Consider the following 144,179-nt stretch of genomic DNA (forward strand, 5'->3'; position numbering starts at 1 on the left):
GTGTCTCTATCCTTCAGCCGCCTACAAAAGAATGGATTCAACATCTTAAACATTCTCATGCCAATCTTGCAATCTGGATGCTTCTTTTGAACCAATAAAACAACTCAACTTGCAATATCCATAAATGATCAACTTATGCTCCAAGAATTCTAACTGCGATATACAGAATGCCAACCAGGACATTGAGCATGCTCTTCAGAACAAATTAGTGTGTTAATCAGGATGCTCAATAAGCTAACAGTGTGTTAACAAGCAAAGTTACTGGCATACCCACTATGCTAACTAGCATATTAGGTATGCTAAGTAGCATATACAGTATTCTGACCAGTATACCCAGAATGCTAACAAGCATACCATGTATTTTAACAAGCACACCCAGTATGCTACTGAGCATCTTTGAATTATCACTAGCATAAAAAGTGTATTAGCTTGCATACCCAATATGCTAATGAGAAAATTGGGTATGCTAATTAGCATACTGGGTAATCTGACTAGCATGCAGTTTGTTAGCCAGAATATAAATATGCTAATTATTATATTAGGTATGCTAACTAGCATAGAGGGTTCTAGCCTCCATCGCTACTCATTATGCTAGTTAGCATTTAAGAAATGCTAACTAGCAGACACATTGTGCTTACTAGCATACTCAGAGCCGACTTGCATATGAGGTATGCTAAATTGAATAGCATGTGTGCTAACTAGGTATCATACACAGTGTGTTAGCAAGCATCCTCAATGTGCTAACTAGTATGCTAACAAGCATAGTACTAGGTATGTACTAACTAGCATAAGCTGTGTGCTGACCTGCTCACACAGTATGTTGACCAGCATGCACAGTGTGGATACCATTATTAGACTATAGAATAGTATGATACTTATCAGATGATAGAAGTTATTATGCACTTGAGATGTAATGCATAGAATACCAAAGTTATGGCATATCGATTGGATTCATCACCTGAGGCTCATCCGAAAGGTGCGCGGGGTGTTTTATGTAGTTTATCCTCCCCATTCTCTTTTGGCAAACAACCTTCTTTTGGGGGGATATGTGAGTCTCCTCTCTCCAAAATATGTGGACCAACTCCTTGATTTTTTTTGTGATAGGGCTATGACGGTGTTGCTTGTGACATGCAGCCAATGAAAACAATCCGCCATTGATAGCAGGCTTCATCTGTGATTTTGCCTTATGCAAGGAGTGATGGCCGACTTTAAGGACCCTTGAGATTTTTGCAATAGGCATGTTATCCTTTGAATTCATAACAATAGGATGTTCAGCAACTAGATTCTAGATTTCCCATTTTACTTTTGTCCCAAAACCTTCAGTCCTCCTCTTGAAAGCTATCACAATCTTTGAGGAGATTTTCTTTTTCTCCTCATCATTGAGGGCATGATGTCCTCGCTCACCTTGCATCTGTTTCTGCTCCCTTTGTTTCCTCTTTCTTTCTCTCTTTTGTTTCTTAATCATAGAAGGAGCTGGATCTTTGGAGTTGTGATTCATTACCTGTAATGGCTCCCTTTTGCAAGTTTCTCTTGAGAACTACAAACATACATAAAACATTCGTTACTTAAAATCACTTAAATGTTATATATGCCTGCATTATAAGTTAACACTAGCAATTTACTGACCAACATTGAACACGTTGTCTGCATATCCAACATTGGAGCTAGTGGAAATATTGTTGTATGATTCTCCATCGCTCTATGGAGATGAGAGGAGAAGGAAAAATACAGATAGGAGGGCAGGTCATGGAGAGAGAGAGAGAGAGAGAGAGAGAGAGAGAGAGAGAGAGAGAGAGAGAGAGAGAGAGAGAGAGAGAGAGAGAGAGAGAGAGCTTAGCTTGGACAGCTCATCGTCTTGGACAATGCAATCTTGGGTTAAAATGTCTGCTAGAGAGAGAGAGAGAGACAGAGAGAGAGAGAGAGAGAGAGACCACCAAGACTCCAGTAACTAAAAAAGAGGCCTCATTTGAACGGATAATAATTTTATGGACATTGTCTTGGATTTTCAACATATGCTAACAATCACTACTACCTAGCATTGTTCCGGACAACATTTTCAGTGACACGTTAACATTCTTACACCCCTATATCAGGTCTAAGGGGACATGTCTACAAAGTCTCATCACAATTTCACAAGGTACCAAAATTGTGATCCATCATACTGGGTCATAGAACCTGCAATTGAACAAGCCAAACAGGTTTCCCTAAGGACTAATAACACTCTCCTATGATCAAAACGTCAAAAAATAGAGATTTAAGCACTCAAAATTGAAGACTAGGCTCACAGACGTGTAGTCACAGACCTCTACAGAACATGATATGCTCACATTTTAATGAAAGGGCAAGTAAAGAGGAACACAATGCAAGTTTTGGAATCAAAACCAGATTACCCAATCATTAGGAAAGTTGATAACAAGTTGGAGCTGCTTGGCCGCTTGAGCGTACGTACATAGAGCTTCTTTCTTCCAAAAGATAAGCCTCCCTTTCATACTAAGGTTATTGTCTCTTATACCTAGGGCTTTCTAAATGGCCAGTGGCCAGCTCACATGGGACTTTACACATATCATGAAAGAATTACAACTCAGAGAATAGATTTGTCACTTTGGAATCAAGATTTACACACAGCTCAGCGATACTAGCTCAAAAAAATAATAGAGTATATTAAGAATGTGGTGTCCAACTAGGTGGGCGCTTGTATGTTGAAATGGTCCCAATAAACACACACCAAAATAGAAATTGTGCTAATTTGAGAGGACAACCCTTCAATCAAAAATTAACAGTTCATCATGGTTTCAGACATTTTAGACATCAGAGACCATAGACTAGAAACCAAAGCCACAACCTCATAAGTAGCCTTATTTTAGGAAAAAATGTAATGCACATACCACACCTAGTAGCATAATCATGTTTTTAGTACAGGCATCAAAACCATTGACAATCCAGTTTAGACATAAGGAATCCAGATTCAATCAATAAAAATTTAGTATCCCAGACCAATGCAAGCAACAAAACCATTCAAGTGATATATCCTCTTTTATTTTAACCAAAATCAAAGCCCCAAGATCATTGTAGAGCATCGCCAGAGCAAAGATTATGAATAAAGCTCAAGCAGACACAAGAAAGGGGAGTGTAGTTCCAAGTCTTTAGGAACACCAAGATGGAACCACCCAAAAACCTACTTCCTCTCACTATGACTCTCTCTTCCTGTGAAGACACAAACTACAAAAAAAATAAAGGCTAAGTGAGGAATAGATCCCTCACCTTATATAGAGGCATCGAGCTTGAAGAAGTTGGCATGCACCACCTCACCATGCCTAGACATATCATGTCCAGCTACATCCAGTCATCAGTAGACAAAAAATGAAAGAGGAAACCAAGTGGTACCCAATAAGACAAGACCCTACCATAGAGAGTTTCAAGCTAGAGTAGAGTATTGAAGTCTAGATAACATTAAGATTAGCATACCTTGAAAATAGAAAGAAAGAGGATGCCAAGATCCATACTATACCTTTCGGAGTTTTCATTGAGGGACGAGGAAATTCTAGTGCATCAAACCATAGCCATGAGAGAGTATAAGCTAGGGTAAGGAGAGAAGATGCCCCTATGTGTCAAAGCCTAATATATGAAGTGCATATAAAAGCAACAATGAATCTAGTACAAGTATGAACTCACCGTCAGAAGAGAGAGATGGATCAGCCTTGTAGGAGGAGACACAGATAATTTGTTAAGGTAGAGGTTTGAAAGAGGAGAATATCAGAGCCAAAGAGTACTAAAAAAAAAATTACAATCAATAAAACCTTGCAAAAAATTTAAGAATATGTTAGAAAAACTAAAAAATAGCCAAGAGGGGGAAAAGAGAGCATGTGGCCTCCAAGGTGGTCATTAAAGCATTAACCAATTCCAAGGTAATTTAAGGTCCAGGCAATTGGCCTCGAGATCCCACATTCCCACCATACTTAAGAGGAGTCAAAGCTTAAGGTACACAAAAGGAACACCCCATTATGAAAGGAGGGCCTTGCTGGCAGGTGAAAAAATTGCAAGATGAAGGGAGAGTATATGGAGAGACACGAAAAATTACACTACATGGAGATAAAGTATATCAGATGCCCTCTCGTATTTAGGCTCCCCCAAGATAAAAAGGCTTCATTGAAAGAAGCATTCCAAGAAAAAAGGCAAGGAATGATCTCGATGCTATATAGAGGTTTCTTATTCATGGTAAAGGGCCAATCTGGTCAACAAGAGCCAATTCTAGGGTGGAGTTTTAATTCTTGCTTGAGAAATATATCAAATACTAGTAGATGCATTATAAAAATATGTAAGGATCGTGGTTACTTCAAAGATTTGGACCAAATATATTCAAGACTAAAGGAATATTCCCACCAAGATAACACATGCTTGAGAGGTCAAGTAGATAAAAACATTTCCTAGCCTTATAAAGAGGTACAAGGCTCAATTTGAAGATTTGAACCATGAAAAATAAATCTTCAAGAAAGGGCTAACCCTATTCACATAAAGTGCAAGAGTTAGTCAAAGCCAATACCACAAGGTAACCACACCTTGAGAGGAGATCAAAACAAGTAACATGTGTGTGTGAGAGGAGATCAAAACAAATAACATGTGTGTGTGTGTGTGTGTGTGTGTGTGTGTGTGTGTGTGTGTGTGTGTGTGTAGGAGCTTTTGTATTTGCATTTAAAACTCTAAATAAGCTCACTATTAAGCATTTCTTAATCCCTCCTCACTGAGATTAAGAAATGCTTATTTAGAACTCTAAATAAGCTCACTATTAAGCATTTCTTAATCTCTCCTCATTGAGTGTTCATCACATTGTTATTTTAAAAATTAGCAAATTTTCTTTTGAAAAACCTTTTTTGACTTATTGTTTAAGCCCAGGTCATACATACACTTATGTGCACGGTGCCCATCATGCACATCGATAAATTCACCAAATTGAATGAATATTTACATGTTACGAAGCATACAAAAAAATGTTTGTGTATCTCTATGTTAGAACACTCTTGCCCTCTATGTATAGAGGTGAGAATTATCCATGTTACAAGCACAACAAACATGTAAAAAATATTACACAAAACAAAGGATAACGCAAAGATCATCAAGAAAGGAAAGGAAGCAAAGAAATTAGCGGTGTACATTGTCATGACAAAGATCAAGACGAGGAAGAAGCAGCAGAAGTTGGCAGCAATAGCGATCTTGATTGTGACTTTGATAGCACCATTTCATAGATTTCTTTTGCCTTTACCTCTTATAGTGGATTCATGTTGGAGATATCTTGGATTAGCTTGGTCTTGTTACCGTATACATGTGGTAGTGATGTATGTGAACACACTTAGGACCGTCAGGGCATTTTTTCCCTCGCTAGGAGGTTTTTTCCCCTGCGCATTGTATATATGCCCATCACTCTAGGGCTATCTTGTCTTTCCATTGCACACTAAGTAATATACTCTCTGTTGTGTGCCTCGAGCTTCCTTCGTCTTCTCCAAGCTGTGTGTGTTTTCTACAACCCTAATTCCAACAATTGGTATCAAAGCAGGTTGAGTCCTCTTGGGCTTAGTCACCAGTAGCTCCAGCACATGCCTGCTCACTTTATGCAATTTCTATGAGCTTTGGCGGAGTGTCAGCAGGTCAATAAATACTCTGGGAGATTTTTTATTCGAGCTCATTTCGGCCTCTGTTTCCACTACAAGCAGTATTATGCAGGCTCTTTTGTCATTTTGTGCAGAGTTTCTATCAGTGTCTTTTTTTTCATAGTAGGTCCCTTACAGTCTTCCACAATTTGTGCTATATAACAGGTGTTGTTCCCACTTCGTTTCTCCTCTTTTTGGGCAGTTTTCACATCAGGTGTAGGCATTCGCCACGGCTGACAATAACATAGATGTGTTCAAGATGTTTATTGTTGAGGATAGATTTGATGAGGACAATTAGCCTATGTGGGCTTACATGATGCAACATGTCCTTGTGTCAAAGGCTGCGTGGAGGGTATTGATGTACGTCCTAATTTTGAGGATGTAGGTGATGTTGAGGATGTTGCAGGTTTTGATGGCAGGATTGCTGCTGCCAGAGCTATTTTGCCTACAGCTAAGCAAGCTCGTTGGGATGTAAAATATGCATAGAATCATGCATTGATTGTATTGTCTCTAAAGCACACTGTTATTCCTCACATTCGTTCAACCAAATCTGCAAAATAGACTTGGGATATTATGGCTGGTCTTATGCAAGTCTCAATGAGGCAAAACTTGCATGTTGCGTAAAGAGGTGGAGTCAAAGAGCTGGAGTCAAAGATTATGCACGAGGAAGATGATTGGACACTTTCCTTGCTGGTGTCAAGGATATCAAAATGAGAAACTTATTTCTGTAGGCAGTCATTTCTGAGAGTCTTCTTGTGCAGACTATTCTTGATGCTTTGCTAGATTCTTACCAGACTTTCGCTAGTACTTGGAGACTTATGACCCAAGGAAATCCAGACGTTGTGCATTGTTGTTGCAAGAGTCACTTTCTAGAAAAAAAAGGACTAGACAGTGTGTCGTTGAACAGACCTATGATTGGTGCTCAAAGAAAAGGTGGTAATACCAATGTAGCCACTTCTCATGGTTCTTCTATGAGTGGTAAATCACTTGTTCCTCATGCTTCTGCTGGCAAAGATTCGTCTGAAAATTCTAGTAAAAAGAGCAAAAAGAAGATGCGTTACCATTATTATAAAGCTAATGATCACTTGATCAAGCAGTGTCCTAAGTTGAAGGCCAAAGAGGCTAAGAAGAAAGAGGTTGGTTCCACTACAAATTCTGGTTCCACTACAAATGCATCTATTGTTAAGTCTTCTGTGAAAGGAGACAGTGATGTTGATGTTAACGCAAAATGGGCTTTTAGTGCAAAGTGCACGTATGATCCTTCTGTCTATGATGCATGCATTCAGTTGTTGCAGATTCACATGTGTGGTCTTTATGCAAGTCGCAATGAGGCTAAAATTGCTTTGCTACTTAAAGGTATGGAGTCGAAGATTATGCATGAGGAGGATGATATGGACACTTTTCTTGCTGGTTTCAAGGATATCAATGAGCAACTTATTTATGCAGGTGAAGTCATTTCAGACAGTTCCCTTGTGCAGACAGTTCTTGATGCCTTACCAGATTCTTACCAGACTTTTGCTAGTGCTTGGAGACTTATGACCCAATGAAATCGAGAAGTTGTCAAGTTTGATGCATTATGCACATTGCTGTTGCAAGAGTCCCTTTCTAGAAAAACAAGACTAGACAGCGTGCATTTGAACAGGCTTTTATTGCTTCTCAAAGAAAGGGTGGTAACAGCAATGCAGCCACTTCTTATGGTTCTGCTGCGAGTGGCAAAACTTCAGTTCCCAATGCTTCTGCTGGCAACACTTTGTCTGGCAATTCTGGTGATAAGGGCAAAAAGAAAATGCGTCGCCACTATTGTAAAGCTAATGATCACTTGATCAAGTCATGTCCTAAGTTGAAGTCTAAAGAGGCTAAGAAGAAAGAGGGTGGTTCCACTTCAAATGCTGGTTCCACTACAAATGCAGCCATTGTTGAGCCTTCTGTGAAAGGAGACTGTGTTGCTGATGTTGATGCAGAATGGGCTTTTAGCGCAGAGTGCACTTATAATCCTGATGTCCATGATGCATGCTTGTCAGTTGCTGCAGATTCACATGTGTGGTATTTCGACGGTGGTGCTACAAATCACATTACCTCACATCGTGAATTGTTTACCTCTCTCGAGTCTGTCCCTCATGGGAATTAAGTCACTTGTGCCAACAATGCCTCTTATCCGGTTCAAGGAGTTGGAAAGATTGTGCTTACTGCTGCAAATGGCAGTTCCTTCACACTTGTTGATGCACTTTATGTACCTGGGATCAAGAAGAATCTCTTGTCTGTATCCGCACTTTTGGTGATGAAATTGTTGCATCTGGCCTTTTGTGCCGTGGGTTGTATAAGCTCACTTTGTATGACAAGTGTGGACAAAATTTTGCAAATGTTGTTGCAGATTCAAGGGCTATTTCAGATGCAAAACTTTGGCATGCACGTTTTGGTCATCTGAATTTTGCCAGTTTGCTGCGTTTGCAAAAATCTGATATTGTTGTTTCTTTGCCACCTCTTGAAGCACCTATCAAACACGTTTGTGAAGGCTTAATTTTGGGTAAGATGCAGCGTTCTAAGTTTCTAAAGGATGGTTCAGTTCGGGCCACATGCAGGTTGCAGCTTGTGCATAGTGATGTTTGTGGGCCCATGCAAACTCCGTCCTTGGGCAATTACCTTTACTTCGTGACTTTCATTGATGATTACTCCAGGCATGCATGGGTATTTCCGCTTAAAGAGAAGTCCGAAGTTTTTGTGTGCTTCAAACAATTTCCTACTATGGCTGAAAATGTCTCGAAATGTACTATGGGCACCCTCCGTTCCGATCGAGTGCCTTATACTGACTAGTCGTGGGATAAAACACCAATGTACAGTGCCTTATACACCTCAGCAAAATGGTGTTGCTGAGAGGAAAAATAGGTCACTGACGGAAATGGCACGATGTATGGTCAAAAGTCAAGCTTTGCCGCATTCCTTTTGGCTTGAGGCCATCATGTGTGCCACTTATGTACTAAACAGGTGTCCTACGAAATCTTTGCAGTCTATTACTCCATATGAAGCATGGCATGATAGAAAGCCTTCTATTGAGCACATGCGTGTTTTTGGCTGTTTGGCATATGCGTTGGTACCACAAACACGGCACAGAAAAATGGCTAATAAGGCTGTCAAATGTATTTTTGTTGGTTATATTGCTAAAAGCAAAGGTTACAGGTTGTATCATCCACAAACAAAACGTATTCTGGTTTCACGAGATGTAGTGTTTGTGGAAGATTCTGTTCAGCCCTTGCTCTCATGTATTAAAGACAGTACTGTAAGCTCACAGGACATTTATGACACTTTGTTGCCTCTTTTCAGTGGTGGAAATACGAATGTAAGTTCCAATGAGGCAAATGTACAGCCTATGGGGGTTTCTGAAAATGTTACAGATCCTCCTATTATTGATGCAGATGTACATGATGTACGTGATGAGGAAAGGGCTGAAAATGAGCAGGCTAGAGGTATGCCAAAATGGCTGGTGCACACTTTGCGTGACAGTAAATTGGATGCACCTCTATCTAGTCGTACTCATTCAGGCTCTCACCATGCATCTTATGCATCAAATTGTTATGCTTTGGCTGTGTCTAGCTTACATGATGTTCAGGAGCCTCTGTCGTTTGATGAAGCACAGAATTCAAAAAATTGGATGGCAGCCATGCAATCAGAATATGATAAACTTATAGAAAATGACACATGGACTTTATGTGATTTTCCTCCTGGCAAAAAGGTCATTGGTACAAAGTGGGTTTACAAGTTGAAACGCAAGCCGGATGGTGAGATCGATCGCCATAAGGCTCGACTTGTTGCAAAGGGTTATGCACAGCAAAAAGGCATAGATTATGAAGAGACTTTTTCTCCCACTTGTCGTATGACTATTGTGAGTTTTCTATGTGCATTGGCAGCTCATTTTGGTTAGGATGTACATCAATCAGACATTGTTACTGCTTTTTGAATGGTGACATATTTGAGGAATTTTATGTAACGCAGCCTCACGGTTTTGTCATAAAAGGACAAGAGGACAAAGTGTGCAGATGTAAGAATGCTTTGTATGGGTTGAAGCAATCTCCTCGTGCTTGGTATTAGAAAGCTGACACTCATTTGGTTAAACAAGGCTTTCGTAACAGTCAACAGAAATCACATTGTATGTGAAGCGTGAGGGTGATGTGCTTCTCATTGTGGTTCTTTATGTCAATGATTTGTTGATCACTAGACCAAATGAACTACATATTGCTGAATTTAAGGCTGATTTGAATGCTACTTCCAAGATGAAAGATTTGGGGCTCTTGCATCATTACTTGGGTATACAGTTTAAGCAATGTGATGGTGGTATTGCCTTGTGTCAGAAAAGTTACATAGAGACATTGCTATGTAAGTTTGGACTTGAGGATTGCAAACCTATTGCCACTCCCATGGAAACAGGTTTGAAGTTGAGTCTACATGATGCTGGCGATCCTGCTGATGTCACTCTTTACCAAACTGTTGTTGGCTGCCTTATTTATGTATGCAACACGAGGCCAGATATTCAATTTGCAGTCTCAGAGGTCAGCAGATTTATGCATAGCCCAGGGTCTAAGCATTGACAGGATGTCAAGAGTATTTTCCATTACCTTAGTGGCACTTTACATCTTGGCTTGTTTTATCCCAAGGGGGGATCATTGCCGCCAGACTTACATGCTTTTTCGGACTCAGATTAGGCTGGTTGTTTTGACACGCGAGTGTCCACAAGTAGTTCATGCTTGGCAGTTCATGTATATCATGGTTGAGCAAGAAGCAACCTACTGTGGCCACTTCAAGTTGTGAGGCTGAGTACATGGCAGTCTTCACAGCTACGGTTGAGTGTGTATGGCTCAGACGCCTTATGGATGATTTGGGTGTTGGACAGGACACTGCCAACACTATCTACACTGACATTCAGAGCGCATTGGCAGTTGGGAGGAACCTAGTTTTTCATGCTCGCACAAAGCACATTGAGGTGCATTACCACTATGTCAGGGAGAGGCTCTCAGCAGGAGAGATTAGCTTGGCTTATGTGCCAACACAGGACAACATTGCAGATCTTTTCACAAAGGCATTGTCTCGTGAGAAGCTTAAAGCTTTCCGCAAAGCTTTGAGCTTACTCCCCTTTGTGGACTGATCATGTCCTCAGGGCATGGCACTTCCCTTTACTCATGTGCTAGCTCTCGTTCACCGCATCACTCCAGAAGGGATTTGTGGTAGTGATGTGTGTGAACACAGTAGGACCACCGGGGCATTTTTTCCCTCTTTAGGAGTTTTTTTCCATACAGCATTGTATATACACCCATCACTCTAGGGCTATCTATCTTTCCATTGCACACTAAGTAACACAGTCTCTATTGTGTGCCTTGAGCTTCCTTCGTCTTCTCCAAGCTATGTGTGTTTCTCTACAACCCTAATTCCAACAAAGATTGTGCTTACTGCTGCAAATGGTAGTTCTTCCACACTGGTTGATGCACTTTATGTACCTAGAATCAAGAAGAACCTTTTGTTTGTATCTGCACTTGCTAGACTTAGTCTTTTTGTGAAATTTGTGGATGACAAATATACAGTTCACGATCTCAGTTTTGGTGATGAGATTATTGCATCAGGCTTTTTATGTCGTGGGCTGTATAAGCTCACTTTGTGTGACAAGTGTGGGAAAATTTTTGCAAATGCATTTATGGATTCTAAGGCTATTTCATATGCAAAACTTTGGCATGCACGTTTTGCGCATCTAAATTATGCCAGTTTGCTACGTTTGTAAAAATCTCATACGGTTGCTTCTTTGTTGCCTCTTGAAGCACTTGTAAAACATGTTTTTGAAGGTTGTATTTTGCTTAAGATGCAGCGTTCGAAGTTTCCAAAGGATGGTTCAGTTAGGGCCACATGCATGTTGCAGTTTGTGCATAGTGATGTTTGTGGGCCCACGCAAACTCCGTCCTTGGGCAGTTACCTTTACTTCGTGACTTTCATTGATGATTACTCTAGGCATGCATGGGTATATCCGCTTAAAGAAAAGTCTAAAGTGTTTATGTGCTTCAAACAATTTATAGCTATGGCTTAAAATGTCTCAAAATGTATTATGGGCACCCTTCGTTCAGATCGAGGGGGGGAGTATATGTCTCATGAATCTAATGCATTCCTAGCTAGTCGTGGGATAAAACACCAATGTACAGTGTCATACACGCCTCAACAAAATGGTGTTGCTGAGAGAAAAAACATGTCACTTACAAAAATGGCACGATGTATGGTCAAAAGTCACGCTTTTCCACATTCGTTTTGGCTTGAGGCCATCATGTGTGCCTCTTATGTACTTAACAGGTGTCCTACAAAAGCTTTGCAGTCTATGACTCCATATGAAGTATGGCATGATAGAAAGCCTTCTATTGAGCACATGCGTGTTTTTGGTTGTTTGGCATATGCTTCAAACGCAACACAAAAAATTGGATGATAAGGATGTCCAATATATCTTTGTTGGTTATAGTGTTGAAAGCAAAGGTTACAGGTTGTATCATTCGCAAACTAACTGTATCTTGGTCTCACTAGATGTCGTGTTTGTGGAAGATTCTTTTCAACACTTGTTTTCATGTACTAGAGACAGAAATGTAAGATCATAGGACATTTATGAAACTTTGTTGGCTCTTTTAAATGGTGGAAGTTTAAATGTAAATTCCAACAAGGCAAATGTACAGCCTATGGGGGTCTCTGAAAATGTTACAGATCAGTCTAATACCGATGCAAATGTACATGATGTACTTGATGAGGAAAGGGTTGAGAATGAGCAGGCTAGAGGTATGCCAAAATGGTTGGTGCATACTTTGTCTGATAGTAAATTGGATGCACCTTTCTCTAGTCATACTCGTTCACATCTTATGCATCATATTGTTATGCTTTGGCTATGTCTAGTTTATGTGATCTTGAGGAACCTCTGTCTTTTGATGAAGCACAAAATTCAAAAAACTGGATGGTTGCCATGGAATCAGAATATGATGCACTTATAGAAAATGACACATGGACTTTATGTGATTTGCCTCCTGGCAAAAAGGCCACTGGTATGAAGTAAGTTTAAAAGTTAAAACGCAAGTCAGATGGGGAGATTGATTGCTATAAGGCTCGACTTGTTGCAAAGCGTTAAGCACAGCAAAAAGACATAGATTATGAAGAGAATTTTTCTCCCACTTGTTGTATGACTACAGTGCGTTTTCTATGTGCATTGGCAGCTCATTTTGGTTGGGATGTGCGTCAGTCAAACATTGTTACTGCTTCTGGAATGGTGATATATTTCAGGAAGTTTATGTAACACAAGCTCGCGATTTTTCCATTAAAGGGCAAGAAGATAAAGTGTGCAAATATAAGAAATCTTTGTATGTGTTGAAGCAATCTCCTTGTGCTTGGTATGAGAAGCCTGACACTCATTTGGTGAAACAAGGCTTTCGTAACAGTCCAACAGAAAGCGGATTGTATGTAAAGCGTGAGGGTGATGTACTTCTTATTATTGTTCTCTACGTGGATGATTTGTTGATCACTGGACCAAATGAGAGACATATTGCTAAATTCAAGGCTGATTTGAATGTTACTTTCAAGATGAAAGATTTGGGGATGTTGCATCATTACTTGGGTATACAATTTAAGCAGTGTGATGGTGATATTGCCTTGTGTCAGACAAGTTACATAGAGACATTTCTATGTAAGTTTGGACTTGAGGATTGCAAACCTATTGCCACTCCCATTGAAATTGAGTCTTCATGATGTTGGTGATCTTGTCGATATCACTCTTTACCAAATTGTTGTTGGCTGCCTTATTTATGTATGCAACACGAGGCCAGATATTTAGTTTGCATTCTCACTAGTCAGGAGATTAATGCATAGCCCAGGGTCTAAGAATTGGCATGCTGTCAAGAGAATCTTTTGCTACTTAAGTGGCAATTTACATCTTGCCTTGTTTTATCCCAAGGGGGGATCATTTTCGCCAGATTTACATGCTTTTTCAAACCAGATTGGGCTGGTTGTTTTGACACGCTAGTGTCCACGAGTGGTTTTTGTTTCATGCTCAACAGTGCCTGCATATCATGGTTGAGCAAGAAGCAACCTACTGGGTCCATTTCCAATTGTGAGGCTGAGTACATGGCAGTCTTCACAGCTACGGTTGAGTGTGTATGGCTTAGACGCCTTATGGCTGATTTGGGTGTTGGACAGGACACTGCCAACACTATCTACACTGACAGTCAGAGTGCACTTGCAGTTGCGAGAAACCCAATTTTTCATGCTCGCACAAAGCACATTGAGGTGCATTACCGCTATGTCAGGGAGAGTCTCTCAGTAGGAGAGATCAGCTTGGCTTATGTGCCAACACATGACAATCTTGCATATCTTTTCACAAAGGCATTTTCTCGTGAGAAGTTTGAAGCTTTCCGCAAAGCTTTGGGCTTACTCCCCTATGTGGGCTGATCATGTTCTCAGGGCATGTCACTTCCCTATACTCTATGTGCCAACTCGTGTTCACGGCATCACTCTCAGGGGGGATTTGTTACCGTATACATGTGGTAGTGATGTATGTTAACACACTTAGGACCGCCGGGGTATTTTTTCCCTCACTAGGAGATGCCCACCACTCTAGGGCAATCTTATCTTTCCATTGCACACTAAGTAATACACTCTTTGTTGTGTGCCTTGAGCTTCCACCGTCTTCTCCAAGCTGTGTGTGTTTTCTTGGAACCCTAATTCCAAAAGGTCTCGATTTTGTATTCATTGTTTGAGGGGACATCTCTTGGATTAGAGATTAACACTTTTGTCTCTTTGATTAGAGATGTTTTTGTCTCTTGTATTTGAGATGTTGATTAGAGATGTTTTTGTCTCTTGTATTGGAGATGTGTAGCAGTTTATCTCCTAGATTAGAGATGGCTTCCTGGATCGGGGATGTTACCTTTTTTACTCCTTGATTAGAGTGTGTTATGTCACTTTTTCATTTGTCATAGTCGAAACCCCAAGAAAAGGGTTGTTGGGATTTGTGGGCTTTGGCATATTTTTTATGTTTCTTGGTGATTACCTTGTCTAGTCTACTAGGATGCCTATGTGACATGGACCATGTGATATGCCATGAGATATTATGTTCTTACTTTCCATTGACGATCATGATGTATGTGGTGAGATTTCAACCCATTAGCGTTGTTGTCACCCTCTATTAATGCTTATATAAAAGGCTTGTATTCTCTCTTTTCTAATGCATAATCTAGTGTTTGTCTATGTATTGACTCTCTCTCTCTCTCTCTCTCTCTCTCTCTCTCTCTCTCTCATTCATTACACACACATACACAATACTGCTTCTCTTACTTATCCACCCTAACCTTGCATTTTGGTCATATAAATTCTAACAATTGGATGCATTGCCTAATTCTATTAAGATTGCCTCGTTACCCCCTCTTGACACACCAATAGACATGTATGTGAAGGTGGCATTTTGGGCAAGGCGCATCCTTCTAAGTTTTCCAAGATGATTCAATGTGATGCATGCAAGTTACAGCATCTCCATAGTGACGTTTGTGATTCGATGCATACTCCATGTATTGACAACCATCTGTACTTTATGAATTTCATTGATGACGAGTTAGACTCCTGCCGTCGAAGGCGGCGTTGTGGCCGCAAAACCACTTCAATGCAAATTAATCGTATTTTGTCACTAAATTATTAGTGATATGTTGCATTGGTGGAGTGGGTAGGGGCTTGCCTCTGCTATACATAGACAAAAGTAAGAAATCTTGGTGAGCATGATTTGTAGCGCTCTCTCTCTCTCTCTCCCCGGGTGTATCTGCATTTACAAAGAAATCTTATGTTTACAGTCAAAGAAAAAGCCCAATGCCATCTATCTTTTCCTATTCAAAGTTATGTTACAATCAATGCATTGCAAGGAAACAGGAGATGAAGAGTTTTTACGGCTCTTTGCCATCTCAAAAACTCGTGTGCGCTTGCTAAACCTTTAGACAAAGGATATTACATATTGAGAAAATTAATTGAAGTAACATTCTTCTTGCTTAAAGCCACTTCTTGAACAGATGTGGCTCAGGAATTCCTCACTTTTTACGTGCACTCGGTGATTGAAAAACGTGTGTTTGCCTTCAAACATCCAAATTTGCAAAAATCATTCGATCACAAAGTTTAGTGTGAAAACTGACAAATCCAGTTATGCCCTTATTCTCAAAGCACTCTTGGCAGTCACCGTTATGAACGTCCCAAGAGGAGGAGAATGATAAGGTCAAGAGGAGTCGAGAGATATTCATGCCCACATGGTTGCGACAGCTGGCCATGAGCATGCAGTTTCAAGCGTCCGAGAGCTGGTAGGACTGGTGGTCGCAGCAAGCCAACACAGATCTTCATCTTTGTGGCAGCTAGAGGAGGATGAGTTGGCATCTTTTATTCAGACCTACTCTTGTAAGCGCAGGCAGCGTGCGTGGACGGTGAGAGAAACTACCTCGCACTGGCAGAGAGAGAGAGAGAGAGAGAGAGAGAGAGAGAGAGAGAGATCTTATTCAGAGTAGCATGTATTGGTATGCCATTTAAGCATGGATTGGGGAATGGCGATAACCACCACCTTTCTCTAGAGTCCTGCAGGCTACGACGTTAAGGATTCCCTTATTCTTTGGAAGTTGAAAGGTGAAAGGGAGGCTGGAGCCCGTCATGTACATAATCGAACTGATTCGAGCATGGGCTAGCTTACCTAAACTGGCCGGAGGCACCGCCACGTTGTCTCATGCTCTTCTCGACAATTGCAGGCTAGTCCTACAATTGAGATCAGGCGGTTGCTCCCCTCCTCTCGCCGGCCTCAGGCGGGTCCCCTCGAGCTCTTGGGTTGCGTCTCGACGATGGCAAGGTCTCTCTCTCTCTCTCTCTCTCTCTCTCTCTCTCTCTCTCTCTCTCTCTGATCAAAAGAACATGTTTTGTCTAAAAAATTAAAGAGTTGCAATGCAAGTCAAATACTATGCAATTGTCAATGGTACTCGGTCTTTGCATGCTTGCGAGAAGGCCATCAATACAAAATTGGATGTATAAGCTAAGATGTAGGCCAAATTGTAGCATCGATCCGTGCAAGTCAAGGCTTGTTGCTAAGCGTTACGCTCATAAAAAGGGCATTGATTTTAGTGGAAAAAGTATGCATGTTGAAAAAAGCACTACATTTATTGAAACAAGCACCATGTGCTTTGGTAATTCAACTCAACTGGCCTATTTGTTGTAACTCTCGTATGTCCAATTGTGGGGGGGTTTTTTTTTCATGCTAATCAGCTCACGCATATTCTAATTGAGCAAGAAGCAGCCTAGTGTGGCATCTTCTAGTTGTGATGTTGAGTTCAAGGCAACTTTCATGGCTGCGATTGAGTGTGTAAGGCTTAGACACCTTATGAATGATCCACCACTATCTACACAGACGAGCAGACAACAAGGAAACTAATGTTCATGCTCACATAAAGCACATTGAGGTGCACTATCATTATGCCATGTAAAGACTAAACCAAAGGGACATGCATCACACATGACAATCTTGTTGATCCATTCACAAAGGCTTTGCGTCATAAGAAGTTCAAAACTTTTTGCAAAGCTTTGGCTCGCTTCTCTTTGGCAATCCATAGGACTTGGCACTCCCCTCTACTTTCACGTGCCTCTCGTTCACAGCATCGCTTTCAAGGGAGATTAGCTATCATATTTAGTGAACACACTTGGAACTATCATGGTGCTAATTTCGCTCACAAGAGGTTTTTTCCCTCCTTGCATTGTATATAGCCCATCATTATATTGATAACTTGTGTTTGTATTTGAGCACCAAATAATACAGCTTCTTGTGTTGTGTTCCATTGAGGTTTTTTTTTTCCTTCAAAGCTTTGTGTGTGCATTCTTGCAACACTTATTCCAACAATTAGCATTGATTGTTTAGTCCTCTCTCTCTCTCTCTCTCTCTCTCTCTCTCTCTCTCTCTCAAGCAATGTGTGCGTGTGTGTGTGTCTCTCTCTCAAGCAATGTGTGCGCGTGTGTGTGTGTGTGTGTGTGTGTGTGTGTGTGTGTGTGTGTGCGAGTGCGAGAGAGAGAGAGAGAGAGAGAGAGAGAGAGAGAGAGAGAGAGAGAGAGAGAGAGAGAGAGAGCTTTATCTAGCCTTACTTAAGAGACACTCACTAATGATGCGCCAATAGGACTATTGCACATGGAGGGCCCATTGGTCATGATATTGCCATCCATGACGACGGGTGTAGGCCTTGATCCCAAAAAAAGATCATTAGAGCCTTGTAGGTGTTCCAAGCAATGACTTTTCGCCAACATAATGGGGAGCACCTACACACTTTGCAGTTTGATAGACTACCCTTTCATTAATGTCTAAAATGTCCTACACTGAAGCTCAATTAATTATTCCTAAACTAATAATAAGAGCAACCCTACAGAGATACAAGATAGAGAGAATATTACCTAATGCTACCATTCATTTGGTCTCTTCACACCACCTCACGGGACAACAAACCGTAGCATTAGTTGATAAGATTTATAGCCTTTTAATGTTTCCAATGACATAGCAACATCAAGAAGCCTGCAGGGAACACAACGAGAGCGAAGACGGCAGAGACGACAATGCCCTTGGGCGGGCCAATGTGAACAAGGACTTTCAGCCACGGATAGCACGCGAGACAGAGACATGGCCACGACCCACACGCACGTTTAGAGAGAGAGAGAGAGAGAGAGATAGAGAGAGAGAGGCTGCTACCCCCTCACAAGCCCATGGACACAACCTTGACGGGGCAACAACGCTAGAGAGAGATACTAGTTTGCACCACCACAAGGATGTAAGGAAAAACAAAGACGCTTCTCAATGTGTAATCCAACGGGTTTTAGACTTTCACAGTCGTCCACCCAAAGAAGCATCCTTTACCAAGCCTTCGATTTTGCATGTCTAGATGATAGAAAGGTTCAGACCTGCTTGCAAGGAAGGCACACCCCTCCATTTCTGCCGAAAAGGCAGTGCCAATAAACTACAAAAATAGTCCTTTACAGGGAAATGACTTCAAGACATAGCTCTCTAAGCCAATACAAGATTCCGCAAGGTTAAGCAGGTGATTTAGTGAGAGAGAGGGTGCCACTGAAGTACGTGCAAGAGTACCACTTCACTAAAACAGGACATTATGCATCTGATTTAAGAGATAGAGATTGCTCCCACGCTGTGTGCACTTGCATCCTTTAGGCATCACAAGAAGTGTGCATCCAGAGGTACCACTTGACTAAAGCAGGACATTCTCCATCTGATTAAGAAACAGAGATCGCTCCCACGCTGTGTTGTGACTATATGCATCACAAGAATATAAACCAAACAGCAAGGCGTGATAACCTACAGGTCGTTTCCCCGTAAAACCGGACACACAACCATCACTTCTAGCAACCTGGGGAACTATTGAGTGTTCAGGGCATGTTCATCGACAATGACGGAATAAGAAGGTGACTTACCATATATCTTGCCCTGCTCTGCACACAAACTATCTAGTGCTATTTCAACAAAGGTTGACAAGCATTTGAAAGATAAGAAATTTAAAAATGTGGCACAAATGCAAAACAGGCAAATGCCAACAAGCTAGTGAGTAGGGTCGAACTGCCAAGATCGCTCAACTTCGATGTGAAGGAAAAAATCACTTACACAGTAAAATTCTTGAAGATCTGTTTATTGGCAGGGTCATTGGTGCGAAGCACAAGAATTCCCTTAGCAATAGATCTTTAAGCATTCCGTACACATTATTGCACACATTCATCACTCCATTAATTCAAGGAATCAAGTTTGGGCATGTCGAACAAAACACCTCCAGGCCAGCAGACTTGGTGTTGTAAAGGCAGGAGCTATAATAATAGATGGAGGAACCCTTCCGCACAAAACAGGCCCACTTCTTATTGATTGCTAACCAAAATTTCCTATATCAGTTAAACACCCCTGAGCTGTATGGACGCTCCAATGGCCAAAATATTCGACAGTTTGACCTTTGGCCTAGCCCTTCATGGCATCCACTGCCTTGCAGGCTGCATCATCAAGATCCTCGGCTGGAATGATGGCCATTCCACTCTCCTGCCAGAGGTGCCAGCCAAAAAGTTTGGAGTGCATAGCCTATAAGACTCTTACATATAAGCAGAAAGAAATAAGGACAGATGCCACAGAATACCTTTAGTATGCTTTTACCCATATCCACGTTGGTCCCTTCAAGCCGAACAACAAGCGGTACCTTAAGCGATACCTTTAAGCATCAAAAAAAATTTAGTACGGAAACAATTTAGCAAATACCCTTTCCACTGCCCCGTCTCACACATTTTTGTCAAGACACAAACCTGCTTGGCTGCATTCACAATGCCACTGGCAATAATGTCGCACTTCATTATACCACCAAAAATGTTAACGAGAATAGCTTTTACTCGCGCATCTGAGGTTAAAATTTTGAAAGCCTCGACAACCTACATCCACACTCCTGCATCAATAATACCACACACAAATCCTGCACTTCCTTGCACGAGCATATGGGAACCATTTTGTAGTGAAATTGAGTAAGACCAATAATAACTTGCCTGGCCTTCCGATGCATTGCCGCCAACATCAAGGAAGTTGGCAGGTGTCCCGCCATGAAGCTTGATTATGTCCATGGTAGCCATGGCCAAGCCAGCACCATTGACCATGCAACCAATCTCTCCATCTAAACCAATGTAATTTAAATCAGCTGCAGCTGCTGCAACCTGCAATAACCAAATAATCTAAGTATACACCCCAGCACCTTCTGAGGCTCCAACCACGCAGTAACTAACATACTGGTGATAAAACTGCATCATGTGTATGGTGGCTAACTTGAGCTTTAGAAAGAGAAAGGTACAACTAATCACCTCCCGAGGGTCTTCTTGTGACTGGTCGCGCAAAGTAAAAACATCCTTTTGTCTGAAAGCTGCATTATCATCAAAATTGAGCTTTGCATCAGCTGCGACCAGTTTCTTTTCAGCAGTCTCTGCTAGAGGGTTGATCTACAGGTAGCAAAGGTAGCAAAAACTGATACCCACAACATTCTCAACGACTGAACATACATAAGCAGTTAAAGGTCGTTGTTCTTACTTCCAGTAGTGTGCAATCCTTTTCAGTAAACAACTTGTACAAGTTCTTGATTTGCTCAATTGCTGCAGTCCTGTCTGAAGCCTTCAAACTCAAACCATCTACCACTTTGGCAGCCTCTTTATCTGTTATACCAGTCCATATATCCACAGGAACCTGACCCCTTAAACAACACAACACTCCCAATCAGAAACTCTTCAAGACATTCCAAAGGCAGACTGATATACCCATAGATACAAATTCCTAACCTTTATTATCATGTCTGGATACTTCTCTGCCAGATCTTCGATGCTTGTTCCACCTTTACTACAAGCAATTATTACCTAAAAGAGGACAACATAGCACGTCGTATGAGATGAAAGTATTCAAAGCTTGATAATCCACAGAGCCTATTAGCAGCAAAATACAACTACTTACAGGTCCAGCACTGGCACGATCAAGAGCAATGGCAAAGTACATCTCATTGACAAGAGAGAGTTTTTCACATAAATAAACCTACAGACAGGCCACAAGAAAATGTTTGTTAGGCATTATTTGAAAATAATCCAGGTTTAACGCAAACACAATCTAACAGCATTAAAGTTCTTAGCAAACAAAAACTGCTGATTACCTGATTCACAGGCTTTCCATCTGGTCCACTTTGCTTTGTCACAAGAACTTGTCCAAGCATCTTCTCTGTAAAAATGGTAGTATAAGTATAATAATGTTTGCTTTGGCTCCAAAAAAAAAAAAAAACCCACCCATAAGCAAGAAACCATCATTAAAAGCAAATCAACTAAACTCGTTTCACTGCACACCCAGCAAGTAATAAGAACAACCCCAGTATGTTTTTGCAAGATGCTTCAGAAAAATGTAAGAACATTGGTACGATAATGTGCAACTCAGACTCCAGCCATGTTAAAAAGTCACTCAACCAACATGTTCCAATCCACACTCAGCAAATAATGACAAAATTAGAGATCAAAACCAAACTCGAACAACCCTAGTATGTTCTTGCCAAGTCTTGAAAGTAAATACATGGGAGCTTCGATTAATGCCTTACCAAATGTTACTAGAGACCTAAGACTTATGTCATTGCTAATGTTCAAGGTGCTTAGTTTTGATCGCTGTTTTAGTGACAAGAGATGCATAGCTTCTTTAAAATGGTATATCATTCCTTACAAAGAAGCACATGCCCTTACCTTCAAACATTTCACCTTATTTCAAACATTTCATCTTATTTGAACATCAGAATGTCAATGAATCAAAATGCTGCCACACAGAAGAGATAGTTAAAACATAGTTTAAACATTCGACCTGCAATAGTCTCAACATCGTTCCTTTTCACAACATGAACACCGCCTTTAAACCCGTTCTTGAATGTACCCAAGCCCCGACCACCAGCAAGAATTTGACTCTTCACAACCACCTTCAAGACAAGCAAAAAAGCATTAGGTATGAAGAAGGTTCACATTGAGGCTCAGGCATATAAACGTCCTTCAAAACTTATAGCACTGAAGAATTACAGTTGCAAAAGTCACTACAGAAGATAAAGATCCTCATGCTGAAACGTTGAAAATATTGTAGAGATTAAAACCCACTACTCGTCCAGTTCATTCACTTCTGCAAACTATAAACATACTTTCCTTCAGGAATTCAATTTTGGCCGGTGATACGTTGGTTCTTAGTTTAAGAACTATCCGGCAATGGATGTGAAGTGGATGGAGGAGGACCCAGCAGATACTCCTCAGATTTGGAGCTTTACCTCGACGCTTTTGGTCTAGCTTCGACTATTCCAAGAGTTCCCAGAGATCATCGGGTTGAATCTGGTGAAGACGGGACTGCACAAGAGGGGAGCTACTCCGCTCCTTTGTCACAGATTACCTAGATGGAATAAAGTCACTGATTTCCTTTGGGTTTCAGGGATACTGATGGGGCTGACAGAATTCTCCTAGATGACTTTATGAAAGAAGTACTTCGAACTGCGAATTCCCGAAATGAATCTAATTTACTTGTGCTTTCTCATGAAAGATGAAATGACTGCAACATTTTGGTCTTGTGATTCCAGAGAGATGAGATGGACATGATTGATAGCAATAGGAATTAGTCAATCAAGACATCTGCGGAGATCTGGGATAGATCTAGATGTGATTGCTAAACACGTTGCCGATAGATCATGATCCGATATCTCGATGGACGATGTGATGTGAATGTGAATGTGATTTGAATGTTCAAGGACTGTCGTCTTTGTGCAAGTGCTGGATATGTGTTGTCTAGTGCATCAGTACTTAGAGTCAATATCTACTGAACGGTTTTCTCGCTTATGTTTGATTCTGCAGCGTAATCGAGGGCAATCACACTTTCAAGAGGGATGTATGTCACAAAATGATGACGTGGCATGTCCATCCGGAAACTGACAAGATGTAGAGTTTCTTGTCCGATGGGGCCTTGAGGGACACAAGGAAATAAATAAAAAGAAATCGCGTGGTCTGGCTGACATGGCAGGCTGTACGGCATTCCGCATTTCACGTTGACTGCTAGCGTGGCAGGCTGTACGGCATTCCGCATTTCACGTTGACTGCTAGCGTGGCAGGCTGTATGGACACCCATGATTTGCGGTAGAATTTCCGCTAGGCTTCGCTGCAACTTTTAAACCAGATGCTTTTGAGATTTGAAGCTTTTCATGTAACTGCTTTTGGAAGGCCATGGGCCTATAAATTCATTGCTACGGTCTCTCCCTCTCTCAAATTGGTTTGGAAATCCTGAGCAAAGAGGACCCTCAAACATTGTACTTTGCCAAGAAGAAATACCGAAGGGGGGACCAGACTTTGGGCCAATACCTCTGGGCACAGAACTACGTAGGGCCGTGTCGTCTCTCTTTGATTGTGATAAATCATGTTAAGTGATTTTAGGTATTTTCTCGTGTGTCGTGCCAGATTCTCGACTTGGGGTGTCCAAGTCTATAACAAAGGATCTCCAAAACAACATGCCAGTGCCATCCTTTAGCGTTTTAGAACGCTAGGAGGTTGGTGGCCTTCATTGGCGAACTTGCAGCAGGCAGGTGTGAGGGCTCTCTCAATAGCATTCTGAGACACTGATAGAGACATGGAGTTTTGAAACGCTACCAACAGATGCCTAAGCATCTTGAAAAGCATGCCATGCCACAACCTTTTGAGAGGCGTCTTCCCAATGGCTATGAGCTTTGAGCTTAACTCGCCCTCGCTTAAGAGACACCTTACAAAGGAGCTACCGGGTGAAATGCTTTGCAAAGGCCCAACGTCAAAAGATAACCAAGACCAACTATCGACTATGGAAAATGGATAGTTAGAGGCCTATGCTCACCGCAGTTCTCAAGGAAACCGTCAACTTGTTTAGCCCAAGATTATGAAGCCAAAAGCAAATGGACAAGTTCGCTAGAGGATAGAGGCAAAGGCAAGCTTGGCAAGGATGACAGTACCACTACTCAGTTAGCTGCCTCGGTACCCACGAGGTCCAAAAACAAATGTTATAAATGTGCTACGATGCTTTGTTTGGCTCAAGAGTTTGAAGCCAAAGAGAAATACAGGAACTCACAAAGAGAAAAAGGCAAAGGCAAGCTTGACAGAGATAACAATGATAAAGATTTAAAAAAGGAGATCGGCATGGCGCACGTATTGGCGACCACGGTGGCCACGACGCCAGATTTCTAGTCATGAGGCAGATGCCGCCACTAGCTTCAACCAGAGAGAGGCTTGTGAGTGGCAAAGAGGGGCAAGCAATGCTCCCTACAATTAATTTGGACCCTTGTGTTGGAGTTCAAGTTATCGGTGTTTGAACCAATGGGTCGGAGTTCAAGGCACATGCATCTGGCAGAGTACCAATCAGATGTATCTAAAACACTATGGATGAGTGCACCAATCCATTGTTGTTGGTTGGATTATGGACAGGATGTGTTCCAGAGTTCATTATCTTGGAGTATTTTGGACGTGATGTATTCACAGTTCACGAATGGGGATTCTTGGACGAAATTGTCACGATTGTGACTATGTTAACAATATTATATCTACTCCTAGTTGCAGATACGCGAAGTGCCATGCCAAGGAGGACCCCTACGCTTGGATGGTCACACCCCTTCGCCCAAAAGACGTGTCTCTTCGCCAAAAGCCACACTCCTTCGACGATTGGTCACACTCCTTCGCTCTACGGTTGCGACTCCTCGCCCAATCGTTGCAGCTTTTCGCCGAAAGAATGTGTCTTTACGTCTAAAGTCGCGTCTCTTCACCATGAGACGTGTCTTTTCATTTGTGTCTCTTCGTCTCCTATATAAGGAGCCCTTGTATCACACATTCAATTTATCAACATAGAGTCTTTTGAGCCTTGTTTCTGAGTACAATTCAAGTTTCTTAAGTCTTAATCATGAGTTTAAGTAATTAATGAAGGATTAGCAACTAGAATCCTTACAGTGGTATCAGAGCAAATTTTTTTCCCAGGACCCGAAAGTTGTGAGCCACTCACCCTCGCCGCTACCCTCTCCCCCCCTTCCGGGAGTTGCATGGAAGCAAAAGAAAGGTGGTATACACACAGCTATGAGCATGAGGTAGCTTAAATTTATTATGTTCCAATTACATACATATAGAACAAAGGACAGAGATGCAGATGTGGGTGTGCGGGAGTGCCACGTACCCGGCCTCTTCAATCCCTGCGGGATTGCGCTCGTACCTCTTCATGTGAAAGGACGGCACCTCTTCACCCTGCCGGCACCCTTTCGCATACGGGTGTGTCTCTTCACCAGTGTGCCCCCACTCGGCAAGGGGCTGAATTCCCTTTGTTGGCTTCTGCATATCCAAAGGGCACCAAAGAAGGCACCCTTTCCCCACTGATCGCATCCTTTCACCCTTGCTCTCGCACCCTTTCCCAGCGCTGGCTGCTAAAAACATCACCAATGGTTGCTGAAATTCTGAAACGCTGGCCTAAAATTACCAAATCGATGGGCTCAATTCTGGAAACGCTGGGCTGATTGCTGAATTTCGCGTTGGCTGATTTGCTCTGATTTGTTGGGGTGGGTTGCACCTCTTCGCCCTAAATGTTTGCACCCTTTTTAGTAGAAGGCCATTGCGATCGGACACCTTCTTGGCGGCAGGTCGCACGCTTGGGTTGCAGATTGCCTAGCAGCGCACCCTTTAGTGTATGTGGAGCCAAAGTCAGCAACATCAGTCTCAATTCAGACAGCAAGCCACAACACCTTATTCAACTTCAAGGTTCTACTCTCAAGATCGACAATCTCAAAGCAGATCTTCTTCAAATGCTCCACTTGATCGAGGTAAAGGACGTGATTTTTCTCAAGATCGGAGTTCCAATACTCAGCAAGGCTCTTCGTCAAATGCATCTTCGACTTCAAAGAAGGATGGGTTATGTACAATTTGTAGTGGTGACCATAGATGGTATCAATGTCCAAAGAGACCAAATCCGTCTAATTTGAAAAGAAATTCCAATGCGGAAACATCATCAACTGCTGAACAACCAGCTTCTGCTCAAGATAAAGGAAAATATGTGGTCAATACAATTCATGTCTTAGCGTATGAAGCATGCTCAGTGCAATTCTTCAGTTTTGGAGCCTCTCTCAAAGCAAGTTTTGAGTCTTCTTCGAACTCTCAATGGTCGCTCCATCAACGTTTTGGCGGACAACGGATGCTCTAATAATTTCGTCAGCACTCAAATAGTTCAACAGCTTGGCTTACCAACTCAGAAAACATCTCACTGATATGATGTGGAATTAGCAGATGGACCAGTTTTAACTTGTGATGAGACAGTTCGACAGTTGCAATTCGATATTCAAGATTATGTAGATCAATTGGATTTTGAAGTAATGTCTTTATCTTATTACGACACGATTCTTAGTCAGCATTGGTTATTCCTGCAATTAGCTTTCAAGGACATACTATCAATTTCATCAAAGATGGATGTGAACTGATTTACACGAGCTTTATCATGCGGAGCGAGTGATTCAAGCCTCACGTGTACAAGTCAAACAGCATGATACAGTGGATTATGAAGCGAGTATGATTTCCGATGCAGATACAGAAATTAATATTGATGAAGAAGTTTTTCCAAGTGATACTTCGTTACCAGACAAAGATAAGGACATAGTTGCACATTCCGAGTCTGAAGACGACTAGGCTTTCTTTGATTCTTTGTTGGAAGATGATATGCCAATTGCAAGTCATGACATGGCAATATCTAAAGATGATTCTGAAGAATTTTGGGATTCATTATTGGAAGATGATTACAGTCTCAAGCCAAAATCCTCTCCAGTGATTCATAAAGTTGAAGTTACCCCATCTGAAGAGTACCTTGAGAAGATTTCCTCTTCCCCAAATATTTCGCAGTTACCAGAAGATTTTGAACCAGAAATCTTACATCGCATGAAGAATTTTGAAGATCAACCTCTTGTTGCAGTCAACCTGATTCTGCCAGATTCCTCTGAAAAGTATTTGAATAATGCAATGACATGGGATTTGGCAATCAAAGAAAAAAGGTTTCGCAAGAAGCAAAGGTTCAAGACAAAGGTTTCCGATAACTCAAAGATTGAAGATTTTCGAAGATTCAATGCTTTTCCAAAGTTCTATCAACATCAGAAGTCATTTCTTTGACACGGGCTCTCATTTTAAATGGGAGGGAATGTCACGATTGTGACTATGTTAACAGTATTACATCTACTCCTAGTTGCAGATACGCGAAGTGCCATGCGAAGGAGGACCCCTACGCTTGGATGGTCACACCCCTTCGCCCAAAAGACGTATCTCTTTGCCAAAAGCCACACTCCTTCGACGATTGGTCACACCCCTTCGCTCTACGGTTGCAACTCTTCCCCCAATGGTTGCAGCTCTTCGCCGAAAGGATGTGTCTTTACGTCTAAAGTCACGTCTCTACACCATGAGACGTGTCTTTTCATTTGTGTCTCTTCGTCTCCTATATAAGGAGCCCTTGTATCACACATTCAATTCAATCAACACAGAGTCTTCGGAGCCTTGTTTCTGAGTACAGTTCAAGTTTCTTAAGTCTTAATCATGAGTTTAAATAATTAATGAAGGATTGGCAACTAGAATCCTTACAGAAATGTGGTCTACAGTTCAAATCTTCTAAAAGGCAATTCTTTTAAGGTACAAAGTTGAGGGTAGCAAATCTGAAGTATATCAAACAAGGAGTTGTTGCTGGTGTCACAAATTGGTGACGTGGCAGTCGACCTCGGACAAGCACATTGCTGATGTGGCAACAGTTTCCGTAAAACGCGTCGACAGGCTGACGTGGCAGGTTGTACGGACTGCCGTACGGATTTTTCAGATTTTGCGATGTGAATTGCGGAGCTGCTGACGTGGCATTGCGTACAAAAACCCGCTGGCTGAATTAGCATCTTTTGGGGATAATTGCTTTTGAGAGAGAAGCTTTTCACTTATTAATTTTGGGCATCCCTAATATCAATAATTAAGTGGGCAGGGCCTCACTTCTCAGAGCATCTGGACGAAGAGTCTGAGAGTGAGCACCTACCCACTCTCTTGTACTTTGAACACAAATTAATACAAAAAGAATACCGAAAGGGCCGCCAGTCTTTGGGGCCAATACCTCTAGACACAGGTGACAGAACTACGTCGGGCCGTGTCAACTCAAGTGTGAATTGTGACTCTGTTTTAAGTGAATCTATGCTGTGTCGCGGTAGAATCTTGACTTGGGGGGTCCAAGCTTGTTACAATGGTATCAGAGTGCAGCCAATTTCTCTTCTACCGGGAAATCCGATCCTTTTCTCGCGACACTTATGGATTCCAGCAGAAATCAGTCAACTTCTTCTGCATCTGCGAGAGGCGATCACGGAGAAGATTCTCATGAGCAGTCAGAAGAGTACGGCCCACCTCGGCCTACTCAGGTTGAGATTGAAGAGATGGAACGTCGACAATTGGTTGACGAAGCAACAAAGATGATGATTAAAATTTCGAAGAATCCAAAATTTGCAAAATTTTTGACTCAGCAATCCCTCGAAGAAGTGCAACTGACTTCCCGGGTGATTTGGGTCGTCAATCTACTTTTGCATCGGCAAGAAAGCAGAAGAAGCATGTACGATTTGAAGGACTACCCAGTTCTTCTTCTTCTGACAGTTCTTCTAGCTCTTCTGACCGGAGTGAAGAAGACAGAAAAGAGAAAAAGCGAAGCAAAAAGCAAAGCTTCAGAAAGGACAAGATAAAGGCAAAGAAGCCTAAATTTCGCCCAGTTTCTCACAGTTCTACAATGGACTCGTCCTCGGATAGTTCGGACTCCGACGATCACATGTTTTACACAGAGAAGAAGCATTTTTATAAAGCCAACCGATATGACTTCTTCGAAGATAAAAGCAAGAACGTAAGAGAATTCAAAGAAGGTGGACAGTGAATTAAGTTTGACTCTTTTTCTGGATTTCGAGATGCTCCTAGGGCTTTAGCCTTCACACAACAGTTTGACATAGCTTTCTCTCGAAAGCAATACTCAGAGCACTCCAAGATTCGGAGGGCTATTTCTTTTTTCAAGGGAAATGCTCGAACATAGTGGCCCACTCTCTACTAAGAAAGGAAGCTCCGGTTAAATGGTTGAAAACAAAAGGCTTTTTATTTCTTCTTGGCTGACTTGGGAGTACGAACGAGATATATGAACTGCTTGGAATCATCTTCGGATGACCAAGGGAGATTCTCTGGGCGCTTATTGCGAGAGATTTTGAAGCTCTTTTCTACCAGCTTCTTCATTTAAGGTCTCGTTTAAAGAATAGATTGAGCGGTTTTGCTGCGGACTTCCTACAGAGATCCGAGACTATTGCTTAGAACAAAAGTCAAATTCTATTCAAGAATTGATGGGTCATGCGAAACGGGTTTTGCCATACATTCAGGCAATCTGACTTACCCCACTAATGAGATCTTGACTCAGAGAACCCAACAGACTTCTAATAATAAAAGTAGAAAGAGAAAGAGTTTCCAAGAAAAGAAAGACAAGGATTCACGACCCCGGCTCACTCTTCGAGAGAGGGCCAACTACATCAAAGAGGGGAAGTGTTTCGGATGCGGGGAACATGGGCACGTCTCCGCGAAGTGCCCTAAAAAGGCACAACAAGAACGGAATGAAGACAGGCCAGAGAGTTTGAGAGCAGCTGAGAAACGTGGACGAAAAGGCAAGATGAAAGCAGGACTGGCTCCAGATTGCATGGGTACTCACCCAAGCACGATTGATGAAAGTACAGAACTTTGCCGAGCTTGGGGTAAAGTGAAAGATCAAGAAGACCTGATTTTCCTTGATGGAGGAGCCAAGGCCAACTTCATTTCACCTGAATTGGCAGTGCGGCTCAAGATTACATCCTATTGGATGCGACCACAAGCAGAGGTAGTTCTAGCGGCACCCGGACGGGACGTAGCCATTATACCTATCATTGGCAAACTTTGGTTGCATTGTCAGGGGTATTTGGGACACGAGGACTTCTACATAATACCCTTGGAAGGTTGTGATGTCCTCCTTGGAGCCCCTTGGTACCATAAGAATAACACCGTGGTCGATTATCAGGCGAAGAAAGCAACATTGACAAATGAAAAGGGCCAAAAAATTGTACTTGATGTGAAATTGAAGGACGAGTCTGTCCATATTGTATCGGCTTCGGCCGTTTCGAAATTAATAAAATCCAGTCTGTTTGTTTACTCAAACTTTTTGAAAGAGTTAAATGATAAACACAAGACAAACATGTATGAACGTCATAAAGAACGCCAAGATATTCTCAACACTCATGCCAATTGTTTTTCTGAGGGCCTGCCAAGCGAGTTGCCACCAGCTCGTCCTGAGGATCATACTATTGATATGATACCTCGAAGCACACCACCAAACCGGCCACCTTACCATGTGAGCCGAGCCCAAAATGAAGAGATTATGAACCAAGTGAAAGACCTCTTGGAAAAGGGTCTTATCCAGCCAAGTATTTCACCCTACTGCTCTCTAGTGTTGTTGGTTTTAAAGAAAGACAGATCTTGGAGAATGTGCATTGATTATAGAGCTCTCAATAAAATCACCATCACGAACAGATTTCCGATTCCGAGGATCAATGATATTCTTGGCCGATTACAAGGATTCTCTTGTTTCAACAGGATCGATTTGAAGAGCGGGTATCATCAAATTCAAATCACGCCGGGAGATGTCTACAAGACACCTTTCCGAACGAGCTTCCATTTATATGAATTTTTGGTGATGCCTTTTGGCCTTACCAATGCTCCAACGACTTTTAACCGAACGATGGACAGGATTTTCAGAGAGTACAGATCTTTTGTTGGCACTTTCTTTGATGACATTATAGTCTTCTCCAAGGATGAGGCAAAACATAGACAACATCTACTACAGATCTTTCAGGCATTGCGAGATCACAAGTTAGTGATCAATGCCAAGAAGAGTGAATTTTTCTTACCGGCGATACACTTTTTGGGACACATTGTCTCAGCAGCGGGAGTACAGATGGACTCAGTCAAGATCGAGACTATACGTGATTGGCCCGATTTGAAGAATGTCCATGAAGTTAGAAGCTTTTTGGGCTTATGTTCTTACTATCGGCAGTTCATTAGAAAGTTTGCAGAGGTTGCTTCCCCTTTGCATATCTTGACATATAAAGGAGTCCCTTTCTCGTGGGGACCCACAGAGGTGACTGCCTTTCAGACTTTGAAAGAGAAATTGACTACAGGATCAGTTTTAACTTTGCCGGATTTGCAAAAGTCATTCAAAGTCTATTGTGATGCTTGTGGTCGTAGTCTGGGTGCGGTCTTAATGCAAGAAGGCCATGTCATTGCCTATGAGAGCCGACTGTTTTCAAGGCCGGAATTGACAACACAGATTTATGAGAAAGAGATTTTGGCGGTTATCCATGCTCTTGCTTAGTGGCGACATTACCTGCTCAGAGCCGATTTTACGGTCTTCACTGATCATAAGAGTTCACGCTACTTTCTTGTCCCAGAAGCAGCTTTCAGAAAAGCAGATGCGGTGGGCTAACATCTTGTCACAGTTTCACTTCTAGATTGTCCATGTACATTGACAGAAGAACTTAGTGGCAGATGCTTTGTCCCGAAAGCCGTTAGTCTTGGCTAATTCCGCGATTCATCATAGAAGCTTCGAGGACATGGTTGATCAGTACGCCACAAATCCAGATGTTTTAGATCTATTCAGTCGAATACAAAATGGGGAGGTAGTAGTGGGATATTCCATTCGGGATGGCTACTCGATGAAGAAAACAATGTTGTGCGTTACACAGCCGTTGAGGGAAAAGGTTCTAATCGAATGCCACTATCCACCATTTACGAGTCACCGCGGCATTGATACCACCTGAAAGGTGTGGAGCGATACTTCTTTTGGCAGAGATTCAAGAAGGATGTGGACGATTTTGTACGCAGTGCTTTGTATGCCAGAAGGTCAAGTTTGACAGGCATAAAGCACAAGGATTGTTACACTTTTACCCATTCCCACCCGCCCCTAGGAAAGTATTGCTATGGATTTCATTTTTTATCTCCCGAAGACACAGGGTGGGCACGATGGTATCTAGACTGTTATTGACAGATTTAGCAAGCAAGCCCATTTCATTCCAGTGAAGAAAACAGTCAAGCCGGATCATTTAGCGAGACTGTTCATTGCCCAGATATTCAGATTACATGGCATGCCTGAGACAATAGTCTCTGACAGAGATCCCCGATTCATAAGTTTGTTTTCAAGGCTATTTGGGAGAACATTGGCACACGGTTGCAGTTCTCGTCATCTTTCCACCCGCAGACAGATGGGCAATTTGAGATTGCAAATTCAATCATACTGGATTTATTGAAGTCTTACATTTCGGATCAGAAGACTCAATGGGAAAAGTTTTTGCCTTTGGTGGAATTTGCCTACAATAACACGATTCACTCTTCGGCGGGGAAGGCGCCATTTGAGATCATTGAAGGTGCTACGAAGGTTCCACCCTTCCTAAGCACAAAAGATAAGATTTTTGAAGCCGACCAGTAAACAAGGGACTTGGACACTGCTTTTGCCAAGGTCCGGGAGGCTTTAGCAAAATCTCAGGAAAGACACAAGAAGGCAGCAAATCAACACCGTCACGATTTGAAATTAAAGGAAGACGATTGGGTGCTCTTACGTTTTGAGAAGGCACGCATGAGAAAGAAAAAGAGAAAGGAGCGGCTTTTTCCAAAGCTTAGCATGAGATACTATGGATCTTAAAAAAAGATAAATGATGTCTCCTTTAGACTAAAGCTACCCGATGCTTGGAGAATTCACAATGCTTTTCATGTGAGTCTCTTGAAGCCTTTTATAGGCGATGTGCCTATAACCGATCCGTGGGACGGTAGGCTTTGGCTTTCACCCAAAATTCTTTACTTTAGACACATACAGAGAGAACGTGCAAAGGAAACTTGCGACGGGAATTAACACTTAAGCACACACACGGCTCGGAAGCTAGAATGCCCCGAGCAGACGCCGACAACCTGTAGGCCCCAAAATTGGCGCCCCTTTCAGTATTTCTTTATACTTTGAGAGGGTAAATTACAAAGTAGAGTCCTGACAATCCTTTACCAGTATTCGCTAGATACCACGAAACTTGGCCAAATTTCGGTAGCATAACAGGCCCAAAACTTGCGCGAAACCAATTCCCCTGCTGGAACTCACTGCCACTGGCATAAACCCTCTGATCCCTACCAAAAAACAGTAAATTCAGCACGCTGTATTTACTGGTTTTTGTCCTGTTTTCAACCCCAAACAGTACCCTAACTGTCCTCTGCCAATGGGGCACTATTCCCAATGGTTCTGGCATTCGTATGGCTGAAAAACAATCAATTTACAGCGCATACACAGAGCTGAAAACGCACCTGTACGGTGAGGTTATGACCCTCACCTATGCCTGCTTTGGAGTAGCAATTAGCTACCCCTGTTCCTGCTCAAGGAGGCTCTTGCCTCAGCACAAAACCATGAAACCGCACAGCTGTACATCAGTCAAATGAAGAGCCCTCTTGTGGGCCATCACATAACTGCACGTAGGGGAGAGAGAGAGCAGTGTGTAGTGTGCAGGACATCACTCCTAGCACCACACTGTACATGAGAGGGAAAGAAAGCACTTCATAGCTCTTAACCTGTTGCTAAATTGGCTTTATCTTACAGAAAAATAATTCTAAATGAATTATTGGATTTATAAGTGAGAGGGTTTTCTCGCTTGGAACACCAAGGAAAAATAATTCTAAATGAACTATTGGAATTTTAAGTGAGAGGGCTTTTCTCACTGGAGACATCCGAGTACAGAGTATTCCTAGTGCGTCATTCAAAGTAATGACGGGAGCACTGAGAACGGGAATATCTGTAAGGCCACCAGGAACGGGTACTTCTGATGCATCACATCGGATGCGTGACAGGGAGCATCGGAAAGAAGTATCCGACCATCCGGGAACGAACATCTCTGATGTGTCATAGGATGGGTGACATAGAGCATCGTGAAGGACATTGTACCGGTAAGTTCGGTAGGAAAGGACTAGGTGATGGGTATTCCTGATGCATCACAAGGTGGGGGACGGGTGCATCGAAAAGGGAATATCCATAGTCGGAAGGAAATTCCGAACTGTGTTAGAATTGAGCACAAGGAAAAAGCAAGCACTTGAATGAAGATGGGTTCAAAGGAAACTTTGAGGAAAAACAGATGCTTTCTGAGAAAGCGGGATTGCTTTTCGGGAAAGCATCTGGAAAAGCAGATGCTTTCCCGCGAGGAAGTCTACGTCTGCATTGCAACTGTGCATGTGATTGCATCCAGGGACGCCTGGGAAGTGCTGTGAAAGCATTGTTTTTAACTTATAAGGTTTTATTGAGTTTTTGGGTAGGTTCAGACTATTTTTAAAATACGCCGGCCACCCACTTAACAAGTGGACAACCATCTGATAAATAAGGCAACATATCAACCAACGTTTTCTCTCTCTCTTTTTCTTGCAGACCAGCGAAGAAAAAATTGAAAAAAAAAAAGAAAAAGGCCGCGATCTCAATGCGAGCAGCTATACGTGCCCGTGGCTAGGAGCTATAAAAGCATCACATGCCCTCACTCAGAGGCGAGGATCAGTTTTTGCAAGAAGAAGATGCTGCTGCAGAGTTCACCCGCAAAGAAGACGTTTGCCGGTGATGCCCATGGCTGCCCCAAGTGTACCAGATGTCACCAAGACCCAATGCGCGAGTTCCCTCGCGAAGAAGTGCCTACGAAGCGTGTTTCCATCGCGACAAGTTGCTGTTTTTCTCTGTTTTCAACCCATAAACGTCGTAGACGGGGCTGATTTACGAGAAGGAACCCGAGAACACACCTCTTTTGTGTGTAGGATTGGAAGAGAGGATTTTCTATGGAGAGATCTCTTCTGGGGAATTTCTTTTTCGAGAACCGAGTTGCGTTTCGAGCGTCGAGACTTTGAAGGTAACGATTTTCATGTTATGATCTTTGAGTATTTGATTGCAAGTGTACTTCCTCTTCGTGAGGGAGTAGGAGCAGAGGAAGGCATGAGCCTATGCAGGAGAAAGCGCTCTTAGGAACTAGAGCCAGATCAGCCCAAGGGTTTCGTACCCAAGTTTGGGAAGTAGATCCACGGATCGGAGAGAGGTAGTCTCTTGAGTTGTGATCCGGAAGTTGAGATTCCCAAGTAAGGACTTCGCGTCCGGGAAAGCAGAGTTGTTTTGCGGGAAGAGGACTCTGGAAACAGATGTTGGAATTAGGGTTGCACAGAAACACACACAGCTTGGAGAAGACGAAGGAAGCTCAAGGCACACAATAGAGAGTATGTTACTTAGTGTACAATGGAAAAGATAGATAGCCCTAGAGTGATGGGCGTATATACAATGCACGGGGGGAAAAAACCTCTTAAAGAGGGAAAAAATGCCCCGGCGGTCCTAGTGTGTTCACACACATCACTACCACATGTATATGGTAACAAATCCCCCCTGGAGTGATGCGGTGAACGAGAGCTGGCACATGAGTAAAGGGAAGTGCCATGCCCTGAGGACAGGATCAGTCCACAAAGGGGAGTAAACCCAAAGCTTTGCGGAAAGCTTCAAGCTTCTCACGAGACAATGCCTTTGTGAAAAGATCTGCAAGGTTGTCCTGTGTTGGCACATAAGCCAAGCTGATCTCTCCTGCTAGGAGCCTCTCCCTGACATAGTGGTAATGCACCTCAATGTGCTTTGTGCGAGCATGAAAAACTAGGTTCCTCGCAACTGCCAATGCGCTCTGACTGTCAGTGTAGATAGTGTTGGCAGTGTCCTGTCCAACACCCAAGTCAGCCATAAGGTGTCTGAGCCATACACACTCAACCGTAGCTGTGAAGACTGCCCTGTACTCAGCCTCACAACTCGAAGTGGCCACAGTAGGTTGCTTCTTGCTCAACCATGATATACATGAACTGCCAAGCATGAAACAAAAACCACTTGTGGACACTCGCGTGTCAAAACAACCAGCCCAATCTGAGTCCGAAAAAGCATGTAAGTCTGGCGGCAATGATCCCCCCTTGGGATAAAACAAGCCAAGATGTAAAGTGCCACTAAGGTAGCGGAAAATCCTCTTGACAGCCTGCCAATGCTTAGACCCTGGGCTATGCATAAATCTGCTGACCTGCGAGACTGCAAACTGAATATCTGGCCTCGTGTTGCATACATAAATGAGGCAGCCAACAGCAGTTTGGTAAAGAGTGATATCAGCAGGATCGCCAGCATCATGTAGACTCAACTTCAAACCTGTTTCCATGGGAGTGGCAATAGGTTTGCAATCCTCAAGTCCAAACTTACATAGCAATGTCTCTATGTAACTTTTCTGACACAAGGCAATACCACCATCACACTGCTTAAACTTTATACCCAAGTAATGATGCAACAACCCCAAATCTTTCATCTTGAAAGTAGCATTCAAATCAGCCTTAAATTCAGCAATATGTCTCTCATTTGGTCCAGTGATCAGCAAATCATCAACATAAAGAACCACAATGAGATATACATCATCCTCACGCTTTACATACAATGTGCTTTCTGTTGAACTGTTACGAAAGCCTCGTTTAACCAAATGAGTGTCAGCTTTCTCATACCAAGCACGAGGAGATTGCTTCAACCCATACAAAGCCTTCTTACATTTGCACACTTTGTCCTCTTGTCCTTTTATGACAAAACCGCGAGGCTGCGTTACATAAACTTCCTCAAATATGTCACCATTCAAGAAAGCAGTAACAATGTCTGATTGATGTACATCCCAACCAAAATGAGCTGCCAATGCACATAGAAAACGCACAGTAGTCATACGACAAGTGGGAGCAAAAGTCTCTTCATAATCTATGCCTTTTTGTTGTGCATAACCCTTTGCAACAAGTCGAGCCTTATGGCGATCGATCTCACCATCCGGCTTGCATTTCAACTTGTAAACCCACTTCGTACCAATGGCCTTTTTGCCAGGAGGCAAATCACATAAAGTCCATATGTCATTCTCTATAAGTGCATCATATTCTGATTTCATGGCAGCAATCCAATTTTCTGAATTTTGTGCTTCATCAAAAGACAGAGGCTCCTCAACATCATGTAAACTAGACACAGCCAAAGCATAACAATCTGATGCATAAGATGCATGGCGAGAGCCTGAACGAGTACGACTAGATAAAGGTGCATCCAATTTACTGTCATGCAATGTGTGCACCAGCCATTTTGGCATACCTCTAGCCTGCTCATTTTCAGCCCTTTCCTCATCAAGTACATCATGTACATCTGCATCAGTAATAGGCTGTTCTAAAACATTTTCAGAAACCCCCATAGGCTGTACATTTGCCTCATTGGAACTTACATTCGTATTTCCACCACTGAAAAGAGGCAACAAAGTGTCATAAATGTCCTGTGAGCTTACATTACTGTCTCTAGTACATGACAGCAAGGGCTGAACAGAATCTTCCACAAACACTACATCCCGTGAAACCAGAATACGTTTTCTTTGCGGATGATACAACCTGTAACCTTTGCTTTCAGCACTATAACCAACAAAAATACATTTGACAGCCTTATCATCCAATTTTCTGCGCTGCACTTGTGGCACCAAAGCATATGCCAAACAGCCAAAAACACCCATGTGCTCAATAGAAGGTTTTCTATCATGCCATGCTTCATATGGAGTAATAGACTGCAAAGCTCTCGTAGGACACCTGTTAAGTACATAAGTGGCACACATGATGGCCTCAAGCCAAAAAGAATGCGGCAAAGCTTGACTTTTGACCATACATCGTGCCATTTCCGTTAGTGACCTGTTTTTCCTCTCAGCAACACCATTTTGCTGAGGTGTATAAGGCACTGTACATTGGTGTTTTATCCCACGACTAGCCAGAAATGCATTAAATTCATGAGACATATACTCCCCCCCTCGATCGGAACGGAGGGTGCCCATAGTACATTTTGAGACATTTTCCGCCATAGCCAAAAATTGTTTGAAGCACATAAAAACTTCGGACTTCGCTTTAAGCGGAAATACCCATGCATGCCTGGAGTAATCATCAATGAAAGTCACGAAGTACATGTAATTGCCCAAGGACGGAGTTTGCATGGGCCCACAAACATCACTATGCACAAGCTGCAACCTGCATGTGGCCCTAACTGAACCATCCTTTGGAAACTTAGAACGCTGCATTTTACCCAGAATACAGCCTTCACAAACATGTTTGACAGGTGCTTCAAGAGGCGGCAAAGAAGCAACCATATCAGATTTCTGCAAACGCAGCAAACTGGCAAAATTCAGATGACCAAAACGTGCATGCCAAAGTTTTGCATCTGAAATAGCCCTTGAATCTGCAACAGCATTTGCAAAATTTTGTCCACACTTGTCATACAAAGTGAGCTTATACAGCCTACGGCACAAAAGCCCAGATGCAACAATTTCATCACCAAAACTGAGATCATGAACTGTACATCTGTCATCCACAAATTTGACTACAAGTCCAAGTCTAGCAAGTGCGGATACAGACAAGAGATTCTTCTTGATCCCAGGTACATAAAGTGCATCAACAAGTGTGAAGGAACTGCCATTAGCAGCAGTGAGCACAATCTTTCCAACTCCCTGAACTGGATAAGAGGCGTTGTTGGCACAAGTGACTGAATTCCCATGAGGGACAGACTCGAGAGAGGTAAACAATTCACGATGTGAGGTAATGTGCTTTGTAGCACCACTGTCAAAATACCACACATGTGAATCTGCAGCAACTGACAAGCATGCATCATGGACAGCAGGATTGTAAGTGCACTCTGCGCTAAAAGCCCATTCTGCATCAACATCAGCATCACAATCTCCTTTCACAGAAGACTCAACAATGGCTGCATTTGTAGTGGAACCAGCATTTGCAGTGGAACCACCCTCTTTCTTCTTAGCCTCTTTGGCCTTCAACTTAGGACACGACTTGATCAAGTGATCATTGGCTTTACAATAATGGCAACGCATCTTCTTTTTGCCCTTATCACCAGAATTGCCAGACGAAGTGCTGCCACCAGAAACATTAGGAACAGAATTTTTGCCACTCGCAACAGAACCATAAGAAGTGGCTGCATTACTGGTACCACCCTTTCTTTGAGAAGCAATAAAAGCCTGTTCAACTGCACGCTGCCTAGTCCTGTTTTTTCTAGAAAGTGACTCTTGCAACAGCAATGTGCATAATGCATCAAACTTGACAACTTCAGGATTTCCTTGGGTCATGAGTCTCCAAGTACTAGCAAAAGTCTGGTAGGAATCTGGTAAGGCATCAAGAACAGTCTGCACAAGGGAACTGTCCGAAATGACTTCACCTGCAGAAATGAGTTGCTCATTGATATCCTTGACACTAGCAAGGAAAGTGTCCATATCATCTTCCTCATGCATAATCTTTGACTCTAGCTCTTTACGCAGCAAAGCAATTTTAGCCTCATTGCGGCTTGCATAAAGACCTGCTAGAATATCCCAAGCCTGTTTTGCAGATTTTGCTGAACGGATGTGAGGAATAATGGTGCGCTTCACAGACAACGCAATCAATGCATGAGCCTGCGCATCCTTAACATCCCAACGAGCTTGTTCTGCCGTAGGCAAAACAACTCTAACAGCTGCAATCCTTGCAGCAAGACCTGCAACATCCTCAACATCGCCTACATCTTCAGAACCAGGACGTACATCAATGCCCTGCACAATGTTCCAGACACCTTTTGACACAAGAACATGTTGCATCATATAAGCCCACATAGGGTAGTTGTCCCCATCCAACCTGTCCTCAACAGCAAACATCTTGAACACATCTGTGTTGTTGTTGTCAGCCATGGTAAATGTTGCACCTGATGTGAAAACTGCCCGAAAACAGGAGAAATGGAGCGGGAACAACTTGTGCTATATAGCACAAACCGTAGAAGACTATAAGACACCTGTTATGCAGAAAACGGCACTGACAGAAAATCTGCACAAAATGACGAAATAGCCTGTGCAGTACTGCCCGTAGTGGAAACGGAGGCCGAAATGAGCCCAAATCAAAATTCTGAGCAGACCAAGCTCTTCTAGCTTTCCCAAAATATTTGTCGACCTGCGAACGCTCGCCAAAGCTCACTGAAATCGGAGAAAGTAAGCAGGCGTGTGCTGGAGCAGCTGGCGACTAAGCCCGGGAGGACGTGACCTGCTCTGATACCAATTGTTGGAATTAGGGTTGCAGAGAAACACACACAGCTTGGAGAAGACGAAGGAAGCTCAAGGCACACAATAGAGAGTATGTTACTTAGTGTACAATGGAAAAGATAGATAGCCCTAGAGTGATGGGCGTATATACAATGCACGGGGGAAAAAAACCTCCTAAAGAGGGAAAAAATGCCTCGGCGGTCCTAGTGTGTTCACACACATCACTACCACATGTATATGGTAACAACAGAGTTGGGAAAGAGAGTTGCAGGAATGTCATGCCCTGAGTCTGGAAGGTGAGATCCAGAGGCGAGAACCTTGGTTCTCAAGGATTTGGAATAAGGAACGGAAGTTCCTTGGAATAGGGTTTTGCCCTAGGATTCGGAAGCCGAGGCTTCCAGGAACCATCAAGTCTTATTCTAGAACGAACGTGGTAATACGTTCAGTTCAAGTGCTTGTATAGACTTCTCCTCAGTAATAAAGATACTATTACGGGGGGGACCAGCCCATCTTTTGGTCCCCAGTACTGTGTCGATCTTCTCACTTTATATACCTTCATAAGTTCAGAATAGTCTGAACTCACGAATTATAAGAGGGAATAAAGCACTCATAAAACTATAAAAGCAAGGAACACACGAAAAGAAAAGAAAGACAAAAACAAACAAACTAACTAACTAAATCACTTAGTTTGCTACAAAACAAAACTAGATAAAATTAAACATTATTAACTTAAAAATGTTTTTAGAAAAGGCATGTGTAAAATAAGTTGACGCAACTTACTTGGCTTAAAACAAGTACTCAACTTTAAGTACTGTGTCGATCTTCTCACTTTATCTCTCTCTCTCTATCTATTTCTCTCTATATCCTCTGGCTTCAATATTAAGTGATAAATTTTATTTATCTGAGTATATTTTATATTGCTATGCGCTCCCGTTTGTGACAGTGGTATCAGAGCATGGTCTCCTCTCTTTTTCTGTAAAGGAGGACGACTCTGGGAAGATACGGGAAGAAGACATGACAAGCCAAGAGAGAAGTAAGCAGGCGGAACCCTAAGTCCTGCAAGGAAAAGCTCGCAGAGTTGGAAATTTTTTTTCTCTCTGCAAGAAGTCTACACAAGACTCGGGATTCTTTGAGAAGGCGACAAGAGCATGATGCTCAAGAACCTAGAGAATGCAAGGAGCGGAATGCTCCAGATCCTTCACAATCCGGAAATTTTTTTTCTCTCTGCAAGAAGTCAACACAAGACTCGGGATTCTCTGAGAAGGCGACAAGAGCATGATGCTCAAGAACCTAGAGAATGCAAGGAGCGGAATGCTCCAGATCCTTCACAGTCCAGAAAATATCCATGAATGTCAATCCAGAACTATAGCCATGAAATCCCGTCATTTCGGGAAGGATATGAAGAAGGTCTCTAGACCTAGGAACACTCCAGTGACCAGTGAAGTTTGATACTTTTGACAGAAGGGAAGATGTCCTGAAAGCTACTGCTTTCATTCGACAGTTTGAAGTTGCCTTTGCAAACGGCAATTTCTGAGAAGCGTCGAAGGTGAGGCATGTGACCAAACACCTCAAGGGGATTGCAAGTACTGGTGGTATACCAAAGCTCTGCAAGGAACTTACAACAAGACTTGGATTCAATTCAAGGCTTAATTTTCGGACAAAATTTGTTTCCTCTACACTTTGAGGAAGGCATCTAAGAAGATTGGGATCGGTTTGCCCAATAGGAACACGAGCGAGTCAAAGCAAGCAGTGGTTAACTCTTGCCAAGGTAGCTCCATTCTTGATCCTCTCTAAGGAAGGAAAGATGAACAAATTTAACGAGACTTTTGCCCAAATTTTGTAAACCCGTCTGCAAAATACTTTGAAGCAGATGGTAGAGTCAGCAATAAAAGCTGAAAGTGTATACCTTAGTGTACATAGAATCCAATCCCCGTAGTGGGACGGGAACCATTGAACACGGAAAGTTTGGAGTAAGGGAATTCAATCTAACTCATGGGTTCTTGAATAGAAGACCCTCGAACTGAAAGTGAGAGGGCAGGTTTCCAATCAAAGTTACATCTTTGCGGAAATCATAAAGTGCATTGTGCCTTGTTTGCTCTTTTGCACGAGGTATGGTTATGTCTAACCGGGACTACTCACTCTTGAGTGTTTATGAGAGCAAGATCAAATTGAAACATTGTTTTCTGAGATGAATTGGTTTGCTTGACTAGCCGGAAGATCTGGTATCCGGTAATTCTTGAACAGATTACCTGCTACTGCGGGTAGGAAATTATGAAGGAACCATTCTGAGCTTTCCAGCAAAGAAAAGCTTTCATTAAGCTTGAGTACCTTATGAACCAACACCCCTACCCGGTAAGGGAAGATCTGGTAGTGCTTTTCACACAAGTGAATGAACTCTCTTTACGAGGGAAGGAATAAGCGACGACTACGGCCTGTGCTTGAGGAATCCAAGGATTAAAATCCTAGATTATTTATGAGCGGGTTTTGCTCTAAGATCGAGCCAAGGGATCGTCAAGTTGAGCGTCTTCACTCTAAGGATCTTACGAAGGGAAGGAAATTTCCCAGGTTCACTGAAACTCTAACACAGCTTAAGAATTATGTACACTTTTAAGTACATGGATAACACACGAAGATGCAGACCTATACTAAGGAACTGGACGAGAGTTTGTTATACTTTCTTGAGTGCCTTTTTGCGCGCAAGGATATTCCGACACAAGAATCTCTATTTGAGATGTGTTCGGTAGAAAGAATTTGAGTTTCTCTACAGAGAAGAGGTTTTCTGATGGTCGTTGATCATTGAGTACGCTATGTGCTTTTACCATTACAGTAGCAACTTTTGGTTGCGGTATATGTTTCTCCATGAGCAGGTCAAGTAGCATTTACACGCTACTGGAATAAATTCGAACTATTATGTTCGTAAGAATATAAGTCGCCAACCGTTTTAAAATGGTAAGAATTACCTTAACCACATATGGGAGAACATCCCTGAGAATCAAAGAGGGTTCGCTCTATTGTGAACCGGGTTTGAACGTACGTTCAGAAAATGCTATGGCTAGAATCTTATCTGCCTGAGATTTTGCAAGTTGTCATTGATGCTTGCAAGGTGAATCATTTTTTATGATTTTGCAAGAAAGAGACGCTAATGGGCGTTGGAAAAATACTGCTAGTGGTAATAACTCGCAGGAGAATAAGATTGGAAGGAAGTGCCGCCGTACACAAAGAATCTTCGGATTGGAACCGTCCGCCCATGTTGAGCGACGGCCCGAAACAAGAACTTTCTTTAAGGTGATCGCAAACTTTGTTTGTGAAAGAAAGACATCGAGCTTAATGCTCTATGACTTGAGCATTCCCTATGTGGGAGGACACAAGAGGTTTAATACCCTCTAGACTAACAGCGCAGGATTATGCGTAAGGATAGATACCTAGATTGATTTCGAGGAGGATTATTCTTCTCGGATTGAGAAGGTGGAATTGAGTTAACAGACTCTCGAATGAGGAAACGTTCGATCTGTTGAAAGACGCGAATGACGAGCTCTTCCACGGCTCGTAAGTTTGATGATTGGTGAAGGATATCCTCGAGGTACTAGAGGAAGGACATGAACCGATAAGCTAAGTATTGAATTATTGAATTTTTGAATTTTTGTTTAATTTAATTTTTAAGTTCTCTTTTGAAAAAGGACTAGCTCAACTCACCATTGAGCAAGAATTGGAATATTTTTGGTTTCTCCCCGACAGTTCATTTGGACCTCTACAATTGAGGACAACTGTTTATAAGTGAGAGGGATGTTGCTAAATTGGCTTTATCTTACAGAAAAATAATTCTAAATGAATTATTGGATTTATAAGTGAGAGGGTTTTCTCGCTTGAAACACCAAGGAAAAATAATTCTAAATGAACTATTGGAATTTTAAGTGAGAGGGCTTTTCTCACTGGAGACATCCGAGTACAGAGTATTCCTAGTGCGTCATTCAAAGTAATGACGGGAGCACTGAGAACGGGAATATCTGTAAGGCCACCAGGAACGGGTACTTCTGATGCGTCACATCGGATGTGTAGCAGGAAGCATCGGAAAGAAGTATCCGACCCAACCGGGAACGGACATCTCTGATGCGTCATAGGATGGGTGACAGAGAGCATCGTGAAGGACATTGTACCGTAAGTTCGGTAGGAAAGGACTAGGTGATGGGTATTCCTGATGCGTCACAAGGTGGGTGACGGGTGCATCGAAAAGGGAATATCCATAGTCGGAAGGAAATTCCGAACTGTGTTAGAATTGAGCACAAGGAAAAAGCAAGCACTTGAATGAAGATGGGTTCAAAGGAAACTTTGAGGAAAAACATATGCTTTCTGAGAAAGCGGGATTGCTTTTCGGGAAAGCATCTAGAAAGCAGATGCTTTCCTACGAGGAAGTCTATGTCTGCATTCCAACTGTGCATGTGATTACATCCAGGGACACCTGGGAACTGCTGTGAAAGCATTGTTTTTAACTTATAAGGTTTTATTGAGTTTTTGGGCAGGTTCATACTATTTTTAAAATACGCCGGCCGCCCACTTAACAAGTGGGCAGCCATCTGATAAATAAGGCAACAGATCAGCCAGCGTTTTCTCTCTCTCTTTTTCTTGCAGAACAACGAAAAAAAAATGAAAAATTTTGAGAAAAAAAAAACAGCCCCGATCTCTACGCGAGCAGCTATACGTGCCCGTGGCTAGGAGCTATAAAAGCATCACATGCCCTCACTCAGAGGGGAGGATCAGTTTTTGCAAGAAGGAGATGCTGCTGCAGAGTTCACCCGCAAAGAAGACGTTTGCCGGTGATGCCCATGGCTGCCCCAAGTGTATCAGATGTCGCCAAGACCCAGTGCGCGAGTTCCCTCGCGAAGAAGTGCCTACGAAGCGTGTTTCCATCGCGACAAGTTGCTGTTTTTCTCTGTTTTCAACCCATAAACGTCGTAGACGGGGCTGATTTACGAGAAGGAACCCGAGAACACACCTCTTTTGTGTGTAGGATTGGAAGAGAGGATTTTCTATGGAGAGATCTCTTCTGGGGAATTTCTTTTTCGAGAACCGAGTTGTGTTTCGAGCGTCGAGACTTTGAAGGTAACGATTTTCATGTTATGATCTTTGAGTGTTTGATTGCAGGTGTACTTCCTCTTCGTGAGGGAGTAGGAGCAGAGAAAAGCATGAGCCTCTACAGGAGAAAGCGCTCTTAGGAACTAGAGCCAGATCAGCCCAAGGGTTTCGTACCCAAGTTTGGGAAGTAGATCCACGGATCGGAGAGAGGTAGTCTCTTGAGTTGTGATCCGGAAGTTGAGATTCCCAAGTAAGGACTTCGCGTCCGGGAAAGCAGAGTTGTTCTGCGGGAAGAGGACTCTGGAAACAGAGTTGGGAAAGAGAGTTGCAGGGATGTCATGCCCTGAGTCTGGAAGGTGAGATCTAGAGGCGAGAACCTTGGTTCTCAAGGATTTGGAATAAGGAACGGAAGTTCCTTGGAATAGGGTTTTGTCCTAGGATTCGGAAGCCGAGGCTTCCGGGAACCATCAAGTCTTATTCTAGAACGAACGTGGTAATACGTTCGGTTCAAGTGCTTGTATAGACTTCTCATTAGTAATAAAGATACTATTACGGGGGGGGGGCAGCCCATCTTCTGGTCCCCAGTACTGTGTCGATCTTCTCACTTTATCTCTCTCTCTCTCTATCTATTTCTCTCTATATCCTCTGGCTTCAATATTAAGTGATAAATTTTATTTATCCGAGTATATTTTATATTGCTATGCGCTCCCGTTTGTGACATAACCTGTGATAGTTGTATAATGAGGCCTCTCCCAACATAAAATTGAGCGCCACTTCTTGATAGAGGAGAAAAGTGCACAGAAATGTGCCACTTGGCGCATTTACAAGCATTTGCCCGTTTCGGGGTTGCCGCCTAAAAATCTCCCGACTGGTTACCCAGTTGACTTCGCGGGAGAGTTGCAAAGTGTTCCCCATGTCATACTGAAGGTAATGACGCGAATACATTTCATGGCCCAAAATAGCAGTTCCCTAAATTTTAGGAAATGATTCCGTTGGGCTCCCACTGATCATCCAAAAGTGCAATGTGGCCCAACTGTCGGATACTTTCTGTTGGTGATCCCACCTTGACTTTATGTCTTTATTGAGTTCACTTCCTAGTATCCACCAACTTGCTAAGTGCGACGGGGGGACCTACATGACCTTGCACTGAGCCTAGACATCCTCTTACTATACGAATTCCAGTACCGACCAACTTCCCGTCTGCGGGTGAAACTACCGTTCACATTGGCCATACAATGTCCGACCATTTGCAACTTCAAAAAGAGGGTCTTTGGAAAGAAACCAACAACTAAGGTTAGCAGTTGCCACGTCCTCGTGACATAGTTAACAGCTGCCACGTCCTCGTGACATACCCCCCTCTTGAAATGGCAAACGTCCTCGATCGCATACCAGAAATACACGCCACTGATGATCTTGTGTTGTTAGCACACTTTTATCATCGCATGTATCCGCAAGAAAGGTCGTACACATAGATACAAATGACTTAATGAGACCTTCATACTTTTGTCATTTCCATCTATTATATTGAATTCATATGTACATTTGATGTGCTAGCTCTATCATTACCCCTCCTTTGCACACGTTGGGTTGGGGCATAAGTAGGCTGTAGCCCAAAGGCTTCAAGGTAAAGCTGCAATACATTTGGTGACTCTGACAATTCATGCTCTTCCATCCACTTTGTATCCATAGGTGGATAATTCTTGAACTTCACCGAGTAACGTCTTGCAACGTGTCCTGGAACTTTTCTATCCTTAAGTGCCAAAAATTGCTCAGATACCAGGATCTCATCAAGTTCCTCAACTTTTGGTTGATCCTCACCTGGCATATCTTCTGGCACAACACCCACGAAGGGTCTTAGAAGACTCACGTGAAACGCATTATGAATCTTCCACACATCAGGCAATTTCAGCCTGTAAGCCACATCGCTGATCTTGTCGAGCACTTGAAAAGGCCCATAGTAACGCATACTAAGCTTAGGAAACAGCAGTTCCTTGCCCTTCATCTTCTTTAACCTTGCCTTTTCGAACCTTAACAAAACCCAATCACCAGGTGATAACAACAATTCACGACGCCGATCAGCACCCTTTTTCTGTTTTGTCTGAGTCTTCTCCAAGGCAACTTTAACTTTCTTATACATTTCATCCATGTTCTCAACATATCAATCTGCCTCAAAGATTTTGTCCTTTCTATGCAAAATAGGAGGAACCTTTTTGCCGCCTTCAACAATCTCAAAAGGTGCTTTAGGCAAATATTGTTCCCACTTGCCCTTATTATCTGCACATAGCATTTCAACAGACCTAAGACAGTAGAATTAGCCTCTTCTCACTGTCCATCAGTTTGTGGATGAAACGAAGACGAGAACTTGAGTGTCGTGCCCATGTTCTCAAACAATCCTCTCCAGAACAAACTGGTCATGCGAGGATCATGACCATTGACTATTGATTGTGGCATACCATGGTACTTAAACACATTGTACATAAACAAGCGTGCCATCTGACCAGAAATTATCTTCTTCCTGACAGGGATAAAATGGACCTGCTTGTTAAACCTGCAGATAATGGTCCATATACCATCATTCCCTGTTGGCGTTCTTGGAAGATCAAAGATAAAGTCCATAGTAATGCTTTCCCGTGGCTTATCCGGAATCGACAGTGGTTGTAACAACCCTGGTACCTTTTGCCTGTCAAACTTGACCTTTTGGCAAATTATGCATGCTCGCACAAAGGCATCCACATCTCTCCTCAAGGTAGGCCAATCGAAGAAAGTCTCTACCGCTTTAACTGTCGCATCAATACCACGATGCCCTGCATACGGTGGGACATGACTCTCTTCCAAGACCTTATGTCGCAATGGCCTAGTGACACAAAGTCTGCCATGCATCTCATAAAACTATCTCTGAGGAGGTAGTGCTCATGATGTTGCCCCTCTTGCAATTGTTCAAAGATCTTCATCAGTAGCATATTGTTCCTCCATGTCATCTAACTCATGATGATAAGGAATTGACACAGCGCAGCTCTTCGAACACAATGGTCAAGTGACGTCTATGCTCCTCTTCATTCTTCGAATAGACTACCATGTCATCGAAGAACAACCCAACAGACTCTTGATGCGAGCGGAAAATCCGGTCCATCATTCTCTTGAATGTGGCAAGAGCATTTGTTAGACCAAACGGCATCACTAGAAACTCATAAAGACCAAATGTCGTTCTAAACGCAGTCTTGTAAACATCCTCTCGCCTTATCCAAATCTGATAGTACCCACTCTTAAGATCTATTGTCACGAGGACGTTGCAATTGTTAACTATGTCACGAGGGCATGGCAACTACTAACCTTAGTTGTTGGTTTCTTTCCAATGATTTTTGTTTTATTTTTGAGACCCTCTTTTTAAAGTAGCTAACGGTCGGACATTGTATGGCCAATATGAACGGTAGTTTCACCCGCAGACGGAAAGTGGTCGGCACTGGAATTCGTATAGTGAGAGGATGTCTAGGCTAAGAGCAAAATCATGTAGGTCCCCCTGTCGCACTTAGCAAGTTGGTGGATACTAGGAAGTGAACTCAATAAAGGCATAAAGTCACGGTGGAACTACCAACAGAAAGTATCCGACAGTTGGACCACATTGCACTTTTGGATGCGGTCCCAATGAGGATAGATGGTCAAAAGACCAGTGGGAACCCAACGGAAGCATCTCCTAAATTTAGGGAACTGCTATTTTGCGCCGTGAAATGTGTTCACGTCATTAACTCCGGTATGACTAGGGGAACATTTTAACAACTCTGCCGCGAAGTCAACTAAGCAACCAGTCGAGAGATTTTTAGGCGGCAACCCCGAAACGGGAAAATGCATGAAATCGTGCCAAGTGGCGCAGTTTAGTGAACTTTCCCAATGCAAAGAAGAGGTAGCGCTGAATATATAGCTGGGAGGCTCATTTTTTAGTTTCCTGTCACAGGTTAAGAGCTATGGAGTGCTTCCTTTCCCTCTATGTACAGAGTGGTGCCAGGAGTGTTGCCCTGCACACTACACACTGCTCTCTTTCTCCCTTACGTGCAGTTATGTGATGCCCCACAAGAGGGCTTTTCATTTGACTGATGTACAGTTGTGTGGGTTCATGCGCGATTGCCAAGGCAAAAACCTCTTGCACAAGCATTGGATTAGCTAGTGGCTAATCCCCCGCAGGTACAGGTGAATTCGGAGAGCTTTCATGTGAGAAATCTCGTCCGATTCCAAGGGCAAGTAGCCCTATAGGTGCGGGAGCTCGAGGACTTGCTACAGATGCGACCGGCACACGAAACGCAGCCCAAAACAGGGAATTACAGCCTGCTGTGTATTTTTGCAGGTTTAGGGTTTTGGCCCTGAACGGTCCCTAATACCCCCAGGAGGTTCGGGGACACCAGGGGACCGCTGTAGAGGTGATTTGGCGCAATTTCGGGGCAGAAAACAGAGAATTCAGCGTGCTGCAGATTCTCGCCAGGTTTTACAAAGAGTCCGCCCCACAAGCCGGTTTCAAGGTTCCGTTGCCGGGACATCAATCACTTTTTCCTCAAGAAGTGAGCCTCGGTTGTTTTGGGTAAAGACACAGAGTACAGGAACGCGGGATTACACTATGGCCGACAAAGGGAAGGGCATTATGGAAGAGGGTTCCTCTTTGAAGGACAGGCAGGAAGTTATTATGGTCTTCGAGATTGGCGAGAGCTCACGGCCACGCCAGACTGTACCTCCTGTTAATGTGAATGTCCCTCCAGTACTACAAGGCTTTATGACTGGGGAACTTGAGGATGATGCGTCCAGGACTCGGTTAGTTGCCGCGGTGAATGTCTTTTCGCAACTGGTGCAGAATCCAAGGTATATGGAGTTCTTGCAAGCGCCACCAGTACAACAGCAAAATAGGCAACCTACACTGCGTACGGAGCTTGTTGAGGCTCAAGCCCAAGTACTTAATGCAACTCAGCAGGATAGGGAACACTTGCATGTTGCGGAGTCAGGGCTCCAAAACAGGTTCCTCCCGTGCTTGAACAGGTGGCTAGAACGCCTATTCCACAGGTTATGCCAGTTCAGCCCGCCACCTTTCAGAGCCCACATGCTGTCTTGAATAGACAAGGAACTGGATACCAGGCTATGCACCCAGTTTTCCCACCACCCACGGTACATCCTGGGTATTTCGGGGGTGGATCAGTGTTCCAAAGTATGGCTGGTTATGCACCTGGAAGTCAGCCGTACATGCCAGGAACAGTGTTTGGGGTCTCTGATGTGTCATAGGATGGGTGACATAGACCATCGTGAAGGAGATTGTACCGTAAGTTCGGTAGGAAAGGACTAGGTGATGGTATTCTTGATGCGTCACAAGGTGGGTGACGGGTGCATCGGAAAGGGAATATCTTTAGTCAGGAGGAAATTCCGAACTGTGTTAGAATTATGCACAAGGAAAAAGCAAGCACTTGAATGAAGATGGGTTCAGAGGAAACTTTGAGGAAAAACGGATGCTTTCTATGAAAGGGGGATTGCTTTTCGGGAAAGCAGATGCTTTTCCGTGAGGAAGTCTATGTCTGCATTGCAATTGTGCATGTGATTGCATCTAGGGACGCCTGGGAAGTGCTATGAAAGCATTGTTTTTAACTTACAAGGTTTTATTGAGTTTTTGGGCAGATTCAGACTATTTTTAAAATACGCCAGCCGCCCATTTAATAAGTGGACAGCCATATGATAAATAAGGCAACAAATCAGCCAGCGTTTTCTCTCTCGTTTTCTGGCAGAACAGCGGGAAAAAAAATTTAATAATTTTAAAAAAAAAAACGGTCGCGATCTCTACGCAGGCAGCTATTCGTGCCGTGGCAAAAGAGCTATAAAAGCACCACATGCCCTCACTGAAAAGGGATTACCAATGTCAGAAAGAGAAGACTCTGCCGCCAAATAACGCAAGAGATCGCGAGACTACGAAGCACGGAAGTCGCTTTTCACGCGCAAGAGCGACAGGTATCTATTGTGGATTCGCCATACGAATTGTTGTCGCGTGTTTGTGTGTGTGTTTGCAGGTACTTCATCGCGAAGGAGAAGCGAGAAGGCTTCGGCCTATGCTTGGGAGTTCCAGGAACGGAATTCGGAAATTGTCTGCGGAGTCTCCACTCCGAGTACAGACAGAAAAAGGATTGAGAGCTCGTCTCTCGGATTTCCCTTACCAGAAGGAACGACCATCAAGTCAGACAATGAGAACGGAGGGGTTCTCTCCGGTTCTTGTGCTTGTAAAAAAGATTCTCCCTAATAAAGAATTCTCTTTAAGGGAGGGACCAGCCCATCTTCTGGTCCCCAATACTGTGTCGATCCTCTCTCTCTCTCTCTCTCTCTCTCTCTCTCTCTCTCTCTCTCTCTCTCTCTCTCTATATATATATATATATATATATATATCCTTTGGCTTCAACAATAAGTGATAAATCCTATTTATCCGAATGTACTTTATATAGTTATGCGCTCCCGTTTGTGACAGCGCAGCTGTAAAGTTCAGTATTTTCAGTGGCTTTGAGGATAAAGCAAAGGCTCTCACTTTCCCCAGCAGTTTGATACAGCTTATGCAGGAGGGAATTTTATAGAGGCCTCGAAGGTCAGGAAAGCTGCCATTTTCTTAAAGAACAATGCGCTTACATGGTGGACGACATTGTTAATGCAAGGACAGGCACCCGCCACTTGGGTTTACTTCAAGCAAATGTTTGCATCTGCTTGGCTGTCAAATGAATTTGAAGCCGACGTCATGAGAGATTGGCACCAGCTTACTTTAGCTTCATGCAAGAGCTTGCTGGAGTACAATCGGAGGTTTTGTAAAGCATTACTCTCAATGACCTCCTACAGATTTGTGCCATTGACAGAGCAGATAGAGAAGTACTGTTATGGGCTGCATAAAGGGCTTCGCGATTACTGTACCAAGAACAGAGTGGCTACCCTCACTCAGCTTATGGAAGTTGCCTTGTTGAAAGGAGAGGACAATGGGTTTCCGAGCAACGAGAAAGGAGGGCAGCAAAAGAAAAATTCAGCAAAGAAGCCCTTTGTGAAAAGGCTCCTGAAGCATCACAGGGATCGGAAAAGGCCACCAAAGACAAGGATTCAGCCGGGACTTCTGGAGCGTAGGCAAAGAAACGGAAAAAGGAGCCTTTTGTGCGCAAGTCGCTCGAGGAAAAGAAGGTTCTAATGGCTGAAAATAAATGCTTTATATGCGAGCAGCTTGGTCACTTTGCTACCAATTGTCCACAAAGGAAAGGACCAGCTGACTCAGATGATAAAGAAGACCAGAAAGGCAAGAAGCCTAAACCCACGACAAGTTTGGTGCCAGACATGGTGGGTGACAGGCCCAGTACAGACGCCAGTGAGTTATGCAGGACATGGGGTAAAGTTAGGGATCAGACGGCACTCATCTTCTTTGATCCAGGTGCCAAAGCCAACTTTATCTCACCAGAGTTAGCTATGAAGCTGGGCATCAGAGCTGAAGAGATGGGGTACACCTTAGAGGCAGGGTTGGCATGTCCTGGCTACTCAAAGTGTGTTACTCCCATCATTGGAAAGCAACGTCTGCATATTTAGTCGTATGTGGACACAAAAGAGTTCTATATCATGCCATTGGAAGGGTGCGATGCGCTACTTGGGATTGATTCCCTGGATGTTTACAGTACATGGCGTGGTGGATGTCTTCGGCTAGACAATCACCCTTTAGCATAGGGGCAAAACTCATGTTTTGGATGTAAAGCTCAAAGGGGAGTCTGTCCCTATTGTATCTGCTTCTGCTATCACTTTTGTAATAAAGAATCGTCTTTCTGTGTACTTGATTTTTGCACGTGATGTCTCAGATATTGATCAGTCAAATTTATTTGTGTTAGATAAAGAAAGGTCAGCATGTTTGCAAAAGTTTAGTGACTGTTTTTCTGATTCATTACTGTCACAGTTGCCGCCAGAGAGACCTAAGGACCATCGGATAGATTTGGTGCCAGGGTGTAGCCCACAAAATAGACCTCCCTACAGGGTTAGTGCGGCGTAGCACAAAGAGATATGGGCCATATTGAGGAGTTATTAGAGAAGGGGCTGATTCAGCCTAGTTCTTCACCCTTTTGCTCCCCAGTGCTCTTAGTGCAGAAGAAGGATGACTCATGGCGCATGTGTATTGATTACCGTGCGTTGAATAAGAATACCATCAAGAATAGGTTTCCTACTCCTAGAATTGATGATATTCTCGATCGTTTAGAGGGTGTTGCAATTTTCAGCAGGATAGACCTTAAGAGTGGGTACCATCAGATTCTTATAAGGCCAGAGGATGTGCACAAGACTGCATTTAGAACGACATTTTATGAGTTTCTAGTGATGCCGTTTGGGCTAACTAATGCTCCTGCCACGTTCAACAGAATGATGGACCGGATTTTCCGCTCGCATCAACAGTTTGTTGGGACGTTCTTCGATGACATGATAGTGTATTCAAAGAATAAAGAGGAGCATAGGTACACTTGACCATTGTGTTCGAAGAGCAACATCATGAGCACTACCTCCTCAGAGATGGTTTTATGATGATGCATGGCAGAGTTTGTGTCACTAGGCCATTGCAACATAAGGTCATGGAAGAGAGTCATGTCCCACCGTATGTAGGGCATCGTGGTATTGATGCGACAGTTAAAGCGGTAGAGGCCTTCTTCTATTGGCCTACCTTGAGGAGAGATGTGGATGCCTTTGTGCGAGCATGCGTGATTTGCCAAAAGGTCAAGTTTGACAGGCAAAAGGCACCAAGTCTGTTACAACCACTGCCGATTCCGGATAATCCATGGGAAAGCATTGCTATGGACTTTATCTTTGATCTTCCAAGAACGCCAACAGGGAATGATGGTGTATGGACCATTATCTGCAGGTTCAACAAGCAGGCCCATTTTATCCCTGTCAGGAAGAAGATAAAATCTGATCAGATGGCACGCTTGTTCATGCCACAATCCATTATCAGTGATCGTGATCCTCGCATGACCAGTTTTGGAGAGGATTGTTTGAGAACATGGACACTACCCTCAAGTTCTCATCTTCGTTTCATCCACAAACTGATGGACAGTCAGAAGAGGCTAATTCTATTGTCTTAGATCTGCTGAAATGCTATATGTCAGATAATAAGGGCAAGTAGGAACATTATTTGCCTATGCTTGAGTATGCGTACAATAATACGGTGCATTCGTCTATTGGCAAAGCACCTTTTGAGATTGTTGAAGGCGGCAAAAAGGTTCCTCCCACTTTGCATACAAAGGACAAAATTTTTGAGGCAGATCGATATGTTGAGAACATGTGAAATGTATAAGAAAACTAAAGTTGCCTTGGAGAAGACTCGAGCAAAACAGAAAAAGGCTGTTGATCGTCACCGTCGTGAATTGTTGTTATCACCTGGTGATTGAGTTCTGTTAAGGTTCAAAAAGGCAAGGTTAAAGAAGATGAAGGGCAAGGAACGGTTGTTTCCTAAGCTCAGCATGCGTTACTATGGGCCTGGGCCTTTTCAAGTGCTTGACAAGATCAGCGATGTAGCTTACAGGCTGAAATTGCCTGTTGCGTGGAAGATTCATAATGCGTTTCACGTGAGTCTTCTAAGACCTTTCGTGGGTGATGTGCCAGAAGATATGCCAGATGAGGATCAGCCAGAAGTTCAGGAACTTGATGAGATCCTAGTACCTGAGCAAGTTTTGGCACATAAATACAAAAAAGTTAAAGGACAAGTTGCAAGACGTTATTTGGTGAAGTTCAAGAACTATCCGCCTATGGATGCAAAGTGGATGGAAGAGCATGAATTGTAAGAGTGGCCAAATGTATTGCAGCTTTACCTTGAAGCCTTTGGGTTACAAACTACTTATGCCCCAACCCATCGTGTGCAAAGGAGGGGTAATGATAGAGCTAGCACATCAAATGTACATATGAATTCAATGTAATAGATGGAAATGACAAAAGTATGAAGGTCTCATTGAGTCATTTGTATCTATGTGTACGACCTTTCTTGCGGATACATGCGATGATAAAAGAGTGTTGATAGCACAAGATCATCAGTGGCGTGTATTTATGGTATGCAATCAAGGACGTTTGCGATTTCAAGAAGGGGGTATGTCACGAGGACGTGGCAGCTGTTAACTATGTCACGAGGACGTGGCGACTGCTAACCTTAGTTGTTGGTTTCTTTCCAATGATTTTTGTTTTATTTTTGAGACCCTCTTTTTGAAGTAGCAAACGGTCGGACATTGTATGGCCAATGTGAACGGTAGTTTCACCCGCAGACGGGAAGTGGTCGGCACTGGAATTCGTATAGTGAGAGGATGTCTAGGCTCAAAGCAAGATCATGTAGGTCCCCCCCTCGCACTTAGCAAGTTGGTGGATACTAGGAAGTGAACTCAATAAAGGCATAAAGTCAAGGTGGGACTACCAACAGAAAGTATCCAACAGTTGGGCCACATTGCACTTTTGGATGCGGTCCCAATGAGGATAGATGGTCAGAAGACCAGTGGGAGCCCAACGGAAGTATCTCCTAAAATTTAGGGAACTGCTATTTTGGGCCGTGAAATGTGTTCACATCATTACCTCCGGTATGAATATTTTACAACTCTGCCGCGAAGTCAACTGAGAAACCAGTCGAGAGATTTTTAGGCGACAACCCCGAAATGGGAAAATGCATGGAATCGTGCCAAGTGGCACATTTTAGTGAACTTTAGAAGAGGTAGCGCTGAATATATAGCGGGGAGGCTCATTTTTGAGTTTCCTGTCAGGTTGAGAGCTATGGAGTGCTCCTTTCCCTCTATGTACAATGTGGTGCCAGGAGTGATGCCCTGCACGCTACACACTGCTCTCTCTCCCCCTTACGTGCAGTTATGTGATACCGACCGAACAAGAGGGCTTTTCATTTGACTGATGTACAGTTGTGTGGGTTCATGCGCGATTGCCGAGGCAAGAGCCTCTTGCACAGGTACTGGATTAGGTAGTGGCTAATCCCCTGCAGGTACAAGCGAATTCGGAGAGGTTTCACTTGAGAAATCTCGTCCAATTTAAAGGGCAAGAAGCCCTACTGGTGCGGGGGCTCGAGGACTTGCTACGGATGCGACCAGAATGCGAAACGGAGCCAAAAACAGGGAATTACAGCCTGCTGTGTATTTTTGCAGGTTTAAGGTTTTGGCCCTGAACGGTCCCTAATACCCCCAATAGGTTCGGGGACGCGAGGGGACCGCCGTAGAGGTGATCTGGTGCATTTTCGGGGCAGTAAACAGAAAATTCAGCGTGCTGCAGATTCTCGCCAGGTTTTGCAAAGTGTCTGTATGCGTCGGGAAAGTCATCTATTGCGTGGGGATACTGACTGTGAAGCGTTCTAGTACAGTTATGCTGCCGAAATCGGGCCAGAACATGTGTATTTCAGCCCAGATTATGCGGGACAGCTCGTAGGAAATCACAAGTTATATTCCCTCTATTAAAGAATAAAGAAATACCGAAAGGGGCGCCAATTTTGGGGCCTACAGGTTGTCGGCGTCTGCCCGGGGCATTCTAGCTTCCGAGCCGTGTGGGAGCTTGAGTGTTAATTCCCGTCGCAGGTTTCCTTTGCACATTCTCTCTGTGTGTGTCTAAAGTAAAGAATTTTCAGTGAAAGCCAGCGCCTAGTGCCCCACGGGCCGGTTTCATCTTTCTTGCTGAAAATTGCAGCACCCTCTAAACGATCGAGAATATCATCAATTCGAGGAATAGGAAACCTATTCTTGATGGTATTCTTATTAAACGCACGGTAGTCAATACACATGCGCCACGAGCCATCCTTCTTCTGCACTAGGAGCACTGGGGAGCAAAAGGGTGAAGAACTAGGCTGAATCAGCCCCTTCTCTAATAACTCCTCAACCTGGACCATAATCTCTTTCTGTTGTGCCGCACTAACCCCGTAGGCAGGCCTATTTGGTGGGCTACACCCTAGCACCAAATCTATCCAATGGTCCTCGGGTCTCTCTGACGGCAATTGCGACGGTAATGAGTCAGAAAAACAGTCACTAATGCAAAAATGCTGACCTTTCTTTATCTAACACAGATAAATTTGACTGATCATTATCTGAGACATCACGTGCAAAAATCAAGTACACAGAAAGATGATACTTTATTACAAAAGTGATAGCAGAAGCAGATACAATAGGGACAGACTCCCCTATGAGCTTTACATCCAAAACATGAGTTTTGTCCCTATGCTGAAGGGTGATCGTCTTGCCGAAGACATCCAGCGGGCCATGTACTCCGAACATCCAGGGAATCCCAAGTAGCGCATCTCACCTTGCCAATGGCATGATATAGAACTCTTCTGTGTCCACATACGACTGGACATGCAGACGCAGCTTTCCAATGATGGAAGTAACACACTCTAAACAACCAATCGGGAGATTTTTAGGCGACAACCCCGAAACGGGAAAATGCATGTAATCGTGCCAAGTGGCACATTTTAGTGAACTTTCCCAATGCAAAGAAGAGGTAGCGCTGAATATATAGCGGGGAGGCTCATTTTTGAGTTTCCTGTCACAGGTTGAGAGCTATGGAGTGCTCCTTTCTCTCTATGTACAATGTGGTGCCAGGAGTGATGCCCTGCACGCTACACACTGCTCTCTCTCTCCCTTACGTGCAGTTATGTGATACCGAACAAGAGGGCTTTTTATTTGACTGATGTACAGTTGTGTGGGTTCATGCGCGATTGCCGAGGCAAGAGCCTCTTGCACAGGTACTGGATTAGGTAGTGGCTACTCCCCTGCAGGTACAAGTGAATTTGGAGAGGTTTCACGTGAGAAATCTCGTCCGATTTAAAGGCAAGTAGCCCTACAGGTGCGGGAGCTCGAGGACTTGCTACTGTTAGTACCTACACACTAGGAACACACATCTAGCACATGTACCAATCGACAGTCACATCACACAACATCACTAGACATCACTAGACATCACATCACATGACAAGTCACATTCAACATTCATTCCGATCTTAGACCATGATTTATCGGCAATGCAGTTAGCACTTGCATCTAGATCCACTCAGGAACTCATAGATGCTCGATTGACTAATCCCTATTGCAACCATGTCTATTCGAGATCATTCAGACCAAAATGCTGCAGTCATTTCGCCTATCAATCCTTGCACTTAAAAACAAGTCAAGAACAAATCAGTTTCATATTCGATATGCAAGTCTACGCAGCTCTGTGAAGCCCGTTGGTGCTGCACGCTCCCCCCCCCCTAGCCCACCCGCTGTACCCGTGCTCGCCCGGCTCTGCAACACCTTTTCTTCAGAACAGGTGTTCGGCGTTCTCGGCTGCAGATTGTTCTTCTCCGTCCGCTTCTTCGACTCAGCAGTAGACACAGATGGAGGCTCCAGCTCCGCCACAGAGGGACTCACCTGAAGCCCCCTCGCCCGACCCCGCTGAGCCCACCATTCGACTTGCTCTTTCGCCGACAGAGCAAGCGAGCCTTGCCGCAGAGGTAGAGCGCTTGCAGGCAACTTCTGTCATCTGCAAGGTTCTCGGCACCCGTCCTAGCAGAGGAGAGCTGCGAGACCTTCTCCAGACCCGCCTTCTCGCAGAGGTGGGCAAGATTTTGGATGTCCAGATCCTCGGACGGGGGTACTACCAGATCGAGTTCGAGACTTCCGAGATGGCCTCCAAGGTCATAGCTATGAGTCCACTGGCTATCCGAGCATCACGCGCCCACTTTCGACAGTGGCGACACGGTTTTGACCCGACTTCGGATGTACTCCTAGAGGAGGCAGACATCCCCATCTCAGTCTGCTTTCCGGGTTTACGGAGGGAGTACCTTCCACTGCTCTCCAGGATTGGCTCCGCCATCGGGACTGTTCTGGAGACACCTCGTACGGCAGCATCAGTAGCTGCCAAGGCGGCCGGCATCCCTTCAGTTCGAGTTTTGGTCAGAGATACCCACACGCTCCCGAAGGTCATCCTTTTGCCTCGGGTGAGTGGGGATTGGTTTAGGCAGAGTGTGGAGTACTCGGGTCTCCCGAACCAGTGCTTCATTTGCAGACAGATGGGCCACCTAGCGAAGGCCTGTCCACGGAGGAGACCACGACCTGCACCTCAGCCTCAGCCCCAGTCTGCCAAGGCTGGGACGCAGCCTCAGCCAGCGACACAGCGCACAGATTCTGAGCCACCCTCCGAGCCTGGGGCTCCAGCGGAGGAGGGGTGGCAGCAGGCCCGTGGCCGTCGACGCCAGGGGCCACAGCGACAGCCTGGCACTCAGAGTGGCCCTCAGGTGCCTACTCAGCAGCAGTGGGTTCCCACGGGGAACCGCTTTGGGAGTACCTTCCACTGCTCTCCAGGATTGGCTCCGCCATCGGGACTGTTCTGGAGACACCTCGTACGGCAGCATCAGTAGCTGCCAAGGCGGCCGGCATCCCTTCAGTTCGAGTTTTGGTCAGAGATACCCACACGCTCCCGAAGGTCATCCTTTTGCCTCGGGTGAGTGGGGATTGGTTTAGGCAGAGTGTGGAGTACTCGGGTCTCCCGAACCAGTGCTTCATTTGCAGACAGATGGGCCACCTAGCGAAGGCCTGTCCACGGAGGAGACCACGACCTGCACCTCAGCCTCAGCCCCAGTCTGCCAAGGCTGGGCCGCAGCCTCAGCCAGCGACACAGCGCACAGATTCTGAGCCACCCTCCGAGCCTGGGGCTCCAGCGGAGGAGGGGTGGCAGCAGGCCCGTGGCCGTCGACGCCAGGGGCCACAGCGACAGCCTGGCACTCAGAGTGGCCCTCAGGTGCCTACTCAGCAGCAGTGGATTCCCACGGGGAACCGCTTTGGTCATCTTGAGCAGGAGGAGCCTCCTACGCCAGCCTTCTCTTTCGTTTCACCCTCGCCAGCCCCTCCACCTTCAGATTTCCCCTCTTCCTCCTCATCCCCTCCCCCGCCCTTTGCTCCCGCCCACTCCCCACCTCGCCCCCCTGTCTCTGTCGTCCCGCCCTGCTTCTCTTCTACTCCGCCCCCCCCCCCCCCCCCCCCCCCAGCTCCTTCTCCCCCTCCTCCTGCTTCAGTACCACAGTCGACTCAGGAGACTGGCCCCTCGCCGGCGGCTAGGAGATCTCTTAGCAGGTCTTTTGCCACGAGTCGCCTAGCGAGAGAGGGTCAGCCCTTCTTTCGGCCCCCTTTGCAGATTCAGACATCTTCCCTTGCAGCTATCCCTCGTGGTCTGACGAGCATTGACCTCCAACGCCGCTGGGACTTCTTCGATTACGGATTCACTCGCTTTCTCGGCGATTCCGCAACAGACCACGAGGCAGCCTGCTTCAGGGTCCACACTCTGTTCCTCGCCGCTAGGGGGACAGAGGCCTTGGACTCAGCAGTTGGTTTCTCCTTTCCTCTCTACGGTAGGACCGAGACAGAGTGGTCCCTCGACTCAGTGGTGGGATGGTTGCATACACAGGTTCTCGAGTTCTCTCACCACATGGGAGAACTTGGAGTTACAGATTTGCTGCAGACTTTGTGGCCACTGGCCAAGTTTGCGGTGACACCCCCAGACTCAGCAGGATGTAGGCACATTGTGGTGTACTTTTTTGCTGATACACAGTGTTTGCCTTGCTATGTATACATACATGAGGACTCCTGGACAGAGGAGGTTGCTTTACGCTCAGCTCGCTCTGCTTGGGCTTGGGCCAGGCACTCACTACAGGCTCGCCTATCTAGAGGACGCTCAGATGCGGATTACTCCCCATCCAAGCCTGCCTCGAAGATAGCCCGTCTTACTGCTGCGGCAGCATCTATTCTCTCTCGCTCCCCATGAGGATCGTCTCATGGAACGTGCAGGGATTAGGTGGGCCCCAGTTTCAGCGACAGCGGGGCCGATTGCGGCAGGAGCTTCAGCGTTGCCTTGTGGGAGGAGAGATTGATCTCCTTATGCTTCAGGAGCACCATTTGTCTGAGAGCCGCATCCGGCGCTGTGGTCAGATTTTGCGTGGACGTTATGATACCTTTTGGTCAGCTGCTTTTGGACCTGGAGGCATCCAGGGTGGGGTATGTATGACTATTGCGGACTCATTGCAGCAAGCCATTGTGGGCAGAGGGATTATTGTGCCAGGCAAGGCTTAGTGGATTACTTTGCAGGTTCAGGGTGGCCTTGTGGGCTTCCTGAACATCTATGCGCCCAATGTGGCAAGTGCTCGTGCAGAGTTTTGGTCACAGATTGTTGAGTCTTTGCCGCAAGTTGACCATTGGTGTGTAGGAGGGGACTTCAACATGTTGGAGGACCTTACAGTAGAGGCCCCGCAGGTAGCAGAGTGTTGTTTCCAGAGGATCCGAGTTGTGGGCATCTGTGGGAGGACTTGCGTCATAGACCCTGACTCAGCAGCTCTCGAGACAGGACACTGGAGGCTATGGGCTTGGGAGTGTTGTCCACTGCATAGTCACAAGGGACGCATTCCGGGACGGGGGAACGGGGGACGGGGGACGGGGCTGAAATGGATTTTTAGTGTAAAAAAGAGAGCGGGATGGCAAGTGGGGACGGAAAAGTGGGGACGGGAAGCCCGAAAAAGGGCGTCCCCTGTTACTATGGTCCACTGGCACGAGTACAGTGGGATCCTGGTGAGTGGCTATGGAGGGACCGCTTCTCTTCTGCAGACCGCCCAGGAGTCCCTTTCTTCCAGTACACTGCTCGGCTTGGACGTCATATACTTGCAGCGCAGAGAGAGGCCCGCCCCGCTGCAGCACGTCATTGGCAGGAGGAGGGTCTCACAGTTGAGTTCTTGGCAGCTTTTTGGCAGAGGCTGTGGGACTCCAGACAGCCGAGGCGCGTCACTTTGTTCCAGTGGTTGGTTGCACACAGAGCCACAGCAGTAGGGAGCTGGCTTGTACATAGTGGTCTCTCGGCCGCATGTACAGCCTGTGACCAGTTGGTGGAGAGTCAACGACACTGTCTTTGGGACTGTCCTTCGGCCCAGCAGACATGGCTACGAGTTCTTCGGCTGATGCCTGCCCTCTCCGCGGCTCGACAGTACACTTGGGGGGCAGCGGCTTGGTCCACCCTCACGGGCCCGGCACTACAATTTGAGCTATCTTCCACCAGCAGGATGATAGTGATACAGGGGGGGCGACCTGCACTCCAGCCTGCTACAGACCTTACTCCACAGGAGTGGTGCAGTGAGAGAGAGAAGTGCTGGGAGCTCATCAGCGGCCTAGCTCTTTGGTTCATCTGGCGGGCCCGTTGTTTCCGCATCTTTGAGGCTCGCCCTGTGCCACCAGCAGAGACTGTTCGTGACTTTTGGCTAGAGCTGATCCATACTCTCAGAGGACAGCTTGAGGGACTACAGGGCAGCTCCGACCGCAGGTGGGAGCGCCGCGAGGCTTTCCTTCGACTTTGGCGCCCTGGGCCTTTCTACACCATGGTCCAAGGGGTGCTCAGATGGCACTATTGTCCACCTCTGTGGCTCTTCCCTCCTCCCATTTCTTGATTTAGCCCCATTGTATATATGCTGTTTTTTCATTGGGAGAGTCCCCATCATGCGTGTTGTAGCCCTCTCTTGCAGTGGTGGATGTAGCCCTATGGGCAGTTTTCATTAACTAATAGAAGGATCTTTTTCTCGGAAAAAAAAAAATCAGTTTCATATTCGGGAATTCCATTTCATAAAGTCATACAGCAGATTACTGTCAGCTCTCAGTATCCCTGAAGCTCAAACAGGTTGTCGGCGTCTGCCCGGGGCATTCTAGCTTCCGAGCCGTGTGGGAGCTTGAGTGTTAATTCCCGTCGCAGGTTTCCTTTGCACATTCTCTCTATGTGTGTCTAAAGTAAAGAATTCCAGTGAAAGCAAACGCCTAGTGCCCCACGGGCCAGTTTCATCTATCCTGCTGAAAATTGCAGCACCCTCTAAACGATCGAGAATATCATCAATTCGAGGAATAGGAAACCTATTCTTGATGGTATTCTTATTAAACGCACGGTAGTCAATACACATGCGCCACGAGCCATCCTTCTTCTGCACTAGGAGCACTAGGGAGCAAAAGGGTGAAGAACTAGGCTGAATCAGCCCCTTCTCTAATAACTCCTCAACCTGGCCCATAATCTCTTTCTATTGTGCCGCACTAACCCTGTAGGTAGGCCTATTTGGTGGGCTACACCTTGGCACCAAATCTATCCAATGGTCCTCGGGTCTCTCTGGCGGCAATTGCGACAGTAATGAGTCAGAAAAACAGTCACTAATGCAAAAATGCTGACCTTTCTTTATCTAACACAGATAAATTTGATTGATCATTATCTGAGACATCATGTGCAAAAATCAAGTACACAGAAAGATGATACTTTATTACAGAAGTGATAGCAGAAGCAGATACAACAGGGACAGACTCCCCTATGAGCTTTACATCCAAAACATGAGTTTTGTCCCTATGCTGAAGGGTGATCGTCTTGCCGAAGACATCCAGCGGGCCATGTACTCTGAACATCCAGGGAATCCCAAGTAGCGCATCTCACCTTGCCAATGGCATGATATAGAACTCTTCTGCGTCCACATACGACTAGATATGCAGACGCAGCTTTCCGATGATGGGAGTAATACACTCTGAGTGGCCAGGACATGCCAACCCTGCCTCTGCGGTGTACCCCATCTCTTCAGCTCTGATGCCCAGCTTCATAGTTAACTCTGATGAGAAAAGTTGGCACCAAACCTGCCGTGGGTTTAGGCTTCTTGCCTTTCTAGTCTTCTTTATCATCTGAGTCAGCTGGTCTTTTCCTTTGTGGACAATTAATAGCAAAGTGACCAAGCTGCTCGCATATAAAGCATTTGTTTTCAGCCATTAGGACCTTCTTTTCCTCGAGCGACTTACGCACAAAAGCCTTCCTTTTCTGTTTCTTTGCCTACGCTCCAGAAGTCCCGGCTGAATCCTTGTCTTTGGTGGCCTTTTCCGACCCCTGTGACGCTTCAGGAGCCCTTTTCACAAAGGGCTTCTTCGCTGAATTTTTCTTTTGCTGCCCTCCTTTCTCGTTGCTCGGAAACCCATTGTCCTCTCCTTTCAACAAGGCAAGACCAGTGTTCGCAACTTCCATAAGCTGAGTGACGGTAGCCACTCTGTTCTTGGTACAGTAATCACGAAGCCCTTTAGGCTGCCCACAACAGTACTTCTCTATCTGCTTTGTCAATGGCACAAATCTGTAGGAGGTCACTGAGAGTAACGCTTTACAAAAGCTCAGATTGTACTCCAGCAAGCTCTTGCATGAAGCTGAAGTAAGCTGGTGCCAATCTATCATGACATCGGCTTCAAATTCATTTGACAGCCAAGCAGATGCAAACATTTGCTTGAAGTAAAACCAAGTGGCAGGTGCCTGTCCTTGCATTAACAATGTCGTCCACCATGTAAGCGCATTGTCCTTTAAGAAAGTGGTAGCTTTCCTAACCTTAGAGGCCTCTGTAAAATTCCGTCCTGCATAAGCTTTATCAAATTGTTGGAGGAAAGTGAGAGCCTTTGCTTTATCGTCGAAGCAACTGAAAGTGCTGAACTTTAGAGCTGCACCACCTTCTTTGTAAGCTTTCGGCTTCTCCAGTGCCCCCAAGTTGTCATAAGGAATGGTTTGCAACATGGGCACTGTAGTAGAAATGATCGGCACATCTTGGCCATTAACATTTTGCGTCAGAGGTGCGATATCTGGCTGTTGTCCAGAAAAACCAGCCATGCAAAAATGACCCTATGGCACCCCAAACTGGCCCCGGTTGCAATGAAAACCTTGCTGCATGCCGATGCTACCATACATGGGGTTTGGCATCATGCCTTGCATACCCCCAAACACTGTTCTTGGCATGTACGGCTGACTTCCAGGCGCATAACCAACCATACTTTGGAACACTGATCCACCCCCGAAATAGCCAAAATGCACCGTGGGTGGTGGAAAAATTGGGTGCATGGCCTAGTAACCAGTTCCCTGTCCATTCAAGACAGCATGCGGACTCTGATAGGTGGCGCGCTGAACTGGCATAACCTGTGGAATAGGCGTCCTAACCACCTGTTCAAGCACGGGAGGAACCTGTTTTGGAGCCCCTGACTCTGCAACATGCGAGTGCTCCCTATCCTGCTGAGTTTCATGAAGTACTTGGGCTTGAGCATCAACAAGCTCTGTACGTGGTGTAGGTTGCCTATTTTGCTGTTGCACTGGTGGCGTTTGCAAGAACTCCATAAACCTTGGGTTCTGCACCAGTTGCGAAAAGACATTCACCACGGCAACTAACTAAGTCCTGAACGCATCATCCTCAAGTTGCCCAATCATAAAGCCCTGTACTACTGGAGGGACATTCACATCGACAGGAGGTACAGACTGACGTGGCCGTGAGCTCTCGCCAATCTCGAACACCATAGCAGTTTCATGTGTGTCCTTCGAAGAGGAACCCTCTTTCATAATGCCCTTCCCTTTGTCGGCCATGGTGTAATCCCGCGTTCCTGTACTCTGTCTTTACCCAAAACAACCGAGGGTCACTTCTTGAGGAAAAAGTGATTGATATCTCGGCAATGGAACCTTGACACCAGCCCGTGGGGCGGTAGGCTTTGGCTTTCACCCGAAATTCTTTACTTTACACACACACAGAGAACGTGCAAAGGAAACCTGCGACAGGAATTAACACTTAAGCACACACACGGCTCGGAAGCTAGAATGCCCCGAGCAGACGCCGACAACCTATAGGCCCCAAAATTGGCGCCCCTTTTGTTATTTCTTTATACTTTGAGAGGGTAAATTACAAAGTAGAGTCCTGGGAATCCTTTACCAGTATCCCGCTAGATACCACGAAATTTGGCCAAATTTTGGTAGCATAACAGCCCCAAAACTTGCGCAAAACCAATAATCCTGCTGGAACTCACTTCCACTGGCATAAACCCTCTGATTCCTGCCCAAAAACAGTAAATTCAGCACGCTGTATTTACTGGTTTTTGCCCTGTTTTCAGCCCCAACAGTCCCCTAGTTGTCCTCTGTCAGTGGGGCACTATTCCCAATGGTTCTGGCATCCGTATGGCTGAAAAACAGTCAATTTACGGCGCATACACAGCGCTGAAAACGCACTTGTACGGTGAGGTTATGACCCTCACCGGTGCCTGCTTTGGAGTAGCAGTCAGCTACCCCTATTCCTGCTCAAGGAGGCTCTTGCCTCAACACAAAAGCATGAAACCACACAGTTGTACATCAGTCAAATGAAGAGCCCTCTTGTGGGGCATCACATAACTGCACGTAGGGGAGAGAGAGAGCGGTGTAGTGTGCAAGGCATCACTCCTAGCACCACACTGTACATGAGAGGGAAAGAAAGCACTCCATAGCTCTTAACCTGTGACAGTTACATAATGAGGCCTCTCCCAGCATAAAATTCAGCGCCACTTCTTGATACAGGAGGAAAGTGCACAGAAATATGCCACTTGGCGCATTTACAAGCATCTGCCCGTTTCAGGGTTGCCGCCTAAAAATCTCTTGACTGGTTGCCCAGTTGACTTCGCGGCAGAGTTGCAAAGTGTTCCCCTGGTCATACCGAAGGTAATGACGCGAACACATTTCACGGCCCAAAATAGCAGTCCCCTAAATTTTAGGAAATGATTCCGTTGGGCTCCCACTGGTCATTTGACCATCTATCCTCATTGGGACCGCATCCAAAAGTGCAATGTGGCCCAACTGACGGATACTTTCTGTTGGTGATCCCACCTTGACTTTATACCTTTATTGAGTTCACTTCCTAGTATCCACCAACTTGCTAAGTGCGAGGAGGGGACCTACATGACCTTGCACTGAGCCTAGACATCCTCTTACTATGTGAATTCCAATGCCGACCAACTTTCCGTCTGCGGGTAAAACTACCGTTCACATTGGCCATACAATGTCCGACCATTTGCAAGTTCAAAAAGAGGGTCTCAAAAATAAAACAAAAATCTTTGGAAAGAAACCAACTAAGGTTAGCAGCTGCCATGTCCTCGTGACATAGTTAACAGCTGCCACGTCCTCGTGACAGTGCCCCATGCTGGGGAGCCAGATGAGCAACCAGAAGTGGAGGAAAACGAGAAGATACTCGTTCCAGAACAGATACTAGCACATAAAGATAGAAAGATTAAAGGTAAAGTGATTAGGCGGTTCTTGGTTAAATTCAAGAATTATCTTGCATTGGATGCAAAGTGGATGGAGGAGGACCTAGTAGATACTCCTCAGATTGTGGAACTTTACCTTGAAGCATTCTGTCACAAACTGCTAACGTCTCAAAGCCTTGAAGAATGGAGCCAACTTGCATATCCTGGTCGAGGGGTCTAAACCCTAAGAAGAACAAGTTACAGAAGAAGATGGAAGGTGCAGCAGAAGTGAATGTTGAACTTTGCTCAAGATGAGTGCTCCGAACTGTGCTCAAGAGTTCCTTTTACTTACGGAAGAAAGAGCCTTCCGTTCCTTTAGTGAGAGAGTGCAAATGATCACAAACAAAGTGGTAAACACTGTGAATGAAGGTGCTGAGACTGAGCGTTAGAGAGAAGAATACGACACCAGAATGTTGTCAAACCCTCCTCCGAAGGCCCCACTCTCTATGGCGAGAGCGGTCTACTATTGATTGCACAAATCTCTACAATGCTTTGGACTTGCCGACAATGTCGACGACGATGAGGACAACGACGAGACGGGCTGAAAACTGACAATGCTAATGGCTGAAATCTGCAATTCTTTATCTGCTGAATTCTGACTCTATGTCGGTGACAATGTCGATGACGACAATGCGACGACGGCGCGCTGAAACCGTAGATGCTGAAATCTGCGTTTTCCGGGCTGAAACTGCAAACTACGTTGGATCTGACTGTGCGGCGAGGATCTGCTGCGGGAAGGTGAGATTTGCAAGGTTTGGGGGTCCTACTACGATGTCTGACTGCTGAAAACTGAAAACGCTGGTGCTATCTATGGTCTTGTCGCGATGGAACTGCAAAACGCTAGGAGGTTGTGCTGACCCAAAAACGCTAGGTTGAACTGGAGTCTTGTTGCAAAAACGCTAGGCTTCTGCTGTGATCTTGCTGTCGTCGGGCTGATCTTCAATGCAAAAACGCCAAAGGGCTAATCATGCTGAAAAATGCTAAGCCTTGCTGGGGTCTGCTGGCTGAAAACGCTATGTCTCTTGCCGGCGGGATCCTGCTGAGAAGATGCCTGTTGAATCGAAGTTCCTACTACCTCTTCTGTCAGAAAGTAGTAGCGCTAGTTTGCTTATGTACTTGCTTGCTAAAACTGCTCTTGTAAGGTGCAGCCGAAGTGAATGTTGAACTTTGCCCAAGATGTGAATGAAGGTGCTGAGACTGAGAGATAGCGAGAGAAGAATACAACGCCAAAATGTTGTCAAACCCTCCTCCAAAGGCCCCACTCTCTATGGCGAGAGCGGTCTACTATTGATTGCACAAATCTCTACAATGCTTGGACTTGCCGACGATGTCGACGACAATGAGGACAACGACGAGACGGGCTGAAATCTGAAAATGCTAATGGCTGAAATCTGCAAAACTTTATCTGCTGAATTCTGACTCTATGTCGGTGACGATGTCGATGGCGATGATGCGAGGACGACGCGCTAAAAACGCAGATGCTGAAAATCTGCGTTTTCCGGGCTGAATCTGCAAACTTCGGTGGATCTAACCGTGCGGCAAGGATCTGCTGCGGAAAGGTGAGATCTGCGAGGTTTGGGACTTCTACTGCGATGTCTGACTGCTGAAAACTAAAACCGTTGGTGCTTACTGAGGTTCCATCGCGATGAATTTGCAAAACGCCGAGACTGATCTGCAAACCAAAAACGCTAGGGCTGGTTTTGTCCTGCTGGAGAAATCTGCTAACGCTAGGGCTGTGTTGCTGTGGAACCTGCTAACGCTAGGGCTGATCTACTATCTTGCTGTCGCCGAGGCTGATCTGCAATGCAAAAACGCCAAGACTGATCTATGGATGAAAACGCTAGGCCTTTGCAGATGCATAAACGCTAGCTCTGCTGATGGGGGGGGGGGGGGTCTTGCTGAGAAGGTGACTGATGAACACAAGGTTCTTGCTGCCTCTTCTGCCAGAAAGTGCTAGCGCTAGGTTTCTTATATACATCATTGGCCAAATTGCCCTACCCAGTTCCCAACAAAAGTCACTTAAAGAAAATAAGTGAAAAATGTCAAAAATAGGGAAAATAGGTCTATGCACTGTAGAAAATGCTCTTAATGGTATCTGATGGAAATCTGATGGTCATGCTGTGTGCAACCAGAGGATATACATCTACTCTAAGTGTCTGGGCATGCACGGTCTGCGAACAGACTCACAAAAGTGCCAGATCACTTCCTAATCTAACTGGACTGAACCCATGTCACGAAGTAGCTTGTCCACGTACACATAGGGTTAGATGTGTCACGTGGCATTGTAACAGACTTGGACACTCCAAGTCAAGAATCTACCGCGACACCACCAAATAACCACTTCAAAATAGTTCACAGTTCACATTTGATTCAACACTGGCCCGGCGGAGTTCCGTGCCTAGAGATATTGGCCCCAAAGACTGGCGCCCCTTTCGATATTTCATTTTGTATTAATCTGAGGTCAAAGTACAAGAGTACCGGCAGGCGCTCACACTCGAACTCTGCGTCCAGATACCCTGAGTTATAAGGCCTGCTCACATATTTAATGGTTATAAGGGATGCTAAAAGCAGAGCCCCAAAAGCTGAAAATCAAAAGCTCAAAAGCTGCCTGCTTTTCCAACTCTCTCTTGCTTCATCATATAATGCAAAAGGGCTTTCTGTCTCTCTCCAATTGCGTGAAGCAAAATAAAGCAAAACTGCCAAAAGCTGCCGCACAAAAACTGCCAAAAAGCTGTCGTACGGAATCTCTCAATTTGCGTCGCAACTTGCATTGCCTGCCACGTGTCATCTCTACCGCTAGGGTTAGGGTTTTTGCAATTAGGGTTTTTGATAGAAATTAGGGTTTCTGGCAAAATCAAGGTTTTTTTTTCTGGCAGCTACGTCATCACTTTGTGACATACCCCCCTCTTGAAAGCATTGTAATCGCCCTCGATTATGCCTGCAAAACAAACAGAGGCCATAAACCGTCTTAGCAGACACTCACTGTTAGCACCTACGTACTAGAAGCACACATCTAGCACATGTACCAATCGACAGTCACATCAAACGACATCACATGACATTCAACATTCATTCGGATCTTAGACCATGATTTATCGGCAATGTATCTAGCAATCGCATCTAGATCCACTCGGAACCTCATCGATGTCTGATTGACTAACCCCTATTGCAACCATGTCTATTTGAGATTAAGCAGAAGGTTTCTTGAGAGCGGGTTTTGGGGGTGGTGTTGTGGTTTTCTGCCACTGCGCATGCACTTCCTGAAAAGAAGTCTCGCTCATATATTTTGTAAATTTTGGGTCCTTCACAAAATTGAGCATCATCTTTGTTGCATCGCCGATCAATTGATGACGCTCCCTCTCTCATCGCTCCGCCTGAGTAGGCCCGAGGCGAGCCATACTCCCTGCCGGAATCTTCGTTGTGATCCCTTGTCACATCTCCGGATGCAGAGGGAGAAGACTAATCCTTGCGTGAAGCCATAGGTGCCGCGGAAAAAAAAATTGGGATCGGATTTTCCATAGAAGAGAAATCGGCCGTGCTCTGATACCACTGTAAGAGACTTAGACACTCCAAGTCAAGAATAATAAGGTGTGGATTTCCGATGCTTGATTGAAAGCATATCCATAAGGATCTCCATAGTGTCATTGATGAAGTGTGTCCCTTGGTCCGACACAATCTCCACAGGACAACCATAGCGGCAGACAATATTCTCAAATAAAAATCTTGCAATGGATTTGGCTGTGTTGTCAGGAAGAGCCTTAGCTTCTACCTACTTGGTTACATAGCAGGTAGCCATCACTATATACCTATTCTTCCTCGGAGTCACCTTCTTGAAAGGTCCCATAAAATCCAAACCCCATTTCATGAAAACACCCAGTGGCTGAATTGGTGTTAAGGGAGTCATGTCTGCAGCTATGGGTCTACCCATTCTTTGACATATGTCACAAGTTTTGCAAAAACTTCTGACATCGGATATCAATGTTTGCCACCATAAACCAGCTTGCAAAATCTTCTTGTAAGTAACATCAGTAGAAAAGTGTCCCCCAGATTCTCCATTATGCGCCTCTGAGATAACTTGCATTCTCCCCTCCATAGGCACACATCGGCGAAGAATCCCATTGTCACAAAACGGGAGCGTACACGAGCACTTAGAAAATCTGAAAATTATAATTCTTTGAAAACATGAGAGAAGGGAGAAGATCAACACAGTATTGGGGACCAGAAGATAGGCTGGTCCCCCCCCGTTAAGAGTATTCTTTTATTCAGGGAGAATTCTTATACAAGCACGAGAACCCGAGGAAACCCCTCCGTTCTGTAGTCTTAGACCCGAAGGTCGTGCTTTCCCGTAAAGGGCTTGGGCACAAGGCCGTTCCTTCCCGTGAGGGACTTAGGCGCGAAGCCATACTTTCCCGTAAGGGACTTAGGCGTGAAGCCGTGGGCCTTCCCGTGAGACGGGAGATTCCTGCAAAACAAACCACACAAAGCAACAAATCTCAATGCGTATCAACACCTTATACCTGTCGCTCCTTGCTCGGAGAATCAACCTCCGTACTCAGTGGTCACGCGAGCACTTGCAAATTCCGTCGCCAGTCTCTGCTCCAGAATCCCAGCGCTTGCACTTCCTGCTGCTTCCGGCTCTTCCAAACTGAAACGTTGGCTACCCTTTTATAGGGTCTGACACCCGGTAGGAATAGGGGTCCAAAAGCAGAGCTTGGCGCTCCTAGAGAGAGGAGAGAGAAAATCGCGTTTTCTAGAGAGAGGGAGGAGAGAGAGAGAGAGAGAGAGAGAGCAATTCAGCCCCCCCTGCATTGGTTTTAGCGCTGGCTTTTTCTATAAGAGCCTTGCCTGCTTTATTTTATTAATAAAGGGGCCGGTCACTTAAAAGTGACCGGTCACTTTATAAAATAAAGTGTGAACCTGTTCAAACTTTAAAAACTCACTCAGTTAGTGAAAACAATGCTACACGGACACATTCCAGGCGTCCCCGGGTGTAGGACACGACACAGATGCAATGCAGACACAGACTCCTCGCGGGAAAACATTTGTCCTCTCGCGACTGTTCCTGCTTTTCGTAAAAAGCTTCATTGAACCCATTTTTATTCTTGTGCTTGCATTCTTACGCGTATTTTCTTACTCAGTTCGGATTTCCTCCTTAGCCTACGGGATGCCCCCTTACTGACGCACCCGTCACCCATCATGTGACGCATCAGAGGCACTCGTAACCCGGCCCTTTCCACCGAACTTACGGAAACTCCTTCGCGATGTTTACCGTCACCCATCAAATGACACATCAGAGTTGTCCGTTCCTGATGGCAGTTCCTGTAGCTACAATCTTTTTAACAGTTCTTAGTGCACATAATAAAATATCCTAAAAAAGAGATTTAATCATTAAAAATAAGAAAATAATCCAATTAGCAACATCCCTCTGGCTTCTAAACAGTTGACCTCAACTGTAGTGCTTGGACATATACCTCCAGTATCACGGGATAAGCTGCTAATTCCTCCTGCGTCATCCACTGAGCATCTAGATTCGAAGAGTTCTTAAACTTAACCAAATACTTCCGTGTTATCTTTCCGGATTTGAGAGACCGCTCCTGATGACTTACTATCTGCTCCGGTTGGAGTATTTCTTCTGTTTCCTCAACCTCAGGAGGTTCCTCAGCGCTAGGCTGGCTCGGAGGCGGTCCCACATACGGCCGGAGTAAACTCACATGGAAAGCATTATGGATCTTTCAATCAGGCGGTAGCTCTAATCGGAAAGCGACATCATTCACTCGCTCAGTAATCTTAAACGGCCCATAATAACGGGTAGAAAGTTTTACCACTTTCCCCTTATGAGACGCTTGTTTCTTAAGTCTTGCCTTCTCAAACTTGAGTAAGACTAACTGTCCGACTGTTAAGTCTAAATTCCTTCCGTGCTTGTCTGCAGCTTTCTTATGCTTTTCTTGAGACCGTAGAATAGCTCTCCTAACTTGCCCGTAGGCTGCGTCCAAATCCCGGACAAATTCATCTGCTGCAAAGATCTTATCCTTAGTTAAAAGGATGGGTGGAAGCAAAGGCTTACCATAGAGAATCTCAAAAGGTGCTTTCCCCGTCGATGAGTGTATGGTATTGTTATATGCATACTCGACAAGAGGCAAATATTTCTCCCAGTCAGATTGCCGGTTTGACACATAAGCTTTTAACATATCCAATATTGTGGAATTGGCTATCTCACTTTGCCCGTCCGTTTGAGGATGGTAGGCAAATGAAAAATTCAGCTTTGTACCAAGATTATCCATCAAGGCACGCCAAAAATTTCCTGTCATGAGAGGATCTCGATCGCTCACAATAGACTTAGGCATTCCATGATGCTTGAAGATCTGTGCTAGAAAGACCCTAGCCATATGATATGCTTTGATCGTTTTCTTGACTAGTATAAAGTGTGCTTGCTTGCTAAACCTGTCCACAATGGTCCAGATCGCGTCATTTCCAGTTTGAGTTCTAGGGAGGTCCATGATGAAGTCCATGGCAATACTTTCCCAAGGTTCATTAGGCACAGGCAAAGGTTGTAGCAACCCAGGCATCTTATGCCGATCATACTTCACTTTTTGGCAAACCAAACATTCCCTGGCATACTTATCAATGTCTGCTTTAAGGCTAGGCCAAAAGAAATATCTTTCCATTGCTAAGGTCATAAGGAGAATACCCCGATGACCCGCATAAGGCGAAGCGTGTGCTTCATCCATGATCTTCTTTCTTAATGGTTCCGCCACACATATAGCATGATGGTGGTAGAGATAACCGTCCCGAATGGAATAGGGAAACTCATTCTCTCCACGATGTAGCTTTCCCCAAATGGTGGAGAAGTTTGGATCATTCGGATACAAATCCGGTAGTGCTTCTAATTCTTGGTGATACACAGAAGTGATAGCGTTCACCCTTGGCCGCCTAGACAATGCGTCTGCGACCACATTCTTACTCCCAGCCGTGTGAAGGATCTGGAAGTGAAACATAGACAAAAAGTTTGCCCATCTCATCTGCTTCTCAGATAGTTTCCTTTGCGTAAGAAAATACCGCAAACTCTGGTGATCAGTCTTGATCACAAAATCCGCTCCTAGAAGATAGTGCTTCCAATTGGATAAGGCGTGAATCACAGCAGTGAGTTCCTTTTCGTAGATTGATGCATGCAACTCTGCATCCTTAAGCCGTCTGCTTTCATAAGCCACTGCATGGCCTTCTTGGTTTAACACTGCTCCGATGCAATCACCTGCAGCATCGCATTGAACCTCAAATGGTCTCCTTAAGTCAGGCACTATCAAAATAGGTCCATGGCTTAGCAAGTACTTGAGCCGATCAAAAGCTCCTTGTTGTCTCGATCCCCATCTGAAAGGAATCTTCTTCTTTGTCAAATCATGAAGTGGTCCTGCTGCATGAGCAAATCCTCGGACAAACCTTCGATAATATGAACATAATCCCATAAAGCTACGTACATCATGTATCGTAGTGGGAATAGGCCAATCTTCTACCACTCGGATCTTGGCAGGATCCATACTCACTTTATTGTGGGAGACTATATGGCCGAGATAGTGTATCTCAGAGAGAAAGAACTCCGTGAAACAATCCTTGTACTTTTCAATAAATTGAAGACGCTTAATTTCCAGACTAGAGAGAGTCCCTACTAGTTTTATCCTCTGCAAAAATCAAGTAAGCAGAAACACACTTCTTCATTTCTTTCTTAATGGAGATATGGCTTACAATTGGGAACTGCCAATCTTCTGCATCAGCTTGAATCTTTATTTTCTTACCCCCATGATCAAAAGTGAGGATCTTTTCCACATAATCGGGAATAGGTGTCATGTGAAAGTGCCATGGCATACCCAAGATGATATCACATCCCTTGATAGGTGCCATCAAAAATGATTCGCGGTCCTTGTACTCGCCAATCCGAAGATTGAGTTGTCCTTGCACGGGAGGTGCATTGGTTATCAACCCCTCGAATGCCGATCCGGAGACGGTGTGAGGCACAAACGTTCCGCAGTATCCAGGGAGATGAAGTTATCCATGGACCCTGGATCATAAAGAATCAGTACTCGCTGGTTGTTCAAAGACCCCAAACCCTTCAGAAGTTGACGCTTCCCTTTCTCTGTTTCTGTGTTTCCTTGAACATCTAGAATTGAGTTCGAGCTTGGTGCTGCGGGTTCCTTCCTTGCTTTCTCTTGCCTCGTAGAGGCTTGTTCTTGCCGTTAGCAGGCAGTCCGGTTTCATATGTCCTTTCTCACCACAGTAGAAGCATCTTCCTTCCTCTCTGAAAGTTTGAAGTTGAGTAGGAGAAAGATACTTAGTTCGCTTGCCAGTGCCCTCTGGCTTCTTAGAATGATGATCATCCCTCGATGGAGGACGTTTTCTTCCTTGGCCCCCTTGGTCATCGTAGACCCCTCTTTGTCTTGCACGGTAAGTGCTATGCTCCATCTTTCTGGGCATCCCAGTTGAGTGCAAATCCTCAGCAATGATTGCTGACTCCATCATCCTCTGAAGAGTATCATGCAGATACACCTTCATACTCCTTTGAAGCTGCGGTTGGAGACCCGCTTCGAACTTTCTTTTCTTTTCCTCGTCGGCAATCTTCATGAAGGGAGTGACCTTCAGAAGAACCGACCAATACTTGTCCACATAAGTCGTTACTCTTTCATGTTCCTTCTGGGCAAGCCAGTCCCATTCCTTCCGTATGTCCTGCTTGAAGTCAGGTGGAAGAAATTGTTCATAAAATTCAGATTTGAAGCTCTCCCAAGTTCTGGCCTGAGAACCTTCCAGAATCTTGGCTAACCACCAATTACTTGCCGTTTCCTTGAGGTGCATCCCCACATGGCGTAATTTGGATTTTTCTGTGAAGTGCCCATTGGTAAAGGCGACTTCAAACTGTCTGATGAAGGACAGTGCTTTGGAGATGTCTCTCCGTCCGTTGTAGGTTTCGAACTTGATGTCCTTGTCGCCCGATTTGAAGACTCTCATGCGATGTTGAGACTTGCAACCATGCTTCTTGAATCGAGGTTTATCTTTAGGTTGATGTAGGGTAGTGGCAGTAGTAGCGGCTTCCTTCTTCTGACGAGATGATCGAGAAGTAGAAGTATAATCAGGAGAGTAAGATGGAGATGAGATAGAGATGTCCTTGCTCTCGTCTAGCAAAGAGAGCACTTTTTCCTGGCCTTTCCTTGAAGTAGGCCGTTCATTCCGATACGTAGATTCTTTGTGCACCTCGACACGTTCTTCTTCTCTTGCCTCCTGTGGTCTCACTCCAACAGTGTTGTCTGGATGCTTGGCTGCATCAGTTCCATTCGTTTTCTTCATTCCACCCAAAAGCTTTTGGACCTCTGGCAACAGTAAGATTTGTTGCAACTCCGCAAGCTGAGCTTGCACTTGTTGAAGCTCCTATTCAACGCTTCTCCCTTGGCTCGACATGGTTCTTCCCGGAATCGTCCTTTGTAGAGAAAGAGAGGAGTCCGAGCTCTGATACCAATGTCACAAAACGGGAGCGTACACAAGCACTTAGAAAATCTGAAAATTATAATTCTTTGAAAACATGAGAGAAGGGAGAAGATCGACACACTATTGGGGACCAGAAGATGGGCTGGTCCCCCCCCCCATTAAGAGTATTCTTTTATTCAGGGAGAATTCTTATACAAGCACGAGAACCCGAGGAAACCCCTCCGTTCTGTAGTCTTAGACCCGAAGGTCGTGCTTTCCCGTAAAGGGCTTGGGCACAAGGCCGTTCCTTCCCGTGAGGGACTTAGGCGCGAAGCCGTACTTTCCCGTAAGGGACTTAGGCGTGAAGCCGTACTTCCCGTGAAGGGCCTTCTTGTGAGACAGGAGATTCCTGCAAAACAAACCACACAAAGCAGCAATTCTCAATGCGTATCAACACCTTATACCTGTCGCTCCTTGCTCGGAGAATCAAACTCCGTACTCAGTGGTCACGCGAGCACTTGCAAATTCCATCGCCAGTCTCTGCTCCAGAATCCCAGCGCTTGCACTTCCAGCTGCTTCCGGCTCTTCCAAACCGAAACGCTGGCTACCCTTTTATAGGGTCCGACACCCGGTAGGAATAGGGGTCCAAAAGCAAAGCTTGGCGCTCCTAGAGAGAGGAGAGAGAAAATCGCGTTTTCTAGAGAGAGGAGAGAGAGGGATCGCAATTCAGCCCCCCCTGCGTTGGTTTTAGCGCTTGCTTTTTCTATAAGAGCCTTGCCTGCTTTATTTTATTAATAAAGGGGCCGGTCACTTAAAAGTGACCGGTCACTTTATAAAATAAAGTGTGAACCTGTTCAAACTTTAAAAACTCACTCAATTAGTGAAAACAATGCTACACGGACACATTCCAGGCGTCCTCGGGTGCAGGACACGACACAGATGCAATGCAGACACAGACTCCTCACGGGAAAACATTTGTCCTCTCGCGACTGTTCCTGCTTTTCGTAAAAAGCTTCATTGAACCCATCTTTATTCTTGTGCTTGCGTTCTTACGCGTATTTTCTTACTCAGTTCGGATTTCCTTCTTAGCCTACGGGATGCCCCCTTACTGATGCACCCGTCACCCATCATGTGACACATCAGAGGCACTCGTAACCCGGCCCTTTCCACCGAACTTACGGAAACTCCTTCACGATGTTTACCGTCACCCATCAAATGACACATCAGACTCGTCCGTTCCTGATGGCAGTTCCTGTAGCTACAATCTTTTTAACAGTTCTTAGTGCACATAATAAAATATCCTAAAAAAAGAGATTTAATCATTAAAAATAAGAAAATAGTCCAATTAGCAACACCCATCAACACCTAATTTGTAGAGTGAGCCCCCTATGATGATAAACTTTAAGCTTTTGATAACCAGATCCTTCTTCTTGTTTTGCTTCCAGTCATCAGGGAAACCACCCTGAGAAAGAAACTGATATACTTCATATAATTTAGGATCGACTGATTCTGCCGCTTCCAACTGAAATAATTCAGCATCCACTGGTTTGTCTCTTAAAGACGCTTCAGAATAGCCCTCCGTACTCCTACAGAGGAAATCAGCGCCACAGTGGTTCTTGCCAGGTTTATCGAAAATTCGAAATTCAAATTCCATAAGAAACATCATCCACCGTATTAGCCTACCTTGAATAATGACTTTATTAATCAAGAATAATAGGACTTGATGATCCACATAGAAATGAAACAATTTGCCTAGCAAATAATGCCTTAATTTTGTAGCACTGAAAACCATCCCTAGAGCCTCTCGTTCAGTGGTTGTATAACCTTGTTCAGCCTCGCTGAATCTGCGACTGGCAAAGTAGATAGGATAGTCAGTCCTTCCATCTGGTTGGGCTAGTATCGCCCCCATCGCCAACCCCGAAGCATCCACAGGTACATGGACGATAACATCCCAATTTGGTTGCCGAAGGACTGGTTTACTGATAATGGCACTTTTAAAGTTCTGAAAACTGTCCTCACATTCAACAGTCCAATTGAACTTGCTAGTTTTCTTTGTGAGCTCATACAGTGGTAAAGCTTGGGAGGCAAATTTATGCACAAATCTTCTATATATCCCAAGAAAGAACTTAACTCAAATGCATTCTTGGGCGCCTTGGCCAGCTGAACGCACTGGATCTTGTCGTTGGCCATTTCTATTCCATTGCGGGATACCACATGTCCCAGTAGCTGTCCTTTCCAGACTAGGAAAACAAATTTGAATGGATTCAGACAAATCCGCTTCTCCTGTCAGCGCTTAAAAACCATTTCCAGGAATAGTAAATGATGTTCCTCAGCTGAATATGGAGAGGAACATGGGCATGAATATGGCGAGGAACCGATGAAGAAACTCATTGAATATCTCCATCATGCACCGGTGGAAAGTGGCTAGTGCATTGCATAGGCCAAATGGCATTACCAGATACATAAATGTTTCCCACTCTGTAATGAAAGTGGTCTTCCCCCGATCCTCAGGAGCAATTTGTAACCGGTTGTAGCCACTGTATCCATCCATAAAACTGTACATCTCATACCTTGCAATTTCATCAAGCAACATATCTGTGAAGGGCAATGGAAATGGATCCTTGATGGTTTGAGCGTTGAGTTTCCTATAATCTATACATACTCTCAGCTTCCCATTCTTCTTGAACTACAATAGGAAACAACCAATCGCTATTGGCTACTTCAGTGATGAACCCAGCTTTGAGAAGGTTGTCAATCTCTTCCTTGACCTTCTTAGCATGATTGGGATTCATTCGGTACCGCTGCAGTCTCACTGGGCAGGCATCTGGCTTCAGTGGTATCCTGTGCTGCCAGACCTCTGGATCCACCCCTTTCAGATCAATGTGTTCCCAGGCAAAAACATCTTTGTAATGCTCGAACATTCTGCGTGCTTTCTCCTTCATTGTAGGGTTGAGATATTTGTTAACTTTGATCATTCTAGGGTTGTCTTCAGAGCCTAGATTCCATTCCTCGATCTCTTGGTCATTTGGGAGTAACCAGTTAGGCCCGCCGCCTTTTCTCTTGGTTGACCCTTCGGCGTAATCCCAAGACGGCCCTTTGAGTTCCGAATCACTGTTCTGATTTACCATGTCCTCCCCAGAATGTGTTAGGCTCATCTGGCGTGCTAGATTCAATTGATTCTTCCGGCCTTCCAGTTAACTGAACTGAACGTTCTCCTGAATTGAGTTCACTAAACTTGTCTGGAAACTGCTTCTTCTATTTGTCAACCTGCTCCTTGTTCGGTAGAACTACATTAAGATCAATTTCTGCTAAGGGAAAAATATTTAGAGCTGCAAACATCCTTTCAATCTTCTTGATCTTATACCTCTGGCATAGTTCTTTAGGTCTCAGCTCCTTTCTCCAGCTTCTAGTGTTGTTTGTCTGAATCTGGATTCTGCCACTGACCCCTTGTAGAGTCAGAGTTTGATTAGCATAGTCGTGAATAGCTTGTGCCGTTCGCAACCATGGGCACCCTAGTAGCATTCCATATGCTCCTTGCACACAGAGAACTAAAAAACTGGCCTTGAACTTCTCCTTGCCCACTCGTATCGACATATTCTCTATCATACCAATAGCTTGCAGACTCGATGATCTGCCATCCACACTTTGAAAGGTACTGGCTCAGGTTTGTGATGCCCATCCTCTGCTGATGTTTACTCCTGCTCCTCCATCCAGAATGACACTCGAAAGTGGTTCCCATTGTTTCCGAACTTTGTGATCTACTTGAATTAGCGGCACTTCATCATCTCTGACAGCCGTCAAGTCAACTGTCCTGGCCTCCGCCTCAGCCTTCCTTCGTTGTTGGATGAATTTCGCTACTTCAGGCAAAGTTCTTCTGATGTCTGCCAACTCCACGGTGAGTTTCTGGATTCTGTCATAGATTTTGACATGAATTTCCTCTTTCTCATGATCAGAGTTGTTGTCGGAGCTTGAAGAACTGGTAATATCTTCACAATGCCATTCCTTCATTTTAGTGCTTTCAGCTCCTCTATCAGCTCCCAACTCTTCAATCAACCCTTGTACTGCAGCCAACATGGTCTCAGGTATGCCGGGCTTTGACTGATCTATCTCAGTAGATTGGGCTAATATCTTGACCTATGCTTCAGAACTCTCTGACTACTCTGGCTGCTTCTTGGCTAAATCCTCTGTGATTTTCGTCGCTAGTTCTCTCTGCTCCTGCCATTCATCAACCACCTTTTCTTTACCCTTGGCCTTCCATACCTCACTCTGTTGAGCCCATTTGCTGCTTTCAGCAATGACTGGTTTTTTTGGAATCTCTGGGATTTCCTCAATCACTACCCCTTTGCTTCGTGTAACTGCTCGTATTTGAATTGGCTCTGGAAGCTTCGCCTCAGTAGCCGCAGTCACAGTGTTTCTGGACATTGAGCCGCGAAATGCTCATACTTTCCACAAGTCTAGCAATTCAAACTTCGGCTCTGGAAATTACCACGCCCCCGGCCCCGGCCAATACCTTCTTGGTATCTGCCGCGCTCTATACCAGTACTACTGGTACCTGGTTTCTCCTCTTGAGAAGCATTGGCAGTTTTCACTCTTACTGGTTCGGCATTGATAAATGACACCACTGACAAGTCTTTGCCCTTTTTGAAATGATGAATCCTAATGCCACAGTTATTCCATAGATGGCCATAGGCTTTACAATAAGTACATTGTGGGCACTCATTGGAAACATGGTCCTTAGATTTACATTTTGAACACCGAGTCTCCATTCTTCTCATTGTCTGGTCTAGCTAATCTCAGCAATTTGCCGAGCCATCTCTTCAATCTTCCTTGGTCTTCTCATCGGAGCTACTCTTAGAACTACTCGAAACTCCGCTTAAATCAGAGTCATCAATAGAAGGACTGCTACTACTGGACCTCCTCTTCTTATGACCCTTTTCCTTCTTAGCTTGTTGTTCCAGCTTCAGGACTCGCTGCACCAAATCATTGAATTTCTTCGTCGGTGCTGGCACCTCTTGCTCCCTAAGCTTCTTGCTGCGAAAGCCATTCAAGAACCATGCTCGCAGTCGCTTTTCCGATGGTGGTTTCTGCAGCTGCCTTATCAGCTCCTTGATTTTCTCAACATAGCTTCGGACTGACAATTTCCTCTGCTTAATCTTATGCAGTTCACAGAGAATATCATCATCACCTCTATTGTCGGAATATTCCAGTCTGAAGGCTTTAAGTAGTTTATCATAGGATTTGAGCTGGTAAGCCGGGTAATGATAGTACCACTTCCTCGCTGCCTCCTTCAGCGTTTGCGGAAAGTATTCACCCCAGTCATCCTCATCAATATTTTTCAACTCGGCATACTACTCAAAGGCTTGGATGTGAACATTCGGATCATCCTTCTTGCCCCTTTGAACACGGGAAAAGAGATTTTCAACGAGGATGTGTAATCATGCCGATCACCGTTGGTCCTTCCTCTTCTCATCTTGGAGTATGGACGCCTCTTTGGAGTTTTCTTACAATTGTCTGTATCTGCATCCCAATTAATATCTGCCTCCGTCTCAGTTTCTGTGTCCTCCTTGGCTTGTCTACTGGAAGTATGGCGACTTCCTTACTGCGTTTGGCGCCCTCGTCCCCCTACCTGGACCGAGAACTATTAGCCTTGCGTGCTTCCCTTTCTGCCCTTTTGCGTCTGGACTGACTAGAATGTTGTGAGTCCTGCACCTCATCAGCATGACTGTGCTCCTCCTGAGCCTCAGTGTCAGTCACCAGCTCATGCTTGGGGTCAGAGTCTCTTTCTGACTCCTCACGAATAGGGTCAACACGGTAGGATGGTTTTCGGCCACGATTGGATTTGGGTGCCATTACTGCAGCTGAAAAACTTCAAATTGGGAGGTGAGTTTTCTAGTAAACGAGCAACAGCTCTAGCCACCGTGATCGCCAAAATTGACTTGGAGCTGATCTCTTTAGATAGTTGATTCCAATGTTAGAAGTTTACAGCTACTGGTGATGTGTTAGTTCAAGTAGTAGAACTCGAAAAGAAGATAGAAACTGAACTGGAATACATCTACTGAATTGAGAAACAGACTGAAGTACTGGTAATGATGTTTAGATTCAGATTCAGATTCAGAGAGAATGAGTACAAAGTATGTATAGCTGAAGTACACTGGACTGCTGTATTTAGGATTACAGATGAAAGATTATAGATAAAGATGATGTAGCTCAAGAACAACTCGGGAACTATGGATTATGAATCAAAAGCTAAGCAGAAGTACAGCCGACAAATGCCCCCCGACAATTGCCAACCCGATTACAATGTAATGGGTCCTATTTATATGCCTTGGAAGTTACTGTGGTAACTGCCTTGGTAATTACTGACTGATCCATTCGTCTCACAGAAGCAGGTTCCCACCCAGTGAGACTGTCTCCGCCATCTACAAGTGCGGAGTTCTCTTTGAGCCTCATGCTCGGCCTCCAAGGCCGCTCGTCTTGCTTCAGCTTCCTCCTGTCTTTGTGCTTTTCTTTCTTCTCGTTCATCGCGCTCACGTTCCAAGGCAATGCGAGTCGCTTCTTGTTGTATGGCAATTCTTTCGTTCCGTTCTTCGCGCTCTCGTTCCATGGCTTCCTGTCGTTCTGCTTTTCTTTCTAGTTGTGCCAACGCAACTCGATTCGTTTCTTGTTGTTGTGCCATCATCTCTATCATCGACTTGACCATCGCCTCCATAGAATTTGGTACAACTCGTGGCGTAGATGGGGAAGGGGGAGGGTCAAGAAAGCCTCCTGGTGGGGAAAACTCTTCTTCGCCACTCCCATGCTCATCACCTGTATGCGAAGTATCCATTCCGCTTCGGGTGATGACCATGCACTATGATCTTTGGTACTTAAGTTCACGAGGAACTTGGGTTCTTGCAGGTCTTGGGTTCTTGGATTCTTGAGGGTCTTGAGGTTCTTGAGGGTTTTCTTTCGCTTGCAATCTGTGTTTGAGAAGAATCTTCTCTTAACCCGAGTTCTGCTCTTTTCCGCGGGCGCACCCCTTGGCGACCTTGCGCTCACACCAAGGTCGCTTTTTCCCACCTCACGTCGATTGGCCAGCCGCTAAGTGCACGGTCCGCTCTCAATGAGTGAAAAGAGGCACAAGGGGAGGCTGGACAAGCCCTTCTTTCTTGGGATTCCTGTCACTCTTCAAAAACACGATTAGGAATCGACACGCGCAAGCGAACATGGGTTTCGTGCGACCTCAACAAGCAAAAAAAAATTCTTGTGGTTCTTTCCTTGAGTGATACAGAACACTGCCAAAGCTCTGATACCAATGTAAGGTGCAGCGGAATGAATGTTGTTCTTTCTCAAGATGAGTGCTCCATAATGTGCTCAAGGTTCCTTTTTGTTCTTATGGAAGGGAGAGCCTTCCGTTCTTAATGAGAGAGTGCAATGATCATAAACAAAGTGAATGGACATTGTGCGTGCAAGTGAATGAGATTGAGAGATAAGAGAGAGAGAAGAGAAATACGACACCAAGGACGATGTAAAACCCTCATCTGAAGGCCCCACTCTCGTTGGCAAGAGTGGTCAACGATTGATTGCACAAACTGGTACAAAGTGGATGCATGTGACTGATGCAAGTCTAGGCTAGATCGACGACGACGGGGATGGCGAGACCGATCTAAGGGCTGAAAACTGACGCCTTTGTACTGTTGTCCAAAGACGCAAAGGGCAGAAATCTGACGTTGACTTGTTGCTGTCCCAAAAACTCTAATGGCTGAAATCGTCTGGCACCAAAAACGCTGATGTGGGATCGTCTTTGCGGGCTGAAATCTACTGGTCTTTAGGGCTGAATTCTGTTGGTTCTTATCTGCTGAAAATCGCTATGGGCTGAGGCTGCAAATCTGGAAACACTAGGGCTTCTAGCGATGCAACTGGATCAAAAACGCTAGGCTGAGGTCTTCTTGGCAAGGGGTGGCTGCCGCTGAAAAACACTACTGATGAGAGGCTAGGGCAGATGGAGCTTGCTGAAGAAAACGCTAGGGTTACGAGGTCTCTGCTTGGAGGAAAATCGCCAAGAAGTTGCTTGTTGAGCGATGGAGCTCCTGTTGCCTCTTCTGCCAAATAGTGCTAGTCTAGGTTTGCTTATATACAAACTTACTCAATTTGCCCTACCTACTTTCCAACAAAAGTCGCTTATAAATAATAAGTGAAAAATGTCAAAAATAGGGAAAATAGGCTAAATGCACCGAAAAATTCCCCTGAAGGATTCTGATGGGAATGCTTATGATCATGCTGTGTGCAACCAGAGGATATGCATCTACACTAAGTGTCTGGACATGCACGGTCTGCGAACAGACTCACAAAAGTGCAAGAACACTTCTTATCTAGACTAACTCGACTGACTGAACCCTTGTCGTGCTATAGCTTGTCCACGGACACATAGGGTTGGATGTGTCACGTGACAGCGTCGGTACTAACAGTCAGTGTCTGCTAAGACAGTTTATGGCCTCTGTCTATTTTGCAGGCGTAGCCGAGGGCGATTACAATGCTTTAAGAGGGGGGTATGTCACAAACCGGTGACGTGGCAGTCGGCACCCCTGGACAAGCACACTGTTGATGTGGCAACAGTGTCCGTAAAACGCGCCGACAGGCTGACATGGTAGGTCGTACGGATTTTGCAGCACGAATTGCGGAGCTGCTGACGTGGCATTGCGTACGGAAATCCGTTGGCTTAATTAGCAGCTTTTGGGGATAATTGCTTTTGAGAGAGAAGCTTTTCACTTAGTACTTTTGGGGCTCTGCTTTTGGGCATCCCTTGTATCAATAAATAAGTGGGCAGTGCCTCACTTCTCAGAGCATCTGGACGCAGAGTCTGAGAGTGAGCACCTACCCACTCTCTTGTACTTTGAACACAAATTAATACAAAAAGAAATACCGAAAGCGGCGCCAGTCTTTGGGGCCAATACCTCTAGGCACAGAACTACCCCAGGCCGTGTCGACTCAAGTGTGAATTGTAAACTGTTTTGAAGTGAATCTCTGCTGTGTCGCGGTAGAATCTTGACTTGGGGTGTCCAAGTTTATTACAGCTTGGGTGTCCATGGTAGCTTCTTCATGGACTTGGTCTCACTATTTATGTCCACTGTAAGCTGCAGAGAGGGTGTTAAGAGTTTTAACATCTCAAGTGAACTGCCCACTGTGATCCCATTATTTATTTTGGCTTTTAGGTATTTAATTTACTTATTTGTCAAAGTTTGGGTAGGGCAATTTACTGAGGTGGTATACATGCAACCCCTTGCCCCCATTGTATTACACGTTCAGTTATTCATTGCCAAGGTTAATTGGTTCAGGAGACTCTCTCTCTCTCTCTCTCTCTCTCTCTCTCTCTCTCTCTCTCTCTCTCTCTCTCTCTCTCTCTCCCCCCTTGATCTCTACGCTTCCGCATCGTCGACTTTGACAATAACGCCCTCCCAAAAAGGCAATGTCAAACTTCTAGGTAAAAGTGAGGTCTCTATGGGTATTTCCTAAAGCCTGAAAACATATGAACCCTATCCACAGTCCTTAAAATCCTTGGCCTTCTTGCCCTTATCCTCAAGATAATCGTACCAATTAGCTCGATACTGATAATTTCTCTTCGTCGTGTACAGCGGCTCATCGAAATCTAAACTCTTAAGAGGACGAGAAGTCCTCATCCGAACTATCAAAATGCTTCCGAGACTTCCTGTGGGATCTTCTCTTCTTTGCCTTCTTCTTGCCTTTATCGATTCTCAATCTTTCTCCGCTTCTTGTCTTTTCTGCTCTCATCACTCAGTCAGAGAAAGAGGAACTCTCAGAGCTGTCAGAAGAGGACGACGATGAATTGGGATCATCCTCAAAGCGAACACGCTTCTTCGGTTTACTTGCCGCCCCATAGATAGATTTGCCACCTAAGTAGCCGGGATAGCCTGTTGCTCGACTCTTTCTCCTCGATTGCCTCTTGGTCTTCAAGAGTCTGCTGACTCATCACTCTACAACTTCACCAAATTCATCCTCACAGTCAACTATATATCTAGATACCGCCGGTGTGGGTTTCTTCTTTAGAGCCAACTTGAGAGGTGAATGGATGTCGCTGGTTTTACGTAAATCGAGCACCTTACGCTCGCTTCTGAAATGCGAGAGAGAAGAAAAGATTTGAATGAACTAGTGAAATTAGTAACAACCAAGAGAAGTTACAAAAGGACTCCCATATCTAAGAGCATGAGGTAGACCTGACGATTAAAGAAGAGGCTATATCAATCAAACTTGCACCTCTTCCACTTTGTTAATGCAAAAGAATAAAAATATATTCTTTGACCTTTTCTGTTGTCTGTTATTTCAATTCTACTAAGCACCTGCAGAATAGAATGTAACAGACATGAATGTATACATCTTAAGCCCATAGGCCATTTCAACCAGATATCTATCATTATAATACTTCAGCTAGTCAATAATCCATAGAGCAAGTATGTTTTTTTGGGTTTTTGTGGGTTGTTTCGATCTTCCTTACACATTTCTCTGAACTGGGGAATTAACCGCAGATTTTATCTTGCCAGCGTCATATACAATTGCTGCAATAGAAGCATACCTCCTCCTCTCCTGGAAAGGTTTGTTCCAATACGTTTTTTATCTCTGAAATTGAAGACACGGCAACACCTTTGGGTACATTAACACCGTACTGACTCATCAGTTTGCTCCCCTATGTCAAAAAGGGACACAATAAAGGAATTATAAGCTTAGACAGAACTCTAACAAGTATACTCAGAAAGAAGAAAGCATCAATAAGTATTTTTGAAAGCAAATTCGGTTTCATTACAACGTCCTCACGCAGTGTCCAAACAGCATGTTGGCGCTTATAGCATTGATGCAGAAGCTCTCTCTCTCTCTCTCTCTCTCTCTCTCTCTCTCTCTCTCTCTCTCTCTCTCTCTCTCTCTCTCCAAATGATCTGTTTTGGAGGACAAAAGAGCACCTGATACTCGTGGATGTTGAGATGCCGCAACTGCTGGTGTTGAGATTTCACGGGAGAAAAGTTGGAGGAGCGTATCAGGCGGCGAGCAGCTCTGACCGCCATGACAGCCCAGTAACCAGAGCTCAAGGAAAGAAGAGAAAGGAAGACGAGACAGGGTTGCCGCGACGCAGACGCAGATCGTGAGCTTTGAAAGAGAGGAGCCCTTTGCCAAAAATTAAAGCAAAAAACTTTTTTGGCCTGCCCCACAGGGGGAGGCCTTAGTTATGGTTTTGCTAATGAAAAAGAGAAGATTTTATAAAATATATATATAACATTTTATTTTTAGATGTTTTAAAGAACACTATATGTCATAGAGTTGCCTTCTCCTTTTTGCTGACTAAAAATATTTTTGGAACTTTTGGGCCTTTGTTGCCGCCCTGCTCTGTGCACTCCTCCACATGCACGCTTTGCTTTCACCATGCCATTGCACATGATTCCATACCAGTGTATCTTCTCAATCTCCTTTCCATGGCAACATGCACTACCTCTTCTCCTCGTGGAACCATCTCAGTTTCCCCTCTTCTACGTTGAACTATTCCTCTTTCCCCTCCTCCTCCTGCACATCACCCTCTTCATCAAGTGGCTTTCATCTGCTCGGGGTGGCCAAGAGCGCCATGCCCTCACACTCTATCGCCACCTGGCCCATCGTGGCCACAATTCTTTACCGTGGATGGAATTTTTGCTCACGTTTGTGACATGCAAGACGCAGGACTCCATCTCCATGCTTGCCCTCCGAGCAAGCTTGACCTCTCCGACATTGCACTTGGGTGGGTGGGATACCAGCTTCGTGATATTGAATGTCAACAGGCCCTTCAATATCGTACACAGTGAGAGCATAACTCTCCGGCCTGCAAAGTTGAAGTAGGTGGGTGGGGCTACGGTGGTGTCATGGCACGTCATTGCCCCAAGCCTTCGAATCACAAGGACTACTCCCTCCTCTTCCAGCTCCTCTTAGCAGATCAGAACCCCTCCCTCTTTCTCCTCATTGCAGGCCATGGGCCTTGGGCCACTCACCTTGAAGCCCTCTTCCCCACCAATTGTCAGGACACAGGTCCTGTACCCTAAGAACTAGGCTAGGCAAGGACTACGGCTAAGGGCCGGGCTAGGCAGTGTGGACAGGGGATCCGTCTAGGGCAAGGGGCTAGGAGCCCACCTATAAAGGGAGGTTGGGAGGAGGATCCAGGAGAGCCTAGTTGCCTAGTTCCTTATATTGGTATCAGAGCCAGAGGAGCTCTGGGCTATGGAGGCGGAGCATGGCTCCCTTCTCTTCCGCTGACGCAAGGAGCACGGCTCTGAGGCTCTCTCTCTCTCTCTCTCTCTCTCTCTCTCTCTCTCTCTCTCTCTCTCTCTCTCTCTCTCTCTCTCTCTCTCTCTCTCTCTCTCTCTCTCTCTCTCTCTCTCTCTCTCTCTCTCTCATGCGGGATTTGCATGGTTGGGTCGACCACAGCAGCACGCTCATGTGTAGCTTCCCTTGCACAAACAACCGAGGACAAAAGGGCCACGTGCAGCAGCCCTAGCAAAGAGGGAAGGAAGCAAGATCGAGGACGAAAGGGCCGCATGCAACAGCCCTAGCAAAGGGGGAAGGAGGCGGGTCGACCTGCATGAAACTGCGACAGCATGGACTCGCTGGGGTCGCCCTGGCTGGTGGAGCGTTTTTCGACACTGTCCCTCCCCCCGAATCGGCATGCAGCCGTTCCCTACCCGCTCTTATCCCTGCACGCAAGTGACAAAGTCTGCCATCGCCAACAGATTTTAATTTTTTTATTTTTTTATTTTTTCATAAGGTGAAAACCACCCTAGGAGTTGTTTCCCATAGGCAGCTGTGAACATATATCCTGTGCATGCCTTGAGTTGGCATGTATAGATACAGTGCATGCATGGCTGCACACCACATGTGCCGGTGTTGGCCATCGGACCAAGGCCAAGGGCCATTTCTATCTTAATTTGGGACTCAATTTTGAGCTCCATGCCACGACTATGAGTCGAACCACGGCAAAGAAGACTAGTTTCGGGACACCATGGATCTCGAGATTGCAGTCCAACAAAGACAGTTTGCAATGAGGTTTTTGGATTTGTTTTTCACCGCATGTCCAAGGGATGCATAGGCTTGAGGAAGGTAGTCATGATGCTCAGCAAGGTCGCATAAGAGCAGGACCCTTCAACTATGATCCCTTCACATATATTTTGACACGAATCTAGCTTAAACTAAGCCATGGAGCTTGCACGGAGCAAGACAGCAATGACACCATGTGCAACATTGGGATTTTACTCGAGACGACGGGAATCACGAATGGTCAGCAATAATTGGGCTGACATGTTATTACACTTCAAGAACCCGACATGCATTTTGAAGTGTGTGCACCCAATATTGCATAACTCAGCTTTGACAGGGTCGGATGTTCGATCGATTTCCAAGGTAAAATCACCAAATAGCGGGTTATTGAAACCCTCCAAGGGAGCTTGAACCCAAAGAATATACTCATGGTGACTGGAGCACAAGAGCACCATGATCAACAGGTTTCATATTTCAGGTTTTTCAAGTTTTCTATATCTTTGATAATTTTACATTCCAGGGGTTTTTTTAAAGAGATTTGCACAAGTTACTTCTTATGCAAAGCGGTGGTGGCATTGAATGCCGATGCACCGCAACGTTCCTACGAGGAGCAAGACTCCATACACTTAATTGGTCATCAATTTTGCTTAACAAGTATCTTTTTTATTTATCCTCTTCCTACTATCAAGGAGCGGGTCGATCACGGTAATTGCTAAGACACACGGGAGCAAGGCTCTGTCTACAACTCTTCAAGATAACAGTAATCTTGCCTCACAAGTACAAGAGTATCTGTAGATCTGAGGCATGGTAGCATCCAAAGTCGGTCTACTGAAAAGCATCATGCAAAGATAAGACTTCCATGTTCGGCCTATGCTATGAGCATACAAACTTGGGATGGACTTGACAATATGCCAGCAGGTTATTTCATGAGAAACAGACAGGCGTATATGATACAAGGGACGTATCTGTAAATACGATATACCCTACTCGTACAGCAGAAATGGCTACGTGCCATTTTTAAGCGAGTTTTCTTCCATGGAATACGGGCCAACTGGTTACAGCAACGACCAGGTTAGCCAAGTTTAAGTTTTTCTTGTTTTCTCCATATTTATACTTTACTTGGCAATTATTGTCATTGTGCAAAGCAAAGTGCTTTGACAATTTTATAGGAAGAAAGGCTTCAGAGAACTGGAAAAATAGGGAATATCAGTTCACAGAATCCCTACCAGTCTAAATTGTGCAAGGGACTTATGGTTTTCGTTCTCACAGTTGAGGCCATCACTCTCCGCAAGGGCTTACCATTCTGCATGCAAGGCATGCTAGTGAGGTCGATTCAATTCTACCACTTCATGCATTACGCTTCAGCTATCACACTCGCAACTCTATCAAGGACAGCCTAAGTGATGGATTGTTTAATGTGTTTTTTGGGTTGCTGTCAACACAACAACACTAAAAAGAACCAAAAATTTGGACTTGATTTCTAGGAAAAGTGCCAATGCCAAGTCATTCTCATACAATCACGACCCCTCCAAGGTAGATGGGTCGGAATGAGTTTTATGTTTTTCTATTACCTCTCTCTATGAGACAGTCATAACTGAACATTGTGGACTGCTTATACGATAAGCTGCAAGTCAGGCATAAGATGCGTAAGAGCACACAGCTTGGGTGCACACTCTAAAACTTAAGAAAAGTTCCTCAGCCCAGCATGCTCTTCTTCTTCTCTCTCTCTCTCTCTCTCTCTCTCTCTCTCTCTCTCTCTCTCTCTCTCTCTCTCTCTCTCTCTCTCTCTTTAAGGGAAAAATGAAAATCTTCTAAGAAGCTTTTGATACATGTTTTGCTCGTGAGTCAGCCTGAGCCAAGGTTCTCTAACTCTCAGCTAACACGTGGCTAAGATGCTACTCAAATTAATCTTCATCGGTTGGTTGATTGAACACTATTTTGCATAAGGGCTATGAGCCAAACAGGCTAAGAGCCAATGTCAAGATAAGGGTAAGACCCAACTATTGGCATTCTTTGGGTGATTGTTGTCAAAATATACCCAAGGAAGTACACATCGACGTTAATGGACAAGCAAGAGCATTGTCATTACAGATGTTTAGAGTGTTATTTTTGTACTACATGTTTTCAGTGCGACACTCAAGTTGAGTTTTTGATAATCTTCAACTCACAGCAGCTGATCTCTACAAGTAAGTCTAGATGCAGCAATCAGTTGCGACAGCATGGCTGTCCATACGAGCTCGGCAGTTCACTTGTGTAGATTTCCTACTCTCTCTATAGCACTACGACGTGTCTATGGACATACTGTTCTGGGGTAAGACCCGGCGGGTGATTGTTACATCACCCCATAGGAATTAAGGATCACAGTTTGATGTGCATTGAGGATCACAGTTTGATCTCTCCCACTTAGACTTTTAAGGACAGAATTCTACAATCTACCACGCGGTAGCGGACAAAGTCAACTTTTCAAGTTGATTTCAATCATTACGTACACAGTTAACTATGTTGGTTACTGTTACCTGCTAGTTGAGCAGTTTCTACAAAAGGTCTTACTAAAAGGGTTTGACTATGTAGATTTTAACCAAAGGGGTTGGATTGCGAGAGCAACACCCATAGTTCCCAGTGCAATGCTGTTTGTTTTTTCAGGTAGGAGACGTGCTCCTCTCCGTTTGAATACGGGTAAGTGAACATTACGTTCAAATCTCCAGGTACGCATCTATTGATTTGGTGTTATTCCAATTTTAGTATGCTTTTCTCGGTGTTTCAAGACGTATAAGTACGCTTGAATGTTATCGAGCCATGCCAAAGGCATGTCGGCACTAAGTATTTTGGGCTAACTGTCCAATCTCTCTTTCTGCCTTATGTTGTTACGAACCTACTTGTAGGGTTCAATTTGGCACATGTTGTCACATGGGATACAATATGGTCTAGGAACTCCAGGAGTTCGGTTTAGCCAGTGTGGAGCAAGATAAAGAGGGTCCTCTCACTCTTGTCGTAGAGTGTTTGCAGTTACCTCCACACACAAGTACATCTTGTACTTGAAGGATGTTTTTTTTTACACATCCTTACATGAGACATATTCCACATGTGGAGAATATGAGTCTCTGGACCGACACTGGCGCCATTATTTCACTTATGTGTCACGACAAAGTCCCTAGGTGGTCACATCTGTTTTCTAGACCATTTTCAACATGACGTATAAGGAGCAATTTCGTGGCCAGAAATTGTCAGATACTTAGAATGACTTATCCAGGTACAAGTACTGCTAAACAACATGACAGATGGTTGTTTATACATATAGCAAGGCTCTAAATTGTTAATGAAAAAGTTTCATTGTTTGTACCTAGAAGTGATCACTGTTTCACCTTCTATTATGATTCAGACGTTTCCGCAAGGCTTGCAAAAAGATTGCAACTGAAAGTATTTAAATTCTTTTCTGAACTATTTACATTCCTCTTTAATGTGTGCTAGGCACATCACATTTGCCATAAGTATTGGCAAGGATCATTATGGATATACAGGTTCGGGTTAGTTTTTGCTAAATGCATGCACACTAGGTGTTATGGGCCCTAGTGTTTAGCAAAAGCTGATTTGGAACGGCATGCATATTCCTCATGTTGTTGCTTATGAAGCATTTTGCACTCTATGTGCACTATCTCTATGAGATTACTTTTGAGTCTACTAATCACCAATAGAGGTCATGGCTCGGTTTGGATGTTTATGGATTTTTAAAGTTAACCACGATGGTTATTTCGCACATTGTTGATTCCTCAACAATGTTATACGCTATTGTGATTCCCCGTTTACCAGTCTTCTGGGACGACTGTCTGTAAACCGTGAGGAAAACACACCTCAGTACTGTCAGTTATCCAAGGGGATAGGTAGATTACAAAGATTACAAAGAGTAATCTTGTGCTAAAGGATCTGCTAAGAGCATACGTTAACACAACGCATTTCTAAATAGATGATTTTCTCCCTGTTCTAGAATTTGCTTAAGTACAATTTTCGACTTTGAACACCTCTTGTGGTGGGGTTGGAGATTGTGACTGTTCAAGATACTTAGGCGAGTAGGAAATTTGGCTCACAATTGCATGGAAAGTTACACCAAAGTTTCCTTGCATTATTCCAGTACTTTCAGAAGATCTGAAAACTGGTTATGCCTTTGGACAACTCTTAGTTGTGGTTCCTCCTTTACAGTATTCAAGTGAGTTATAAATGGAGTTACCATTTAAACCCAAGTGACTCTTAGTTGTGGTTACTCCTTTACAGCACTCAAGTGGGTTATAAATGGAGTTACCATTTAGACCCAAGTGGTTGCAAACGGACAACAATGTTGAAAATCATGATATTCATTGAACCTCCTCGCTGCACCAATTATCGGTCATACAGACAACTGGCTCACATATGGGACGTTAATAAAGAGAACACCAGTATTCTTAAGAAGATGTTACTACTTGTGTTTTTGAGGACGAAAACTCTTCCTTAAGGGGGAAGTAATGTCAGGACACGGGTCCTGTACCCTAAGAACTAGGCTAGGCAGTGTGGACAGGGAATCCATCTAGGGCAAGGGGCTAGGAGCCCACCTATAAAGGGAGGTTGGGAGGAGGATCCAGGAGAGCCTAGTTGCCTAGTTCCTTATACCAATGTGGTGGTGTTGGGGCTATCGGGGTTTGCTCAGCTGGTGCATTTCTACAAAAGCATCGACATCTACATTAACCCCACTTTGCGAATGCAGTGACCAAACAACATGCTCTACACATTTAGGCAAAAGGGTTGATGGGGTGTAGGAGGTCCTACACAAGGAGGGTGCTTGCGAGCATTAGGAGATTGAGGAGCATAAACACGAGGGAAGCCATGGCTGAGGCTGGAGCATTTGATGTTTTTTTTGTTGATTTGATGTACAAAGTGCAGGGTGGTGATGTTGTAGATGTTGCCAAGGTATTCATTGACTGTGTTCTTTTGCCATGTGCAGTGGTGTTACAAGGGTCGTTTTAGGCGATTCACCCCTCCAATTATAGGCCATATAACTAGAGGGTCGTCCAATGCACAGGCCACATAATGGCCTACCCTCTACACATTGTGGCACTTGGTGCCTTTTCTTGACAAAACATGTGTGTGCAAATGACTTGTTGATGGCTATCAACACTTTTTGTTGAAGCATATGTGAGAGTTGACAGTTGGATATCTCAAAGTGATGACCAACTCGAAGGTGCGGCCTAGGTTACTTGATAATGCTTGTTGACATGATATTTCAGATCCGTCGTCACCTTCCAAGCCCTAACCCTATCTCATTGAACTTTCTCTTCACTGCATCATCAACTTCATCGCCTTCAAAGCCATAACCTTATCTCGCAAATCTTTCTCCTCAGGGGAAGGGCCAACTCGTTTGTTCTTTTTTTAAAAGCTTAGCTCCGGTATGTGGAGCATGTACTCTTTGGTTGTGAAATGGCTTAGCTTAGATGTCGAGATCAAAACGGACTACTGCATTGGGGGTTCTGTAAGCGCTCACATTTGGTTCTTACTATTTTTATGCTAAAAGACGAGCAGACCTTTGAAAGCTGCAACATAAGAGGTCATTTTTATGAATCTAAACAAATGGACTAAATCAACACTTTGTGGATCATCATGCAAACGGGAATTAGTTTGTGGAATTTTCATTGAAGCTTGTAATAAATTTGTTTATTGCTAGATTGCATGCCATGTTGTTGAGAAATTAGCATATGGTTATTTGTGCATTATTCATGATGTGGGATTTTCACCTAGGTTCCTCATCAAGGATTACGTGCTTCACCATTGGAATATGGTACTGCTTTGTTGGAATGTAACATATAGTAACAATGATCAATTTTCTAGCTAACGCTATCAGCATTGCAAGGCACTAGTGATGGGTCAATCCCTTCACTGAATTAAGGTTGCCATTCTCTAACGTCATCTTATAAGATAGGCTTCCTCCTCATTGCAGCAGCATCAACTTTTGCATATGCGTCAACAACTTTTGCAGATCCATCGTGCCTCTTGACGCCAGAGGAAGGGTCAACACGTTTGTTCTTTTTTTCAAAGCTTAAGGTCCAGTATGTGGAGCATGTACTCTTTGGCTGCGAAATGGCTTAGCTTAGATGTTGAGCTCAAAACGGACTATTGAGCTCGCAGTTGGTTCTTACTATTTTTATGCTAAAAGATGAGTAGACCTTTGAAAGGTACAACATAAGAGGTCATTTTTATGAATCTAAACCAATGGACTAAAGCAACACTTTGTGGGTCATCATGCAAATGGGAAATAGTTTGTGGAATTTTCATTGAAGCTTGTAATAAATTTGTTTATTGCTAGATTGCATGCCATGTTGCTGAGAAATTCGCATATGGTTATGCATCAAATGTTTTTTGTGCATTATTCATGATGTAGGATTTTCACCTAGGTTCCTCGTCGAGGATTGCGTGCTTCACCATTTGAATATGGTACTGCTTTGTTGGAAGGAAATATAAAGTAACAATGATCAATTTTCTAGCTAACGCTATCAACAGTGCAAGGCGCTAGTGATGGGTCAATCCCTTCACTGAATTGAGGTCGCCATTCTCTAATGCCATCTTATAAGATAGGCTTTCCATTACTAGGGGTTATTTGGAGTTGATATCGCAGTGGTGCATTAGCATTTTATAGGAAGGTTTTGGCTTTCTTGCCCTACCAAATAGGGTGCACCATCCAAAATTTTCTAAGAGATTAATAGGAAATGTTTTGAAATTTTTTGATTGTAATATGTGTATTGATTTACATTCTCTCTCTCTCTCTCTCTCTCTCTCTCACACACACACACACACACACACACACACACACACACACACACACACACACATACACACACACACATGATGCCTTCTATCTTGCCCTGTGCGGTGTCCATTGCTTTACAATGGGTAGAAGTTTGCTAATTGTATAGTTGGGTGTGCTGCAATTGTGCCCAATGGGATATATTTAGGCATAACATGATAGCGGTTGATGAAATAGTGTGGCATGCTCATCTTTAAAGCTTGCTCCTAAAAGGGTGTCTAGCTGTAGCAAGTGATGTAATACTTACAGCAAGGTTGTACATTAGTACTTGTTGAGAGCCATGATAAAAGGATTGCCAATTGTACTGCATCATGTTGTAGGAAGCGATCATTGTAAGGGTTTATATCTAGAGATATGTACTATCATTTGTGGTTTTATGTTGGCCATCGTGGATTCTAAATGTTATTTACTATCGTCATACATCTTGCTTCCCGCGATTGCAAACCCCATTGTATGTACAAGGGGAGAACCAATTAGTCTTGAACAGTAATATGTGGTAAATACTCTTGGTTTGTGGATTACAAAAATATTTTGCATGTTCTTGAGTTCTTATGGGGACCTATTAAAATCTTTTGCTCACCTTGGCAGGCCTCGTGATTTTATCACTTGTTTTCTAACCATCTATACTATCTATACTTCTATATTATCTAGGCCTATACTATACTAAACTACTCTATTAAGCAAGTCCATATTCTAGAGTGCCACGTGGCCTAAAATCCCTTCTCCAGCTAAAGAAGCAATCGGTGAGTGCACATAAAGAGTTGAACGATTACATTATGAGCTGGAGGGCTATTGCTAGGAGTTCAATTTCTTTGCAACGGTCGCCCCCGAGTTCAATCATGAGGAACGCTCTGTGAAGGTGGTCTTCTTGTGCCTTTTTTTTTAATAGACGGAGTTCGTCCCGCCTGGCTATGATAGAGTATGCCCGTTGATCATTACCTCTCTCTCTCTCTCTCTCTCAAGCATGTCGCACCTCACATCAAATAAAGAGTTGTGAATTGTTGTGTGCCTTCAGGTTGATCAAGTCGATTTTGAGTCAAATTCATGGTAGAGCTTGCCACATCATGCATAGCCTAGTGTTGCACAGGGTGATCCAAACCCTGTGTCTATACCCATTGTACTTGCATGCAAAGGCCATTGTTGTGCCTACCCTGTTGCATGGCACCCTGATTACTCTGCTTTACCAGCATTCTTGCCCTTGTACCTCCTACTGGTGACAGCTACAAAATGGCATGTAGGTGTTATTTGCTGTGTGCGCCCGACCTCAATAGATTACTTACACATTGACAGTGTTGCACACAACTTGTGAGCTTTTCCGCCAATGCTTGCATAACTCTCCCATGTACTAACCCACCCAAGCACCTCAAGTACCTTGTCACCTTTGTAGCGCTCCTCCAACATCACACTACTCTTGTGTCACATAGTGGGTTGTAGAATTGATGGCCACTTATATTCTTGTGGGAATTTCCTTTATTTACGACAACTCCTAGAGAGAGAGAGAGAGAGAGAGAGAGAGAGAGAGAGAGAGAGAGAGAGAGAGAGAGAGAGAGAGAGAATTTTAATGTTGCAGTAAGCAATCCCAAGAGACCTCAAAGATCTATCCAACAAGTGTTGAGAACTCAAGACCTGTTATTCAAAAGGGGTCAGCTAGCTCAGGTGCGTGTTGCATGCCAATCAAAGAGATAGCTAACACATGTGTCGAGTTTTGAGAGCCAGTGGGTGCACAATGCGTTGTCAAGGAGCAGGGCCATATCATGGCACTACACGCGGAGCCCGTGGGCAAGAGGTGAACATGCGACAAGGGGGACACATCGACAAAAAGATTTAGGTGCAAGTTGCAACACTAGGTAAAGAAAGGAAATTCCCACAAGAATATAAGTGGCCAACAATTCTACAGCACTATGCGACACAAGAGTAGTGTGGTGTTGGAGGAGCGCTACAAAGGTGACATGGTACTTGAGGTGCTTGGATGGGTTAGTACAAGGGAGAGTTATGCTGGTAGTGGTGGAAAAGCTCACAAGTTGTGTGCAACACTGTCAATGCGTAAGTAATTTATTGAGGTTGGGTGCAGGCAACAAACAACATCTACATGCCGTTTTGTAGCTGTAGCCAACAGCAGGTACATGGGCAACAATGTTGGTAAAGAAGAGTAATCAAGGTGCCACATGGCAAGGGCCTTTGCATGCAAGTATAGTAGGTCTAGGCACAAGGTTTGTGACGACAGACTCCGACAGAGCGTCTTGATACGACCACTCGCTCTCTCTCTCTCTCTCTCTCTCTCTCAGTTCAATTGTGTTTAAGTAACTATAAAAGACCATATTAGAAGATACTTTTAGCGGGATGTGGTGCCCTTCCATTACATACCAAGGCCAAGGTAACTAAAGAAGAAGAAGAAGAGAAGAAGAAGAACATACTTTTAGCGGGATGTGGTGCCCTTCCATTACATACCAAGGCCAAGGTAACAAAAGAAGAAGAAGAGAAAAAGAAAATTTTAACATCGTAGTAAGTGATCCCAAGAGACCTCAAAGATCTATCCAACAAGTGTTGAGAACTCAAGACCTGTTATTCAAGAGGGGCTAGCTAGCTTAGGTGCGTGTTGCATGCCAATCAAAGAGATAACTAACATATGTGTCGAGTTTTGAGAGCCAGTGGGTTCACAATGCATTGTCAAGGTGCAGGGCCAGATCATGGCACTAGACACGGAGCCCGTGGGCAAGAGGTGAACATGCGACAATAGGGACACACCGACTAAAAGAAATAGGTGCAAGTTGCAACACTAAGCTATGCATGATGTGGCAATCTCTACCATGAATTTGACTCAAAATTGACTTGATCAACCTGAAGGCACACAACAATTCACGACTCCTGGTTTGATGTGGGGCACGACATGCTTGAGACTCCATGGCTCCAAGCCTTCTCTCTCTCTCTCTCTCTCTCTCTCTCTCTCTCTCTAGGAGTTGTCGTAAATAAAGGAAATTCCCACAAGAATATAAGTGTCCAACAATTCTACAACTCACTATGCGACACAAGAGTAGTGTGATGTTGGAGGAGCACTACAAAGGTGACAGGGTACTTGAGGTGCTTGGGTGGGTTAGTTCACGGAAGAGTTATGCAGGCAGTGGCAGAAAAGCTCACAAGTTGTGTGCAACACTGTCAACGTGCAAGTAATCTATTGAGGTTGGGTGCATGCAACAAACAACACCTACAGGTCATTTTGTAGCTGTCGCCAGTAGTAGGTACAGGGGCAAGAATGCTGGTAAAGTAGAGTAATCCGAATGCCACGCGACAGAGTAGGCACAACAATGGCCTTTGCATGCAAGTAGAATAGGTCTAGGCGCACGGTTTGTGACGACAATCACCGACAGAGCGTTTTGATACGACCACTCTCTCTCTCATTCTCTCTCTCTCTCTCTCTAAGTTCAATTGTTTTGAAGTAACTAAAAAAGAACATATTAGAACATACTTTTAGCGGAATGTGGTGCCCTTCCCTTGCATACGAAGGCCAAGGCAACAAAAGAAGAAGAAGAGAAAAAGAGAATTTTAATGTTGCAGTAAGCGATCCCAAGAGACCTCAAAGTTCTATCCAACAAGTGTTGGGAACTCAAGACCTGTTATTCAAAAGGGGCCAGCTAGCTTAGGTGCGTGTTGCATGCCAATCAAAGAGATAGCTAACACATGTGTCGAGTTTCGAGCGCCAGTGGGTGCACAATGCGTTGTCAAGGAGGAGGCAAGTCCCTCGAGAAGTCCCTCGAGAAAATAGGGATACGTGACCTATGAGACCGAGTTACAATTGAAAATATGCTTTTGAAATTGTAATGGATACCCATGGAATGCGGGGATTGGCATTGATGAACTAACAAGCAAAGTCGATGTTGTACTTCTTGTTGAAACTTGGGAGCATGATACACAAAGGATTAACAGCTTGGAGAATTACAATGTACACTCATTGATGTGGTAAAGAATCTTAAGCAACAAAGAGGACAAGGAGGGGTAGCATGTATGGTGAAGAAAGGATTGGAAGATTTTGTATCAATTGTGAAAAATGATAAGTACAAACGTTATGTATGGCTGAAAATTATGCACCAAAAAGAGCACCCATTTTTGTAGTCGGTTGCTACATTCCTCATCATGATTCTCCCTTTTATGCTTGCATGGATAGAGATCAGCCTTTTTTTGATTTAGAAGAGGACATTGCTTATTTCAAAGGTGAAGGTGATGTTATTGTATTTGGGGATATGAATGCTCGCACAAAAACATTGCAACATGATACTCAACAATTTGATATGCCATACATTTCAAGGGAGTTGGAGGAAGTTCACTTGTATGATCGTTCTTCAATGGATGAGAAAGAGCCGGATCACTATTGAAAGTTACTTTTACATATGTGTAATAGCACGGGTATGCTCAGCCAATGGTGTATCTTTGTGGAGTGGAACCAATGGATTTACATGTAGGAGACATAATGGGGATAGTTTGATTGACTATATGCTACTCTCCGAAGCCATCATATATCAAATAAAGAGTTTTATGTTTGGCCAATGGACCCCGGAATCCGACCATCGCACCTTATGTATTGACCTTTCATGTGGAGAAGCAACTAAGCATGATGATTTCAGCCAAAGGAAAGAGAAATTATCACTATGTATGGATTTCAAACGGGCACCAATGTACATTGAAATGGTTGAGCAAAAATTATGGATGAAGAAGCTTCAATATGATGTACCATTGGACATTAAATGGGAAGCTTTCAAAAAAGTTATTTGTTCTTGTGCCAAAGAATGCTTTGCTATAAAGCATCTCCATGGTATCAACAAAGATAGATCACACAAAAGGTGGTTTGATAAAGAATGTCAAGATGCTTGAAAGTCCTTGATAAAGCTTGATGCAACTATGGACAAAGACAACTATCAAAGTCATTTGCATATATACAGGGAGTTGATTCAAAAGAAGAGAAGAAGATGGGAAGTAAAGTAGCAACTTTTTCAAGTCCAAGAAAAGGCACATGCATGTAGAAGATTTTGGAGAAACTTGAGGGGCAAGCGGGTTGAGAATTTTGGTAACTTGACTCTTGTGTACATGTACACACATTGTAGGCAATTATATGAGTGAGCAAATGCTTAAAAAATGTCATTTTATGGTTCACTCCCATGTATGCCCTCCTTTTTTACTATTGAGGATGTATGTGGTGGGCTTGAAAAGTTGGCCACTCGCAAAGCGGGAGATCTTCAAGGTATCAAGCCGGAGATGATCAAATGGACGGGAGATTTTACCCATGAGTGGATGTGTGATTTGTTCAACCTTGCACTTCAACATGGTATGCCTTATGATTGGAGTACTAATTGGGTTAAGCCTTTGCACAAAGGAGGGGATGTAAAGAATGTAAACAACTACCGGACTATAATGATTGGGTCTCTTATGGAAAAGTTGTTTGGGTGCATAATGGAGATGAAATTGAGTGATTGGGCTAAAGATAATGACAAGCGTGCAAAGGGACAAGCGGGTTTTCGTCGATGTTATAGCACCATTGATCATCTTGTTACTCTTCGTGTTCTCATGGAGGAAAGTCGGTTGAAAGGCAAGCGATTGTATTGTTGTTTTGTGGACTTTTAGAAAGCCTTTGATATGATTCCACGTAACAATTTGTGGAGAAGGATGGAAGAACTCCAAGTGCCAAGTGAGTTTATGCTTGCGGTTTCTCGAATCTATGAGAAGGTGATTTGTCAATTGCGCATGGGAAGAGAAATTTCAGAAATTTTGTAAGCAATATTGGGGTTAAACAAGGATGTCCGTTGTCACCAACTCTCTTTGGTCTATGCATCGATCAATTGGAACAAATGGTACTTGACTTTATGCAAGAAGAAGGCATTGAAGAGGTTACTATTTGCAATGCGGTAATCATGTTGTATGCGGATGATGTAGTGCTTCTAGCACACACTTTAGAAGATGCACAAAAGCTTATGGTTGTCCTTGAGAACTTTTGCTTGCATAGTGGGCTGATTGTGAACGAATCCAAGAAAAAGGTTATGCTTATGAAAACCAACCATAAGGAGAATCCATGCATTGTGTACAACAATGAGACACTTGAAGTTATTGAGAGCTTTAAGTACCTTGGCCTTGAGGTTCCCTCCAATCACAAGTGGCATGAATGTGCTATGCGTCGTTTGGAAGCGGGAAAGAGAGCATTTTATGCATTTGAGAACATGCGTAATGTGGGAAACATTAAGTGTTGGGTTCTCAAGAAGTATCTTTTTGATGCATTGGTGACACCGGTTCTTCTTTAGTCTCCTTGGAAAGAGTTTGAGAATGTCCAAAAGCGTTTTCTTACAAACTTTCTCCAAGCGAAGACACAAACACCATATATGCTCCTACTTCTTGAGTCGGGATATCTTCCAATTGAAGTTATAGGCATGGAAAGGGTTGTGGAGTACATGATAAAGATGCGTCAAAACCCCTCACATCGACTTCCTACAATTGCATGGGGAGCAAGCAAAAAGGTTCAAAAGACGCATAAAAGCGAGATCTTGAGCACGGGATGGATGCAAGACATAAAGAAGTGATTTGGGAGATGGGATGCATTACACTTCCTACATGATGCTTCAATTGACTCCCAAGTGAATGAAGCTTTTCTACAACGCCAATGTATTACAGCTTGGGAGAAATCCGGTGGGTCACGCTTCATACGTTACACCACCCATATTGCTCCCAACTACAAAACCATGTTCTTCGTTGAAAGAGGAAACCGTACTCACACTTACATGCTTGAGCCTATCCCCTTGTTGGTGATACGCACTATCGCAACCATTCAGCTTAGCTCCCATTTCCTTCGATGCGAGATAGGGCGTTGGGGCAATGGAGAAGAGTCAAATCAACTATGCACATTATGCTCACTACAAGTTCGAGAGTCTGAGTACCACACACTACTAGAGTGCTCAGCTTTTGGTCACATCTGAACTTGATTCTCTCACATTTTCAGCCATAACTTAGACATACACACTTTCCTCTCCCAGCCAAAGTGTGGGCTCTCCATTGCGACTCTCATCACCACAATTTTGGAGCATCAAGAGTCACTCATCAGCCATACACATACTACATCACATGTAACTTTGGTTCCATAGGTCATATTTGACCTCTGAGAACGATAATAAAATCTATGTATCTATCTATCTTTCTCTCTCTCTCTCTCTCTCTCTCTCACACACACACACACACACACACACACACACACACACACACACACACACACACACAATGTAGCGATGAACTTGCCCAAGGAAATTTCAATAGAGGCAACAAATTCTCATGCCAAACCCTCCTACATGCGTTCCTACATAAGCAAATTGGACCCCGAACACCCACGTTAACAAGTCCATATTCTAGAGTGCCACGTGGCCTAAAATACCTTCTCCAGCTAAAGAACCAATCGATGAGTGCACATAAAGAGTTGAACGATTACATTATGAGCTGGAGGGCTATTGCTAGGAGTTCGAGTTCTTTGCAACAGTCGCCATTGAGTTCAATCACGAGGAATGTTCTTTGAAGGTGGCCTTCATGTGCCTTTTTTTTTATAGAGGGAGTTCGTCCCACCTGGCTATGATAGAGTATGACAGAGTATGCCCGTTGATCATTACCTCTCTCTCTCTCTCTCTCTCTCTCTCTCTCTCTCTCTCTCTCTCTCTCTCTCTGAGTCGTCGTAAAGCAAGGAAATTCCCACAGGAATATAAGTGGCCAACAATTCTACAACGCACTATGTGACACAAGAGTAGTGTGGTGTTGGAGGAGCACTACAAAGGTGACAGGGTACTTGAGGTGCTTGGATGGGTTAGTATAAGGGAGAGTTATGCAGGTAATGGCGGAAAAGCTCACAAGTTGTGTGCAACACTGTCAATGTGTAAGTAATCTATTGAGGTTGGGCGCAGGCAACAAACAACACCTACAGGCCATTTTGTAGCTGTCACCAACAACAGGTACATGGGCAAAGACACTGGTAAAGAAGAGTAATCAGGGTGCCGAGCGACAAGGTAGGCACAACAATGGCCTTTGCATGCAAGTACAGTAGGTCTAGGCAGAAGGTTTGTGACGACAAACTCCGACAGAGCGTCTCGATACGACCTCTCTCTCTTTCTCTCTCTCTCTCTCTCTCTCTCTCTCTCTGAGTTCATTTGTTTTTAAGTAACTATAAAAGAACATATTAGAACATACTTTTAGCGGGGTGTGGTGCCCTTCCGTTACATACCAAGGCCAAGGTAACAAAATAAGAAGAAGAGAAAAAAAGAGAATTTTAACATCGCAGTAAGCGATCCCAAGAAACCTCAAAGATCTATCCAACAAGTGTTGAGAACTCAAGACCTGTTATTCAAGAGGGGCCAGCTAGCTCAAGTGCATGTTGCATGCCAATCAAAGGGATAACTAACATATGTGTCGAGTTTTGAGAGCCAGTGGGTTCACAATGTGTTGTCAAGGAGCAAGGCCAGATCATGGCACTAGACGCGGAGCCCGTGGGCAAGAGGTGAACATGCGACAAGAGGGACACACCGTCTAAAAGAAATAGGTGCCAGTTGCAACACTAGGCTATGCATGATGTGGCAAGCTCTACCATGAATTTGACTCAAAATCGACTTGATCAACTTGAAGGCACAAAACAATTCACGGCACTTGGTTTGATGTGAGGTGCGACATGCTTGAGACTCCATGGCTCCATGCCTTCTCTCTCTCTCTCTCTCTCTCTCTCTCTCTCTCTCTCTCTCTCTCTCTCTCTCTCTCTCTCTCTCTCTCTCTCTCTCTCTCTCTCTCTCTCTCTCTCTCTCTCTCTCTCTCTCTCTCTCGGAGTTGTCGTAAATAAAGGAAATTCCCACAAGAATATAAGTGGCCAACAATTCTACAACCCAGAAAGAGTAGTGTGATGTTGGAGGAGCGCTACAAAGGTGACAGGGTACTTGAGGTGCTTGGGTGGGTTAGTACACGGGAGAGTTATGCAGGCAGTGGCAGAAAAGCTCACAAGTCGTGTGCAACACTGTCAATGTGTAAGTAATATATTGAGGTTGAGCGCACACAACAAACAACACCTACATGCCATTTTGTAGCTGTCGTCGGTAGTAGTAGCAGGTACAGGGGCAAGAACGTTGGTACACATAGTAATCAGAGTGCCACGCGACAGGGTAGTCACAACAATGGCCTTTGCATGCAAGTACAATAGGTCTAGGCGAAGGGTTTGTGACGACAATCACCGATAGAGCATCTTGATACAACCACTCTCTCTCTCTCTCTCTCTCTCTAAGTTCAATTGTTTTGAAGTAATTAAAAAAGAACATATTAGAACATACTTTTAGCGGAACGTGGTGTCTTTCCCTTACATACGAAGGCCAAGGCAACAAAAGAAGAAGGAGAGAAAAAGAGAATTTTAATGTTGCAGTAAGCGATCCCAAGAGACCTCAAAGATCTATCCAACAAGTGTTGAGAACTCAAGACCTGTTATTCAAAAGGGGCCAGCTAGCTCAGGTGTGTGTTGCATGCCAATCAAAGAGATAGCTAACACATGTGTCGATTTTTGAGAGCCAGTGGGTGCACAATGCGTTGTCAAGGAGCAGGGCCATATCATGGCACTAGACGCGGAGCCCGTGGGCAAGAGGTGAACATGCGACAAGGGGGACACACCGACTAAAAGCAATAGGTGCGAGCTGCAACACTAGCTGTGCATGATGTGGCAAGTTCTACCATGAATTCGACTCAAAATCGACCTAATCAACCTTAAGGCACACAATAATCCACGGCTCTTTGTTTGATGTGAGGCACGACATGCTTGAGAGTCCATGGATCCTTCTTTCTCTCTCTCTCTCTCTCTCACACACACACACACACACAGACACACACACACACACACACACACACACACACACACACACACACACACCACACACACACACACACACACACACACACACACACACACACACACACACACAATGTAGCAATGAACTTGCCCAAGGAAATTTCAATAGAGGCCACAAATTCTCATGCCAAACCCTCCTTCTACATGCGTTCCTACATAAGCAAATTGGACCCCGAACACCTGCGCGAGTGTTTCTAACAAGTCCATATTCTAGAGTGCCACGTGGCCTAAAATCCCTTCTCCGGCTAAAGAACCAATCGATGAGTGCACATAAAGAGTTGAACGATTACATTATGAGCTGGAGGGCTATTTCTACGAGTTCGAGTTCTTTGCAACAGTCGCCACTGAGTTCAATCATGAGGAATGCTGTTTGAAGGTGGTCTTCATGTGCCTTTTTTTTGTAGAGGGAATTCGTCCCACCTGACTATGATAGAGTATGACATAGTATACCCGTTAATCATTACCTCTCTCTCTCTCTCTCTCTCTCTCTCTCTCTCTCTCTCTCTCTCTCTCTCTCTCTCTCTCTCTCTCTCGCAGTTGTCGTAAAGAAAGGAAGTTCCCACAGGAATATAAGTGGCCAACAATTCTACAATGCACTATGCGACACAAGAGTAGTGTGGTGTTGGAGGAGCGCTACAAAGGTGACAGGGTACTTGAGGTTCTTGGATGGGTTAGTACAAGGGAGAGTTATGCAGGTAGTGGGGGAAAAGCTCACAAGTTGTGTGCAACACTGTCAATGTGTAAGTAATCTATTGAGCTTGGGTGCACGCAACAAACAACACCTACATGCCGTTTTGTAGCTGTCGCCAACAACAGGTACATGGGCAAGAACACTGGTAAGAAGAGTAAGTAGGGTGCCACGCGACAAGGTAGGCACAACAATGGCCTTTTCATGCAAGTACAGTAGGTCTAGCTGAAGGGGATCGGAGAGCACCACAGACGGAGAGTGCGAGAGAGAGAAGGAGACACACACACGATGTGGGTGTGACTCTCTATGAGCTAGTGCATCCGGCTCTACTTATAAACAAACATCCCACTGCGGAAGCCACACAGAGCTAGCTCCAAGCTCTGCAAAGAGTCTACAAGAGCTCATGCACTCCTGCAAGTATCGGTCCAATACCTGCAAACCTCCCCTATGCTCTATGCCGAGATCAATCATCGAACAACTAATCAACCCTGCTGCAAATGCTCCCACTGCAGTTGCTATGTCGGGCCTCGAGATCAGCATCTCGCACATGAGGACATCGAACGTTGATGCAACCCTGGCAACCTCTGCCACCTCCAACTCAGAACTCAACTCATGGCAATCCTGTCCCCTATCATAGAGACCATGGCACTCTGACTCCGAGCTCTAGAGTGACTCCTCGTGCCCACCACATATCACATGTGTACCAAGAGTATCCATCTGTCCTGAATCTGCATCAAGCTCTGGCATAAGCATATCAAGAAATGACTCCACAATAGCCGACATCTCAGCATCCATGTGAGTCATCTCTGTCATCACCTCTGATGACTCATCCTGCTGTGACTCACTAGAGCTGTCCCGCTCTACCTATGCATCCGTAGATGCAACCTGCACAACAAATTCACTGCTCTGCACTCCATGCAAAGCATCCTGCAACCCACAAGCAAAAGAGACTCGCCTGCTCTCTCTCTCTCTACCTGGCTGCATGATCACAGAGACAACACCGTCTCTCTCATGATTCACATGCAATGGGTAACCTGTACCACTCCTGACACCTCTCTCAATCACTAGAGAACCCAAATGCATCACAAAATCTCGCTCTCGTAGCGAAATCTGACATCCACTATCCCGTAATTGTCTGACTGAGATCAAATCTCGTCTCAGATCTGGCACATAACGCACATGACGCAGGGTAAATCTCATACCACTGGGCAAGGACAAACATACGTCTCCTACACCCTCAATGTCATACACAACACCATCAGCCATGTGCACACAACCAAGTCTCCCACTAGAAAACTTGCTAAACCACTCACGATGCGATGTGACATGGAAAGTAGCATCTGAATATAGTAACCAATGTGAAGACAATGTGCAATCCGATATGCAATCCGTAGACATAAGATCGTCTGAAGACAAGCTAGATGTAAATGCGACATCGCCGTCACAAGCATACTCAGTAACCACCGTACTGATCTCACTAGCATCTGTCATGCCCAAATCTGCATCACGCATCTGTCGCCTCCATTGTCTCAAACGCCTGAAACATCGACGCCTAATGTGCCCTCTATGTCCACAATGCCAACATGTCAAGTCTCTATGCCGTCGAGACTTGCGTGTGGGATCAATCTCTCCCATGGACATAGAAGTGGAACTAGACTCCCCTGTAGACATGGATGTCGTGTACATAGCATGTAAACTCTGCCATAAAGCATGAGTTGTAGTCTCCCTCGAGACCTGCTAGTAAACAGACTCAACCAGATGCAAATAAATCGTAGACATGGCTAACTCATCAAGATCCTGCTAATCATCATCACGCATAGACTTGGGCTTCGCCGATAAACCACGCAAGGGTTTATCCTGCCCCAAATCCGCCAATGCAACAAGCATATGCTCTTTCCAAGCAACAAAATCTGCACCATCAAACTGTGTCAGACCATAACGCTGGAAGTCAAATGAAAAATCAGCCATAATGCTCGTAAAAGAGCAACCAACAATAAGTAGCAAATGTCAAACCAAATCAGTCCTAAACTGGCTCGAATCGCATCAACAAAAGTTTGCAAATATGGCTGCAAATCAGCCTCAAAACAGCCCCAAAATTCAGCTCTTAAACAGCTGCATAAACAAGTCACAAACGTGTCCTAGATCAGCCTACAACTGAGCCATACATGGACACCTGCAAAGAGGAAACAATGGCTGAAAATTCAGCGCCCAAATAAGCCCTCAAACCTGCCTGTAAACTTGTAAACCTGTAGCTGAAACCTGCTAAAAAACCTCAAGCCATTAGTGCTCGAATCCGGCTACCTAGCTAGTAGCCACACAAGCATACATCACAATACTCACTCCTGTGAGTGTGCCAAGATAACTGTACGCCTGTCAAACCGTGAGCTAATCACCAAGCCCACACTGTGCGGTATCGATGCATACACACGCACAAATCTCCCACCTGCAGAGAACACCGCACGCAAATGCTGAGTGCAAGCCGCAATCTCTACCTAGATCGCATAAATGATACGCATAAAACTCCTGAGAAAATTTCGCTAGAGTTTCGTCAGTAAAATGGCCACAAAACCAGTAACCAAACTGACTGCACGCTCAAAACCATGAGCAACCAAAGCGCGTCAAACCGCACTCCAAATGCATGCACCAATCTCCACACTTTGCATACATCATTGCAAATACCTGTGACTGCCAAAAAACATGCTCGAGGCATACATTGCCGAGCTCAAAATGCAATCACATTACTCCCTGAGCATCAAACCACATAAGGCATACATTGTATCCTCCCACCTGTGAGGAAACTTGCAGCAAATATCACTCTCACATTTGAGAGCAAACCATGTGTGGAATCCTCGACACACAATAAACAATTGCTGCTGCAGAAAATCCAGCGTTCAGAATTTTAAAATTCTGATATGACAAGCGCGTCCGGAGCGTGCCAAAACCCTAAGGTAGACTCCTGGATCACATGTATCCGAGTCCGGGTGTGAAAGCTATGCTAAAAAACGTCGTTTTCGACCCAAAAACGCAGCATAAACTGCCAAAAGAGGACTGAAAAATGCAGCTCCTCAACCGTAGGTTGAATGAGGTTTCTGATGGCTCGAATGGCTTTGAAAGGGGTGTAAACCGCCAGGACGTCTAGAGGAAACGCTCTCGGAAAGCTGAATTTGCCGATGCCGAAGTCGAAACCCTGTTTGCACTCTTGAAAGTGCACGCGCGCGGACGCGATTTCGGGAATGAAACTGGCTCTCTGCTATCGTCGTGACTGTGCACACACGCGCTCCCTCCGCACCTACGCTCTGATACCAATTGAAGGGGATCGGGGAGCACCACAGACGGAGAGTGCGAGAGAGAGAAGGAGACACACACACACGATGTGGGTGGGGAGACTGTAAATTGGCAGCTCCCCCTATACAGTAAACTCACTATAAGTATAGGGTAACAGTGGGTGGGCGCCCATGATCTGGGCGACCGGTCAAGGCACATAGGCCTTAACCCCAACACTAGGCACAAGTTTTGTGACGGCAAATTCCAACAGAGAGTCTTGATACGACCACTCTCTCTCTCTCTATCTATCTATCTCTCAATTCAATTGTTTTTAAGTAACTATAAAAGAACATATTAGAACATACTTTTAGTGGGATGTGGTGCCCTTCCGTTACATACCAAGGCCAAGGTAAGAAAATAAGAAGAAGAGAAAAAGAGAATTTTAACATCGCAGTAAGCGATCCTAAGAGACCTCAAAGATCTATCCAACAAGTGTTGAGAACTCAAAACCTGCTATTCAAGAGGGGCTAGGTAGCTCAGGTGCATGTTGCATGCCAATCAAAGAGATAACTAACATATGTGTCGAGTTTTGAGAGCCAGTAGGTTCACAATGTGTTGTCAAGGAGCGGGGCCTTTTCATGGCACTAGATGCGGAGCCCGTGGGCAAGAGGTGAACATGCGACAAGAGGGACACACCAACTAAAAGAAATAGGTGCAAGTTGCAACACTAGGCTATGCATGATGTGGCATGCTCTACCATGAATTCGACTCAAAATCGACTTGATCAACATGAAGGCACACAACAATTCACGGCTCTTGGTTTGATGTGAGACGCGACATGCTTGAGACTCCATGGCTCCAAGCCTTCTCTCTCTCTCTCTCTCTCTCTCTCTCTCCTTCACACACACACACACACACACACACACACACACACACACACACAATGTAGCGGTGAACTTGCCCAAGGAAATTTCAATAGAGGCCACAACTTCTGATGCCAAACCCTCCTTCTACATGCGTTCCAACATAAGGAAATTGGACCTGGAATACCCACACGAGTGCTTCTAACAAATCCATATTCTAGAGTGCCACATGGCCTAAAAGCCCCTCTCTGGCTAAAGAACCAATGGATGAGTGCACATAACGAGTCGAACGATTACATTATGAGCTGGAGGGCTAATTGTAGGAGTTCGAGTTCTTTGCAACGATCACCACCGAGTTCAATCATGAGGAATGCTCTGCGAAGGTGGTCTTCCTTTGCCTTTTTTTTATAAAGGGATTTTGTCCTGCCTCACTATGATAGAGTATGACAGAGTATGCCCGTTGATCATTACCTCTCTCTCTCTCTCTCTCTCTCTCTCTCTCTCTCTCTCTCTCTCTCTCTCTCTCTTCAAAAGGAGTTGTTGTAAAGAAAGGAAATTCCCACAGGAATATAAGTGGCCAACAATTCTACAACCCGCTATGCGACACAAGAGTAGTGTGATGTTGGAGGAGGGCTACAAAGGTGACAGGGTACTTGAGGTGCTTGGATGGGTTAGTATACGCGAGAGTTATGGAGGCAATGGTAGAAAAGGTCATAAGTTGTGTGCAACATTGTCAATGTGTAAGTAATCTATTGAGCGCACATAGCAAACAACACCTACAGGCCGTTTTGTAGCTCTCGCCAGCAACAAGTGTAGGGCAGTAGGTACAGGGGCAAGCACGTTGGTAAAGGAGAGTAATCAGGGTGCCACGCGACAGGGTAGGCACAACAATGGCCTTTGCATGGAAGTACAGTAGGTCCAGGCACAGGATTTGTGATTGCAAACTCCGACAGAGCGTCTCGATACAACCACTCTCTCTCTCTCTAAGTTCATTTGTTTTGAAGTAACTAAAAAAGAACGCATTAGAACATACTTTAGCGGAATGTGGTGCCCTTTCCTTACATACGAAGGCCAAGGCAACAAAAGAAGAAGAAGAGAGGAAGAGAATTTTAATGTCGCATTAAGCGATTCCAAGAGACCTCAAAGATCTATCCAACAACTATTGAGAACTCAAGACCTGTCATTCAAGAGGGGCCAGCTAGCTCAGGTGCGTGTTGCATGCCAATCAAAGAGATAGCTAACATATGTGTCGAGTGTCGAGAGCCAGTGGGTGCACAATGTGTTGTCAGGGAACATGGCCAGATCATGGCACTAGATGCAGAGCCTGTGGGCAAGAGGTGAACATGCGACAAGGTGGACACACTAACTAAAAGAAATAGGTGCAAGTTGCAACACGAGGCTATTCATGATGTGGCAAGCTCTACCATGAATCCGACTCAAAATCGACCTGATCAACCTGAAGGTACACAATAATTTACAGCTCTTTGTTTGATATAAGCCGCGACATGCTTGAGGCTCCATTGCTCCAAGACTTCTCTCTCTCTCTCTCTCTCTCTCTCTCTCTCTCACACACACACACACACACACACACACACACACACACACACACACACACACACACACACACACACACACACACACACACACACACACACACACACACACACAATGTAGTGGTGAACTTGCCCCAAGGAAATTTCAATAGAGGCCAAAACTTCTCATGCCAAACCCTCCTTCTACATGCGTTCCTACATAAGCAAATTGGACCCAAAACACCCGCGGGAGTGCTTCTAACAAGTCCATATTCTAGAGTGCCATGTGGCGGGCACGTGGCCTAAAATCCCTTCTCTGGATAAAGAACCAATGGTGAGTGCACATAGGAGTTGAACAATTACATTATGAGCTGCAGGGCTATTGCTAGGAGTTCAAGTTCTTTGCAACGGCCTCCACCGAGTTCAATCATGAGGAACGCTCTTCAAAGGTGGTCTTCTTGTGCCTTAAGTTCGTCCTGCCTGGCTATGATAGAGTATGACAAAGTATGTCCGTTGATCATTACCTCTCTCTCTCTCTCTCTCTCTCTCTCTTTCTCTCAAGGAGTTGTTGTAAAGAAAGGAAAGTCCCACAGGAATATAAGTGGCCAACAATTCTTCAACCCACTATGTGACACAAGAGTAGTGTGATGTTGGAGGAGCGCTACAAAGGTGACACGGTACTTGAGGTGCTTGGATGGGTTAGTACACGTGAGAGTTATGCAGGCAGTGCTAGAAAATCTCACAAGTTGTGTACAACACTGTCAATGTGTAAGTAATCTATTGAGGTTGGGTGCAGGCAACAAACAACATCTACATGCCATTTTGTAGTTGTTAGTAGCAGCAGGTGTAGGGCAGCAGGTACAGGGGCAAGCACGATGGTAAAGTAGAGTAATCAGGGCTCCACGCGATAGGGTAGGCACAACAATGGCCTTTGCATGCAAGTACAGTAGGTCTAGGCACAGGGTTTGTGACACAAAACTCTGACAAAGGGTCTCGATACGACCACTCTCTCTCTCTCTCTAAGTTCATTTGTTTTGAAGTAACTAAAAAAGAACGTAATAGAACATACTTTTAGCGGAATGTGGCACCCTTCTGTTACATTTGAAGGCCAAGGCAAGAAAACAAGAAGAAGAGAATTTTAACGTCGCACTAAGCGATCCCAAGAGACCTCAAAGATCTATTCAATAAGTGTTGAGAACTCAAGACCTGTTATTCAAGAGGGGCCAACTAGCTCAGGTGCGTGTTGCATGCTAATCAAAGAGATAGCTATCATATGTGTCGAGTTTCGAGAGTGAGTGGGTGCACGATGCGTTGTCAGGGAGCAGAGCCAGATCATGGCACTAGACGTAGAGCCCGTGGGCAAGAGATGAACATGCGAAAAGGGGGACACACCGACTAAAAGCAATAGGTGCAAGTTGCAACACTAGGCTATGCAGGATGTGGCAAGCTCTACCATGAATTCAACTCAAAATCGACCCGATCAACCTGAAGGCACACAACAATTCATGGCTCTTTGTTTGATGTGAGGTGTGACATGCTTGAGACTCCATGGCTCCAAGCCTTCTCTCTCTCTCTCTCTCTCTCACACACACACACACACACACACACACACACACACACACACAATGTAGTGGTGAACTTGCCCAAGGAAAGTTTTAATAGAGGCCACAACTTCTTATGCTAGACCCTCCTTCTACATGTGTTCCTACATAAGCAAATTGGACCCGGAACACCCGCGCGAGTGCTTCTAACAGCTACATCTAGGCATACTTCTCTCACACTACTACAATACAAAATATATTGGTGGACCTTGGGTGTGCATGGTAGCTCCCAAAGGTGTCTCTAGCTTGAAATATCTATACTAATCTATTAATACCCTTAAAATACCCTTTCCGACTAAAAGCTTGAGTTGCGGTCCCCTGAGTGTGCACTACACATGACAGAGGGTTTGTAACGATCACTAAAACCCTACGCTATTAACCTCACAACGCGGTGCCACCACGTAGACTTGACTCTTGTATGAGAGACATTGCCCACTGCTGCCTCATGATGCCTTCATTTCCACCTAGCATCATGGGCGGTCAACTCTTTCGTTGTCTACTGCATCAGTCAGTTTTCTACACAACCCTCAAGTCTTAACCCACCACCAACCTCGCCTCTTCCTCACAGCTAATATTCTGCAAGCAAGGCCAAAATCACTAACTCTCTAGGCCAGAATCAATGACTCTCTTTCTCTCTCTATGTGTGTGCGTGTGTGTGCGCGCGCGCAAGTTGAGACTCTCTATTCTAGTCTCGCATCCAGAGCCACCATCGACTCTCGCTAGAACGCCAAGCTGGGGCCACCTCCGCTAGCTCTTTTCGGCTCTGCTGCTTAGCTTGCTCCAGCTTCATCATATATCAAGCCTCCGTGCTCTTTATGAGCCATGGCCAATTATTGCCCGGCGCGGTCAACATGTATTCATTTGGGCATTCACTAATCTATAAATAAATACATGCCAAAGGAAAATGCTCACTCTTGCATGGGGGGAGATTGCACCCAGTGTCTGTGTTGTTCCTCTCTCCTCCTTCCTCTCCTCTCTTGATGTGCCAGCTTAGCACTCCACTCTAGGAGGTGCGCCTGCATGTGCCCTCTTCCTCCTTTCCGCTCTCTGTATCTCATATGATGGGGTCATTTCCTTCTGGGTGTAATTGAGGATTAGCACATATGGGTTCCAGATTAATGCACATCAAAGGACCTTTCACCCTCATTACAAAAGCTCTATGCAATGCCACAATCTACCTCACCATTGGGCGTGGCATCCCATAGCCACCCTTCATCGTGTGGGGTTCATTGTTGCAAATGGCCTCTTGGCATACAAGAAGGATGCAAGTGTCTCTTGGAGCATATATCACATTTACATAGTCAAATTTTTAGAAGCTTTCATCTTTCTGCAACATCACTAACACGGCACCACTCTCCCATCGATCGGCAATACATTAAGACACACATACCTCAAGGGAGACTTCGCAATCAAATACCATCTATAAATTGTTAATGTTTTAATTAGGACAAATAGAGAATGCTATTTGCTCATATATGCAAATTTTTCCATTACAACCTTGCTTTGTAATCACTTTTTACAATTCCTACTTAATGCTAAGCTACTCCACATGAAATGATGTTCTCACATGAAGGTATATGTATTGTTTATGATCTATGGCACTTACAAATTTTGTGGAAATTTTCTTGTTTGTCTTGTTTAGATGACTCATTGTCATATATTTTTCATTCTAGCTAAAAATTACAAGTAGTTAACGTCATTATGTTTACAAATTATTTTAAATACAAGTGACTATCTCATCTAAATTTAGCCTAATAATTTTGATGCCGATCTTTATTCTCTGTTCCTAGCTTGTTTAGTGTCTCATGATTTCACAAAGCATTATGCATACCATTATGGACAAAAGTGCATTTGTAGCAGTTAGATATGTCTTGTCTTTGTTTTAATTTTGCACCATTATTTTTCAACTTTGGATTGGTGCTTATTCGGTTGAGTATACTCACGGGGGATTCACTAGTAGTAATAGGGGGATGCCACCTGCGTGCAACAAAATTGTCTTTTTAACCCCTACATACGGGACCCTCCTATGTATAATCTATCCATTTGGGTTTAGGAAACCCCCCTATTGTACACTCATCCTTAGTGAATCCCCCGTGAGTATACTAACCCTCTTCTACAAGTTTGGGCCAAAACTCTTAGATATGGCTACGGGTCCCATTCAAATCGGACAATATAAGAATTTTGTCTATGACATTCTCCTTATCCAAATTATGACTCTTTCAATTCTAGTTCTCCCTCCACTCACAGACAAGTACATATGTTTTCAGTTACAACATACCCTCCAGGTATGTACATCAAATACATCACTAATCTTTTTATATTTTGTTTGTCTACATTGTCTTGTATGGTATGAAATCAAACACTTCTCATATCTTGGCTTCTACTTACATTGAATGAAATTTTGCTAAAATGTATTATCATTTAGCTTTGTCGCTACTCACATCAGCTAAGATATTTTGAATTTATGAACAACAATTTGTAAGTACTTTTCTCTGCTCCAAAGTGATGTCGCATAAATAGTCAATGTTTTTCTTTTATGTCTTGTCTAGTCCATTGCTCACATACACACAGATTCACCAATTTAGGCAATGTGTACATGCTCATTCTGGTGTAGATCCACCGATTTAAGCAACATCAGTTCTCCGTGCAGATCCGCAAATTTAGGTAGCACGCCACACCTTGCAAAATTGATATGATAAATGGAGACTCGCCGATTTAGGTAGCATTAGTGCAGATTCACCGATTTAGGTAGCACATCGGGTGTAGATTCGCCGATTTAGGCAACACCAATCCCAAGATCATGCTGCAATGGTGGCTAGCCACCACTGTCCTTAATATGATTTTGTTGCCCGGGTATAAAAACATGAAGAATATTTGGATTTGGATTTGGATTTGAAATTGGTATATGATGATTTTCTATCGCGACAGTATTCATGGAATTGAGATTGTGACACTGATGAGAATTGATTTATTGAATGATGACTGTGACCAATGATATCATGATTCATCAGGATATGTATATAGTGCTTATTCTAGTGGTATGGGACACTAGAATAGGTAGTATGTGGATGACGATAGGCATAAGCAATGTTGTTTAGTTTCATCATTTTTTCTTTTCCTATGCGATATTTTTTTTTAACAGAGAATACTAATCATTGTTTTTGACAAGTATGGTTTGCAGATTCTTATCTTTGCATGTTGGGGGCAATCGTAGCATAGCCTAATCAACCCAAGACCAACAAAATTATCAATCCTAGGATCAGCAACCCGGCTAGGGCATGGAAGCACGAGCATCGGATGTATCGAATGAGAGGCTTCAAGAGTATGCTCATCCAATCCAATAGAGATTAGTCATTAAAATCACTAACTCTAATCACATCATCAATCAAGCATCACCTACACACATTAAGCCCACCGAAGTCCGACTTACCATAGACTAGAAACCCAAAGCACACTAATGATAAGCACACATTAATTGCATTGGTGTTGACCTCTCCAATCACCACATGCCAATCAAGGCATTTCATCAAAAGCTACACATACAAGGTGAATTGTGCTAGAGTTTCATAAAACCTATCCACACACAAGCAAACAATAGGGCACACACTAATTACAAGATTAAGAACCAATTGAATCAACCTAATTAGTGATGTTAAATATCGCAAATTGAATGCTTATAGAAGGATAAGAGTGGTTAATAAGTAAGAAGTCATCACACACACTCAAATCTAGAATAATGAGAAAGGTGAAACTACTTCATGACATAATGGAATAGAATAATTGAGACTAATGAAAAAGTAGAGATTAGATTAAGAAAGCTTCTCTAATTACAATGGATTAGCACTAGCCTCTTAAGCATGGGCATTAAGCTCAAGGCTAGGCTGTCCATAGCATGAACACGAGAGAGAGAGAGAGAGAGAGAGAGAGAGAGAGAGAGAGAGAGCTTTCAAAAGTGGATCCTCAAGAGTGGATACTCAAGAATGAAGCCTCTTTGCATAAAGGCGTCTTTATAAAGGCTTTCACCACAATCCCTTCTACTATGGGTTTAAGTTTGAGCCCTCTAGCTAGCATATACAACTTTGGAACTCCCAATGAGCCCAAGACTTATACAAAGTGAGTAGGAAACATTGTGCACATCCATAGTACATCTCCCGCTTGATGCATAATTGGCGTAGCCTGTGTTAGCCGCTGCTAACATTGCAACTGAGGACAATTGCTTTCCAACGGAGAGGTATGTAATGGAATTGATATTTTGATATTTTATGCAGTTGACAGAGGTGGAAAAGGCCAAGGGTTATGCGAAAGGATAATATATTTTATCATTTAAGTGATCTTTATGAACCATGGTCAATTAGTGCCCGACCGGTCAATATGTATTCATCTGAGCATTCACTAATCTATAAATAAATACGTGCAAGAGGAAAATGCTCACTCTTGCACGGGGGGAGATTGCACCCACTTTTTGTGTTGTTCCTCTCTCCTCCTTCCTCTCCTCTCTCGCTGTGATGGCATAGCACTCCGCTCTAGGAGGTGCGCTTGCACGTGCCCTCTTCCTCCTTTTCGCTCTCTGTATCTCTCTGTTCGCGTACGTCATGGATTCTCATTATGAGATTTGGCCAGGTATACAGATTTGTGTGTTTTATTGTTGATTACATGCTATTTTTCAGTATTTGCAGGGCCTTCCGCACTCTCGTTTGTAGCACTTTGGCCCTTATCAGCCCAAATTGGGATTCGATTGCCTGCCCAAATCGGGCATCCGTCATTGTTCGGAAAAATCAATTTCATAAGCATACAAAATCCCCCTCATGGTAGATTCAAAGAGGAATTTTTAAAGAAAATCATATATTTTTTGCAACTTATCTCTATTTTTAAAAAAAATATCAAGTTGATCTTCTGCTTCTTTCCCTCCTTTCATCCGGCTCAAGGTAAGTTGAGGCACACATTTCTTGGGTCACATTGGTTCATGATGCAACCAATAGTTGTACATTAGTTGGTCTTCCCTCCGTCATTCGCACTAAGTGATAGGGTTCAAGGCGAACCACACGGGTTACTTTTGGAAGGTTGGCCATCACTTTGGAAGGTTGGCCGAGCTTCTTAGGGTGTCCCAAAAGCTCGGTAACCTAATAATGCCTCGAGACCCGAAAACACTTTTTTGTAGACGAATCAGGGGGCGCCACATCTGCTTGGCCATGACCTAGTAACCAGTCAACAAAATTGTAGAAATTCTTAAAATTAGCTTTTTTTGAAGAAACATAGCTAAATATTTTAATGAGTATGTATAACATCTCTCTCTCTCTCTCTCTCTCTCTCTCTCAAAAGCTAGTTGTATATCTATACTACTCTATTAAGCAGGTCGCTATCTCGGGCCATGTGGCATAAAATACTCTCTCTAGCTAAAAGCTTGAGCAAAGACGTTGTGGTTCCCTTCGTGGCGAGTGCTCACTACACATGATAGGGGGCATTTCTTTGCAGCTATCATTGTAGCCCTATGATATCGACCTCGCAATGCGGAGGATGATGCTCTCTCTCTCTCTCTCTCTCTTAGCATGGCACCCATCTATACTATCTATACTACTTTATAAGGGAGGTTGAGATTCTGGTTGCCATGTGGCATGCTCTCTCTCTCTCTCTCTCTCTCTCAGCGTGGCACCCATCTATACTACTTTATAATGGATCTTGAGATTCTGGTTGCCATGTGGCATGCTCTCTCTCTCTCTCTCTCTCTCTCTCTCTCTCTCTCTCTCTCTCTCTCTCTCTCTCTCTCTTCTTAACTTGGAGAAAGCTTGTAAGAAAACGCTTTTGGAAATTCTTAAACTCTTTCCAAGTAGACTTTGAGATACTCCCGCCCCACACTTCAACTCCATAAAGAAGAACCGGTGTCACCAATGCATCAAAAAGGTACTCCTTGAGAACCCAACACTTGATGTTTCCCGCATTACACATGTTCTCAAATGCATAATATGCTCTCTTTTCGGCTTCCAAACGACACAGAGCACATTCATACCATTTGTGATTGGATGGAACCTCAAGGCCAAGGTACTTAAAGCTCTCAACAACTTCAAGTGTCTCATTGTTGTACACAATGCATGGCTTCTCCTTATGGTTGGTTTTCACAAGCATAACCTTTGTTTTGGATTCACAATGAGCCCGCTCAGATGCTAGAACAAATGTGTACATGTGCGCTTAGCATATGAAATCTCTCTTTAGAATAAGATATGCATAAATGATATTGTCGGATATGTCTAACATAGGTAGGGTTGATTGAGATAAATGAATGGGTTAGCATGCAGATTAGACGTGGTGTACTTTTGAAAGCATAAAAGATTTTGGTTAGGCTTGCTAAATGCAATACTCCCTATGGATGCATCAGTTGTAGGAGATCTTGAAAGCATGAAAGATTTGGTTGGGCTTGCTAAATGCAATAAGGTCTCTTTGGATGCATCAGTTGTAGGAGATGACTCATAGGGTTGAGTCAAGCTCATGTACTTTTGAAGGTTTTGCTGGACCTTGACTTTGAATCCATCTATTACATGGTAGGAGCAAGGCAAAGAAGCAATATACATTCTTTGGCCTTGCAAGGTAAGGTTGATAGTGGTAGAGCAAGGTGACATACTTTTCAAAACTTAAACATGTCTCAGATAAGGTCTTTTGGAATGTATCAATCATAGGCTATGACCAATCAAGGCATGTCAAAGAAGCAATAGGCTATTTTTTTCACTCACAAGCATAATCTCTCTCTCTCTCTCTCTCTCTCTCTCTCTCTCTCTCTCTCTCTCTCTGGGGCGGCGTGTTTGACCGCTTCTTCTTTGTGTCTTGCACTTCGTAGTTTTCTTGAGTGCATCGTAGCATTAAAGGTTGAGCACCCCATTGCCTATACACTCAATACAAACTGTGAGCGTGACACATGAATGGGCTTGCTCCGGGTCCTAAAGCTGGTAGAGGGGGCACCTTTTCCAATGTCGGGGAGGTGCATTTATCTGTGAAGGAAGGACTATAGCAGCCTTGCTACAGAGAAGACATGGTGGCCAAGACTCTCCAATAAAACTAGCTTATAGGGGGAACAAGGAGGATCAGTGATGAGATTGGACACACACACACACACACACACACACACACACACACACACACTCACACTCACACTCACATGAGTGAGCTTGAGAAAATACATAGGATTGGTCCGCAATTGGTAAGAGTGAGCGAGATCGATTGTAGGCGGATTGCACAAGCTCGTAGAGAAAAGGAAAAGGGGAAGGGCCATTGAGAGGGAATATGACTGAAAGAGAGAGAGAGAGAGAGAGAGAGAGAGAGAGAGAGAGAGAGAGAGAGAGAGAGAGAGAGAGAGAGAGAGAGAGAGAGAGAGAGAGAGAGAGAGAGAGAGAGAGAGAGGAGTGGGAATGTCACAAGAAGCATATACTGGAAATAGAGCATTATATTGTTGATTGACTTGGCAAGCTGCTTCATTATCGCCATGATGAGTGTTTCCCTAATTGTTGTCTCAAATAATTGTAGCGTGAATTTATTGAAGGGGATATAATATAGTTATTCATAACTATATCAAGTTATTGTTTCAAAGTAGGAGTTTCATGTAAACGTGCTCACATGAAACAATCCAGTAACAAAAGATTCAAAAGATGAGCAGAGAGAAGGAGATGATGTACCTATAAGTGAAATGTCGATCAACATGAGGTCAAAATAGTGGTAATTGCAATATGGTCTCGCTCCTTTTACCTCTCACACAAGTAATGAAAAAGTGTTAAAATGTGCTTCGTAAACATTTCTATGAAAAGACATTAATGCAAGGCACATTTGTGTACATTTTAAACTAGAAGTGATCATATATCAGACACATCACACAAACGACCGTTAGACCAGTGTGTGAGGGGGCGGGGGGGGGGGGGGGGGGGGGGGGGGGAGGGGGTTGATGCTATTCTCCTATGGTATATATAATCACGAAAAGTTGGGCTCTTCTTTCAATTAGCGAGGAGGACTCATGGTGTTAGGAGCGGCTTTAAATGTTGGTTCGCATACAAAAGAGAAGAGAGGATTATGTACTGCACATATCAAAAGATAGATAGAGATCCCTTAAAATGAATTAGTGAGCCCTAAATATAGCCGTAAGAGTGGACCTTTGACTGAATGTCCACTGTGTCAGTTACCACAGTAATTGCCCTTGGGAATTACCACCCCAACCACTCGCCTATTCCTTTAATTGGTGGTTGTTCCCGCCGTCTACATTCCTTCCCCCTCTTCTTTGAATTTTGGTATATTCAATTTTAACAGTTGCTGATGATTAATACCGCATTGTCAATCCATCGGACCCTCTTCCATTTATATGGGGCCCTCCTCCTTGGTGGCCAGTAAAGGACTCTTGGTGGTGTATTGGAATCGCCTGGAGTAACGGAATCAACTCTTTCTTTCTGAATCAATCTATAAATGGCTTCATGTTCCATTGCTCTCAGCACTCAGTTGTCATTCCTAGCTCATATGTGTTAGGGACTCCTTGGTCTTTGTATTGAAGCGGTCCGGGGCGGGCAACAAGAAGAGCAACCTCTAGACACCCTTCAAGGCTCCCGTGCTGCCCAATGGGGCTGGGGCACAACACAACACAAACCAAAACAACAAACCCCCAGCCAAATCCCAACTACACAAGGGGCACCACCTAGTTTAAGAGCGAACTAGGATGCAAAAGAGGAGAATCGTTAGAGCAACCCACAAACAAGCAAGGAATTTACACTAACCCTAACACCAATGGAACACTCTCACACACTAAAACACGAGAGAGAGAGAGAGAGAGAGAGAGAGAGAGAGAGAGAGAGAGAGAGAGAGAGAGAGAGAGAGAGAGAGAGAGAGAGAGAGAGAGAGAGAGAGAGAGAGATGGTGCTCGGGCTGCTTTGAAGTGTATTGTTAATGATCAAGCAAACATAAATATATATATGTAAGAAAGAGAGAGAAGGGGAAAGGGGGTGCTCGTTGCACTAATGCCTTCTTACAAATCTGTCATGACCAATCAAAGTGAGATTAGTATTTGTTCAACATAGCCTGAGTAAATTACACCACAACACATCACAAGAAAAAAGCCACCCCAATCACTGTCTTAAGGCCAGGGGAGTCCTCTCCACCCTGTCGCCCTCTTACAGCATGTGGGATTTATGGCTAAATTGATAACAATACCCGGAGACAAGCTATCAAGAACTTAAATAAAACACCAAGACACTTACACATCATTATTGTCCATGACTTCACGTTGGAAGGGAGACAAGGTATCCATACTTAGTCCAAATTCACCCTCCTTGATTCAGCAAATGTTGGGCTTACTCTAGTAGGAGAAATGATAGATTTCCTACTCTCAATTTAATGATCACTCTCTCTTACAATGGCATAGAGTTCCCTTGCTAATCACCCCTAATACAACACATACATATGCCTAATGCCAATGAGATTCCACTCAAGAGCTCCTTCTCAAGAGGTTGAACTTGGCTTCTCAAGCTATAGCATAGTGCTCTTTCTTCTCCCCTCCTTTTTGTGCTAGCTACACCCTCCTTTTATAGCAATTTTGAAGGCTAGGGTTACTCCTCTAACCATGGTTGGGTTAGATTTTCAGCAATTTATCTAATTTCTTTTGGTTGGAATTATCAAGAAGTTGGTGGGGAAAGAGAGAGGAGAGAAATGGAGGTGATGGGACTTTTCATAGTGGGTTAGTGTTAGTAGAGTTAGTATTAATTTACAAATGGAATTGGATATTTACAATGGGAGTATCCATGTAGGATACAAATAAGGAAGAAAAACTCTTAAGAGGTAAGAAAAGGTGGATTTCTTACAAGGTTGATGCTCCAAGTGTCTTGAGTAGGGCCAATTTTGACGCTTGTTGATGGTCCACTAGCTTTGACGGTACATTTTTTCTCCACTCTTGACCTTCCTTGAGAGACAAGGTAATTAAAGCTGAGTAATCAACCACCATGATGCTGTCTTTTAAGAGAAGAGACTGAATTTTGTGGTTTTTTTGATAGATATGGGTAATTTGGAGGAGGAAAAACGAGACTAGGTGGTCAATTTTGGAATGGAATTGTGTGTGGGAGGTATGAGTTCACCATGGTTTCTCTTATTCTTCAAGGTTGAGGAGAAGGTGAGTAGGGTGCAGAGAGGAGTGGTGAGAGAGGTGGGGATGATGAGTAGAGAAGTGTGTGTGAAAGAGGAAAATGATAAAGTGGAAGAGAGAGTGTGGCTGCATAGCATGGGAAAACTGGGGTCCACTAATAAAATCATAGCTCACAGCTCGTAGCTCAAAAAAATATGAAAAATTTGAGGAAAAAGTTTAGCCTACGAGCTACAACTTTTGTTTGTATCACCTTTTCAAATTCGGAGAGCAAGTGAACTTTAAAAATTCAGCAAAACCGACCGTTTTTTTCCACTGCACAAGGTCCTTGTGGGGTCCTTCTTTGGATGATTCTTTTGAATACCTCCAAGAGTGAGCCCTCCATAGTGCATGTATGCATGCCACCTACCCTTGACCTTATTTGGTAGGTCTATAATTGAAGATATTGTTGAGATCATGATATAAGTGAATAGTACAACTAAGAAAATCAAATATTGAGGGGTCTAAAAAATATGTACATGTCAAATACAAATAATATAAGTGGAAAAAATATAAAGGGGTCAAAAGAAATCTCTCTCATTATGAGGCTACCATAAAAAGATAAATATTTTTGGTGTTCTAATTTTTTTTAAAAAAAACAAAATAGATGTAGGAAGGGAAAAATCACAATAGTGAAAAAATATACACATAAATAAAACTAGTTTTTTTGGATTTTTGTTGCTGTGGAGTTACACCAAATATAAGAGAAGCTTACATGAAAATATTTCTATATGGAATAAAGAGTATGAAAAATGGTAAGAAAAATTATGGTAATGGTAAGGCAATGTACAGAGCATAAATAACACACACCTAGGTAGAAATATTTAAATAAATACCAAAATAATTATGAAAAAATCTTTTATTTAGGCCCTATATACAAAGAAATATTTACATACGCATGGGCCATAATATACTTATATTTTTTATATTTTTTATATTTTTTGGCTCAACTAGCCCAATGACTAGCTAATTGAGGGTTTTTTATTTCAGTAAGGAGATATGGGAAAAGTCCCCTAACTCACACGCACCTATATACAGTGAAAGGGTGAGGGTAACCACAGTGTTTGAGTGATTTGATAGGGTGAGATAACTCACTATGGCAATTATAGAGAGCCGAAAAACGGCTATCATTAGCCCTCCCCCAGGATGATGGTATATTCATGTACCATCATAAAGAATCTTTTCCAAAGAGAGTGCTTCAGAGTCCTTGACAAGATCTTCATTGTTTGGCCCCTTGGAATTTTGGTTTGTGTTATACTCATGCTTCATGGAACAATACTTACATGAGATAGTTGCCTTTTGCTCTGGTAGATCCTTTGGTAGAAGGCGACTCAAGTAAGGCTTCAAGCGATAGCCGTTTACCTTCCTGGAGTGCTCTTTCCCATTCAATTCTATAAGTTGATAGTAACTTGAATTGAAAGCCTTCTTGACTATGTATGGCCCCTGCCATCTTGTTTCAAATTTGGCATCAAAACGATTATCGAGTCGATTGTCATACCTTAGCACAAGATCTCCTTCATTGATGCCTTTGTCCTTCAGTTTCTTGTCAAGCTTCTCCTTTGTCTGTGTGGATTTCCTCTTATAGCACTCGTATGCTGCTTCTCTTTTCCACTCAAGCTCAGCTAAGGTAAGAAGTCGATCCATCCATGCTTCTTGATCATCTTGTGCTGATTTGCCATGAAGTCGCATTGTTGGAATGTTTAGTTCAATTGGCTGTAAAGCCTCTTGACCATAGACCAAGTGAAATGGTGTGAACTCCGTGGCTTCCCTATATGTGGTTCGATACGCCCACAAGGCACCATCCAAGAAGTCATCCCACAACTTTGTCTTGTTTTTCACCATCTTTCTAATGATGCCTGCAATGACACCATTAGCTTTTTCTACCAAACCATTTGATTGGGGATAGTAGGGTGTACTGTGACGATGTAGAATGCGAAGTTCTTCACAGACTTCTGTGAGCAATCCCTTTCTAAACCCTGGACCATTATCAGAAACAATCTCCAAAGGTGTGCCAAATCTACAACAAATGTGAGTGTAGACGAATTTGCTCACTGTCCTCTCATTTACCTTTGCCACACTTTGTGCTTCCACCCACCTAGTCATATAGTCTACAGCCACTAGAATGTAGAGTTTACCATTTTTTGTCCTATGCAGAGGACCCATAACATCAATGCCCCACTTTTCAAAGGGTCCATTTGCAAGCACGATTTGCCTTGGACCATAAATCAATCTTCTATTCCCATTTACCTAACAATTGTGACAACTTTTACACCAATGTTGGACATCCACATGTAGACTTGGCCAAACATACCCTGCAAGCAAAATCTTCTTCACAGTTAATTCTTGGGAAAAATGACCACCACATGCCTCTTCATGCAAACCTTTTAGAATGGCTGGAATTTCCGCGATAGTTGGTACTCTTCTGCACACTTTATCCTTCCCTCTTTGATAGAGGGAGCCTTCTAGGAAGAGATACATGCTTGCCTTCTTCATGAGTCTCCTCTTCTGAGCTTTTGTGAAGTCTGGTGGAAACTCACCCTCCAAAATGTAGCCAATGATGGGAGCCAATGACTCCGATCCCTGGTACCTCAGTTGCTTCACAGCAGCCGCCACCATGATGACCTGCACTTCTTTCTTTACACATGCAACGGCTTGTTGTGCAAGTAAATCAGCATCTTCCTTTTGTTTCCTAGGAGTATGATATAATTGCACCTCCTCAAATTGATTAAATAGCCTACGGATGGTATGAACTTTGGCCCTTAGTCTTTCATTTTTGCATGCCCAGATGCCTAAAATCTGCTTCACAATGAGAAGTGCATCCCCTTTTACCATGAGACGTTGTATACCATGGCCAATGCATATTTTTAAACCATGAAGTAGTGTGTCGTATTCTGCTACATTGTTGCTAGTTGAACCTGGTAGATTGACCTTCTCTTTCATGAGCACCTCTCCACTTGGGTTGAGCAACACTAGCCCTCCCCCTGCTTTCCCTGTGGCTCGTCGAAAAGCTCCATCAAAGAACAAGGTAAAAGCATTGGGAATACTTTTTGGTGGTGGCAATGGTAGGGTCTTTACTTGAGGCACCTTAATTTCCTTCTCATGTACCCTATAAGTGAGAATCCCTGCCAATTGTGCACGCACACTATCTTCTACCTTGAAAGAGTATTGGAACTCTTGCAACTCCATAATCCACTTTGAGATCCTAGTACTAAGATTCATTTGAGATGACACCCAAGGGAACAAATTTTCTGCAGTGAGAATTACAAAAGGTTTTGGTAGCAGGTAGGATCTAAACTTTCTCACCGCAAACATGAGAGAAAGCATCATGAGTTCCGCTTTTGTGTAGTCTCTCTCCAAAGCATTCATGACCCTACTAGCAAAGTAGATGGGTCGCATCCTTGTACTGTGGGGATCTTGTTGTAGCAAAACTGCACCAATTGTTTCTTTCCCAGCACTAGAGCTAACAAAGAATGTGTACTCCCAACAAGGAGGCATGAGTGTTGGTAGCTCTGACAAAATGGCTTTAATGTTACAAAAGTACTCTTCAAGCTCATCAGACCATGAAAATTCTACTTGTTGTGTCAACTTTTGCAAAGGGTGAAGTAACTCCGAGGCTAAGTGAATGAAGCGTGATATATACTTCACCTTTTGAATGAATGAGATGACCTCCTTAAGACTCTTGGGTGATGGTAGCTCAATAAGAGCCTTTGCCTTTGAAGGATCCACTTCAATGCCTTTGTAAGAAACTTTATGACCAAGCAAGATTACTTCATCCTCACCTATATGGCACTTGTCGGGGTTGAGTTGACCTCCCATGTCGTAGAGCTTCTTTAAACCTTCTTCTACCCTTTGTAGATGCAATGATTTTGAGCTATAAATACAGAAATCATCAATGAACACCCTAATTGACTTTCCAAAGAATGCTTGAAACACCATATTCATGAAACGTTGGAATGTTGCAGGAGCATTTGTTGGACCAAATGGCATGACTCTAAAAGCATAACAACCCCAAGGAGTGATAAAGGTTGTTTTCAATTGATCCTCCAATGCAATCCCTATTTGAAAGTAACCTGAGTAACCATCGCACACAGTGTACTTCTCATGACCACCTACCTCATTTAGTATCTCATCCTGGAATGGGAGGGGAAAGTGATCTCTCTTTGTTGCCTCATTGAGGGGACGGTAATCCACACACACCCTCTACTTGCCATTTTTCTTAGGAGTGACAACAACAGGAGAGACCCACTCTGAATTCTCCACTGGATAAATGAAACCTGTTGCTAGAAGCTTTCTTACCTCCTTAAGTAGAGCATGTTCCTTTATAACTCCTAGCCTTCGTAGCTTCTGAGCTTTAGGTGTGGCCTCAGGCTTTAACTCAATCTTGTGTTGAACAACATCTATCCCACGCACGTCGGTGTAGTCTTTAGCAAAAAGCCTAGGAAACTTCCTTAGCACACATTTGAACTCCTCTCTTTCATCCTTTGTAAGTGTACTTGATAGCATACCTTCCAGCATCCCTTCATCTTGAACACCTTCGTTCTCTTGAGGACCTACCTCCTCCAAGCCTTGACAAGAGGTCTCTTGGTTGCTTGGCTTAAACCTTACCCCCATGACTTCGATGGAAGACTCCTCTTCAGTAATGCTGTCGCTACTTTCTTCTTCTGAAGTGCTATCGGTCCAACCTTCTTCCGTCTCACTTTGAGATGATTCTTCATGGAGCTCCTCTTGGCGTTGCTCCTTCATGTCAAAGACAACCTTCTTATGATTGTCATTCCTGTAAATTAATTTCCCTCTCTCCCAACCTGCAAAGCTCGCATTTTCATTAGCCATGGTCTTCCTAGGATAAATGGATAACCACTTCCCTTGGTCGACATAACATAAAAATCCACCGCTTTCTTAATGCCAAAGGCCTCTACAAAGACATTTTTACAAATGCCTACACACCTAGCCTTGCTATTGTTTGCCATCTTGACTTTGATTTCAGGTGTCTCATGGATGTGCATGCCTAGTCTTTGCATGAGTCCCTCTGTCATGATGCAAATTTGTGCACCCCCATCCATTAGACCTTTCCTAATCAATCTTCCTTTGATGTAACAGTCTAGCACCGGTGTAATGTCCTCATTCATTTCAGTTTGTGCAATTTTTACAACAGGCACACTCTCTTTTACCTTTCTCCTAGTGCTAACTGCCCTTGTTAAATCCCTCCTAACTTGTGGACATAATGCAAGAAATTGAGGCCATGAAATATCAGGACCCTTACCTCTCATGTCTTCCAACAAGTTGTACGGAGCCATACCATGTCCAAGAGGGAAGTCTTGGAGGTTGATACGACGTCGAGTCCTCTTGGTTTCCTTGGTTTCCTTTGCCTTCTTGCCTTGTCCATGGTCACTCTGTGATGTGACTCCTTCTTTCTCTTTACCTTTTCCTCGGCCACGCTTAATGCCATTGGCTTCCATGTCAACCTCATTTGAATTTGTCACCTCTACCACATGCACATTTGGATCTGGCAAAGGTGGAACTCCTTCTACCCCTTGTGGAGGTGGTCTTGGTCCATTTGGCCTTTGTAGAAGCCTTGGTTGTTGACCAGCTCCTTCTCCTGCATTCATCACTGGGTAATTCAAGTTAGGTCTCCCTGTCTCTCCACAGGGCCAAGGACAATTATACATCCCATGTCCAGACTCTCCGCAATTCCAACATTGCAAGACTCTCCTAGTTCGTGGCTCTCTCTCTTCTGACTTCTTTGCTTGTCCCTTTGGACCTACAGCTTGTGCAAGGTGAATTGACAGGCTGCTTAAAGATTCATTTTACTTCTCAATCACTTCATCCGTTACCTCAGGAAGCTCCCTAGATGTTGATGCTTGTGACTTACCTTTGGGTCTAAGACCTTCTATTGGAACCTCTCCCCTTAAGCACTTGAGTTTCCTATACTTCTCAGTAGCCCTAGTTTCCGCTGCATCAAAAGTAGCAGGTGCACCCGCCTCAACTTTTACCTTAAGGTCAGGAAAGAGTCCGGCTATGAACCTCTCCTTCTTTAAAAATTCTGCACCATCACCAGGGTTAGCAACATTTCGTATCCATAGAGCCCAAAGACGTAGAAACTCTTGCTTGTACAAGTAGTAGCCATCTAAGTCTTTTTGCTTATGAGAAACAATGTCTTGCCATAGTTTTTGAGTGTTTTGGGGATCAAAGAAGTATCTCTTAAAACGATTCAAAACTTCTGTGTAATTCCCCTTAACTTCCTCAGGCAAAGAGTCAAACCAAGTACTAGCATCTTTCCTAAGGACCACCTCAAGCATTTCTACACGTTCTTGATCGGTTACTATCCTCTTGATACGGCAAGACATCTTGAAATTTGCTAAAAATAATTATGCATCCTCTCCAGGCTCTCCAAAGAAAAGAGGATATCCAGACATTTAGCGTTGGCTCTCCATTATTATGAAATATTACAACACGAGTTACAATAAGGGATACAATAGAGATTTAGAACCACTCGCCTGCAAATGAAGAAGTAAGAAAATACAACTCTAGGTTTTCTTCTTCAGCTATCCAAGCTTCAATGAGGTCTCGATTTGTTTGATCAAAACAAAAAGGTAAACTATTGATGAGCTCTAAGAAGGGTTGAAATTCTTCAAAGCTAAGGCGATAAACAGAAATCTCTAGAACTTCATTTTCTGGATCCAAAAGAGCAACCACGTCCCAAGTGATAAATTGCACTTGCTCTATAATTCCCAACGCACAAGCGGTTTGTATAAAAACTAGATCTTCATGGTCGTCGAAGGCCGTGAGAAAGTAGCAATTGACTAGGAGCTCCTTTCCTTCGAGTTCCACACAGTCGGAGTGAGGCAACCTTCTCACAATTTCATAAAGAACATCCTCATCAAGTCCAATCAAGTTTGCAAGATTTAAAGACTCCACTTGTGCTACAAAATTCCTGGACAAAAACTATTTAGGATTATGGTTAAATCATTCAAAAGAATAAAGAGATTTACAATGTCTCTATGAACAAAGTGTCATAGAAAGTAGAGAAGGATGAGAATTTATACAAATTTGCAATCTTCTCTATGCTCTCTTTATTAAGACAAGCTCTGAATAGCTCCCTATCTCCTTTGTTGAAAGTGAAAGGAAGACTATTAATAAGACGCAAATGAGGGAAAAATTCACCAAATGTGAGTCTATGAAGCATGAACTCTGGCCGCAAGTTTCCTGAAGAGTCTTCCTCAATGGTGAAATGCACTCGCCAAACGCCAAATTTTACTCTATTTACCAATCTTAGGGCACACACTAGTTGGATGAATGCGCGGTCTTCCTTAGTGCCCAACAACAAGAGGAAAATGGAATCCACGCGTAGGACCTTCCGTCTTAACTTCACCACCCTCTTGTTCTGAGGGAGACGCCTTACTACTTGCTTCTGCAACTCAATTGGTAATAGAGCTAGATCTCTAAGGATTGAACTTTCACTGCACACACATTCCCAGTTAGAACAAATGATCGTTTTTTTGTTTCTTGTAACAACTTGGACAAAGAAAAAACAAACATACACACTATTTTGCCGGGTTGCACTTCATTTTAAAATAAAATGAACACATGTACATGCCCTCCATAGTGCATGTATGCATGCCACCTACCCTTGACCTTATTTGGTAGGTCTATAATTGAAGATATTGTTGAGATCATGATATAAGTGAATAGTACAACTAAGAAAATCAAATATTGAGGGGTCTAAAAAATATGTACATGTCAAATACAAATAATATAAGTGGAAAAAATATAAAGGGGTCAAAAGAAATCTCTCTCATTATGAGGCTACCATAAAAAGATAAATATTTTTGGTGTTCTATTAAAAAAAAAAAAAAACAAAATAGATGTAGGAAGGGAAAAATCACAATAGTGAAAAAATATACACATAAATAAAACTAGTTTTTTTGGATTTTTGTTGCGGTGGAGTTACACCAAATATAAGAGAAGCTTACATGAAAATATTTCTATATGGAATAAAGAGTATGAAAAATGGTAAGAAAAATTATGGTAATGGTAAGGCAATGTACAGAGCATAAATAACACACACCTAGGTAGAAATATTTAAATAAATACCAAAATAATTATGAAAAAATCTTTTATTTAGGCCCTATATACAAAGAAATATTTACATACGCATGGGCCATAATATACTTATATTTTTTATATTTTTTATATTTTTTGGCTCAACTAGCCCAATGACTAGCTAATTGAGGGTTTTTTATTTCAGTAAGGAGATATGGGAAAAGTCCCCTAACTCACACGCACCTATATACAGTGAAAGGGTGAGGGTAACCACAGTGTTTGAGTGATTTGATAGGGTGAGATAACTCACTATGGCAATTATAGAGAGCCGAAAAACGGCTATCAATATCAACATCATACAATTTGTTTTTGCCTTTGGTTAATCAAGCCCTTACAAGTTTGTGGCAAAAGGATGCCATATTGATTCATCCTGCTGGCAGTTGGCTGATTAGCTTTAATCTTTGCTTCAAACAAGACTTTGGCCATTTCTCTGAATTGTGATTCAAAGGCTGCCCTGTTTGCCAATTCCTTTTTTGAAAATTTAAAAGCTTCAACATTTAATTGAATTATTTCATTGGTGATGTGAATTAGTGAACCAATCTAACTTCTCCATTGACCCATTTTCAGTCAAAAATTCATGAGATCTACTTCCAATTCTTCTATTACCAACTTCTCTTCAGCTTTATTGAGAACCTCTTGCCATGCAGCCCACTCAACTTTGCTTTTTTTCATACCATTCCCTCAGTTGGTTGACAATTGGAATGTATCTTTGGTTGTCAGCAGGCTCAATATATCTCGCATATAGCGCAAGAAAGAAGCGAGGTAAAGTTTCCTCCTTTGCAGGAATGGCATACAATAACACTGGTGAATTTGGAACGAACTCTAGAAAGTTCATCACCATCTGATTTTCTTGCTGCATCATTTTCCTGTTGATTGTGGCCACATGGTAGATGCTCTTGAGGTGTCTTTCTTGTTCCTTCAGTGTCATCCTGGTCTTTGGCCCCTTGCTATTGGTGGAACTATTTTCCAGTAGTGCCTTAATCCTTTGGTTTAGAACTCCTCTAGCACTCTGCATTTGAATCATCTTTTCCTTGATCAGGATTCAAATATCCTCTCATGCATTGATAAGTTTTCTTAAATCCTAAAAGCATCTCCAATTGCAATCCCAGAGCTTTCAAGTTTTCTGTGGAAGTGTCTTGATGTGGGGATTGACAACCATATCATCAGTGGTTAAACACCATTCTAGCACTCTCTCTAACACCTGAACACAACTAGGGTGTGGAGGCAACTTACAGACTCTTTGATCATAAAAAATCATTAATTTCCAGTCATTTACCATTCTTCTGGCAGTAACATATAGCATCTAAAATCTCTCTAAATCAGAGTAGATGGTTTCATCATGCAAGAATTCTTGAATCTATAGTGCTCTTTGGTCCCTCAGACTCTTATTGAGCGCCATGAGCTTAATGGAATGATTATGGTCCAAATCAAAGTCTGAATCAAGAATAAACTAATTACCTTTATCAAATGAAAGTGCTACTCCAAATTGTAGTCTTGATTGTTGTTGGTTATTTGGTTGTGTTTGTTGCTAGGATGAGTATGTGCATGGCCGGTCCCATGCTTGCGTTTGTCTCCCAACATCCCCATCTTGTGTTTCATCAGAGCCATGTTCCTCATTGGCCTCTAATACTCCTATTGTTGAACCTAGTGGTGGAGGAGATGGCGGGTTGTCATCATCATCATCATCGTTGTCGTCGCCTTCTTGGTTGGTGAGGTCTACCCCTTTGTCCTCAAGCTCAGCCTCCTCATCCTTGTCATAATCTCCATCATGTGCCTTTTGGTTGTTGAGGAATTCCATCATGGCTTCATTAACCAATAAATTAATATCTTCCTTTGTTTTGTGTTGTAGATCAGATTGAACAGACTCTACGACCTTTTGCACATCAGCCAAATTCAGAGTGAGGTCTCCATCTGCATCCATGATGTCAACTAGGGATTGATATATATATTTGTCCAGTTACCTTTGTCTAGGCCTTTTGAGCACTAGGATGTGGTGGAATGTAGTTGGCCCAGTAAAGAAATCACCACACATACCAAGCCTTAAAGGAGTTCTGTGACGACCTTAGTTGTCTGTTGCATGACACTGCTGTGATGGAATTGATTGATATTAATGTTGGCTTTGGGATTCAAAACCCTGGCCAACAACATAGCAAACAAATTCTTAGAAATATAAGGGGTTGTTCTTAAGACTGATTACTTCAGCAATGAATCTATACACTAGTTTGCACTCTAGTGCGGCCACTAGAATGCCTTGTCCCTCTGACTTACGCTTCTTCCTAGCTGGTTCATCTTCTTTTAAGTAGTGTATAACCTCATCAGGAGTACATGGTGCAGCCTTGTTTGTTCATGGCAACCTTAGCACATGATCTAACTCTCTTGTAGTGACTTCCAACAATATCCCATTTACTTAAAATATCCCCTTGTCAGGGTTAAAAGTGTCTATTACCTCTACTGGATGATCTTAGGATCAAAGGAAATCTTTGTAGCTTCTACCACCACCTCTAAGTTCCATAGCTTGATAAGCTTTTCTTCCTTCTCATCATTTCTGCCAGTTTCTGCCCATACACTGAAGTTTCCATGAGGAAGGCTTGAGGTGTTTTGGGGCATGTAATTTGATGCTAGATTTTTCCTAATATGATTTAAGTTCTATACGTATCTTGTTGGGTTTCACTCATTTTCATGATTGCTTGGAAAGGTTTGCTCGGAGTTTGAAATTCCCCGTAGCTATGAAGGTTGCCCAGTACTCAGCCTCACAACTAGAAGTGGCCACAGTAAGTTGCTTCTTGCTCAACCATGAGATACATGAACAACCGAGCATGAAACAAAAACCACTTGTGGACATTTGTGTGTCAAAATAACCAACCCAATCTGAGTCAAAAATAGCATGTAAACCTGGCGGCAATGATCCCCCCTTGGGATTAAACAACCCAAGATGTAAAGTGACACTTAAGTAGCGAAAGATCCACTTGAAAGCCTACCAATGCTTAGACCCTGGGCTATGCATAAATTTGCTGACCTACGAGACTGCAGATTGAATATTTGGCTTTGTGTTGCATACATGAATCAGGTGTCCAACACCAGTTTGGTAAAGAGTGACACCGGCAAGATTACCAGCATAATGAAGACTCAATTTCAAACTTGTTTCCATGGGAGTGGTAATAATTTTGCAATCCTCAAGTCCAAACTTACATAACAATGTCTATATGAAACTTGTCTGACACAAAGCTATTCCACCATCACACTGCTTAAATTGTATGCCCAAGTAATGATGCAACATCCCCAAATCTTTCATCTTGAAAGTTCCATTCAAACCAGCCTTAAATTTAGGAATATATGCCTCATTTGGGCCATTGATCATCAAATCATCCACATAGAGAGCAACAATGAGAAGTACATCACCCTCATGCTTTACATACAATGTGGTTTCTGTTGGACTATTATGAAAGCCTCGTTTGACCAAATGAATATCAACTTTCTCATACCAAGCATGAGGAGATTACTTCAACCCACACAAAGCTTTCTTACATCTGCACACTTTATCCGCTTGTGCCTTTTTGACAAAACCACGAGGCTGTGTTACATAAACTTCCTCAAATATGTCACCATTCAAGAAAGCAGTAACAATGTCTAACTGATGTACATCCCAATCAAAATGAGCTGCCAATGCACATAGAAAATGCACAGTAGCCGTATGACAAGTGGGAGCAAAAGTATCTTCATAATCTATTCCTTTCTGTTGTGCATAGCCTTTTGCAACAAGTTGAGCCTTATAGCGATCAATTTCACCATCCGGCTTGCATTTCAACTTGTAAACCCACTCCGTACCCTTTTTGCTAGGAGGCATATCACATAAAGTCCATGTGCCATTTTCTATAAGTGCATCATATTCCGATTGCATGGCAACCATCTACTTTTCAGAATTTTGTGCTTCATCAAAAGAGAGAGGCTCCTCTACATCACATGTAATGGAAATGACCTATGAACTATGAGAATAACGGAATTAAGAGAATTAGAGTGAGCATTTTTGTGAGATTACTTTGAGAACATAGAGGGCGAACTTAATTGATGGTAGCAACATAAACATAGTACTTAATTAACTTGGCATGAACAATACTTTTGCAAGAGAGAGAGTATTAGAGAACATGACAATAGTTGAGGACCGGATTTACTTGGAGCCCGTCCCTCCTCCAAAAGGCGTTTTGCAAGAGAGAGAGTATTAGAGAACATGACAATAGTTGAGGACTGGATTTACTTGGAGCCCGTCCCCCCTCCAAAAGGCATTTGTATTATAGTTTCTCCCATCAAGAGAGACTTGATACAATACAATTTTTGTGTTCCTTGTGACTTAGATGATGCAATGAAGATGGAAAGCTTCATGCATCACAAGCATAACATAAACTTTGCAAAAAACATTAACTATCCCAAGCCTCAAACACCTTTGAAGGTGGAGAGAGCTAGCGGGGAATGAGGGTAGGGAAGAGGAAGAAGAATCATTCATAGGAGAAAGAAATAGTTCCTCACTTATCATCACTCTTCTTTCTTAGCATAGCATAATAGCATAGTAATGAAGATGAAGAAGATGGAAAGCTTAAGCATTTAGCATGGATCTTGGTTGGATTTGCACTCCATAGCCAAGAGTGTTGGTGTAGGCTCGCAACTTCTCAACAAGCTTGGAGAAGGAGATGGAGCTCTTGCACTTTGCAGTTCACACAATGAGATTGTGTGTGTGCGTGTATGGGAGATTATTACCCATCTCCTGCTTGGTCCACCCCCCCCCCCCCCCCCCCCCCCCCCTCTCTCTCTCTCTCTCTCTCTCTCTCTTTTGTATTATTTAATTATATCATTTGGACATGTGCCCTCTTTTTCCTCTTTGAGAGAAAAAACTTAAATATTTATTTTTATGCATCTAAATTCTCATTGGACCCCTGTAAAGCCTATCCAATAGGCTTCAAGCACATCATGAGGGCCACATGTGGAGGATCTTGACATGTGTCTTCTTAAGATATCATGTTTGAATTGAACACTTCAAGCACCTAGTCAATTAAGCATGGAAATCGGTTATGCCTCTTGAGAGTGTATGTTTGAATTGAACACTTCAAAAACCTTAATCATTTAAGCATGAGAATCACCTCAAGCTTGGGCAAGGTTCCCACAAACACTTCAAGCACTTTAGTTAGCAAGCACAACAAGCACCTCATGCTTGGGTAGGATTCCCACCTCAAGGTCCTAGCTTGCCTAAGGTCAAAGGACTTTTTAACACTAACTTTTGGAGGTCTTTAATGAAGCTAACCCTAAGGTCTTTTAAACTCCTCTAGATGCACATTGCTCTTTGATCGACTACCTCCTTTTGGACCCCTATTGAGATATAATCATCTCTCCTCTTGGTCCCTTGCTGAGGTAAATCTAGAAGCACGTATTGCACATTGCTCTTTGGTAGACCGCCTCCTTTTAGACCCCTATTGAGATGCAACCATTTCTCTTTTTGTTCCCCTTTTATCTTCCCATATTAAATGATCAGTTCAATATGAGAAAATCATTTGGTAAAGTTAGATATTATATTTTATGACATCACATAAGCTATACACAGCCAAATCATAACAATCTGATGCATATGATGCATGGTGAGAACATGAACCAATACGACTAGACAAAGGTGCATCCAATTTACTGTCATGCAAAGTATGCTCTAGCCATTTTGGCATACCTCTAGCTTGCTCATTCTCATCCCTTTCCTCATCAAGTACATCATGTACATCTGCATCATTAATAGGTTGATCTTTAAGATTTTCAAAACCACCCATAGGCTGTACATTTGCCTCATTGGAATTTACATTCGAACTTCCACCACTGAAAAGAGGCAACAAAGTGACATAAATGTCCTGTGAGCTTACATTACTGTCTCTAGTACATGACAAGAAGGGCTGAACAAAATCTTCCACAAACACATCCCGTGAGACCAAGATACACTTTGTTTGCAGATGATACAACCTGTAACCTTTACTTTCAGCACTATAACCAACAAAAATACATTTGATAGCCATATCATCCAATTTTCTATGCTGCATTTGTGGCACTAAAGCATATACCAAACAACCAAAAGCATGCATGTGCTCAATAGAAAGCTTTCTATCATGCCTTGCTTCATATGGATTCATAGACTATAAAGCTTTGGTAGGACACCTGTTAAGTACATAAATGGCACACGTGATGGACTCAAGCCAAAATGAATGCGGCAAAGCTTGACTTTTGACCATACATCGTGCCATTTTCGTAAATGACATGTTTTTCCTCTTAGCAATACCATTTTGCTGAAGTGTATACGGCACTATACATCGATGTTTTATCCTACGACTAGCCAAAAATGCATTAAATTCATGAGACATATACTGCCCCCTTGATTTGAGCTGAGGGTGCCCATAGTACATTTTGAGACATTTTTAGCCATAGCCAAAAATTATTTGAAGCACATAAGTACTTCGGACTTCACTGTAAGCGGATACCCCCATGCATGCCTGAAGTAATCATTAATGAAAGTCACAAAGTAAAGGTAATTGCCCAATGACGGAGTTTGCATGGGCCCACAAACATCACTATGCACAAGTTGCAACCTGCATGTGGCCCTAACTGAACCATCCTTTGGAAACTTCAAACATTGCATCTTAACCAAAATATAGTCTTCACAAACATGTTTGATAGGTGCTTCAAGAGGCGGCAAAGAAGCAACCAAATGAAGCAAACTAGCAAAGTTCAGATGCCCAAAACGTGCAGGCCAAAGTTTTGTATTTGAAATAGACTTAGAATCCACAAATGCATTTGCAAAATTCTCCCCACACTTCTCATACAAAGTGAGCTTATACAACCCATGACATAAAATGACAGATGCAACAATTTCATCACCAAAACTGAGATCATGTACTGTACATCTGTCATCCATAAATTTGACTACAAGACCAAGTATAGCAAGTGCATATATAGACGAACGATTCTTCTTGATCCCAGGTACATACAATGCATCAAGAAGTGTGAAAGAACTTCCATTTTTAGCAATAAGCACAATCTTTTCAACTCCCTGAACCGGACAAGGGACGTTGTTGGCACAAGTGACTAAATTTGCATGAGGGACAAACTCAAGAGAGGTAAACAAATCGCAATGTAAGGTAATGTGCTTTGTAGAACCACTGTCAAAATACCACACATGTGAATCTATAGCAACTGACATGCATGCATCATGGACAACAGGATCATAAGTACACTCTACACTAAAAGCCCACTATGCATCTACATCACTATTGCAATCTCCTTTCATAGAAGTCTCTACAATAGCTGCACTTGTATTGGACCCTGTAGTTGATCCAACCTCTCTTGCCTTCAATTTCGGACACTACTTGATCAAGTGATCATTAGCTTTACAATAATTGCAACGCATCTTCTTTTTTTTCTTATCACCAGAATTCCCACACGAATTGCAGCTAGCAGAGGCATTAGGAACATGTGATTTACCACTCGCATAAGAACCATGAGAAGTGGCTACATTACTGTTACCACATTTTCTTTGAGCAACAATAAAGGCCTGTTCAATTGCACACTGTCTAGTCCTTTTTTTTTGTGGAAAATGACTCTTGCAATAGCAATGGGCATAATGCATCAAATTTGACAACTTATGGATTTCCTTGGGTCATAAGTCTCCAAGTACTTAAGAAAAAGTCTAGTAAGAATTTGGCAAAGCATGAAGAACAGTCTACACAAGGGATTTGTCAGAAAAGACTTCGCGTGCAAAAAAATTTACTCATTAATATCCTTGATATCAACAAGGAAAGTGTCCATCTCATCTTCCTCATGCACAATCTTCGACTTCAGCTCTTTACGCAACAATGCAATTTTTGCCTCAATGCGACTTGCATAAAGACCAACAAGAATATCCTAAGTCTATTTTGCAGATTTTACTGAATGAATATAAGGAGTAATAGTGTGCTTCACAAACAAAGCAACCAAAGCATGAGCCTACGTATCTTGTACATCCCAACGAGCTTGCTTAGTCATAGGGAAAATAGCTATGGCAGCATCAATCCTACCATCAAAACCTGCAACATCCTCAACATTGCCTACATCCTTAGAACTAGGACGTATATCAATGCCCTGCACAATATCTAGACACCCTTTGACACAAGGACATGTTGCATTATGTAAGCCCATATAGGGTAGTTGTCCCCATCCAATCTATCCTCAGTAGCAAACATCTTGAACACATTTGTGTTGTTGTCAGCCCTAGCAAATGCATGCACCTAATGTGAAAAATGCCCGAAAAGAGGAGAAACAGGGCGGGATCACACGTGTTTGTATAGCACAAACCGTAGAAAAATTTAAGATAACTATTATGCAAAAAAGGACACTGACAAAAATTCTACACAAAATGACGAAATTGCCTATGTAGTATTGTTTGTAGTGGAAACGGAGGCCCAAATGAGCCCGAATAAAAAATCTGAGTAGACTGAGCTCTATGAGCTGTCCCGAAATATTTTTTGACCTGTTGATGCTTGACAAAGCTCACAAAAATTGGAGAAAGTGAGCAGGCGTGCTGGAGGTGCTGGCGACTATGCCGGAGAGAATGCAACCTGCTCTGATACGAATTGTTGGAACTAAGGTTGCAGGAAAACACACACAACTTGGAGAAGATGAAGGAAGCTCAAGGCACATAACAGAGAGTGCATTACTTAGTGTGAAATGGAAAGATAAGATATCCCTAGAGTGATGGGCGTATATAGAATGCACGTGGGAAAAACCTCCTAACAAGGGGAAAAATGCCTAGGCGGTCCTAAGTGTGTTCACACACATCACTACCACACGCATATGGTAACATGGTCCAAATGAACTTATTCCCTTTCTTGGCCAGCTCATATAATGAAAGTGCTTTAGCTACAAAAATATGAATAAACCGTCTGTAGAAGTTGATATACCCCAGAAAAGAGCTTAGTTCAGACACCATTGTTGGTGCTCTCACCGAACACATTTAACTTTATCTCTGGCCATCTCAATGCCATTTATGGAGACAATTTGTCCCAAAAGCAATCCTTTTCATACCATGAAAATTGATTTGTATGGGTTCGAGCATATTCTTTTCTCTCTACACCTCTCAAAAACCATCTCCAAAAATAGGAGACGCATTTCCTCTGTGGAGAAGATGGTGAAATCATCTATGAACATAGCCAAAAACTTGTATAAGAATTCACTGAATATCTCCATCATACATCACTGGAAAGTTGTTGGAGCATTTTAGAGTCCGAATGGCATGACTAGGTACATGAATGCTCCCCATTCAGTGGTAAATGCTGTTTTGTCTCTATCTTTAGCCCGGGGGATTCACTCTATATAAAAAACACGACGCCACCTGCGAGAGGACAACATTGATAAAACCCCTATATACGACTCATATTAGGGAATATGACCCCCTTTCTTTGCTTATACAACAATCAATGAAGAAAACTATCATACCCCTATCTTACATATAAAATTTAGGTCTCACATGATCTAAGTAAGTAAAACTAGTCAAAGAGTGTGTAGCGTAGTGACTGGCAATGTACTAAGGAAACACTTCTATTGATAACTAAATTTACCCTTAATGTGTCTCAGTTTGATTTTCAAACCATGTACCTGATCAACCTCCACTCTGGCTACTCATCAAATTCTGACCCATCCAATGCTGGTGTAAATCAACCCTTGACCTACTCCAAATCAGCCCTTATCTATGACCGTCTTGACAAAATTTGGTGTGTGACCTGATAAAAAACTTTCCCAAAATTCATCCAAGTTCTAGTACTAGCACACCAATGACCAATCGTTACAAATAATCAACCCGGGTCATGTTCCCCCCCACCCTCTCACCCCCCATAGATATGATACCCCCCTCCCTTATTTTTAGGCTTGGGAGATAAATTATTGGGGACCTACCCCTAACTTATACGCTTATGTAACTTGTTAAAAAAACCCCCTTCCCTGCACTTACGTGGTGCGATAAGTTTTCCATGATGAATCCCCCGGGATCTTTAGGTGCAATCTTAAGCTGGTTATAGCCACTGTAACCATCCATAGAGCTGCACATTTCATGGCCTGCAATATCATCCAATAACATATCTATAAAGGGTAGTGGAAAAGGGTCTTTGATGGTTTGAGAATTTAGCTTCTTGTAATCCACACATACCCTTAGCTTTCCATTCTTCTTGGGAACTACCACAATTGAAATTATCTAGTCACTATTTGAAACTTTTATTATGAACCTTGACTTTGGTCATGTTCATTACCATAGCTACAATCTAAACTGAAAGATTTCTCCTCCGTTTGACTATCTTCACAATTCCATTTGGGTTGACGTTCTTGATTTGCTAGCTGGCTGACACTATGATTGATTCTTTGTCATACTTCTTCAGCCAGACTTTGAACTGTAGCTATTATAGATTCATTTAATCCAGATTCTACCTTCTCTCCTTATCACAATTGTCTGTTCTTGAGCTCCTGAAGCCTGAGGCTATAGTTTTTGAATTGTACAAGCATCTGAATAGGGCCATTTTAGGAGGTGGTTTGGGCATACCCATGAATGTTTTAAAGCACATTGCATATGAAAACTGCACCATATATACCACATTTGCACCTTCAGAGTATGCAATCGATCATTTTGCAATGGAAAGATTGATAGCCCTAGAGTGATGGGTGTATATACAATGCACGGGGAAAAAACCTCCTAAAGAGGGAAAAAATGCCCTGACAGTCCTAGTGTGTTCACACACACTAGGATGTGTTCACACACATCACTACCACATGTATATGGTAACAGATATTTGACAAATACATCCTTGATAACTAGTAGAACAACTTTGCCAAAAAGGCATAGTATCAAAAAAGTAAAAAAAGTTGGTCAAATTAGCTAAATTTAGAAACTATTAAAAAATTGCAAGACAGACAGAAAAACTCACTTTTGACTGGAAAAAAATGATCCAAATTCAAAAAGAAGTGGTGGAATAGACTATTGGCACTGCAGGTAATCATCAGACCAAATTTGGTTTTCAGATGTGATGGAACATGGATCGTGATCCATGTACCTCATCAAAAATTTTTGGCTGAGATTTGAGCAGTAGGTAGCTGGTATCATTTGGAACAACTTTCCCAAAAGAACTATATGCAAAAAAGTTGCAAAAAGTGGTCAAAAGAGCCCAAAACAGAACATTGTCAAAATTGTCACACAAAAGTGATCCAATTTCAAAAATTTGTGGATGATCAGGCTACAAACATCACAAGCTATCAACACACCAAA

General features: G+C 43.7%; 1 protein-coding gene across 1 annotated transcript; it reads right to left on the bottom strand.

Annotated features, from left to right (window-relative positions):
* Positions 1-19,241: 19,241 nt before the first annotated feature.
* On the bottom strand, positions 19,242-88,119 carry LOC147460461 (ATP citrate lyase (ACL) family protein). The gene is made up of 12 exons (XM_086507731.1): positions 87,897-88,119; positions 87,515-87,625; positions 22,033-22,144; positions 21,347-21,411; positions 21,154-21,231; positions 20,985-21,059; positions 20,740-20,892; positions 20,517-20,651; positions 20,208-20,372; positions 19,974-20,096; positions 19,811-19,882; positions 19,242-19,716 (listed from the first exon to the last, which is right to left on the bottom strand). Exons 1-12 carry the CDS (start codon positions 87,996-87,998, stop codon positions 19,639-19,641), a joined length of 1,269 nt encoding a protein of 422 aa, XP_086363857.1. The 5' UTR covers positions 87,999-88,119; the 3' UTR covers positions 19,242-19,638.
* Positions 88,120-144,179: the final 56,060 nt, after the last annotated feature.

This window comes from Adiantum capillus-veneris, chromosome 3 (genome assembly GCF_014529385.1).
Source record: "Adiantum capillus-veneris isolate H3 chromosome 3, ASM1452938v2, whole genome shotgun sequence".
NCBI classification, from domain to species: domain Eukaryota; kingdom Viridiplantae; phylum Streptophyta; class Polypodiopsida; order Polypodiales; family Pteridaceae; genus Adiantum; species Adiantum capillus-veneris.

What these genes read in the sequence shown, in the direction of transcription:
- LOC147460461 (XM_086507731.1), bottom strand. Translation starts at nt 87,998, where the DNA reads ATGGCGGTCAGAGCTGCTCGCCGCCTGATACGCTCCTCCAACTTTTCT. An exon ending in ATCGTGCCAGTGCTGGACCT is followed by an intron (nt 21,060 to 21,153) that starts GTAAGTAGTTGT and finishes GTCCTCTTTTAG; the next exon opens with GTAATAATTGCTTGTAGTAA. An exon ending in TTGTGAATGCAGCCAAGCAG is followed by an intron (nt 19,883 to 19,973) that starts GTTTGTGTCTTG and finishes TGATGCTTAAAG; the next exon opens with GTATCGCTTAAGGTACCGCT.